Raw genomic sequence first — 138,903 nt, 5'->3', positions numbered from 1 at the left:
CAACAGCACGAGAACATGGATAATTCCTAATAATTCTAGTTTCTGAGACAATCGTTGGCTAACCTGAACGCAAAAGGCCAGCGCGCTAGGACTAACAGCCACACAGCAACATGGTTAAATTGAGCTGCGTCCATTGACTGCCCGAAAAGCCATACTTTTATAGCAGACAGACGAAGGCGTTTAAAAATCACACACACTCATTGGAGGAAAGCTACCGCAATAACAGCCCTAAAACCCCCCTTCAAAGCCGGGAGCCATTCATTCTTTTCCTAGAGGTGTCCTTGGTCCTCGTGCTGTTGATCCTGCTCCACAGCTGCTGCTCTGTGAAGTCCTTCTCTTGATCCACGGCTGCTGCTCTGTAAAATTCTTCTGGTATTACAACAGCCCCCCAGATTCCCACCCCAGGAATTCCTTCCTCCAAATTCCAACACTTTGAGAGTGTAACATTATCAGAGTACAATTTCTCCCCCAGAATTGCCACCCCACCAAGTTCCCTCCCCCTCCCCACATCTCCAGGGCCAGCAGTTACAGAGTCCAGTCATTTTTGATGCCAGCCATCTCCCACCGCAGACATTTGTCTCCCCAACGGTTTCCCACCCCCCAGATTCCCACCCCAACAGTAGCAGAGTACAGCCATTTCATTGCCCACCCCAAACTCCCACCCTCCAACCAGTCCCCCGGCCCAACAATTCCCCACCCCAAATTCCCACCCGCCAGCCATCCCCCACCCTAATATTGGCCACCCCAAGAATTCCCACCCCCTCCGCCCCCAGCCAACCATCTCCCACCCCCCACCCAGCATTTCCCACCCCCCACCCAGCATTTCCCAGCCCGGAGCTTTGACAGTGCAACGCTTTGGCGGTCCATCAGCTTCAGAGCCCCGCAGTGCCCCAGTCCAAGATGCCGTTTGCGGACAGCCCAGTTTGGGAGGGGTAGGGCTGGGGCCGGTGCTGGTGCCCCTGGAACACTGCCGCTGCTCTCTGGGTGTCGTGGGGGCCGGCGAGGAGCCCAGGGCTACAGGGAAGCGCATCGGTCGGCTACGGCCACGTCTCCTGCTACAGCAAGTGGGCCGGTTTCTTGGTACACTCCCGCTGGAGCCGCTGTTGGGCTGTGATGGGCACCGAGTCCTCCTGCTGGCCGCCGTGCTGGCACAGGCAGCTCCGCCTAGCGCCGGTGTTTGTGGCCTAGAACATGCTGGCCATGCGGTGGCTTCCTGGTTGTGGCGGGGATGCTGCCAGTGTGCTGCTTGTAGCCGCTGCTCTTGCCTCTTGTGGTGGTGCAGGTGGGTGCTGTCACTTGGCCGGCTGGCTGCTGTCCCCGTGGTGCTTGTCTGCCAGCCAGCAGGAGATGCAGCCGGGTGGCAGTGGCAGGCGGCTGAGAAGCACCCGGGGCTGCCTCCGCCGTGCCTCCTCCATGAGCTGTCCAGTTTGCATCAGAGGAGGCACGGGGTGCTTGGCCGGCTGGCTGCTGTCCCCGTGGTGCTTGTCTGCCAGCCGGCAGGAGATGCAGCCAGGTGGCAGTGGCAGGCGGCTGAGAAGCACCTGGGGCTGCCTCCGTCGTGCCTCCTCCATCAGACGTGCAGTGCAGGGCGATGGAGGTGTGGGGGCAGCCAGGGGGGTGGGCAGCACCAGGCGGCTGAGATGCACCCGGGGCTGCCTCCGCCGCGCCTCTTCCATCAGATGTGCGGTGCGGGGCGACAGAGGTGCGGGGGCAGCCAGGGGGGTCGGCTCAGGCAGCTCAGGGGATGCAGGCAGGTCCTGGTTGTGCTGGGGGACCTCCAGAGCACTCGTCGCTTCTGAAAAAGCAAGAGCATCCCCCAGACCCCCAGGATGATGGCAGCCTTCCCACACCTGCTGACCTGCTGCAGACAGCCACCCGTCACCTCTGGAAGCCACAAACTCACCAACAATCCAGGTGAGCAAATTGTCCATTTCCTCATCGTCCTCCGGTCTCTTGCTGCTGGGTGTCTCTTCTGGAACAGGCAGAAAATGCCCAGTGGGGCAGGGCCAGCTTTCCCACGCCCGCTCAGTGCAGACACCCCCCCACCAGCTCTGCTGCCCCCAGACTCACCGTTGCTGATCCACGCCAGCAGATCGTCAAAGTCTTCGCTGTTGTCCAGGATGCCGGTCTCAGATGTGACTTCTGGAGAAGGAAGAAAATCCATTGCCCAGTGGGGCAAGGCCAGCTCTCCCACAGCCACTGGGTGCCAACCAGCCTGGCCAGCTCTGCTGCCCCCAGACTCACCGTCATTGATCCATGCCAGCAGATCGTCCATGTCTGCGGTGTCCTGCAGGGTGCCTGCGCTTGTTGTCCGTGCTGGAAAAGCCAGAACATCCCCAGTGGGGCAATGCCAGCTTTCCCACAGCTGGCCGGTGCGGACAGCCAGCCGCCCGCTCTGCGGCCCCTGAACTCACCGCCTGATTCCAGCGTGGCAGCGCTGCAGGTGAGCAGAGTCGTGTCGGGCTGGGGGCAGACGTCGGTGGGCGCTGGATGCCCCTGGTCCTCCATGAGCACCACGGCGTCTTGAAAGGGCTCCATCGGCGGCTCCCAGCTGGCGGGCAGGGTGCAGGGCACGGGGAGCACCTGCTGCTGCAGTGCCGGTACCTGCAAGAGAAGTGGCGGGGGGCCGGGGCGGCCGGGGCGGCCGGGGCGGCCGGGGGCCTGCAGCAGGCAGGTGCCTGCGGGCTGCGAGGGCTCTGCATGGGGCACGGCCGCAGGCCACAGCCCCATGGGCTGCTGGGGCAGCAGCGTCCCTGCCGGCAGGGGATGTCCCCAGCAGGGAGCAGGGGCGGTGGGGGGAGCCATCGCTGGGTGCAGCCCCCCAGGTAGCAGCTGCAGCAGCGGCAAGTGCAGCCCTGCAGTTGGGGACAGGCCCCCAGGTGGCAGCTGAGCCACAGTTGGGGGCAGCCCCCCAGCTGGGAGCTGCGCTGCCTGTCCCCAGACACCTGGTACCCCAGGCCAGACAGAGGCCTGAGGCGCCAGGTGGGTGGCAATGGGGACAGGGAGGGGTTGGGGTGGTACCGGCATCGGTCCGCGGATGGTGGGCTGCATCCAGGCGGGGTCCGGTGGCGGCACAGTCGCTTGAGGGAATGTGGCGTCAGGTGTCAGAGGCACCGTCAGCGCTCCTCGAGGGATTCTCTCTGTGGGGAAAGGCCAGAAGGGGCACTGGGCTGAGATCTGGGCTGCTGGGCTGAGATCTGGCTCACGAGGGTGGCATCTGGGGCGCTGGGCTGGGATCTGGGGCGCTGGGGCCAGCTGAAGCTCGGGAGCAGGGGGAGCCTGCTGCCTTACCTGCCATGACAGCTGGAGAGTGGCAGTTAGGGGAGCCCCTCCCCCAACGGGGCTTCTGTGACCGTTGGGCTCAGCCCCTTTCCCCCAGGCTTGCCATGGTTTCATTTCTCATACCCAAACATCCTTCCCGTCCCATCTCTAACCTGATAGCGTGGACGTTTGCTCCTGGCTTCCAGTGTATCTTGGGGCAGAACAGGCAGCACTGTCTTTGCTGCTCTTCCCTCTTTGCTGCTTCCCTTTCCTGCTCTTCTCCTCAGCCACCATCCATCCAACCTTCAGCTCTTCTCCCTTACTCTTATCCTCTCCTCTTCAGCTCTTCTGCTCTTTTTCTTTCCTTGGATGCTCACTCCTCTCTCTCGTGCACGTCTACTCCTCTTCTGCTTTTCTTTCTTACCCGCATCCTCTCCCGTTCTTCTCATCTGCTCTTCCGACTTAGCCGTATCCTCTTTGCACCTCTCATGCTCTCCTCTTCTTCTCTTCCGACCACTATCTGCTCTTCTGCTCGAGGGCGCTTTTCCTTCTCTGCTCTTCTGCCCTCTCTTCCTCCCTTCTGCTCTTGTTCTCTTCTGCACTTCTCACTGACCGCTGTCCTCTCTTCCCGTCTTCTGTCCTTCTGCCATACGGCTATTCACTCTTCTCCTCTTCAGCTCCTCTCCACTTCTGCCTTTCTGCCTTACCTGTATCCACTCCTCTCCCTTTCTGCTCTTCTCCTCGTCTGCGCGTCTTCCTTACCTTCACCCTCTCCTTTTTCTTCTGCTCTTCTCCCCTTCTGCTCATCTCCTCTTCCCGTTGTTTTGCTGCCTTGCCCGTCTCCGGTCCTTTCCTGTCTTGCCCTTTTTGTCTGCTGCTCTTCTTTCTTACCTGCATCCTTTCTTCTTCCTCTCTTCTGCTCTTCTTGAGTTCTGTCTTACCTGTATCCGCTCTTCCCGTCTCCTGCTCTTTTCCTGCTCTGCTCAGCGTCCAGACCCTCAGCAAACCCGTGGTGCTGGGCAGGAGGTGAAGCCAGGACCAGGATCTCACCAGTGTAAAAGCAGTTCTGGTTCAAACCCTCACCTTGCTGCTTTCCTCTCGTCTCAGCCTTGCTGGCAGGGTGCAGGAGAGCATCTTGGAGACAATCCCACAAATTGTCAGAGGTGGGAAGGGAGCAGGAGAAATCAGCCTGAAGAAAACCTAGCTACAGTCAGTGTAGCATGATAGAAATGAATCCATCCTCTTAGTAAAACAAATAGACATAGAGGGAATGCTTCTGGGCATGGGGACCTCAGGTGTTGCTGCAGGGGCTGAGGCTTGTATCCTGCATTCAGGCCATCTGATCTCTTTCCTGGTAAAACCAGGAAGAGAAGGTGTAAGATGGGGAATACTCATGCACAAATAGGCTTGTTTAATTATCTTTATCCCAAAAGGAGACACAGAAGCTTTTAGTTTTCTTTATTTGAATAAAGGGAGGGTCCACTGGGGCATACCCCTGCGAGGTCTCTCAAAGTCTCAGGGGACAGAGACACTCTTTTATCCCTGTTCCCTAATGTTAGTGGACCCTTCCCCCTTTCCCTATTGCTAAGGTACTCAGGGTTCACATTCTTCTCAGTTCACCTATTACACACTCATCTCCCCCCTGTAAGTACCTCCTGTGGAATGCTATAACAGGATGGAAGGTAATGCAATAATAGCAGGATGGAAAAGTCTTTGGCTACAGCGAATGAGAACAAGCCCAAATGCAGCAACAGCAGACATTAAGGAAAAAGGCTGCTCTCCTTCAGAAGGCCTCAGGCAAGTAGGGATCTCCAGAGAGATACCCTCACCTCCACTGCCAACCATAGAGTAAGGGCTGGGAGAGGGTGGATCCTGGCTTCATCCCTTCCTGTCACTCAGGTCCACTGCATGCACCTGAGCTCCCCTGGGTTGGCCCTGCCTTCCCACCAGGTGCTCCATCACTGTTTCAGGCCATGACTTAGCATTTCCGCTATACCCTGCCATTTCCTTTGTTGTTTTCCCCAGCTATCATTGTATCCCGTTTGACAAAATGTATACTCTTTGTTCTGTCAAGCATACGAGATTTACAGGCAGAAGCTAAGCTAGTATATATTGCCGTATACCTGCAAGATCTTAAGTTTGTTTAACTAGTTCTTCTCAGATCTTATTTTGCAAGGACATTCTGTTCTTTCTTCATCTCAGCAAGCTAGGGCTCAGGAACCAAGAGCTCCCCTGTGGAGCCCTCCAGCTCAGGACTCTCCTCTTTTGCAGAGCCCAGTTATTTTTTAGGCGGTCAGCCAGAAGAACAACCGGTCAGGGAGGACATTGCCTGCTGTGGGTCTTGGCAACTGTCTCCCTCTCTGGAACAAGAAGATGGATCAGATCTGCTTTTCTTTCCGTTTTTGCACGACTTTCCAAATCTGTGCTCTGCACAGGCAATGAAGGGCACCTACCACGGGTGCAGAGTAGTCTGCTCCCAGCTTTGTTTACAGGCAGCGGTGCTCCTTGAACTATGTCATGGGTTTGCCCTCTTTTCTCTATTGCACTCTTAAGATTTCTTTTGCACTCACCCACCTTCACCTTGTGAGGCTCACTAGTGCTGCTGCACACAGGCACACTGTAACTCTTTGGGACATGCTATCCCACTGATAAAAAAAAAACACCTCATTAGAGCAGGAGAGCCTGTGGATCTGTTTAACCAATTGCCTGTTTGTTAACACTTCTGTCGTTCTGCCCAGACACTCTTGTCTTTTGTCTTTTTTATTTGAAAGGGGAGTTTCAGTTTATGCTCAGGCTTCACTATATGCAGCACAGGCATGACGTACCAGTACAAAAGCATGGAATGACTTCCTGGTGTGGATACTACTTCGCTTGTTAGTAGGAGGGAACAGACCAACATCCAAACAAACATTTCACACAAGACTGAAATAACTTACTTACAGGGATTCTGGGCGATTTCCTGATGTATTTTATAAGCCTGGGTGCAAGAGGTCACTTGGTTTACAAAAAGTTTATTTTTAGGATTTATGTCTTGTAGCAAACGCTTTGAGAACTCCCTCAGAGCAGCACTGTTTGTGCAGATAGGTTAGACCAAAGCTGGAGAAGCAAACCACCTTCTTTCATCAGACCAAGTTTTCAGTTCACTTGCAGTGCCACAGTGTGTGTGTGTACTGATACATACGTACCTTTAAGACTCCTATGGACTCCCCTTTCCAAGACTTCCTGTTGTTCAGTTTCTTTGATTAGCTCTCTGTAAAAGGAAATAACATTCGGTCTTTATTGCCTTGATTTGTTACTCTTTATTTCCATCAAGTAACTCAAGTTCTGCCTACTGATCAATCCAAAGAGCAATCAAAGATTATGAATAAGGGTCCCTTGGGAATTCACAGAAGTTGTGGACGCACCCTCTCTGGAAATGTTCAAGGCCAGGCTGGATAGTGCTTTGGGCAGCCTGGTCTAGTGGGAGGTGTCCTTGTCCACAGCAGGGTGGGGTGAAATAAGATGATCTCTGAGGTTCCTTCCAACCCAGACTGTTCTGTGATTTTATGATCTTTTAACTTTACTTAATATCACATTAAGAAGAATGCTCGGAAATGCCCAACGCTCACCAGGAAAAACTCATATTAAAATGCTGTGTGGTTGTTTGGATCTTCTCACTCCTTCTGCATTCCCAGCTTTTCCTGCTGCAGTTGAGCTGAAGTAGTAACTACTTCTGTCTGCCCCCTGATGTCTGTTCCTGATACAGGACGAACAAACAGATTTCTGCAACCTGTTACTTCATTTCCATTTAAAAAGGTCTAGTAAGCTTAATGTTGTTGTTGTCGTTTTGTTTTGTTTGTTTGTTTGTTTTCCTGTCATGAGGTATGTATGTCTCACGCTCATCAAGGTATATGGGTTTGGAACCACTGCGTGCTGTTGTTGTACTATTTCATTAATTTTTCTCAAATCTTGCACTAATCGGTAGGAAACCTCAGGTTCTGTTTTACTGGCAAAATGGGGGTATTGAAAGGTGACAGATGTGGTTCCAGCAACCCATCCCTTAGTAATCACTGTTTTACAGGTTTAAGGCCAATACGTCCCTCAAATGGAACTGGATATTGTCTCTGTCTTAGGACTTCATGTTTTTCTTGCATTTTTACTTTCAAAGGGGTTATTTTTAATCCCCCTCTATTTCCGACTTGGACCCAAACCGCAGGGTCTCTCTCTCTCTCGTCTGCCTCAGTTAATACATTCACTGATACAGTAATCCCACCTTGACACGTTGTTATTTGCATTCCCAGTTTCATCAGCTATCCGCAGCAAGTTGGTCCCTGCATCAGGTACGTAGAATAATTGTCCTGCTATTGCTTTAAACACGAGTTTCAGCTCGATACTGTCATCCCAGTTCCCTCTACCCCCAGTTATCTTTAAGGTCTCATTTGTTAATTTGAGTCCTGAGAGCTCAATGCCTTGGTAAGATTCGGGGACTTGGGTACTGCCTCCCTAATCCCAGCCATTATTATGTCTCGCCGATCTTTCATATTTTGCCGCTGTTGTGGATTATTACCATCCCAGTTGAGGTCTTCCACTGGCTATTTTTGCTCTGCTGGTACCACTCCAGGACGCCCTGGAGGGTTATTCTTTTCCCACTCTTGCGTAGCTGCTCACCTAATCATGCCATGCCTCTTGCTTCTCCAGTAAACAACAGAATAGACATCAGTTCCATCCACGAGTACAAATGTAGCCCCAGAAATTGATCAAATTGTTCTGCTACTCTTAGAGGATCCTCATCCGAGGATTTCAGTTCCTTCTTAAAATGTCTAACTTCTCCACTAGTGAGTGGGGAGTTGAATAGTTTACAGCCTATTTGTCCTTGTCCCAGCGGGAGCTCCCGTAAGGGGTACACTGAGGTGCTGGTACAGCTGGTGTCTGGGAAAGGAAAACTTTGCATATCACTTTTACATACAGGGTCTTGCAAATGACACCTGGAAGGAGGTACAGGCAGGAGGCCCAGCACCCTGCAACCTCCAGGTGAGTGAGAGCAGCCAAGGATTCCTTTGGGATCTGCAGGTTCGTAGTGTGGAGCATTACGTGGAGGAACATCTGAGTATAGAGATGATGGCAGAGGTACGGAGCTAAGCATCACAGAGAGGCACAGTCACTCTGCTTATTTCTCAGCACAAGACAGAAACTAGGAGCAACGAGGAAAAAGTGGACGCATTCTGCTTCCCTCTTCTGTCCCACACCTGCCCTGTCAGAGGGGAGGAACAGCCACGCTCCCACTGAGACGTTCCTCTCACAGCCAGGCAGCCTCAGGTTGGAGAACTGCTGGCTGCAGGATGGGAAAACCAGTTGCAGGAGTGCGTGTACACAGGAGTGTGCGGAGGAGCGGGGTAGCAAAAGTGTGTGAGTGCATGTGTGAGTGTGTGCGGGGATGGGTGGTAAACGTGTGTGCATGCATGTGCGGAGTGCAAGGATGGGGTTGCGCACATTCGTATGAGCAGAGGGGTGTGCAAAGGGGTGGGGTTGCACATGCATCGGTGGGTAAGCGAGGAAGAGGTGGCACACGTGTGTGTCCCCAGGAGTGCTCAAAGGTGTGCGGTTGTACATGTGTGTAGATGCAAAAGCGTTCCTGGATGGTATTTGCACGTGGATGTGCAGAGAGTTTGCCAGCATGTGGATGCATGTGCATAAGCAGCGTGTGAAGGGATGTTCTTTCACGTCAGGGTGTGCACTGTGCATTCATGTGTGCAAAAAGGTGTTTGCAGCTGTACTGTTTGTTCTTGCACACTTGTGTGTATGCACATGGCTGTGAGCAAGGCTGTGCAAGCCTTCATGCACGAGTGAGCGTGCACGTAGTTGTGGACAAGGCTGGGGTTGCAGACATGTGGGTGTGCAGGGGTGAAAAAACCGGTGCAGCTGCACAGGTGTGTCCACGCATTGCAGAGATCTGTGCATGCATGAGGGAAGGTGTGCAAGGACGAGGTGGTACGTGTGCGTGTGTGTGTCTGTGTGTGTGTGTATGTGTGTGTGTCTGTGTGTGTGTGTGTGCAGGCGGGGAGTGCAAGACTGGGGTCGTGCCCATTTGCATGAGCACAGAGGTGTGCAAAGCAGTGGGTGACTGCTACTTGCAAGAAGCAAGCGTGTCAGTGCTCCAGTTGCAAGGAAGTGCATTGCTGGACCAGGTCAGAGCCGAGCCTGCAATGGCAGCCTCCTTTGCACAGCGCAGCGAGGGTGACGCAGTTGTGCTTTCTGAGCAGCTCAGGGACGTTCTGGACAGAAAGAGCCGAGTCCCAAGTGCCTGGTGTGAAGTGCTGCGAACATTGGGCTCTCTGGGCGAGCTCCGGGCTGACAGCACCGCTCCCCTCTGCCCTCGCCTGGGCCTGCTGGGAGCTGCAGGGCCTGCTGGGAGCTGCAGGCCCCGCAGGAACTACCACTCCCAGGATGCTGTGCGGCAGCTCCGGGCGCCGCCATGACAGTGCTGGGTGCAGGGCTGTGCAGGGCTGGGCCTGTGGGCTCAGGTCGCCGGCTGCTCCTTCCCTGAGCCTGCCAGGAGGTAAGGCACTGTGAGGATGGTTTGGGGGAGCGGTCTGCAGTGTGCTGAGCAGTTGCTGTGCTGCCTGGGAAGGACGCAGCTCCCAGCCCACGGCTTGAGAAGGGAGAGCAGGGCCCATGTCTGGGTGCGGCAGTGCAGCACAGGCAGGAGCTGCCGAGGAAGCATTTCTCTCTCGGGGAGCTCTGCTGGTTTTGCTGCTCCAGGTGGATCTGTGCTGGGCGTTCCTGGTTCTCCGTTGGCACTTTCTCCATAGGGATGAATGGCAGCTCCCCCTTCCTTCCCAGCAGTGCCTCAGCAGCTGTCAGTGCTCCTGGAGCCCTGTTCTGTGCAGCTGTCTGTGCCATGGCTGCACTGAGCAGCGCTCTGAACGTCTGCAGCTCAGTTTCCTTCAGACAGACACACAGACATAACCTTGCCTTCTGCCTTGCTTCCTCCTCTTCTCTGGGCTATTGGCTACAGTCCTGCAAGAGTTAGGCCAGCTCTCTCCACTTTCCTGCTCTGCTTTCTGGTTCTGTGTGGAGCTGTATGGAGCAGTGGGTTGTGACATGGGCCGTGTTCTCCTTCCCTCACTCTGCCTGCTGGGTGCTAAAGCTCTTGGTTTGGCTTGGTTTGGCTTGGTTTGGTTTGGTTTGGTTTGGTGTGGTTTGGTTTGGTTTGGTTTGTTTCTGGGGGGCTGCCGTGCTCCAAGCAGTTCTGTTCCTGGCAGTGAGGCTGCAGGGAGGTCGGTCATCTCAGCAGTCATCGACGCTGTAAGTGCTGCAGCTCTGCAGCCATGTATGGCATTCCTAGTGTGCAGGGACAGACGGGACCCAGAGGGCTTATGGGGGGGCCGTAGAAGTAGGGGACATAGATTGGACTCGGAAAGAAGATGGAGGGGATATGGAGAAGACTAGGAAGAGGGCGTAGAGAGGACATAGGTGGGACATGGAGGTGAGGGAGATGGGGCGTGAACTGGATAGAGAGGGGTGAGAAGGCAAGGTGGATGGTGGGGACAGGGGCACAGGTCAAGGGCCAAGTCCAGCTCTGCAACCACAGCAACCTGTCGGGGACACCGGCCTGCGGCTGGGGCTGGAGCAGAGCAAGATGGAGGGGGGAACCCTCAGGAACCGAAAAAATCTCAAGATGGGGCTTTCTCCATCCCTCAGCCTGCAGCGCAGCCACACGACCTAGGCAGGCCTCAGACTCTGATCCTGCTGCTGGGTACTGCAGGGTGCAGCCTGGCTCAGTCCTCTCTGCACCTGGCGACTGATGGCTGTGTCTGGGATCGCAGCGAGCCTCCTCCACTACAGGGGAGGGGATCCTGGAGGGGAGGGCTGTGTCCAATGGTGGTGGCAGATCTGGGACACTGCCCTTTCTGCTGCCCAGTTTGCCCTGAAGGTGGGCCCTGAAGGGGGCGCGGGGAGGTGGGCTTTCTAACTGAATGAACGGCCGCAGGCAGAGGTATAGCAAAGGTGAACGCAAGACATTTAATCATTTAACGTACCAAACAGTAAATAAATGACAATATTCCCAACCATTTCCCACCCTAACAATTCTTTCTCATCCCACCCCCTAAAACTCCCACCCCCAATCAGTTTCTCGCCCCCTCCCCACCCCGCTCCCCCCTGCCATTAATTCCCTCCCTCTGCCAAAAACCTCCCAGCCCCCTGTTGTAATACCGGAAGAATTGTACAGAGCAGCAGCCGTGGATCAAGAGAAGGACTTCACAGAGCAGCAGCTGTGGAGCAGGATCAACAGCACGAGAACATGGATAATTCCTAATAATTCTAGTTTCTGAGACAATCGTTGGCTAACCTGAACGCAAAAGGCCAGCGCGCTAGGACTAACAGCCACACAGCAACATGGTTAAATTGAGCTGCGTCCATTGACTGCCCGAAAAGCCATACTTTTATAGCAGACAGACGAAGGCGTTTAAAAATCACACACACTCATTGGAGGAAAGCTACCGCAATAACAGCCCTAAAACCCCCCTTCAAAGCCGGGAGCCATTCATTCTTTTCCTAGAGGTGTCCTTGGTCCTCGTGCTGTTGATCCTGCTCCACAGCTGCTGCTCTGTGAAGTCCTTCTCTTGATCCACGGCTGCTGCTCTGTAAAATTCTTCTGGTATTACAACAGCCCCCCAGATTCCCACCCCAGGAATTCCTTCCTCCAAATTCCAACACTTTGAGAGTGTAACATTATCAGAGTACAATTTCTCCCCCAGAATTGCCACCCCACCAAGTTCCCTCCCCCTCCCCACATCTCCAGGGCCAGCAGTTACAGAGTCCAGTCATTTTTGATGCCAGCCATCTCCCACCGCAGACATTTGTCTCCCCAACGGTTTCCCACCCCCCAGATTCCCACCCCAACAGTAGCAGAGTACAGCCATTTCATTGCCCACCCCAAACTCCCACCCTCCAACCAGTCCCCCGGCCCAACAATTCCCCACCCCAAATTCCCACCCGCCAGCCATCCCCCACCCTAATATTGGCCACCCCAAGAATTCCCACCCCCTCCGCCCCCAGCCAACCATCTCCCACCCCCCACCCAGCATTTCCCACCCCCCACCCAGCATTTCCCAGCCCGGAGCTTTGACAGTGCAACGCTTTGGCGGTCCATCAGCTTCAGAGCCCCGCAGTGCCCCAGTCCAAGATGCCGTTTGCGGACAGCCCAGTTTGGGAGGGGTAGGGCTGGGGCCGGTGCTGGTGCCCCTGGAACACTGCCGCTGCTCTCTGGGTGTCGTGGGGGCCGGCGAGGAGCCCAGGGCTACAGGGAAGCGCATCGGTCGGCTACGGCCACGTCTCCTGCTACAGCAAGTGGGCCGGTTTCTTGGTACACTCCCGCTGGAGCCGCTGTTGGGCTGTGATGGGCACCGAGTCCTCCTGCTGGCCGCCGTGCTGGCACAGGCAGCTCCGCCTAGCGCCGGTGTTTGTGGCCTAGAACATGCTGGCCATGCGGTGGCTTCCTGGTTGTGGCGGGGATGCTGCCAGTGTGCTGCTTGTAGCCGCTGCTCTTGCCTCTTGTGGTGGTGCAGGTGGGTGCTGTCACTTGGCCGGCTGGCTGCTGTCCCCGTGGTGCTTGTCTGCCAGCCGGCAGGAGATGCAGCCGGGTGGCAGTGGCAGGCGGCTGAGAAGCACCCGGGGCTGCCTCCGCCGTGCCTCCTCCATGAGCTGTCCAGTTTGCATCAGAGGAGGCACGGGGTGCTTGGCCGGCTGGCTGCTGTCCCCGTGGTGCTTGTCTGCCAGCCGGCAGGAGATGCAGCCAGGTGGCAGTGGCAGGCGGCTGAGAAGCACCTGGGGCTGCCTCCGTCGTGCCTCCTCCATCAGACGTGCAGTGCAGGGCGATGGAGGTGTGGGGGCAGCCAGGGGGGTGGGCAGCACCAGGCGGCTGAGATGCACCCGGGGCTGCCTCCGCCGCGCCTCTTCCATCAGATGTGCGGTGCGGGGCGACAGAGGTGCGGGGGCAGCCAGGGGGGTCGGCTCAGGCAGCTCAGGGGATGCAGGCAGGTCCTGGTTGTGCTGGGGGACCTCCAGAGCACTCGTCGCTTCTGAAAAAGCAAGAGCATCCCCCAGACCCCCAGGATGATGGCAGCCTTCCCACACCTGCTGACCTGCTGCAGACAGCCACCCGTCACCTCTGGAAGCCAGAAACTCACCAACAATCCAGGTGAGCAAAATGTCCATTTCCACGTCGTCCTCCGGTCTCTTGCTGCTGGGTGTCTCTTCTGGAACAGGCAGAAAATGCCCAGTGGGGCAGGGCCAGCTTTCCCACGCCCGCTCAGTGCAGACACCCCCCCACCAGCTCTGCTGCCCCCAGACTCACCGTTGCTGATCCACGCCAGCAGATCGTCAAAGTCTTCGCTGTTGTCCAGGATGCCGGTCTCGGATGTGACTTCTGGAGAAGGAAGAAAATCCATTGCCCAGTGGGGCAAGGCCAGCTCTCCCACAGCCACTGGGTGCCAACCAGCCTGGCCAGCTCTGCTGCCCCCAGACTCACCGTCGTTGATCCATGCCAGCAGATCGTCCATGTCTGCGGTGTCCTGCGGGGTGCCTGCGCTTGTTGTCCGTGCTGGAAAAGCCAGAACATCCCCAGTGGGGCAATGCCAGCTTTCCCACAGCTGGCCGGTGCGGACAGCCAGCCGCCCGCTCTGCGGCCCCTGAACTCACCGCCTGATTCCAGCGTGGCAGCGCTGCAGGTGAGCAGAGTCGTGTCGGGCTGGGGGCAGACGTCGGTGGGCGCTGGATGCCCCTGGTCCTCCATGAGCACCACGGCGTCTTGAAAGGGCTCCATCGGCGGCTCCCAGCTGGCGGGCAGGGTGCAGGGCACGGGGAGCACCTGCTGCTGCAGTGCCGGTACCTGCAAGAGAAGTGGCGGGGGGCCGGGGCGGCCGGGGCGGCCGGGGCGGCCGGGGGCCTGCAGCAGGCAGGTGCCTGCGGGCTGCGAGGGCTCTGCATGGGGCACGGCCGCAGGCCACAGCCCCATGGGCTGCTGGGGCAGCAGCGTCCCTGCCGGCAGGGGATGTCCCCAGCAGGGAGCAGGGGCGGTGGGGGGAGCCATCGCTGGGTGCAGCCCCCCAGGTAGCAGCTGCAGCAGCGGCAAGTGCAGCCCTGCAGTTGGGGACAGGCCCCCAGGTGGCAGCTGAGCCACGGTTGGGGGCAGCCCCCCAGCTGGGAGCTGCGCTTCCTGTCCCCAGACACCTGGTACCCCAGGCCAGACAGAGGCCTGAGGCGCCAGGTGGGTGGCAATGGGGACAGGGAGGGGTTGGGGTGGTACCGGCATCGGTCCGCAGATGGTGGGCTGCATCCAGGCGGGGTCCGGTGGCGGCACAGTCGCTTGAAGGAATGTGGCGTCAGGTGTCAGAGGCACCGTCAGCGCTCCTCGAGGGATTCTCTCTGTGGGGAAAGGCCAGAAGGGGCACTGGGCTGAGATCTGGGCTGCTGGGCTGAGATCTGGCTCACGAGGGTGGCATCTGGGGCGCTGGGCTGGGATCTGGGGCGCTGGGGCCAGCTGAAGCTCGGGAGCAGGGGGAGCCTGCTGCCTTACCTGCCATGACAGCTGGAGAGTGGCAGTTAGGGGAGCCCCTCCCCCAACGGGGCTTCTGTGACCGTTGGGCTCAGCCCCTTTCCCCCAGGCTTGCCATGGTTTCATTTCTCATACCCAAACATCCTTCCCGTCCCATCTCTAACCTGATAGCGTGGACGTTTGCTCCTGGCTTCCAGTGTATCTTGGGGCAGAACAGGCAGCACTGTCTTTGCTGCTCTTCCCTCTTTGCTGCTTCCCTTTCCTGCTCTTCTCCTCAGCCACCATCCATCCAACCTTCAGCTCTTCTCCCTTACTCTTATCCTCTCCTCTTCAGCTCTTCTGCTCTTTTTCTTTCCTTGGATGCTCACTCCTCTCTCTCGTGCACGTCTACTCCTCTTCTGCTTTTCTTTCTTACCCGCATCCTCTCCCGTTCTTCTCATCTGCTCTTCCGACTTAGCCGTATCCTCTTTGCACCTCTCATGCTCTCCTCTTTTTCTCTTCCGACCACTATCTGCTCTTCTGCTCGAGGGCGCTTTTCCTTCTCTGCTCTTCTGCCCTCTCTTCCTCCCTTCTGCTCTTGTTCTCTTCTGCACTTCTCACTGACCGCTGTCCTCTCTTCCCGTCTTCTGTCCTTCTGCCATACGGCTATTCACTCTTCTCCTCTTCAGCTCCTCTCCACTTCTGCCTTTCTGCCTTACCTGTATCCACTCCTCTCCCTTTCTGCTCTTCTCCTCGTCTGCGCGTCTTCCTTACCTTCACCCTCTCCTTTTTCTTCTGCTCTTCTCCCCTTCTGCTCATCTCCTCTTCCCGTTGTTTTGCTGCCTTGCCTGTCTCCGGTCCTTTCCTGTCTTGCCCTTTTTGTCTGCTGCTCTTCTTTCTTACCTGCATCCTTTCTTCTTCCTCTCTTCTGCTCTTCTTGAGTTCTGTCTTACCTGTATCCTCTCTTCCCGTCTCCTGCTCTTTTCCTGCTCTGCTCAGCGTCCAGACCCTCAGCAAACCCGTGGTGCTGGGCAGGAGCTGAAGCCAGGACCAGGATCTCACCAGTGTAAAAGCAGTTCTGGTTCAAACCCTCACCTTGCTGCTTTCCTCTCGTCTCAGCCTTGCTGGCAGGGTGCAGGAGAGCATCTTGGAGACAATCCCACAAATCGTCAGAGGAGGGAAGGGAGCAGGAGAAATCAGCCTGAAGAAAACCTAGCTACAGTCAGTGCAGCATGATAGAAATGAATCCATCCTCTTAGTAAAACAAATAGACATAGAGGGAATGCTTCTGGGCATGGGGACCTCAGGTGTTGCTGCAGGGGCTGAGGCTTGTATCCTGCATTCAGGCCATCTGATCTCTTTCCTGGTAAAACCAGGAAGAGAAGGTGTAAGATGGGGAATACTCATGCACAAATAGGCTTGTTTAATTATCTTTATCCCAAAAGGAGACACAGAAGCTTTTAGTTTTCTTTATTTGAATAAAGGGAGGGTCCACTGGGGCATACCCCTGCGAGGTCTCTCAAAGTCTCAGGGGACAGAGACACTCTTTTATCCCTGTTCCCTAATGTTAGTGGACCCTTCCCCCTTTCCCTATTGCTAAGGTACTCAGGGTTCACATTCTTCTCAGTTCACCTATTACACACTCATCTCCCCCCTGTAAGTACCTCCTGTGGAATGCTAGAACAGGATGGAAGGTAATGCAATAATAGCAGGATGGAAAAGTCTTTGGCTACAGCGAATGAGAACAAGCCCAAATGCAGCAACAGCAGACATTAAGGAAAAAGGCTGCTCTCCTTCAGAAGGCCTCAGGCAAGTAGGGATCTCCAGAGAGATACCCTCACCTCCACTGCCAACCATAGAGTAAGGGCTGGGAGAGGGTGGATCCTGGCTTCATCCCTTCCTGTCACTCAGGTCCACTGCATGCACCTGAGCTCCCCTGGGTTGGCCCTGCCTTCCCACCAGGTGCTCCATCACTGTTTCAGGCCATGACTTAGCATTTCCGCTATACCCTGCCATTTCCTTTGTTGTTTTCCCCAGCTATCATTGTATCCCGTTTGACAAAATGTATACTCTTTGTTCTGTCAAGCATACGAGATTTACAGGCAGAAGCTAAGCGAGTATATATTGCCATATACCTGCAAGATCTTAAGTTTGTTTAACTAGTTCTTCTCAGATCTTATTTTGCAAGGACATTCTGTTCTTTCCTCATCTCAGCAAGCTAGGGCTCAGGAACCAAGAGCTCCCCTCTGGAGCCCTCCAGCTCAGGACTCTCCTCTTTTGCAGAGCCCAGTTATTTTTTAGGTGGTCAGCCAGAAGAACAACCGGTCAGGGAGGACATTGCTTGCTGTGGGTCTTAGCAACTGTCTCCCTCTCTGGAACAAGAAGATGGATCAGATCTGCTTTTCTTTCCGTTTTTGCACGACTTTCCAAATCTGTGCTCTGCACAGGCAATGAAGGGCACCTACCACGGGTGCAGAGTAGTCTGCTCCCAGCTTTGTTTACAGGCAGCGGTGCTCCTTGAACTATGTCATGGGTTTGCCCTCTTTTCTCTATTGCACTCTTAAGATTTCTTTTGCACTCACCCACCTTCACCTTGTGAGGCTCACTAGTGCTGCTGCACACAGGCACACTGTAACTCTTTGGGACATGCTATCCCACTGATAAAAAAAAAACACCTCATTAGAGCAGGAGAGCCTGTGGATCTGTTTAACCAATTGCCTGTTTGTTAACACTTCTGTCGTTCTGCCCAGACACTCTTGTCTTTTGTCTTTTTTATTTGAAAGGGGAGTTTCAGTTTATGCTCAGGCTTCACTATATGCAGCACAGGCATGACGTACCAGTACAAAAGCATGGAATGACTTCCTGATGTGGATACTACTTCACTTGTTAGTAGGAGGGAACAGACCAACATCCAAACAAACATTTCACACAAGACTGAAATAACTTACTTACAGGGATTCTGGGCGATTTCCTGATGTATTTTATAAGCCTGGGTGCAAGAGGTCACTTGGTTTACAAAAAGTTTATTTTTAGGATTTATGTCTTGTAGCAAACGCTTTGAGAACTCCCTCAGAGCAGCACTGTTTGTGCAGATAGGTTAGACCAAAGCTGGAGAAGCAAACCACCTTCTTTCATCAGACCAAGTTTTCAGTTCACTTGCAGTGCCACAGTGTGTGTGTGTACTGATACATACGTACCTTTAAGACTCCTATGGACTCCCCTTTCCAAGACTTCCTGTTGTTCAGTTTCTTTGATTAGCTCTCTGTAAAAGGAAATAACATTCGGTCTTTATTGCCTTGATTTGTTACTCTTTATTTCCATCAAGTAACTCAAGTTCTGCCTACTGATCAATCCAAAGAGCAATCAAAGATTATGAATAAGGGTCCCTTGGGAATTCACAGAAGTTGTGGACGCACCCTCTCTGGAAATGTTCAAGGCCAGGCTGGATAGTGCTTTGGGCAGCCTGGTCTAGTGGGAGGTGTCCTTGTCCACAGCAGGGTGGGGTGAAATAAGATGATCTCTGAGGTTCCTTCCAACCCAGACTGTTCTGTGATTTTACGATCTTTTAACTTTACTTAATATCACATTAAGAATAATGCTCGGAAATGCCCAACACTCACCAGGAAAAACTCATATTAAAATGCTGTGTGGTTGTTTGGATATTCCCACTCCTTCTGCATTCCCAGCTTTTCCTGCTGCAGTTGAGCTGCTGGAAGTAGTAACTACTTCTGTCTGCCCCCTGATGTCTGTTCCTGATACAGGACGAACAAACAGATTTCTCCAACCTGTTACTTCATTTCCATTTAAAAAGGTCTAGTAAGCTTAATGTTGTTGTTGTCGTTTTGTTTTGTTTGTTTGTTTGTTTTCCTGTCATGAGATATGTATGTCTCACGCTCATCAAGGTATATGGGTTTGGAACCACTGCGTGCTGTTGTTGTACTATTTCATTAATTTTTCTCAAATCTTGCACTAATCGGTAGGAAACCTCAGGTTCTGTTTTACTGGCAAAATGGGGGTATTGAAAGGTGACAGATGTGGTTCCAGCAACCCATCCCTTAGTAATCACTGTTTTACAGGTTTAAGGCCAATACGTCCCTCAAATGGAACTGGATATTGTCTCTGTCTTATGACTTCATGTTTTTCTTGCATTTTTATTTTCAAAGGGGTTATTTTTAATCCCCCTCTATTTCCGACTTGGACCCAAACCGCAGGGTCTATCTCTCTCTCGTCTGCCTCAGTTAATACATTCACTGATACAGTAATCCCACCTTGACACGTTGTTATTTGCATTCCCAGTTTCATCAGCTATCCGCAGCAAGTTGGTCCCTGCATCAGGTACGTAGAATAATTGTCCTGCTATTGCTTTAAACACGAGTTTCAGCTCGATACTGTCATCCCAGTTCCCTCTACCCCCAGTTATCTTTAAGGTCTCATTTGTTAATTTGAGTCCTGAGAGCTCAATGCCTTGGTAAGATTCGGGGACTTGGGTACTGCCTCCCTAATCCCAGCCATTATTATGTCTCGCCGATCTTTCATATTTTGCCGCTGTTGTGGATTATTACCATCCCAGTTGAGGTCTTCCACGGGCTATTTTTGCTCTGCTGGTACCACTCCAGGACGCCCTGGAGGGTTATTTTTTTCCCACTCTTGCGTAGCTACTCACCTAATCATGCCATGCCTCTTTCTTCTCCAGTAAACAACAGAATAGACATCAGTTCCATCCACGAGTACAAATGTAGCCCCAGAAATTGATCAAATTGTTCTGCTACTCTTAGAGGATCCTCATCCGAGGATTTCAGTTCCTTCTTAAAATGTCTAACTTCTCCACTAGTGAGTGGGGAGTTGAATAGTTTACAGCCTATTTGTCCTTGTCCCAGCGGGAGCTCCCGTAAGGGGTACACTGAGGTGCTGGTACAGCTGGTGTCTGGGAAAGGAAAACTTTGCATATCACTTTTACATACAGGGTCTTGCAAATGACACCTGGAAGGAGGTACAGGCAGGAGGCCCAGCACCCTGCAACCTCCAGGTGAGTGAGAGCAGCCAAGGATTCCTTTGGGATCTGCAGGTTCGTAGTGTGGAGCATTACGTGGAGGAACATCTGAGTATAGAGATGATGGCAGAGGTACGGAGCTAAGCATCACAGAGAGGCACAGTCACTCTGCTTGTTTCCCAGCACAAGACAGAAACTAGGAGCAACGAGGAAAAAGTGGACGCATTCTGCTTCCCTCTTCTGTCCCACACCTGCCCTGTCAGAGGGGAGGAACAGCCACGCTCCCACTGAGACGTTCCTCTCACAGCCAGGCAGCCTCAGGTTGGAGAACTGCTGGCTGCAGGATGGGAAAACCAGTTGCAGGAGTGCATGTACACAGGAGTGTGCGGAGGAGCGGGGTAGCAAAAGTGTGTGAGTGCATGTGTGAGTGTGTGCGGGGATGGGTGGTAAACGTGTGTGCATGCATGTGCGGAGTGCAAGGATGGGGTTGCGCACATTCGTATGAGCAGAGGGGTGTGCAAAGGGGTGGGGTTGCACATGCATCGGTGGGTAAGCGAGGAAGAGGTGGCACACGTGTGTGTCCCCAGGAGTGCTCAAAGGTGTGCGGTTGTACATGTGTGTAGATGCAAAAGCGTTCCTGGATGGTATTTGCACGTGGATGTGCAGAGAGTTTGCCAGCATGTGGATGCATGTGCATAAGCAGCGTGTGAAGGGATGTTCTTTCACGTGTATGTGTGCAAGGATGGGGTCGAATGTCAGGGTGTGCACCGTGCATTCATGTGTGCAAAAAGGTGTTTGCAGGTGTACTGTTTGTTCTTGCACACTTGTGTGTATGCACATGGCTGTGAGCAAGGCTGTGCAAGCCTTCATGCACGAGTGAGCGTGCACGTAGTTGTGGACAAGGCTGGGGTTGCAGACATGTGGGTGTGCAGGGGTGAACAAACCGGTGCAGCTGCACAGGTGTGTCCACGCATTGCAGAGATCTGTGCATGCATGAGGGAAGGTGTGCAAGGATGAGGTGGTACGTGTGCGTGTGTGTGTCTGTGTGTGTGTGTATGTGTGTGTGCAGGCGGGGAGTGCAAGACTGGGGTCGTGCCCATTTGCACGAGCACAGAGGTGTGCAAAGCAGGGGGCGATTGCTACTTGCAAGAAGCAAGCGTGTCAGTGCTCCAGTTGCAAGGAAGTGCATTGCTGGACCAGGTCAGAGCCGAGCCTGCAATGGCAGCCTCCTTTGCACAGCGCAGCGAGGGTGACGCAGTTGTGCTTTCTGAGCAGCTCAGGGACGTTCTGGACAGAAAGAGCCGAGTCCCAAGTGCCTGGTGTGAAGTGCTGCGAACATTGGGCTCTCTGGGCGAGCTCCGGGCTGACAGCACCGCTCCCCTCTGCCCTCGCCTGGGCCTGCTGGGAGCTGCAGGGCCTGCTGGGAGCTGCAGGCCCCGCAGGAACTACCACTCCCAGGATGCTGTGCGGCAGCTCCGGGCGCCGCCATGACAGTGCTGGGTGCAGGGCTGTGCAGGGCTGGGCCTGTGGGCTCAGGTCGCCGGCTGCTCCTTCCCTGAGCCTGCCAGGAGGTAAGGCACTGTGAGGATGGTTTGGGGGAGCGGTCTGCAGTGTGCTGAGCAGTTGCTGTGCTGCCTGGGAAGGACGCAGCTCCCAGCCCACGGCTTGAGAAGGGAGAGCAGGGCCCATGTCTGGGTGCGGCAGTGCAGCACAGGCAGGAGCTGCCGAGGAAGCATTTCTCTCTCGGGGAGCTCTGCTGGTTTTGCTGCTCCAGGTGGATCTGTGCTGGGCGTTCCTGGTTCTCCGTTGGCACTTTCTCCATAGGGATGAATGGCAGCTCCCCCTTCCTTCCCAGCAGTGCCTCAGCAGCTGTCAGTGCTCCTGGAGCCCTGTTCTGTGCAGCTGTCTGTGCCATGGCTGCACTGAGCAGCGCTCTGAACGTCTGCAGCTCAGTTTCCTTCAGACAGACACACAGACATAACCTTGCCTTCTGCCTTGCTTCCTCCTCTTCTCTGGGCTATTGGCTACAGTCCTGCAAGTTTTCTGTGTTCTCCTATGCTTTGCTTTGCTTTTCTTATTGTTGTTATCCTTTGCTATGCAACCATTTTCTTTCCTGTTTGCTTTTTTGCTTGTTTTCTGTGTTTTCGGTTTTTTCTTTTTTTCCTTTTTTTTTCTTCTTTAATTTTCTTTGTTTTGCATTCTTTTTTATTTCCTTCCTATTTTTTTCTACTTTTATTTTGTTTATTTTTCACAGCCGTGCTTTACTTTTTCACTTCTCTGCGTGGCTCTGCTTGGCTTTTCTCTGCTTTGCCTTGTGTTTCTTTTTCTTTCCTGTTTTTATTTTTCCCAACTTTCCCCAATTTCTTCTCATTTATTTTTTTTTTACTTCTTAGGCCAACTCTCTCCACTTTCCTGCTCTGCTTTCTGGTTCTGTATGGAGCTGTATGGAGCAGTGGGTTGTGACATGGTCCGTGTTCTCCTTCCCTCACTGTGCTGGGTAGCAAAGCTCTTTGTTTTGTTGTGTTTTGTTTTGTTTTGTTTATTTGTTTTGGGGGGCTGCCATGCTCCAAGCAGTTCTGTTCCTGGCAGTGAGGCTGCAGGGAGGTCGGTCATCTCAGCAGTCATTGATGGTGTAAGTGCTGCAGCTCTGCAGCCATGTATGGCATTCCTAGTGTGCAGAGACAGACGGGACCCAGAGGGCTTATGGAGGGGATGTAGAAGGGGGGGACATAGATTGGACTCGGAAAGAAGATGGAGGGGATATGGAGGAGACTAGGAAGAGGACGTAGAGAGGACATAGGTGGGACATGGAGGTGAGAGAGATGGGGCGTGAACTGGATAGAGAGGGGTGAGAAGGCAAGGTGGATGGTGGGGACAGGGGCACAGGTCAAGGGCCAAGTCCAGCTCTGCAACCACAGCAACCTGTCGGGGACGCCGGCCTGCGGCTGGGGCTGGAGCAGAGCAAGATGGAGGGGGGAACCCTCAGGAACGGAAAAAATCTCAAGATGGGGCTTTCTCCATCCCTCAGCCTGCAGCGCAGCCACACGACCTAGGCAGGCCTCAGACTCTGATCCTGCTGCTGGGTACTGCAGGGTGCAGCCTGGCTTAGTCCTTACTGCGCCTGGGGACTGATGGCTGTGTCTGGGATCGCAGTCAGCCTCCTCCACTACAGGCTGAGCCACTCAGCTCTCCAAGAATTCCCATAGCCTTTTCTCATCCCTCCGTTCCCACGCAGAACTGACTGAGGAGGGGCGGGGGTCCTGGAGAGGAGGGATGGGTCCAACGGTGGTGGCAGATCTGGGTCACTGCCCTTTCTGCTGCCCAGATTGCCCTGAAGGTGGGCCTGGGGGCCCGGGGAGGTGGGCTTTGTCACTGAATGAACGGCTGAAAAGAGGTATAGCAAAGTGAATGCAAGACGTTTAATAATTGAATGTACAAAACAGTAAATAAATGACAATAGCTTGTGTTGCCAGGAGCGCATGGACAGTAAGCAAAGTGTTGTGCAGGCAGGGAGAAATGAGTGCTGTGGGTCCTGGGGGCAGCAATGAGAGATGCTCCTCCTGCTAGTGCTGTTCCACTGGAACGTCCCTTTGTTTTTCTACTTCTGGGAATATTTGAACTGGTTGAAAGATGTCTACAGACAGAAGTGTAGCAAAGTGAATGCAAAACATTTAACAAGTCATTGAGATCTGACAGTGAAAGCAACTTTCTTTCCAAATATCTTATTTTCAGGAAGGAGGGTGGGACGGGAAATTGGTATTTCAGGGAGAATATTTCTTCTTTTTGGGAGCGGTGTTTTATGTGTTTTATGTCTTTTTTTGGTTTCCAAAGTGGCATTTTTTGTAGAAAATGGATTGTATTGGGATGAAAAGAGATATTTAAGGAGAAAATATCCAACTGGTGGCATCAAATGAATTTTGGTGAGGAAATGTTTTCTTTGGGAGATAAAAATCAGTATTTGTGGGAGAAAACATCCTATTTTAGGAATAAAAAGCAGCATTTTGTGTAGAAAATGTTTTATTTTGGGGATAGAAAGCAGTGTTTTGGTGAGATACTATCTTCTATTTGGTAAAAAAGATGATGTTTTGGGGAGAAAATGTCTTATTCTGGGGATATAAGGTGGCATTCTGGGAAGAAAATGTGTTATTTTTTGAATACTACACTTGATGACACTGTCTCCCATGCTAACCTCCTGCAAAAGCTGGCAGCCCGTGGCTTGGATGGGTACACTATCATCTCGGTAAGGAGCTGGCTGGAGGTCCGGGCCCAGAGAGTGGTGGTAAATGGAGTTAAATCCAGTTGGAGACCAGTCACGAGTGGTGTACCCCAGGGGTCGGTGCTGGGGCCTGTCCTCTTCAACATCTTTATTGATGACCTGGATGAGGGCATCGAGTGCACCCTCAGTAAGTTCACAGATGACACTAAACTGGCTGGGAGTGTGGATCTACCTGGGGGTAGCGAGGCCCTACAGAGGGATCTGGACAGGCTGGAGAGCCGGGCTGAAGCCAATGGGATGAGGTTCAACAAGAGCAAATGCCGGGTTCTGCACTTTGGCCACAACAGCCCCAGGCAGCGCTATAGACTTGGGGTGGAGTGGCTGGAGGACTGTGTGGAGGAAACGGACCTGGGGGAACTGATTGATGCTCGGCTGAACATGAGCCCACAGTGTGCCCGGGTGGCCAAGAAGGCCAACGGCATCCTGGCTTGCATCACAAACAGTGTTACTAGCAGGAATAGGGAGGTAATTGTCCCCCTGTACTCGGCACTGGTGAGGCCGCATCTCGAGTACTGTGTTCAGTTTTGGGCCCCTCACTGCAAGAGAGACATTGAGGCCCTGGAACGTGTTCAGAGAAGGGCAACAAAGCTGGTGAGGGGTCTGGAGCACAGACCGTGTGAGGAGCGGCTGAGGGAGCTGGGAATGTTCAGCCTGGAGAAGAGGAGGCTCAGGAGAGACCTTATAGCTCTCTATAACTTCCTGAAGGGAGGTTGTGGTGAGCTGGGGGTTGGCCTCTTCTCTCATGTAATCAGTGATAGAACTAGAGGGAATGGCTTCAAGCTGCGCCAGGGGAGGTTCAGGCTGGACATTCGGAAGTATTACTTCTTGGAAAGGGTAGTCAGGCACTGGAATGCACTGCCCACAGAGGTGATGGTGTCACCGACTATGGGGGTGTTCAGGAAACATTTGGATGTTGTGTTGAGGGATATGATTTAGCTGGGAAGTATTGGTAATGGTTGGACTGGATGATCTTCTAGGCATGGATGTAGTCCTGGGGCTGTTGAGAACTGGCTGTGTAGGGGACTTGGGGCGGCAGGGCGACTGGCTTCCATTTTTCTCCATTTGCAGGCATGGATGAAGATATCATCATCGACATCTTGACCAAACTAAATGTTTCCCAACGTCAGCAAGTTCTGATCACCTAAAAGGTCTACGGAGATGTGTGAAGGTGGTTGTGTCACTTGGGTGAAAAGTGACAAAGGACCCAATCTCCATAAGAGAAAGGTTGGTGGAGAATTTCCTTGACCTAGGTTGTTTTGTTTTTGTTCAGTTCAGAGCAGCTGATGATGCAAGGAGGGTTAGAGCCTAAAGAGAAGAGGTGAACGGCTCAGTTCTGTCTGTCCTGGAAGGCCGTACCTTCTGCCACCTCCTTCCTCCTCTCTTGGCTTTCTAGGATTTGATTGGTGACTTTATGTGGTTGCTGAGTGGGAATTTTGAGAGGGTGATGGTTGGGATGATGACTCCCACCACCACGTCTGATGTGCATGAACTGAGGAGGGCTGTGAAGGTTTGGAAATGTTTCTTTTGTATTGCTGAAGTTCAGGCCAAGGACTTACTGCTTTACTATGAATGTCTTCTTAATTTATTATTAACTCTTAAAGAGACCTGTTTGCATGTCAGGAGCGGTTGTTGGTATCTTAAATCTTGCCTTGGCGATTCCCTGGGGAGCAGGAACAGATGAAGGCTGCCTGATGGAAATTCTGGCTTCTCGCACCAGTGAAGAGATTCGTCTCATTAATGAGAACTCCGGGCTTTATGAGTAGTGCAAAAGGCCGGGCCTTGTCCTGCTGCCTGACAGTTAGTTTGTGTGTGTGCAGGCAGGTGTGAGGAGGAAGGAATCTGGGGAGCTTGTAGGTGTGGCATGTTGGCCAACCTCGCTGTGGCTGAATGTCCCGAGAAAAGCTAGACTAGAATTTCACCAGCAAATGAACTGATGTAAATAAATTGGGGAGGAGGGAATGTATGTGGATGATGCCCCTGCTCAGCAGGATGCTCGGGTGTGTAGGAACGTGCTTCCTTGCAAGAGCTATCTGTTCTTGTGCATGTGATGTGTGGTGAAGAGAAGCCAACCCCTGAAATGGGAATAAATGGGTTCTGGTCTTATTTGCAAGTCTCTAATGAGAAGCCTGTAGGTAGACTGGTTACTTGGAAAGGGCAATGACATTTCAGCTGTGAGTTGCCATGCCTGGTTGGTGCTTGTAGGAAAATATCCATGATCTGGACAAGTATGTTCCAGCAGTTCTCTAGCACCAGTGAATTAAAGATCTTGTGTATACCCAGTCTTCTCCATGAGCCTTACTTTGTCTGTAAGTGCCTGTATGAAGCAGGGAGAAGAAATGGGGAATGAATGGGGAAAAGGAATGGGGTTGGTACTGTGTGATCTTTGAGCTCTCTTCCAACCCAAACCATTCTCTGCTCCCAGCTTCACACCTACTGCCTGCCCTTCTCTGTTCCCTGCTCATGCCCTCCAGGCTTTTCCTCCCCTTGCTGAGCAAGGCCATGCCCAGTAGCTACCCTTGATCCTCCTCCACCCTTTGCCTTCCTCCACACGGATGCTTGTTTCTGGCACTTCAGCCCGCTGCCCTGCCCATGTACCTGATCTCTTGGGGAGACAGCAAGGTGGCCTGGAGCGGCCCACAGCTCCTCCCGGGCTTCTCAGCTTTGATTCAAACCCAGAACCCAAAGGAGTTCCTCTTACATTCTGGCCCAGATTCTTCTCCCATGCAGCTCCTGTGGCAAGCAGGGGCCCAGCTCTTCCCACATTCCTCCATTCCTGCAAGTTTGCTTTTTTCCATTCTTTGCCTTGCTTTGCTTTGCATTCCTTTGTTGTGCTATGGTTAGCTTTCTTACTTGCCTTCTCTATATTTGTTGCCATCTGTTGCTTTTTATTCTCTTTTTGCCTCCGTGTTTCATTATTTTCCCTTCAGCCTTTGTTCCAGGAATGTCTTTACGGCCAAGCCAGGTGTTGTCACGGGTACAGGAAATGCTGCCGGCCATCCTGTAAGCTGGCAGATGATCACCAGCAGGTGTTTAAGTCACCCAGCCCCAGGCATCTCACTGACATCTACCTGATGGCGCTGGAAGGGCTGCACTGCCCACACTGGCCTCCCTTTGCTATTTGCTGCATTGATTCCTTACTTCAGCACGTGGCAGACCTCAGTAATGCAAATGACTGATAAAGCAAGCATCAGCGGTTTGCAATGCGCTGATGTTAGAAAGGCTTCAGGGAGCAGCAGCGCATTCCTGTGTGCAGCGGTGAGGAAAAAGGAGTAACAAGAAGGTATACATAAAGGTACTAAATTAATTTATTAATGACTTACTCCTAACACTAACATCTAACAGTATAATGGGCAAAAGCCCAACTGGATGAAGGGAAATGGAATCAGAAGGAAACCGGCAGTTGGCTGCTCTTTCTTCTCCTCCCCTCCCGTTCCAGGAAAGCAACCACGGCCTTCCAGACTTTGCTGTCTTATTCCACGATGAGAGGGGTTGTGTAGAGGGAATGCTGGATCCCAAAAGTGGAGGCAGGTGCCTGGGGCTTGATCAGCGTCACCTGGGAGGGCAGAAAGGAAAGGCAGATCAGCAAGGGCCCTTCTTTGCTGCCCTTGCTCCCTGCTGTCCTGCACCCCTCCCAATCCCAGACAGTCCCTGGTGCCTCACTGGGAAGGGCTGAGCGCCAGTGCAGAGTCGGTGCAGCTCCCTGCTAGAGCAGAGCTGGCTCAGGGAGGTGTGCTGGCCTTACATGTGCTCTTATGGGCCCCTCCTGTCTCAAAGAGGGCTGGCTGTGCACCTGGGACCTCACAGCTAACTCTCCTATGCTGGGGGTGTGCTGCTTGGAGCCCCTCTGAGCTGCATCCCCCCCGAAGAGCTTGTGAAAGACCAGCACGGCCCATTGAAGGGAATAGGTGCAGAGGGAGGAAAAGCTGCGTGCTGCGCTGTTCCTCACTTCCTCTACTTGGAGGTGGCACGAGGGCAAGGAGCAGGCCTGCTGTCCTGCACTTGGTTCCTGCAGCCAGAAGCTGTTTGGCTGGATGAAGCCTCAGGGAAAGGGGGAGAGGCATGAAGGCTGTGCTTGTGAAGCAGAGGGGAAGAGCTGAGCTGAGGCCTTACCCGGCCTACGCTGTAGTCTGCTGGCCCGGGCTTCACTGCTTTGCCCTCTCCCTGTTTTGGTCGGGCTGGCATCGTGTATGCGGGCGCCCTGGTCTTGTACACATCCACAGCCACTCTGGGGAGCGCCGCAGGACCTGGAGTCTGCAAGAGAGGCATGGCCACACGGGGCTGGGGTCACATTCAAGGCTCTCTCTTTCCCTGGAAGGCTGCATTAAGCAAAGTTGCAGCAGGGTTGGAAGCCCCTGTGGCACAGGGAGAGCAGCCCAGGTTCGGATGCTAACATGGAAAAGAGGAGCAGCAGAGCTCACCTTGGCAAGGTCCTCATCAAAGCGACCGCGCTGGCTCCTTCCCCTCATGGAGTAGCAGGGGCTGGCCGATGTGTAGGCTGTGTTGGGCCCCATCAGCCTGGGCAGTGTGTAAGTGCCAGGACCTGCAGGAGGAGCAGCAGAGAGTGTGTGTGTGAGGGGATGGAGGAGATGGAAGCAGCAGCGAGGGGCAGCCTGCCCAGCCCGCTGGTGGGAAGTGGAGGGACATCTTGCCCCTCTGCCAGTTCCTGCCTCTCCTCTGACACAGGGCCAGTGCCAGCAGCTTCGAGCATGAGCAGCTGGAGACGCTGCTGGCCGAGAGGTGGTGGTCATGTAAGAAAGCTTGTGGCCCAGCGCCGCATCTTGCCGCACAGGCCATGCAGTAGGCCCTCTGCTGGTGCTGAGCAGCAGCCCGTCCCTGGAGGATGCTCAGGCTGAAGGGTCTGCCTTTGCCAGGGTCACGTACCTGGAGGGCGGTCTGTCCGGAGGGGCTCCCGCCGGAAGGCCATGGACTGCACCGGTGGGCACTTGAAGACGTGCCTGTTGGCAGCTTCGGTGCGGTAGTCACCTGGGACAGAGGACAGGAGGAAGAAAGCTGTGAAGGGCTGGTCTCCGTCTGCAGCCAGAAAGGGTCCTCTGAAGAGCTGCAGAATTGCTGGGGGACACAGGCAGCATGCGGGGACACTTCTCTGTGCCCCGCCACTATGTCCTGCCTTGCTGTCCCTCCTGTCAGCCCCCTGCTCCTTGTTCTTTTCAGACATAGTGCCTTGTGCCCTGGGCCCATGGTGCTGGGCAGCTGTTCTTCTCCGAGGGCATTTATCGCTGCTCAGAGCAGCTCATGCTCTCTCAAAAAAGACCTACAGCTCCATCAGGGCGTGAGCTGACCCCGGGCAAACGTGCTGCGTGCTCGTGTTGTCTGGGAGAAGTGCTGCAGCAGTGCTACTCACTTGGTCCGGGGGTGACGGTGGTCTTTGTCGTGGGTCGTCCCCGGAGGTGGGTGCCTGGAACCACGTACTTGCCATTCCTAGTGATGGCCGGCTCCACAAAGTAGCAGGGACCTGGCCCACAGCTCTCTGCCGCAGGCCGTTTGGTCCCTCTAAAGGTGTACGCGGGGGCACGGTTTTTGGTGGGGCTGTGGCCCACGTAACCTAGGAGGAAAAGCAGAAGAGAGCACACCCCTGTGCAGCTGCATGTTTCCAGCTCCTTTGGACCCAGACCAGAAGCAGGCCCCTTTGTCCTTGGGTCACAAGGAGCAGCGCCAGCAGCATTGGCCTTCCTCGGCCAGGCCTGGCTTGCAGCTGCGCCAGAGAGCCAGGAGGCTGTGACAGAACGGGGCAAGGCTGGGGAGCTGCTCTGCCCCTCTGACCAGCCCTGGGGATGGTCGCTGTACCTGTTGTCCCCGGGATGGAGTACTGGGGCCCGGGGCTGGGGAACTGGGCCGAGATGAGGCCACGTGGGCGATGGGGTCTCCAGGTCCCCACCCAGGCTCCGTCCATGCTGGCAGGCATGTGCCTCCAAACCTAAAGGCAAGAGCAGAGCAGTTCCTGACGGGGGTTCCTGAGCAGGAAGGGCCGGCAGCAATTTCTCCTGCTCACTGCCAGTCCTGTGCTACACGCCCCTCACACACACTGCAGCCAAACTCGCATCCTGCAGCTGGGCTCTGCAGCCTGAAGTGTGCAGGAGCTCTCCCTCACCTCTCTGAGCCTTGGAGGACGAGCGCGATGAGGCTGAGCTGCTCTGCTGCTGGGGCTGCTCTCAGGCACAGGGCACGGCGAGCGGCTGCGGGCAGCACAGCTCACAAATGAGGTGCCTGGAGCCAGTGGCCGGCTGTCCTTGGGGAGGGCCCAGCGTCGTCATGGCAGCGCACTGTGACAGCACACAGGCTCCGGGTGATGCCATCCGTGCTGTGACATCTGGCTGGCCTGGAGCCATGCCCTCCACGCCTTCTCGGCCTTGCACCCCAACCAGTAAGAAGTCGTAGCTCACACTGCTGACACCTGCAGATGGACCGAGCTCTTAGTTAGATCACACAGCAGAGCTCAGCTTGGTCCTGCTGGCTGTTCAGATTGGTAGTTTTTCTCTCGTTTTCTTTTTAATTGTTGGATTAACACGTGTGAATGGGAACTGCTGTGCAGTCAGGATTGGTCAGTTATGGAAATGTCACATGCCCAGAAGTGTTATGAAAACGTTTGTCCAGGCAGTGAGAGGTCCTGGTGGGACAGAAGGTGCAGCAGAGATGAGAATTACCTTTAGTGAGGTTGGAAAGGAGGAAAAGAGGAAAGAATGCAGCAAAAAGGGGGATAGATTTATCTCCAAACAATTCAGTAATCTATGCATAACCTGTCACGTGTGATGTCTGCATATTCCCCTAGAACATGCAACAATTTTCTGCTGCTTGTTGTTTGGAGCTCTCCTATGGCTTGATCAAGTTAGTCTTGATGCCAGCCACGGGTGCACCTTCAGCCATTCTCAGCAGAATGGTAACAGAGGTTGCTCAAAGGGAGAGAGGAAAGGAGGAGCTAAACTGAAGCCAACACTTAGTTGCAAAGAGCTCTGCCTGCATTCCATGTCAGCACCCAGACATGAGCCGTACAGCCCTTGCTCTCAGCACACACACCTCTTCTCTTACCAGCTGCTTGCATCCCTGCACAGTGCTGCTCAAAGCCCTCCTCCAGCTCTCCTTTCACAAAGCAATAAGCAGTCTCTCCCCAGCCATGAGCTCTGGGCTGTTTGATGCCTGTGCCATCAGCAGGACCTGCAGAACAAACCTTGGCTTCAGAGCTTGGAGGAGACAAGCGCTCTGTCTAGGAACATTCACCATCTGAAGCACTTGAAAGCAGCTGCTTCTTGAAAGCCCTGGATCTGTGTGACACACCAGGAGATGCTCAACTCAAGCCGCAGCCCTCTCCACAATGGAAGGGCTCTTCACAACATTTCCTTGGCTTGTTCCCACCCTTCCCTGCTCTTCTCAACCCTCTTCCTCAGAAGTGTCACCGAGTCACATGCCCGAAGCGCCAGCCTGGATGGTTTGTCTGGGGTCTCATCTTCCTGCAGCTCGGGCAGTGCAACCTCACGCTCGGCTTCCCCTGCTCCTCCTTCTTCATCGAGGAACTTGACCCGTCTTGTTCGGCCCAGCCCTTCTTGGTTATCCGTTCCCTCCTGGCTCTGCAGCTGGCAGCTCATCGGCTGCTCTGGGGCTGCAGGCACTGCCCGGATGGGTGGCAGAACACTGAAAGGACAGAGCGGGAGGGGTCCGCCTGAGTGGCTGATGGCTTTGGGGCCGCATCCCTCAAGGCTGAGCCAGGAGCCTGGGCTGTAATGCAGCCTTCCCCCAGACAGCTGACCGGCTGCCCCGGGGCTCTCTGCTGATGTGGAGAGGGGCCAGCCCTGTGAGCTGGGGGGCCCAGGGGAACCCTGCCAGGCCAAAAGCTGAACAGGAACCGGGGTGCCCTGCCACGCCAGAAGCCAAGCAGCCGGCACAGAGGGCCCTGCCAGACAAAAACCCGGCAGACCCAGGGAAGCCCTGCCAGGCCCCAAAGCTGCCAGGCCAAAAGGCGGCAGGCTGGCTGGGCGGGCCCTTCTGGGCCTGATCTTCTGTGCCCTTTGTCCGAGAAGTTGGAGTGAGCCCCAGGCCAGAAGTGGCTGCCTGGATGCTGTGTCTTGGGGCTCTGGAGACAGGCTGGGCTCAGCCCTTGAGAAAGATCTCGAATCTCTGATGAAAGCTGGCCGTCCAGACAGGGAAGCCCTGCATGGCCAAAACCCAGCTGGCAGACCCAGGAGTCCCTGCCGGGATAGAACCAGCTGGCTGGCCTGTGGGGTCCCTGCTAGGCCAAAACCCAGCTGTCCCAAGGCGCCATACCAGGTCAAATGCCAGCCGGGTGGCTTGAGTGGGCCCTGCCAGGCCAATAGCCGGCCTGCTGGCACATGGGGTCCCAGCCAGGCCAAAAGCCAGCTGGCAAGGAAGGCCCTCGGGTGAAAGCCATCTGGTCAGATAGTTGCAGGGCACCTGCCAGGCCAAAGGCCGACTAGGGAAGCCCTGCCAGGCCAAGAGCCTGCCGCCGGCCAGCAAACACTGGCAAGGCCAAAAGCTGGCTGGCCGGCTTGGGGATTCCTACCAGGCCAACATCCAGCCTGCCTGGGGCTCACTGCCTGGCAACAAAATGGCTGACTGACCCGCTGGGCCTGTGAGGCCAAAAGCCAGCCACAAATTTGGGGGCTACCTTGTCAGGCCTGAAGCTGGTAATCCGGTTAGGGGGGCCCTGCCAGGCTAAAAGCCAGCTGTCTGGTCTGGGGGGCACTGCCAGGTCAAAGGCCTGCAGGCCGGGGAAGCCCTTCCAGGCCAAAAGCCTGCAGGCCGAGGTCCCTGCCAGGCCAAAACCCATCCTGTCCGAGGCTCCCTGCCAGGCTAGAAGCCGGCTGTCCGGCCTGTGGGGCCTGGGTTACCTTGCATTCCCTGATCATAGTTAGTGAAAGAAGTTTTCCTCCTTAGATTGTTGCTGCTGCTCTTTGTTTCCTTGTGCCCAGCTCCCATCTCCCTACCCCTTTCCCTATTCCCTTCCCATTTGTCGGGGGCCCCACAGCCCTACTGCCCCTCTTCCCCCACCCCTGTCACGGGCAGATTGATCCAGATAACACCATGACAGAGATGTGTGTGTTTCTGGGATCTCTGTTCCACGTGGTTGCCATGCGACAGATGGCAGCAGAGACACCAAATTGGGTCTTGAGAAACAAGTCCTGTGGCGACATGGCACCCCAGAAAGAACTGAGTCTGATAATGGGACTCCTTGCAAACATTCCCTTATAAATACTTGGGCCAAAGATCATGGCACTGAGTGGGTTTATCATATCCCCTACCATGCACCAGCTCTGGTAAGACTGAAAGATACAATGGGTTGTTGAAAGCTATGCTGAAAGCAATGGGTGGTGGAACACTCAAGCACTTGGAGAAGAATTGGGAAGAAGCCACTTGGTTGGTCAGTACTAGAGGATCTGTCAGTCGTGATGGTCCTAGCCAATCCAGCCCCCTGCACACTGTAGAGGGAGATAAGGTCCCTGCAGTGCATGTAAAGAGCATGTTGGGAAAAGCAGTTTGGGTCCTTCCAGCCTCTGGAAAGGGCAAACCTCTCCCTGGAACTGCTTTTGCCCAGGGAGCTGGGTGCACTCGGTGGGTGCTGCAGAATGATGGGGATGCTTGTGTTACCACAAGGGAATTTGATGTTGGGGGAGAGCAGTCGGTAATTCTGTCTATATATATGCACACAGACCCAAGTGCGTAAGGTGTTTTGATGATGGTTTATTGGTGTGTAGATTTGTATATTAAGTAAGATGTTGTGATGTAAAAGAGCAATAGCAAAAATTAGCAAGCCATGACAGTCTTTATCCCTTGCCTTGAAAACACTTCCAGCTGTAGGGTTTTGTTCCTAAGCATCTCCCAGAGGCAAGGGGTCTTGCAAGAGTCCTCAGTCGCTCTCCTTGTTCCTTTGATTTTCTTCAAGGAGATGGCATGCAGGAACGACACTGATGGGTCTCAATGGCACTAATGGACTCAGCAGCTGTTTTGCAGCCTCCGGTGGAGCTCTGTCTGTCCTGGGCACCCCATGCCTGCATCAGTGTGGGTAAGGTGTGTCCTTCCTGCGGGGTGGGGCTTCGGTCTTTGGAGACTGACGTCTGGGAGACCCCATTTCATCCCCATTTTCCATCTCTATCCCCCTCCAGGGCTCCATAGCAGAGACACTTTATCTTTGCTGCAGCCTTCATGGATAAACTGCAGTGGGCAGAAGAGATGCATGCAGACAAAGCAGCAGGCATCTGAGTGCAGAGGGATGCTGCCCATCCTATTTCTCTTCCTATCTACGTCTGCTCTCACTCTGTGCTTTTCAAGGGGTGGATCTTTTCCCACCTCCTGAGCCTTCCCTGCTCAGCAAAGGGTCACAACCGCCAAAATGAGGGGAATAATAGGTATGTATTTATTGAGGGCTTTCTTAACAACCAATTGGAGGTAACATTGGCTAATGGGCTAATTACAATTAGATGCCGTTAGCATAGGCCACGGCTGCTTTGATGAGTCAAAGAATGAAAGAAGACCAAGAGAAAAGACAGAAAACGGGGAAGAAAACGAGACAGAGAGGCAGCAAAGCGAGGCGGTTCAGTGCTCGTAGATCCAGCCACGTCCTGCTGTCGGGTGCGGATCTTCAGTCTGATGGGCCGTTGGAGGTTTGTTGTTCAGCTGACAGCGGCTCCCGATGACAGTCCAGACTGATTTCCAACAAGTCCAACGTGGTGGCACTCAGCCGCCTGCCAGCACTGCCCCACTGCTGTGCCTGGGGGCAGGAGCACAGGACAGGCCCCTTCCATGGGGACAGAGCCCTGTCTCCTACCCCAGCACGCAGCCCCGAGCTGGGAGGGGTTATTGAGCTGGGCGGTCAGATGGGCAGCAGCCCATCACAGACCACACGCAGGGTCCTGCTTGCAAAGTACGCCACGGGAGCGTACATTGGCTGGGGCAGCACCCGCTGCAGGAGCCGATAGAGCAGCTCCTGGTCATAGTGCCGGGCGTAAAATAGGCCAGAGCCCAGCACAGCAACGAGCAGCAGCTGGAGGCAGAGCAAGATGAGGCAGATGGTCCTGTGGGGCAAAAGAGGGGTCCTGGCCATCAGCCCACTGATGGGAGCCCGGCTGCTGTTGGCTGGAAACAGGGCAAGGAGGGGAGACTCACTGCATCCAGAAGGAGAGCCCACGTCTCCTGGCCCGCTCCTTCTTCTCCTGTAGGTGAAGATGGGGCAGGGATGGTGGTCAGGGCCCGCTGCGCAGCAGGGCTTCATGCAGGACTCGGGAGCCCAGCAGCACAACGGTGCTGCAGGGAGCCCTGTCCCCAGGGAGACCTCTGTTGGATGGGGTGAGGGTGCTGTGTGTTCTGCCCCTTACCAGCTGTGCCTCCACCAGCTCCGGCAGCACAGCCCCAGGCACGCGCTCTACCTCCAGCTCCATCTGATGCTGCCGCCTGTGGGCAACAAGGCTTGGTTGGAGGCTGCCGGCCTCTGTCACCGCGGGGGCTCCCCAGCAGCGTGTGCCCACCCCAGGGCTGGGACGGGGCTGCTCTGCCACACCATGCAGGAAGCAGAGCCCCATCCCCAGCAGCGCTGCACCCATTGCTGCCCCAGGTGTGTCAGAGACCCCCGTGTGCAGGCGTGGGGTGCAGGGTCCCATGGGTGGCTCCCATGCACTCACCAGGCACCCTCCAGCTCCAGCTCCTCCCGCTCCTCTCGCAGGCGCTGTTTCTCCCGGCGCAGCACCTGGCAGACAAAAGGCTGAGCTCCATGTCCACAACACGGGGGTGGGCAGCCCCGCTCCCCTCGCCCCTCCACACTACCTGCATCTCCTCGCTCCCAGCCTTCAGCTGCTCCTCCAGCTGGGCAATGAGCTGCTTCTCCTGCAAGACAATGGGTGTAATGAGCGGTGGCTGCGTTGGGACCCATGGACCCGAGGGATGGGGACCGAGGTCCTCCTGCACAGCCAGAGGTGTGAGGATGCCGAGCTGTGAGGACGAGCCCTCACTGCCCCCTACCTGCTCCAGCTCCTCCTTACGGGCAGCCGTTCTTTCAGCCCGTATTTGCTGGGCGTCCTGTGGGAAAGAGAAGAGCAGCGGCCGTCAGGGCACCGGCGCTCCCACGGGGCTCCGTCCCCTCCTGCCTCCTCCATCGGGGCAAGCAGGGCCTGCAGGGCTGGAGCTGCAGACCCACACGAGGGCACTTCTCCCACCCCACCCCACACAGCAGCATCTGCTCACATTCAGCAACGACTCCCTGGTCGCGGCCGTGCGCTTCTCCATCATCTGCTCATGAGCCTGTGGGAGGGGAAAGGAGCAGCGTTGGCACCCGGCTCTCTGCTGCCATGCCGTGGGCAGGGTGCCCTCCAGCCGGCAGCTCGGCCCTTCTGTGCCCGTCCACCCAGAGCTCACCTGCTCCGGCTGCTGCAGCAGCTCCATGCGCTGCAGAGCTGTTAATGTTCCGCTGGCAAACTGGGCCTGCATTGCTGCACCACTGGCACAGCTGCTCGCAGGACCTGCACCGCCTGCAGAACGGGGCCGGCAGGTTCGGCGCTGACCCACTGCCCCTGCCCCACCCCGGGGGGGTTTTTTAAGGTCAGCGCGACATCGTGACGTCACCAGCACAGGAGGGTCCTGGGAGGTCACAGGGACAGAACGTGGTTTGTGCTGGAAGAGTCCAGGGGGAGAGGGGACCAACTCCATTGGAAACCTGGAAGCGAGGAAAAGGCAGTGAGCGGTGTGACAGTGCAACAGCAATCCTTGCTGCTCGCTCTGCTTGTCTGCTCACAGGCACGTTTTCATGCTGCACGAAGGCTTTCTAAAGCCGTTAGCAGGGTCACTTGGGATAGGAGGAGGGGAAACAGTTTCAGGCGGAAAGAGGGAAGACTGGCTTTGGATGGGAGGAAGGTTTTGGCTGGAGGGTGGTGAGGCACTGGGATGTCTTGCCCAGAGAGATGCTGGGTGCCCGGACAGGCATTCAAGGCCTGGCTGGAGCAGGCTCAGAGCAACCTCATTTGGAGGTAGGTGTCCCTGTTCCCCGCAGGGCAGTGGCACCGGGTGCTCTTTTCGGGTTCCTTCCTGCTCCAGTCATTCTGCGATTCTATGGCACATCCTCCTGGGCAGGACACTGACGGACACGAGGCACAAGCGCAACAGAATGAGAGCTGAGCAGCTGCATCAAGCAGCAGAAAAATACTCACTTGGGTAATACGACAAGGCAGCCAGAGGACACCAGAGAAGCCACCGGTGTCACGCGGGACACCCCCATGTCCAGCAGCGAGGGGGCCTGCAGGGGAGGAACAGGGAGGTTGTGGGATGTCCTGGTCATGGCTGAGGCACAGGGGACACGAGGAGCCCGAGGCAGGGAGAGCTGACAGCACCGCAGCACCTGCACGGCTCGAGCAGCTGCCCAGGTCCTGGTGGGCCGTGTGCGGGCTGAGTGAGGCTCACGGCACTGCCCGCGCTATGGAGAAACCTACAGCTCACCTTGCGGACAGCTCTCCTGAAGTTCTCTTTCCCCGACAGCGTCTCGAGGAAGTCGTAATAGAACTTCATTTGGAAGGTCAGCCCGTCAATGAGCAGCACTCCAACATCCTTCAGAACCACAGCCACGTTCTTCCCATTCTGCAGGCAGCTGGAGAGCAGCGACACGGTGCTTTGGATGCACTTCTGTGCTGTCTTCCAGCTCACAGAGGCGGCTGCGGCCACCTGGCTGCTCTTCAGGGCCTCCACCTTCCTGTCAACTGAGAAAATACCAGGGATGGGGTTGATGATAAGGTTGCTCTTCCACCTAGAACTGCTTCTAAGGGACATCATCCAGAACGGCCCCGCGTTTGGACGGGCTCCTCAGAGGGGGAGGTCTGCTTCTGAGAAGGGAGGCGGTGGCCCTGTTTGCCCCATCCATGAAGCCAGCAAGGGTTTAATCCCCCCTCCTACCTGGCAGGGACCCCCTGCAGGACTTGAGGTGGTGCACTGCAATGAGGTTTCTGGCCAGCTGAAACACGGGCCAGCACAGGGTCACCGTCCTGTCCTTCGTCCTGATCTCCTTGGAGATGATGTCAAAGGAGCCGAAGGTGGGAATCCAGACCCCCTGCGAGTGGAGGGAGAAGAAAGGACGGAAGAGTTAAGGGCTGGCTGGAGGAAGAGCTGGAGCTGGTCCTGTGCAGGGACAGTGCTCAGGAGCCCCCTCCTGCTGTTCAGAGGCACAAGCCAGGGCAGCGGGGATGGCTTTGGGGCTGCACAGCCCACTCCTTCCCCTCGCCCTTCCTCCCAAACGCAGCTCAGCAGGGAAACACGGGGTGAGTTTCCTGCTGTGTGTGCAGGGGAAGGCTCAGAGGAAGTCCAGGCTGAGCCAGACAGGGCGAGGAGGAACCCGACAGCCAACAAATGCACCTTGTGCACCAGGAGCTGCTCTCGAATGAAGGCGGCCACCGCATCCCAGACGGCAACTCGCTCTGGATTGGTGCCACAGTTTGACATCCGCTGAACAGCAGTCTGAGTCCCACTGGCACGTGAGCAGACTCCAGGCAAGGAAAAAACAGTCCAGCCACTCTTGAGTTAGAAGAATAGCTTAAGTGATGGATTTGCTCACAGTAGGCAGAGGACGGTTACAAGCCGGCTCTAATAACACTGCTGTCAAGAGGTGATGATGTTGCTGCAGCACTGCAGCTACTACTGAACTTCCCAGTACATCAGTAGCCAAATATGCTACTGAATAGGAAAGACAAAACTATTTTAAAAAAATCTCTCAGTCCTTAAGGACACATTCTAAGTAACAAAAGGTAAAACAAAGCAGAGCCCAGAGCTGTATTAAATCCCTACTCGGGTCACAATTCCTTTGTCGCCATATCTGATTGCTCTTTTGGTTTCTGAAAGTGCTCGGTAGAAATCCAGAGTTTACGTGGATAAAACCTCAGGATAACATCCATTTACTTACACGCTACTATTGCTAAATAATCCAAGTCAAGTCTACTTTACAAGGAAGTGTGCAACAAGCAGAAGAAGCGAAGAAGAACGTCACATTGAGTTCACGTTCTTCAAGGTGCAAATCGCAGCTATTCCTGCCCCAAACCTTCTGTTTCTTCAATTGCAAATAACAGCTTTTCCTTCAGCTGCTCCTAATTCTTCTAGGCTGGAAGCTGCAAGCGACTGAAACTGAAAAGAAAGAGAAACCTTAAGTATTGAAGAACAGTTTAGACCACCAAAAAAATCCACTAGGAACACAGGCATGTGAACTGTCCTGTTCAGAGGGATAACTGCATTTGTACCCTCTAAAACAGCTGTATCTTGACGTGCATTTGTCTGTGAGAGTTAAAGCACAACAAGCACCTGAGCAGGGATAACTTTCCAGAACTGGCAACGTATTTAGTAACAACTCTCACCTTATCTCTCTTCTGTATCTGAAATTTAAAATCTGAGCATCTTCACAAAGCACCAGCAGAACTGAGAAACTGAGCAGAAGCTACATTTCCTCCAGCCAAGAGGGAGCACGAATGCGGCTATTTGTTTTCATTGCCAAGATCAGGTCTGGTGATCATGAAAGATCGATCCCAGACTCTTTAGAAGAAAGTACTACCTTCAGTACTAAAAGTAGCTTTATGTTTTTAGTGGTGTGCAAATCCACGGCATTTACAATGGAATCAGCTCCACAACGAAACTGCTTTTCAGAAGTTCAACTATTACTCAGCAGAGCTTACTGCCATCACCCAGTGATTTGCTTTCACACAATCTCAGCCACTTCCATATCACACCCACTTCCTACAATCTGAAAGGAGATTGCCATCCGTAAGAACAGAACCACGGCAGAGTTTGATCCTTTGTACTTACCAGGAGTGACTTCTAGGAACCAGTTTTCCTTCCCAACTTTCTCAACGCAAAATTTTTGGGATCCGTTGCTCCCTGTACAAAAATCAAGCAATGAATTCTTAGGTCTAACTGCCTGTGTCTACCAGTAGGTAATACATGACAACAGCACGAGAAAGGCTCGAAAACAAGATTAGAACTACTTGCAGAGCACAAAAACATCTGTCTCTCACTACATCCCTCTGAAACAATCCACGTAGTGAAATGCAAAAATATGAAGCGGTTTTCAAAGAAACTCAACCACTGCATCACATCGTTGGTTTGGTACTGGAAGGAATCCCTGGAGTTTACCTAGTCCTTCCACTCTGAGCAAGCAGGGATACTCAGAGCAGGCTGCCCTGCCAGGACCACGTCCAAACCATCTACCAAGTCACTGATGCAAGGCGTGTTCACATTCCCTCCATCCCTTTTCCTGTCACAGCTCCACCCACATGCAAGACTCGGAAAAAAGATTCCAAATAAACTCATTAGAAAATACCCTTAAACACACAGCTTGGTCCTTATTAACAAAAAAAAAAGGAATAAACATGAGCATAAAATGCATTAAAGAGGGCTCATTACCTGTGAGGTCAGCAAATCCTCCGACTGGTAATCCACACGTTCCAGTAACAAACTGTAGAAGTCTCATTCTCTTCTCGTTATCTATATCTTTCACAAACTGAAAAAAAATAATTAACACTGATGTTAAGTTTAATATTGAGACGTTCACTTCCCCATCACCCCTCGGACAGCTGGATCAGCAGTTATCATTTCTATTTACACGGATCAGCAGTTATCATTTCTATTTACACGGATCAGCAGTTATCATTTCTATTTACACGGATCAGCAGTTATCATTTCTATTTACACGGATCAGCAGTTATCATTTCTATTTACACGGATCAGCAGTTATCATTTCTATTTACACGGATCAGCAGTTATCATTTCTATTTACACGGATCAGCAGTTATCATTTCTATTTACACGCTACGTATCTGTTGAGTAATTCTGACTGCTGCTCACTAAGCTGTTGCTGTGTTCTTATGAGGAAAAAGAAGTCTACAAACCTGCCAGAACCACAGCATCTGTCTGCTGGTTCTGGTATAACGCCGGTAGATGGTATGCCTCTGCCAGTCATTCGGATCCATTTCTTGCATTCCACACAGGAGCACCTTTAGGGGAGAAAAAGGGTCATAAACTTGGAAACTACAAGCTACTACTTTGCTTCTACAGCAAGACTATTGTACTTAAATACTACTGTACTTCAAAGCACCTGCATTATGCTCGTTTTTAATACTAAACTCTCAAACTTCCACAGCAAATAACAACATCCGCTCACAAAGAAAATGTGGAGAGGCCACAAAAGAGAAAACCCAGTCATGAAAATGTTTTTATTTAGACATTCAAACTAGGAATGTATACTTTGCCATTGCCTAACCGTACCATTCTGTGCTAGAAATACGATGTTCTGCTGCAGAGTATAATTTGGAGAGAACAAAAGCAGCTAAAACCTGGTCCACTCAGTAATTTAACCATCCACTGATATTCGGTTCTTATCTCCCTTGCTTTCCAATTGCTCACTCTTTAAACACACGCAAATCACATTGTCAAGGATTACAAAAACACCATTAGCCAAAAAATTTACACTGGCAGAATCTTAACGTTAGAAATGTGTCTAAGTTGCTTGCAAAGAAGAAAGCAAAGAACAACACACTAACCAAATACTCACTGATACAGAAGGCTTCTCTCGCACATCCTGAAAACAGAACCGCCAGCCTTAATGAACTCTGCTCTTCAGACACTGACTGAAATTGAAGGATTACGTGGAGCAGCCTGGATCTGGCAATAGTCAAAGAATCCTTTACCTCCAGCTCCTTAGCATCAAAGTACCGCAGACACTGCTGTGGCAGAATTGCGTTGAAGCCTTCAATAAAAGCTTGTGTCTGTTCCTCAGCGCCTCGGGAAAGTCCCCATTCTGCTACCAGCCTGGAAAAGACACAGAAGGATCATTTGAAACGGGCTACGCTAACCCAAGTTCATCTTTGTTAGTTTCTTTTATCATGAACCGTAAGCTGTGTTAAGAAAACTGATGGAAAGCTCTGGGGATAGAGCACTGTATAACTGTATTCTAACTGTATTCGCAACCTTCACTCTGCGCAAACAATTTTAAGTTAAAACCCTATGTTTCCAACCACTCAACTATGGAAAGCAGTTTAGGCTCAAACAGGAGGCAGCATCTACTCACTGATGACATTAACGAGAGCACAGCAGTCCCTTGCTATTCGGAGGAAGAAAAAAATGCAGAGCCGTATTCATCTAATATCTAATATCCTCCCCAGAAATCTCAGTCATTATCCACGACAAGGTAAAATCGAGGTCAAGTGGTACTGGTGAAGATAAGGAGGACTGCTAGCTTACCAAGAAACAACCACATCCATTTGGAAAGCTCCATATTTGTTTCTGTTAATCATGAAACTTTGCTCTGAGGTAGAAACTCCACTCTACATTAATAAAAGGGTGAAAAGCAGGCAGGAGACCCAAAGAACCTGAACCCAGGGAGAAGCAGATATGATGCTGAATTCAAGCCTATGCAAATGTCACCATTTCTGTGAAACCCTTCCAGATGACTCATGACAAAAGCAATTTCTGCTCCCTCATCCCTCAAAACCTTCCCACAAAAAGCCTTCGCAGGTCTGATGGTAAGAAAGAGGGAAATTCTACGGCCACAGAAATAAAGCGCGCAGAAAGCCCATCTGCTGAAGACAGAGGAGTGAGCCGTGCTTAACCAACACTGCTTCAGCGCACGCTTACAGTAAGGCACACCTACCTTGCGCTGGCCACGCAGGAAGCTCGTGATGCAGCTCCAGACTGCTCTCCTGAGGCCCAGCTTCATTTCACGGCCGCTCACGCTCTGCTGCTGGACATTCTGCAACGGAAAAGCCACCAGATGCAAATCCCATCCCTCGCAGATGGCATCAGACCTCCGCTCTCACGGCAGTCGCACTCACAGCTCTGCGGGAGAAAGCAGACGTGTGCTTACCGAGCGAGCGCTGTTTGCTGTCAGCTGCTGGTAAGAACCCACGCCTAACTCGACAGTACCAGCTATGCCTAACTCTACAATGGGAACAACCATCTACTCCTAACACTACAGCATGAAGAGGAACAAACTCCTAACAGGAAAACACCAACTCCTAACACTAAACCTACTCCTAAACCTACTCCTAACACTAAAACATGAACAATAACCTACTCCTAACTCGAAAACTAAACCCAAAAACCAACAAGAGAAACAGGGACTGGGACATACAGCGTAAAGATGGGACTGGGCGCCCACAGAACTTGGCTGCAGAAGAGGCCCGAAGGAGGAGCAGATGTTAAATAACGCCCCAGGGCGGGGGCTGCGCAGCAGGTAAGGAGCTCAGTGCCTGGACCAGCCATGGTGGAGCTGCGATGGTGTCGATGCGGGGCCTGGCGCGGTGGTGTGGTGCCAGGCCAGCTGAGCCGCGGGTGGATCCACCTCCATGGGCTCCTCTGGAGCTGGATCCACCTCCATGGGCTCCGCATGGTTGCTGGTCATCAGGCTGGTGCAGGCGCGATGGAAATGGGCTCTCTTAACCCTCCTCTGCCCGATGGTCATGGCGGGCCCCCTCCTCCTTTTCGCTTCCAGGGCCCCCAGCTCCATCCTCCCTCCTGAAACTGGGCAAACTTCAACCCTCGCCCTCTTCACTGCTGACATGGCTGTTATCTGCCACAGCTGTCAGATGCGAGTGCGTTGCGCGCGGCAGCGGTGACCAAGGTGACCAAGGTGGGGAGGGTTCTAAACTGGCAGCCGCACCGATGGTGCTGGCGTTCCACATAGGATGAGGAGGGGGCTGGAGGCGCCAACACAGCAGCAGAAACGCGACGTGCTCCCGACTGCTCGCACTGTTCAAAGCTCCCTCTCCCTCCCTCCGGCCTATGAAGGCGGCCCTTCAAAGCAACAAACACCTCCACGCCAAACCGCAGCCCAGACTCGTCCCGCTCCCCGCAATCCAGACCGAGTCCGTCCGTACCGACCTTCATCCACGCCCACCGCCCCGGCCAAACGCGGCACCGAGGCGGATCCGTTCCTTGCCTGCGCCGGCTCAGGCTCTGCCTCCAGGCTTTTGGGGCCGGCCGGCTGACTCCGCAGCGAGACCGTGGAGCCGCCCGGGAGCCGCCTCTGGCTGCCGGCAGCGCCGCGAGCTCCTCCCCCGGCAGCCCCTCCGTACCCCCGCACCGAGGCCCGACCCCGTCCGCAGCGCGCAGCCCGCTCCTCCCGGCCCCGCCGCGCCGCCATGTTGCATCGCCCCGGAAGTGCTCTCCGCCGCCGCCGAGCACTTCCTGTCACGTGGCTCAGGCCGGGCTGGGGGCGGCCCGGGGCCTGTTGGGGGGGGCGGCTGCCGGTAAAGGAGATCAGGTTGGTCCAACAGGAGCTGCCCTTCATGAACATGAAGAACAACAAAACAGCTCCTGAAAACGATGTTGAAAGCAATGGGTGGTGGAACGTGGAAGCGCTGGGAGAAGCATCTGGCAGAAGCCACTTGGTTGGTCAGTACTAGAGGATCTGTCAGTCGTGATGGTCCCAGCCAATCCAGCCCCTACACAGGAGATAAAGTCCCTGTTGTGCGTGTAAAGAACATGTTGGGAAAAGCTGTTTGGGTCCTTCCAGCCTCTGGAAAGGGCAAGGGGTGGAATGTCATCGTTTTGTGGTGCTGCTGTCAATATTCCACATCATCACATCATGTGCAGTATGGATCGTTCGTGCTTGTTTTAATTAAAAACAATTAGAGACAACCTGGATTTCTGAGCTACCTGTACTTTAGTAGGGGGGATTGCTAAATGGTGCTGCAGAAGCAGGGTACAATAAGGAGATCTGCAGTGAAGGGGTGTGCACAAAGGAAGCGATGGCAAAGCCTCGTGCAGACCTGAGGACTGCGAGGAGGGCGGCGTGGGGGAAGGTGCATTTGGGGCTGCAGCAGCAAAGAGGAGTGGAGAGGTATGCGGGGGGACAGGAAAGGGGAACGGGGGGAGAAGGAGGAGGAGGAAGGCGGTGTGGCCAAAGGGTGCAGGAGGGGATGGTGCATTTGCATGGCAAGGGGGGGTGGGATGCACACACGTATGCAAGGAGAAAGAAAGGAGTGGGGGTGTGAGAGACAGAGGGTGTGGGTAAAGAGGGGTGGGGGGGCACATGCATGCGAATGGGGGAAGGTGGGGAGGAGAATGTTCAAAGGGGGCAGGGTGGTGCACGTGGGTGTGTGTGCACATGGGTGTGTGTGCACATGGCTGGGCAGAAGGATGTGATGGCACGGGTTCGCGTGCACTTGGGGAGTGCAACGATGGAGCTGCACACGTGTGTGTGTGTGCAGGGGTGATCAAACAGGTGGGGTTGCACGTCTGTGTGCGTGTCAGTGTTTGTGCAAGGATAGGGTGGTACCGGTGTCTGCATGCATGTTGGGAGTGCAAGGAAGGTGATGCACACGTTTGTGTGCACAGTAGTTTGCAAATGGATGGGGTTGCAGACATCGGTAAATGCAAATAAGGGCATGCAAGGTTGTGTGGGCACATGGGTGTGCAAAGGAGGCATGGTGGCACCCATAGATGTCCACGCACATTGGTAGACAGAAGGACAGGGTTGCACACAAGTGTGTGTGCACAGTGTTAAGCAAATGGATGGGGTCATACAAGTATGCGCAGGCATGTGGCTGTGTGCAAGGATGGAGCTGCCCGTGTTTGTGTGCAGGGCTGTGCAAAGGTGTGGGGTTGTACAGCTGTGTGCGGGGTCAGGTCCTGCGTGCCATGGAGCTCCATGGGAAACCTCTATGGGTGTTGGCAACAGCAGGAGCACTTGGAGCACGGCCTGGAAGAACAGTGCTGGGATGGGCTGTGCTGGGCCGAAGATGCGTAGATGCTGCTCGACCCAAAGTGGTGCAGCAGCTCATGGAATGCCACTGGACAAACCGGGCCGTGCGCTCTTTGTGAATCTGTAATTGTGATGGTTTATTGATTGACTGCAATCAAACTTGGAGTGCTGAGTTGGGCAGCATCTGAAACGCTGCGCACTGCAGCCGCTGCCTTCTGACGCTCCTCCTCTCTGTCCTTCAGCTGCAGCTTTCGCATCATCTCCACAAGGCTGTTCATCACTGCGGAGAACTGGAAAGAGACAAAGCAAGCGTAGAAGTAGGACAGAAACAATCTAGGGAGATCTCATGAAGAAAGTCTGACCAGTAAACTTCCAGAATGGCCCCATGCGGAACAGCACGTTCCTTTCATGCAGGTCACTGACACTACTTCCCATGACACGCTGCCTATGGTAAGATTCATGCTCTGTCGTGGGAAGGCAGTTTCAAAGGCTGCAGTGCCCGACATGGCAAGCTTCCTTATCACAGCCAAACCCTTTGGCTGTTACCAGCCACATCCTTCCCAAGCCAGAGGAAGGCGTCCAAGCTCCCCATGGCAGCTCTCACTGACAGTGTCATTTCCTAAAACACACAGCTGGCTGTTTTGCTATCCCATCGCTTCCCTCAGCATTTTACCATCTCTTTCATGTCTGACAGATGGAGGCACTGAGACCAACAAGAGAATGCGTGTCTGTGTTCACCAAGGACTCACCTCTGCACGCGCAGCTCTCAGAGAAGCCTTTTTCAATTCCCTTCTCCTTTCTCTTTGTTGTTGTCTTCTCGCTAGAAAGCAAGAATACCAATGAATTCATTTTGTCAACAGCAAAACTGCAGAAACATGGGTGCCGTGAAAACAAATGGCAGTCCAAAGACAAAGGAAATGGGACTAGGAAGCCTCTCAGTGAATGACATTTCCAGGGGGACCTACAGAAGAGCATCGTGGAGTTAATGGAAAGAGATGCTGTTAGGTATTCTGGCACCTCGCTGCCTTTGGACTTTGTAGCCCTCAACTCTTTTCCCCTCTACAGAGAAGGAAAAAGCAAAGCAAACCCTAAGCAAACTCAGTGCATTTGATAAGGACAGCACTTGACCAGGACGGTACCACAGCACCTTCTTACCTCTTTGCTTGGAGCTCCGTGCTGGGGCAGGCCCAGGGTGTGCTGCTGGGGCCGTCACACTGTCTGTGCTCTGACCCCTGGCTCTTTTGTTAGCAGACAACTGCGCTGCCGTCTGCTTCTCTTCGTCCAAGCCCTTGCGTTTACACCCAGCCAGGGTCTTGGAGACAGAGCGGGGGCACACAGCTGGGGAAGGTCTTCTCCCTGTGCAGGGACCTGCTGTTGGAGGAAGCCCTCCAGCCTGGAGACGGCCTCTCTCATAAATCTCCCCCTGCACCACCTTCACGTAGATCTTTCCATTTGGCTCACGTCGTACATCTGTTACAATAAGAAAGGGGAAGCAGTGAGATTTAAAGAGAGCCCAAGGCTACTTTCAGTCTGCAGAATGGGCCACAATACCAGGAAATAACATCTTCAGTGTTCACGGCTGCGGATCTCAGGTGAAGTGTGGGTTTACATTTCAAAACTAGGCAGGAAAGGTAATTGTAAATCCCAGGGATGAAGACCTCAAGCAACAAGCAGCAACAACAGTCCCAGGAAAGAAAAGACAGAAAGCCAGATAGAAAGACAGTGCATCAAAGCCTGATGCCTGCTATGTGCCTGTACCTCTCTTGGGAGCCACGGCACAGGCTGCAGTCCTCCCCAGACCTTCCACAAGGCTGCGCTTTGCTGGAAGGCCGCTTGCGTCAGCTTCTGGCAGGAAGGAACAAGAAATAGTTGAAGAGCATCTCTTGGGAGGAAGATCTGAGCACAGCCAGCCACAAACTTTCACTCTCCAAGTGTAGTTGAAGTGTAGCTACAGCATGGTGCCATTTCTGCAGGCAGCACAGATCTGCAGTGGACTTTCTTTACTCTTCCATCACACACGCACCCCTTCATGCAGCCCTATTTAGAGGCAGGTACCCACACCACAGCTCACAAGAGCTTCTTACCTGCACGGGCTTTCTGTTTTCCCCCTTGCCCAGCACCACTCCATGGACGCGCAGGCTCCATCCCTAAAACAAGAGATAGTGTGTTGATTTCACAGGTGTCAGTAGCAGCACTGTCCTGTTAGCCGTGTCCAGCCCCCCATAAAGAAAGACCCCGTTTTACGGCCAGAAGGGAAACTCACTTTTGCGTGGCAGTAAGGATGGTCCATCCCCATTGCGTCCCTCTGTGCGCTGCAAGGCGCAGCTGGATCTCTGGCAGCCTGCTGGCTGCAGTTCCCAAACACGGCCAGCAGTGCCGCGCTGCCTCTGAAGAGAGAAAGGAAGAAACGCTGGTGGCAACGGGCAGCTGAGTTTGGCAGAGAGCTTCCAGATGGTGCCAGAGATGGGATATCAGGGTGCTGAGATATCATTGATCACTAAGGGGAAATACAGCCCGAGCCTTGCCCGTGCCATTAGCCCAGGCTGCCGGCAGTGAGTGCAGAATCCAACCGCTTCCTGAGGTCACAAAGGACCAGCAGGGCTCCCCCTGCTCCACTCCTTCCCCTTACAAATGAGAACAAGGAAGAAAAGTCAAGCCAAAGGAACCCGGCCGTACCTTTCCGCTCACAGAGCAGGCGTTGGATCCGCGCTTGTCTCCTTGCTGAGACATGACCGCCCAGGTCTCAGAGGAAGCCCAAGTTCTGAGGGCTCTCTCCACAGGAACTTTCCCTGCTCTTGGAAAGAGCTTCACTCTTCCTAGGATTGCCTCGATCCCCCAGATCTCCCTTTGGACAGGAACCCTGCAGAAATCATCCACAAGTGAAAAGTCAGGAGGGAGAAGCACATTCCCAGCTTTCTTCTGCCATGCAATTGAGTCTGCTGTGGAGGGAAAGGTCTGGGAATCAGCTGGCTGCAAGAACGTCCCAACGCCAGCTGCAGCTTGTGTCTGACTGCCGTGGCTCGTGTCAGCAAGTGCTCTTCTCCATCTCCTCAGCCATCCGTGCGGCACTGAGGCACAAGTTGCGCTCTGTTTGCCCTCTCCTTCCTTCTGAATGGCGTTTCATCATCCTCACCCAAACACGGGTTGGAATCTCCACAAGAACCTCTTTCCCCTGGGAACAGCCATGCGGAGGGGCACTGCTGGAGCTGGGAACTCCTCCCCAGCCCAGCATTTCGGTTGGGACACCTCCCAGCAGCCAGCCAGCATCAAACCCAGCTCACCTGTTGGGCCTGCTCAGCCTAAGCTGCGCCCAGCTCACCAGCACAGCACAGCAGCGCTTCTGACAGGCTCTGCCAGGGAGATCTGTTCCAAGGAAGGCACAGAGCTCAGTCTCCGCATGAGCACCAGCTCTGCTCACCAGCTGTGGGACAGATGCTCCCACCGTGGCAACCACTGTGACCTCAGCAAGTGCTCGCGTGGCTTCTGCGCTTTCATCATAAGGGAAGGGAATGGACGCCTCCTAGATCCGAACTGTAGGAAACCAACGCCAGGGTCACCCCGTGGGGTGATCTGAAGTCAAACAGCAGGGAAGTGAAGGTGACTCTTGTGCAGCCCATTAAAAACCAGTCAAGACTCATGTGGCCTCATAGTGGTCAATGGAGTCCAAGGGGAGCTAGTAGGAATGAATAGGAATGCACATCTGTATGCCCCAAGGCTGGTGCTCGCCTCTCTGACTGTGGCATTATGGGATTTCTGCATACAAGCAACCAGACAAGGCTGAGCACACTCTTGTCTCTTGGCCATTCCTAGAAGGACCCAGAAGAGCTCAGTGTTCTCTTGCTGTTAGTTTACATAGTCAAAGCATTTCCAAAGGCACGCTGCTCTGCAGAAAAAGCTGAGCTGTCCAGACAGTTTGCTCAGGAAGAATGCAGCAGTATCAGTGCACTTCATCCTGGGGGATCCGAATGCATTTGTGAAGAGGGAAAGAAGAGGGAAGAGAGAAAAAAAACAGGCAATAGCACTGCTGTCCACAGGGGGCGGGGCTTGAGGCAGGGCCTGTGCCAGAGGGGGGCCTGGCACAGTTAGGGCCAGCTCAGGGCCCAGAGCAGAGGGGGAGCAGGCAGAGGCAGGGCCTTGGGGCCCGGCATGGAGGAGGACCAGGCACGGCTGGGGCCACCTCAGGGCCCAGACCGGAGAGGGACCCGGCACAGCTGAGGCCACTGCAGGGCCCAGGTGAGAGGGGAACCCGGCACAGTCGGGGCTGCTTTGGGGCCCGGGCCGGAAGGGGGCCCGGCACAGCCAGGGCCTTGTGGCAGCACTCAGACTGCAAAGTTCAGCCTTGAACCAGAACCTCAAACGGTAACTGCAGTGAAAGGCAGGAGCAGATACGGCTGCTTTACTCTGCTTTAATTTCCTAGGAAAATTCCTTGCTCCAACAGCCTGTTTGTGGCCACGCAATGCCAGCTGTCCTCCTGACAGTTCCTACCCATCCTTCCCCGAGTCCTTCTGCTAAGCACTGCTGAGTGCAGCTGAGTGACTGGCAGGGCTGGAGCCTGGCTGCACCTCTCCTACAGCTCATGTTTGAGGGCTGACTGCCCCTGGGTGGGATTTTTTTCTGATGATTTCTCCTCTGTGGAGTTTGTTCTGTGCGCTTCCGTCCTCAGAGGTGGGTGAGCCATTCTTTCCTTGCTTTGCTAGTATATTCCCATTGTGCCATATTTCTGCTGTTGCAGATGCTGTGTGGTTCTTTTTTAAACTTTGATTTCCTGGTCTTTGCCTTGTTTTTTTTCTTTATTGCTCTTTGTATTGCTATTTTTCCTTCTTTCTTTTTCTTTTGCTTTGTCATGTTCTGCTTTACAGTCACATCTGCAAGAGATTGTGAATTCTCCTGGTTCAAACCACAGTTGGCTTAATCAGACGTGTAAGAAATATATAAGGGCTGCTGCGGCCAGGTTGGATTTGCATTTCTTTATGAACTGGGGTGTTGCTGCAGATGCACTTATCTCCTGTTTTGTCTCTTTTGTGGTTGTTCAAGAATATTAGATCATACTATATCAGTGTTTGTGGCCATCCTGCTTTCTCTTCTCTATCTTGCAGGTCAGCTCGTGCTAGAAGTCGGTGGTATCACTGTATGAATCGAGGTCAGTTTAGGAGCAGCTGCTGATGGAAGGAATCAAGACCAGGCTGATAAATGGAAGCATCTCCTGGTGAGGTGTCAGAGGTGGCAGTAATGATGTCTGTAATCATAAAAAACAGAGGGCTGGCTCATCCAAGTGCTTGCTGACTGATGCTTGGGAGTATTGTGTTCTCCAGCTGAACAATAAGAAAGCTAAATATGCTGAGCCATTACAGCTTGTGCTGAAGTTGAGAATGTGCTCCCAGATGTTTCCCTTAGTGGTAAATTGTGTTCTGGCACTGTGTTAGTCCTGTCTGTGGCATGATCTGGAGAACCGTGTCTGGTTGCAAGCCTTGTGTGCCTGTTTCCATGAACCTTGCTTTCTTTCTCTCTTCAGAGTAAGTGCAGGGTGCTTCCTTGCTTTTGGTGGATTCATCCAGGCTGTCAGAAGGCCAATTGCAGTGTTCATTACATGGAGGGACACAATGGGAATGGACTGTCGTTGCTACCAGGCAAAAATGAGTTTCTTATGTCATGAATGATCTAATTTTGATTATTCTGAGCAGCTGCAGTGTGGTAGGGGATGTCATGAAACCATTTATTTGGGAGCGCAGGGAAGAGTCGTGAGAAGTGCAAAGGTAGTTTCTGTTTTGGCTGTCAAAATGGTGGAGTTTTTTTGGGAGGGCAATGTCTGGGCTTCTGTAAGCAGGCCCCCTCTGAGAGATTGGGCTTTGCTTGCTGCTTTGTTGTGCCTACCTGCGTGCTCCCTGTGCTTGCTGCGTCTGATACCAGTGGTCATGGAACAGGCTCCCCGGGGCTGTGGGCCTGGCCCTGAGCTGCTGCAGCTTGAAGGCCGTTTGAATTTGTGTTGTCCTTCCTGGATCACTGGGTTGGACTTGATGATCCTCGTGGTTCCCTTATAACTTGGGATATTCTGTGGTTCTGTGATCTTGGTGGTTTGTATGGGAATTACCAGATGATTTTCTCCCCAGTTTTTTTTATGGCATTTGAACTCCTAGTTTCAATTCTAAATGTGGGAGAGGAGTTAGATCAGGGTAGGTTAAGGTGCTTCTTATTTTTCTATTCTCCTAGGTGACTGTGTTTTCTGTGGTAGCTCTGTAGCCGGGGATGTTCCTAATGCTCATGAAAAGGCTCTGCTGGCAGCACAGAATTTGACCATTGAACTGCCTGCTGGATTCATTTCTGTAGACTGAACAAACCATCTCAGAAAGCATACAGTCAGTTTGTTTTTTGAAAGGCTGTCAGCTTTTAGGTCGCTGAGAAGTCTTGGTTTATCAGTCACTAGCAGCTTGCTGGAGCTTGCAGTAGTTGAATCGTCCCATACAGAGCTGTTCAATAAAACCTTATAATCACTTTGGCATTGTAGCTCTGAGATGGGTTATACTGCTGGTGTGGATGCCTGTGCTGCAGATGGCATCCTTCCTCAACCTTCTCCCAGCTGTGCTCCTCATTGGCAGAAGGTATCACCATCAGCTTTCTACCTCACACAGCAGTTATTATCTGAGCAGGGACTCGGTCGCTTCCCTGTTTCTCTGTGGCATCCCCTTAAGCTGTTAGTTCTTTTATTTTGGTGTTCTGTGCCCTAGGATGCCAGGCCACTTGAAAAGAGTTTTCATATTATATCCATCCTGATTTCTTTACTTATGGTTCTTTTTTAATTATTATTACTTATTTTCTTTTTATTTCAAATGAGGAACACTCTGGAATCTTCTGCAGCAACCGTCATTTCAGACTTGTATGTTGTTAATCTGTGTAATGAATTATTCTTCTAAAGGCTGTTCTTCTCTAATGTGTTCAGTCCAGGATCAGTCTCTGTCCTTAATCCTCCCTGCTTTGCTGTCCTGTACAGACTGAGCTGTGTTTCTCTTCAGACTGCTTTCCTTCCAGTGCTGACAGTCATGGGGAGCTCCTAGTTGTGTGCTGCTGTATTTGATTTCTTGACGCATACCTTCTTGATGTATAGCAGGTGCTGGTGATAGCAGAGCCCCTGTTCTCTGTGAGCAGCTTGTGTTTAGCCAGCATTGATTGAGCTCTGATCTGCAAACCTTGTGAGAAGATGGAACAGAGCTTCCAGCTACTTCTGTGGAGTTGTGGTTTGCACTGCTTTGACTTTAGTCCTGCTGGGCAGTGATGGACAAGGCAGAGGTGTTGGGATACTGAGAAAAGTGCTTGTGTTTGGAACTCTGGATTTTATTTACTTAGTTTTTTTATCTAGCAATCACTGGGGACCACTGAAGTTTATCAAAGGAGCCTCAGTGGTGTGGTTGCTTCAGATGTACCTGATCTCATGATGGTATTTGGCCTTTTAGCAGAGTTCGGGCTCTGACCCCTCAAAACAGTGACTGGAAGGAGTTGCAGGTGATAGCAAGGCTAATCCAGTAAGGTTTTGGTGAAGCTGTCACGGAAGAGTTGTGCGGTGTACGTTACTGAGACCTTCCTTCCTCTGTGTTTGATGAAGTAGATGCTGTTAGGTAAGGACGTTAAGGCTTTGGATGTGACAAGTTGGGATCCTGTTGTGAGCCCAAATTCAGCAAACAATTACTGCTAAACAGGGGCCTCAGGCATATGTTTTAAGTTTCTCTGTTTCCTGTAGGACTTAAACACGTGTTTATAGCTTTGCAGAGTTTATATGACACAAGAACCATGTTTTTCATAGGGGAAAGATGTGCTTGAGTATCTTGTGTGCTCTTTTGGCAAGGACATGGTAAAAACCAGTCCTGGATGTTTGGTGTGGGAGCAGCAGTGAGAGAGGCGAGCCAAGTGGTGATAGGAGTCCTGAGCCATGGGGTTTCTGTGCCTCTGTCTTGATCCAAGTGCTTTGGAAATGTCCAGATTAGCTTTGGCTAAGCCTCTGAGCTTCTGGATGCTTCTCATAACCAGCTCAAACCTCTCAAAAGCTTGAGGATTGTCCATCGCTAATTTTCAAATGAATTGCATGGGGAAATGGAAAATAAACAGAAAACCCTCAAGTTGAAGTACTTGTTATTTTAAGAATAGAAAGGATAATGAACGTGCCAGTAGTGTTTCATTGTTATGGAGGAGCACAAAGTAGTGGCCAAACAATAGGAGAAATAAGGAGGAATGTCCCTTGGTCATTTTCTCTGGGATCTTCAGGAACTGCTGATAAACGTAAAGATGGGTAATACACACATAAGGAAAGATAGTGACTTTAATGGTTGGAAAAGTATTGTGAGGCACCCGTGTTTCACCCCAGGTCAAAAAGCTTTGGAACTCTCCCAGAGTAGAGAACAGCTTGTCTGATTTCCATTTTGCTGAGCAGTTCAGGCCATCAGAGAGGACTTGCTGGCCTCTGGACAAAGGGAGAGTGTGAAGGGGAGGAGGAAACCAAGATGTTAAGATCTGTGAAGAAGGATGAAAGGCAATGGTTGTTTGTCACCTTAGTGCCCTTCTTGTCTCCCTAGAGCCCAGCTGACTTCCTGGGATTGCTGAATTGCTGCCTTTCACTGCTTTTTGCAGCCTCCTGCCTATCAGACCAAAAACCAGTGGTGTAAAACTGAGTGTGAATTTGGTGGGGTAAGTCCTTGAGTATTCTTTATTTCCATAAAAGGCATTGGATGTCTCAGGATGGAAGTCCAGATGCCTGCCCAAGTGTATTACAGCAGTCATGGAATTTCTATTTCTGAAACTTTTTCAAGCCCTTCAGATAGAAAGGCAAAAGGAAGTGCAACTTTGGAGTAGTGAATGGTGCATATTAAAATGCAAAGAGGGCTAATTAATGTAAATGGACTCCAGTCATGCCGGTGTGTAGCTCTCTTTATGAGGGTACTCAGGAATTCTCCTGACAATGAGTGATCCAGTCCCAACTCCAGGTGCGTGCTCAGCTTGGAAATGCATGCACATAGCTTTTGCTTGGCCAGCTGCTTTGACTGCATTGTACTCCATCATCTTGTCTTGATCTCTTTGCTCCCTCCATCAAAAGCTTTGCTCGGTCTAGACTCGTTGCAGGTGCTGACTGTTATGTTGATCCACGTGAGATCAATACAGAGATGAATACAGAAAATAAGGTAGGGTTGTGCTGCATGAATTTGAATGTCTTAGGAGAACGATCTTGCTTAGGATAGGGTATCTACCACACTGCTGATTGTCATCGCCCCTCACCCTTTGTGAGCAGCTGGTTACTTGCTTGAGCAGTGGCGTGGGGGGCACATTGCACTTGCTGTTACAGCCTCATAGAAATGTGGTTATTTTTAAAATGAAGGTTCTCACTGCTGGAGGACTCGTGTCGTTCTTGCATCCCACTCTGGCAGATTCTGTCATGTGATTTGAGAGCACAGGCTGAGAGTGCAGGCTTGTTGGATTTCATTTGATCTTTCCTATCGACAGGAACCAATGGGTGGCTTCCAGAATAGTTCAAGATGTCTCTGTTAAGATCGAGCTTTGCTGCACGTAACCAGAACCCCAAGCTCTTGATATTGTGCTGCTGATACAGCCAGTCTTTGCAATCAGCTGAAGAAGTAGGCTTAGGAACACAGAGCGTAATTCCTAGCTGCAGTAGATGATAGTGTAGATTGAGAAAGGCTGCCCGTGGGGCCTCAGGTAGTTTAGATCTTAGTAGCATCTGGTATTCTAAAGCGTGACTAATTCAGCTGATGTACTTCTCTTCGTAGTGTTGCCTCTTCATTGTTGGTGTGTAATTTCAGCAAGCAGCCCAGCAAAGACTACTGGTTGGCAGATAGGCTTCTGTACTTAGTCTTGGAAGGCAGGAGGATGCAGAGAGTAACATTTTGCTGTAGGCAGAGTGATTTTAGAAACTGCAGAAGGTCAACTTCAATAGGGATCACAGAGTCATAGAATTGCTCAGGTTGGAAAAGACCTTAAAGGTGGTCAAGTACAACCATAACCTAACCAAACTTACCCTAAACCTGACAACCTGCTGCCAAATCATGTCCCTGAGCACCACATCCAAATGGTTCTTCAACATGTTCAGGGATGGTGACTCAACCACCTCCCTGGGGAGCCTATTCCAGTGCTTAACACGCCTTTCTTTCTTTCCTGATATCCAACCTAAACTTCCCCTGGTGCAGCTCGAAGCTGTTTCTCCTTGTCTTGTCACCAGTGAGAAGAGACCAGCCCCGCTCTCACTGTAAGAACCTTTCAGGTATCTGGAGAGAGCAATAAGGTCTCCCCTCAGCCTCCTTTTTCCCAAACTGAACAGCCCCAGTTCCTTCAGTCGTTCCCTGTAGAGCGTATTCTCCAAGCCTTTCACCAGCCTTGCTGCCCTTCTTTAAACCTGCTCCAGCACCTCCTTTCTGACTTGGGGTGCCCAAAACTGGACACAGTACTCGAGGTGAGGCCTCACCAATGCTGAGTACAGGGGCAGGATGACTTCCTTAGTCCTGCTCACCACACCATTCCTGATACAAGCCAAGATGCCATTGGCCCTCTTGGCCACCTGGGCACACTGCTGGCTCATATTCAGCTGACTGTCCATCAGCACACCAAGGTCCCTTTCCATCAGGCAGCTTTCCAGCCTCTGCTCCCCAAGCCTGTAGGGTTGCTTGGAGTTGTTGTGACAAAAATGCAGGACCCAACACTTGACCCTATTGAAACATCCAGTTTGCCCTGGCCCATTGATCCAGTCTATCCAGATCCCTCTGTAGCACCTCTCTCCCATCTGGCAGCTTGACCCTCCTTCTGAACTTGGTGTTATCTGCAAACTTACTGAGGGTGTGTTCCATCTCCTCGTCGAGATCGTTAATAAAGATGTTGAATGGAAGCATCCCCAGTACCGAGCGCAGGGGGACATAGCTTTGCTTCGTACCTTTTATCATTGTAAGTAGCTTGCCCACTCTTGCAGAGACCGTACATTTCCTTCTGCTCTTGAGTTCAGCCAGTCCAGCCTCCTTGCCTGTTGTCTTCTGTGTCTTGGGGATGGTCAGCTCCTGCACCTTTAAAATTACTTGCTTAAAGTATTGCCAGCCTTCCTGGGTTCCCACGCCCTCCAGAGCTACCTCCCAAGGGACTCTCTCACCCATGGCCCTAGAAAGGTTAAAGTTTGCCCTCTGGGAGTCCGAGGTAGCAGTTCTGCTGGCTCCCCTCTGGGGTTCATCATGGACTGAGAAATCTGGCATCTCACGATCACTATGTGCCAGTCGGCCTCCAACCTTTCCATCTGTCACAAGACCTTTTCTCTTAACAAACAGCAGGATTTTGCTTCCCCTTGTTGGCTCCTTTGCCATCTGTGTCAGGAAGTTCTCTCCCACGCACTCTAGGGACCTCCCAGGCTGTTCCCTATCTGCTGCATTAGGAATCCAGCAGATGTGTGGGACGTGGAAATCCCCCACAAGAACAAGGGGGAGAGACCTTGAGACCTCATCCAACCATCTGTAAAGTGTCTTGTCCAACTCGTCACACGATTGGGTGGCCTGTAGCACGCTCCTGTGATAATGTCAGTTTTTCTGGCCTTTGCTTTTATTTTGACCTATAAGCTCTCAACCCTATCACTGCCATCGTTGATTTCCATACATTCACATTCTTTCTTAACATAGAGGCCGATCACAAGTGGTGTCCTTCACGGGCTGCTCTTGGGACCGATGCTCTTCAACATCTTCCTTCATCAATGACATCGATGATGGCATCGAGTGCACCCTCAGCAGGTTTGCAGACGATACAAACTGAGCAGTGCAGTCAATATATTGGAGGGAAGGGAAGCCATCCAGAGGGACCGGGACAGGCTCAAGGCCGAGCTACCCATGTCTGACTTCTGTGTTTATCAGTGGGGCAAGAGGAAAATCCTCTTTCTTATTCTTTTTTTCTTTTTCCTGTAGATCTGCAAAAGCACTCGGGGGAAGTTGGATGGCATCAAGGGCACATGTTTTGGATTCTGCTTAGGTGGAGACAACTGTAAGGAAGGGAAAGAACACTTGTGGGGCAGGGGGTGCTGCTTTACAACCTACAATGAAGTGCAGAGCACTTTTCATGTAGTGTTCAATCACTGTTTTCTCAAAGGCAGTACAGTTCTGAACTAAGCAACAATGAAGCCAGTGATTTTAAGTATCAGTTTCTGATGACAGTGGCTGCCTGTGTTCAGAGGGCACACGTAATTCACTGCGCCTGTGGGAATTCTGATGAGCAATTAGCAAAAATACCCTTGTCGTTAGGGAGAAACAAGAACACCGTCCTCCAAAAAGTAATCAGTGCCATTTCAGTAAGTGACACCTCTTCATTGTACAGGAGGAAGAAAACAACAAAACAAAGCCTACAGGTGTGTTGTAGATGCTAACGAGGCTGAACCTTGTAATACAAGCATATAGGCGGTAGCGGGGCTTTTTCGGGATGTGACGGTGATAGTAATCCAGCCTCTTCCGTCTCAAACCCTGTAAGGTACATTGGCGCGCATTTCAAACGTGTACCCTAGGGGGCGTAGACGAAGTAGTAAGGTATATAAGGTATTGATTACTCCTAATAAACGCCATTTTGCCACGTTTCTTGATGAGTCACGGTGGTCTTTTGGCTCTGGCAGAGGTTTCGCAAGAAGCTGGGAAATTGGGGGTTTCCGAGTCACGGCAACACAGGTGAGCCTAACGTATGAATGAAATGAGAACAAAATGTTAGGAAAGACAAGACTGTGCTTGAGTTTTCCCAGTAATTAGTGCCCGAAATGCAGAATGGGTTTCTGAACCTTTCTTTCATCCTCCAGGTCCTATGAAGGACTGTGCCTTCATTGTAATCTCCATCAGAAATGCCTCCTTTCTCAGTGAAAATCCAGCCACTGGATTAAGGGCAAAATTGAAGTGCAGAGTAGAAGTTGTTACTTCTTTCCTCTGAATACAGTCTGCTTCAACACACTTTAAATCAGAAAACCTTTAAAACTGATGCAAAGAGAAGCACGTTTAGCTGTTTTGTGTTGTTTTGTTTTAATAGCTTTGAACAGCCAGATCAAGTAGCCAAGAAGCCTCGTTCCAGCTTTTCTGTACAAATGGAGTCACGGTGAGTGCTTTCTCTAACAATTGTAGTGTCGGGACACACACTTCTCTTTTTGCCATCCACTGAGTATTGTTCTCTCTCCTTATTAATATCTTGCAGGAAAGAACACTTCATGTGTAATGAAAAGCTGGTGTCCAGAAGATCACTGGGGCCAGATCCCAGTGTTGCTGCACTCCTCAGTAACGCGTGTCCAAGCCTTGATGTATCTGAAGCTGATCAGGAGGGAATGCTAGCCAGAATCAGCTGACGCAGTGCCAGCAAGCTTTCAGTCAAGGCCTTAAGGAAGGATGAAGATACAGGCTGGGAACATCACCCGATTTGACCACGTGTAACTTGATGCTAGAAATACACCAGGTCCTTGCTCCCTGCATAGCAAGAGATTCCTCCGTTCTCCTCCAAAGGCTGCCAAAGTAACTTCTGTGTGATGACTGCTGAGATCAAACTTTGTGTCGCTCCTTGCAAGTTCTGTGGTAGCGAGATACTGTGTTACCCACACACAGGTATCATGTCTTTGGTAACAGGGCGTAACACAATGAATCCTGTACCAACGCCGCTGTCATAGGCCAACAAGGGACCGTAATGTCAGGGTGAAGGCTGATGTTGCAGATGACTTCCTGTCACCGAAATACATGGGGTTTACAGAGTCTTGGATGTGGGGCTGTGCTCCTTTATTTTTCTTTGTTATTCCTTCTGGTTACAGGGAGGCGTCTGTCCCTTCTGCCACTGTGAATGTGCTGTGGGGAATGAAACCATCTGCAGCTGTGGAAGGAGGGTCACTGCATGAGGAGGAGCTGCACATTCAGACATGTGGAACTTGATGTGAGTGTTTGCCTAAAGATGTTTTCTCAAACTCAGTCCCCCAAACCGGTGAATTGCTGTAGGAGGCTAAATGTGCTAGTACAGGCTGGGGGATGACCTGCTGGAGAGGAGCTCTGCAGAGAGGGACCTGGGTGTCCTGGTGGATGACAGGTTGGCCATGCCATCAGTGTACCCTCATGGCCAAAAAGGCCAATGGCATTCACAGTATCACAGTATCGTGCGAGTTGGAAGGGACCTTAGAGATCATCAAGTCCAACTCCCGGGATTCGAGCCTTTCTGTGTAGCAGAGCAGCATTTCTACCACTTGCACCACAGGGGGGATTCGAACCCCGGGCCTCCAGTGTTGCAAGCAACACTTTATACCACTGCGCCACCGGGGACACACATTCCATGGTGCATTAGAGAGAGCATGGCCAGCAGGACAAGGGAGGTGATTCTCCCCCTCTACTCTGCCCTGGTAAGGCCTCATCTGGAGTACTGTGTCCAGGTGTGGGCTCCCCAGAACAAAAAATACAGGAAACTCTTGGAAAGAGTCCAGCAGTTCTTTCTTTCTGAGTGTTCTTTCTTTCTTTCCAGAGCTCATCATTGGGGAGCGTTTTTATCTTATTCAGACTCTTTGCATTGCCGTGATATTGTATTCAGGTGATTTGCTTTACATTTGTATTTGTAGACCTTGCTTTGCTTTGCTCTGTTTTCCCTGTTTGTTTGGTATTCCCACCCTTTGCTTTTCTGTAGTGCCCCTTTGGCTTTGCTTTCCACAGTCTTTGTTTCATTTGTGTTGGCTCTTTGTCTTTCCTGTTCCTTTCTTTGCATTCTCTTCTTCCTTGCTGAGAGCATTCTTTTTCTTTTGAGACTCTGTTTTTTTCTCTTTGCTTTGAGTTTCTGCTTTCCTTTTGCTTCTTCCTTGCCTGGCTTTGCTTTCCTTGTCCCCTTGCCTGTGCCTTTCCTCTTACTTTGCCTTAACTTACCTGATGTTGTGTCACCCTCGACTGCTCTGTTTGGTTTATTTGTTTCTGGCTTCTTAAACTCCAGCCTCCTCTTCTGGCTTTCCTGCTCTGCTTGATGCATTTGCAGTTGATTTTTTTCTCCTTTTCCCAGGTGGGTCCACTCCTCCTGGGCAAGGATGGCTGTTCCTTTGTGGTGGTCTTGCAGCTTTTTCACTGATGGCTGGCGAGATCCGTGCCCGGTAGCTACCCTGACCTCCTCCTTGGCATGGCTGCAGGTGCTTTGCCTTCCTCCATAGAGGTGTTTGATTCTAACTGCCATCCGCAGATTCCTCTGGGCTGTCCACCCTGAAGTAGCATGGCTGGTGGAGGTAGCAGCATGCCCTGTAGCTACCCTTTCCTCCTCCCGGGCACGGATGCTGAGCTTTTGGCCTCCTCCTGACTCAGTGCTCATCTCTGACTCGACATGTAAGAGTAATATTTTCCACTCATTTTATGTTGTTGTTTCTGATGCATGGCTTGATGTTGGTTTTCTCTGATACTTTTCCTTATTCTTTTATTTTTTCTGCCTTGGCTTACGGTTCCTTCAGAGTTGGAATGAACAGTTGACTTTATTTTTTTTCAGATTCTTTGATATCCATTCATCTTATCTTTTTCTGTTTGACTTTATCCTTATGTTTTGGCTTTTCACGCTGCCATTTGCTTTTGTCCTCTGTCTTTGCATTTTGCCTTTGGTGTTTGCCTTTTGTCCTATTCCATTTGCCCTTTTCGTTTACCTTTGGCATTATCTTTTTCAATTTACTTTTTGCATTTCCCTTTTGCCTTTTGCCCTATGCCATTTGTGTTTTCCTTTGCTTTTTCATTTTGCCTTTTGCATTTCTATTTTGCCTTTGCCTTTTGTCCTATGCCACTTACCCGTTGTCTTTGCCTTCTGCTTTTGCCTTTCGCCTTTCCCGTTGTGCTTTGTCTTTTGCCATAGCCATTTTCTTTTACCCGTTGCCTTGACATTTTCAGTTTTCCTTTGGCGTTTTCCTTTCCTTTTTGTCCTATTCTGTGTGCCTTTTTCGTTTACCTTTGGCATTAGCTTTTTTATTTTACCTTTTGTATTTCCCTTTTGCCTTTGCTTGGTGTCCTATGCCACATACTATTTCCCTTCTGCCTTTTGTTATTTGCCTTTGCCCATTTTTTTATTTATTTATTTATTTATTTATTTTAGTTTTTCTTATTTTTTGCCTTTTCCATTTGCTTTTGGCCGTTGCCTTTGCTTTTTCAGTTTTCCTTTTGGTATTTGCATTTGCCCTTGTGCTATGGCATTTGCCTTTTCCTTTTTCATTTTGCCAATTGCTTTTCCCTTTAGCCTTTGCCTTTTTGTACTTTGCCACTTACCTTTAGCCTTTGCCTTTTGCCTTTGGCTTTTTCCTTTGGCTTTGCTCTTATGCTTTGTCTTTTGAGATTGCCATTTGCTTTTGCCTGTTGACCTTGCATATTCAGTTTTGCTCTTGGCGTTTGCCTTTGCTTTTTCCCTATGCCATTTCCATTTTTCTTTGTTTTTTTTTTTCATTTTACCTTTTGCATTTCCATTTTCCCTTTCTCCTATGCCACATATCTTTTTCCTTTTGTCTTTTGTCTTTTGCCGTTGCCTTTTGACTCTGCTTGTTTCCTAACCTCTTTGCATTTTTTTTTCCCTTTTACCTTTGACATTCCATTTGACTTTTGCCATATGCCACTTACTTTTTTCCTTTTCACTTTGCCCTTATGTTTTGACTTTTTGCACTGCCATTAGCTTTTGCCCGTTGCCTTTGCATTTTCCTTTTGACGTTTGTCTTTGTCTTCTGTCCTATGCCATTGTCCTTTTTCGTTTACTTTTGGCATTAGCTTTTTCATTTTGCCCTTTCCATTTCCCTTTTGCCTTTGTTCTTATGTTGTTGTTGTTGTTTTTTTTTTCCATTGCCATTTGCTTTTGCCCATTGCCTTAGCATTTTGCATTCTGCTTTTAGTGTTTGCCTTTGCCTTTTTCCGATGCCATTTGACTTTCTCATTTGCCTTCGGCCTTTGGTTTTTCTTTTCGCCTTTCCCGTTTCCCCTTGACTTTTGCCTTTGCCTTTTTCCTTTGCGTTTAGCCCTTGCCTTTTATCTGTGGCCTTACGTTTTGACTTTTGCCATTGCTTCTTGTCCTTTGCTTTTTGCCATTTGCGTTTGCATTTTGGCTTTGCTTGTTGCCTTTCCATTTTGATTTTGCCTTTGTTGTTTACTTTTCCATTTTGATTTTGCTTTTGCGTTTTGCCTTTCCAGGTTGCTTTTCCCTATTGTCTTTGACATTCCAGTTGCCAATTTTCCTATGCCACTTGCCTTTTGCCGTTGCCTTTTTTTTCTGTGCCACTTACCTTTTCCCTTTTGCCTTTTGCTGTTTGCCTTTTCCCTTTTGTTTTATTTTTGCCTTTTCCATTTGCTTTTGCCCGTTGCCTTTGCATTTTCCGTTTACCTTTTGGTGTTTGCATTTGCCTTTTGTCCTATGCCACTTAATTTTGCCTCTGCCTTTTCCCTTTTTCCTTTTGTGTTTTTCCTTTTGCCATTTCCATTTGCTTTTGCCTGTTGCCTTTTCAATTTCAGTTTTCCTTTTGGCATTTGTCCTTACCTTTTGTCCTTTGCCATTTCACTTTTCCTTTGCTTTTTGCTTTTCCCTTTTGCATTTTCCCTTTGTCCTATGCCTTTTAACTTTTCCCTTTTGACTTTTGCATTTTTCCTTTGCCATTTGACTCTGCTTGTTTCCTAACTATTTTTGCGTTTTTTTTTTCCCTTCTGCCTTTGACATTCCATTTGACTTTTACCCTGTGCCAATTAACTTTTGCCTTTTTCCTTTTGTCGTTGCCCTTATGTTTTGACTTTTTGCACTGCCATTTGCTTTTGCCCGTTGCCTTTGCATTTTCCTTTTAACGTTTGTCTTTGCCTTCTGTTCTATGCCATTTGCCTTTTTCTTTTTCCATAGGAATCAGCTTTTTCATTTTGCCCTTTCCATTTCCCTATGCCTTTTGCCTTTGTTCTTTTGTTGTTGTTGTTGTTTTTACATTGCCATTTGCTTTTGCCCGTTGCCTTAGCATTTTGCATTTTGCTTTTAGTGTTTGCCTTTGCCTTTTCCCTATGCCATTTGACTTTCTCATTTGCCTTCAGCCTTTGGGTTTTCTTTTTGCCCTTCCCGTTTCCCCTTGACATTTGCCTTTGCCTTTTTCCTTTGCGTTTAGCCCTTGCCTTTTACCTGTGGCCTTATGTTTTGACTTTTGCCATTGCTACTTTTCCTTTGCCTTTTGCCATTTGCCTTTGCATTTTGGCTTTGCTTGTTGCCTTTTCGTTTTCATTTTGCCTTTGATCTTTGCTTTTCCGTTTTGCTTTTGCTTTTGTGTTTAGCCTTTCCTGTTTGCTTTTCCCTTTTGCCTTTGACATTCCAGTTACCAAATTTCCTATGCAACTTGCCTTTTGCCGTTGCCTTTTGCCATTGCTTGTCAACCTTTTTATTTTTCATGTCTAGGTTTGATGCTCCATCTCTGTTGCCATGGATTGTTTTTGAGCTTTGTGTTTCATTTCAGCTATGTGGATTTGTTTTATTCCTTTTCCATTCTTGGAGCTCTTTTATCCTTCACTATGCGGTATTCCTTTTTGTTTCTCAGTGTTTCAAGCAATTTTGCTTTCCTTTCCTTGGCTTTTTAGCACTTCATCTTTCATTTCTTCTTCCTGGTTTTGCTTTGCTCTTTTGTTTTTCCGTTCTATCTTTGCCTTGCATAGCTTTTGAATGTGCTTTCTTTCCCGTGCTCATCACTGGGGAGCTTTTTTATCTGTTTCTTTTATTCAAACTCTGCTTTGCCAGGATATTGTATTCAGGTGATTTGCTTTACATTTGTATTTGCAGACCTTGCTTTGCTTTGCTCTGTTTTCCCTGTTTGCTTAGTATTCCCGCCCTTTGCTTTTCTGTAGTGCCCCTTTTTGCTTTGCTTTACACGGTCTTTGTTTCATGTTTGTTGCGTCTTTGTGTTTCCTGTTCCTTTCTTTGCATTCTCTTCTTCCTTGCTGAGAGCATTCTTTTTCTTTTGAGACTCTGTTTTTTTCTCTTTGCTTTGAGTTTCTCCTTTTCCTTCTTCCTTGCCTGGCTTTGCTTTCCTTGTCCCCTTGCCCGTGCCTTTCCTCTTACTTTGTTTTCCCTTACCTGATGTTGTGTCGCACTCGACTGCTCTGTTTGGTTTATTTGTTTCTGGCTTCTTAAACTCCAGCCTCCTCTTCTGGCTTTCCTGCTCTGCTTGATGCATTTGCAGTTGTTTTTTTTCTCCTTTTCCCAGGTGGGTCCACGCCTCCTGGGCAAGGATGCCTGTTCCCTTGTGGTGGTCTTGCAGCTTTTTCACTGATGGCTGGCGAGATCCGTGCCCGGTAGCTACCCTGACCTCCTCCTTGGCATGGCTGCAGGTGCTTTGCCTTCCTCCAGAGAGGTGTTTGATTCTAACTGTCACTCGCAGATTCCTCTGGGCTGGCCACCCTGATGTGGCATGGCTGGTGGAGGTAGCAGCATGCCCTGTAGCTACCCTTTCCTCCTCCCGGGCACGGATGCTGAGCTTTTGGCCTCCTCCTGACTCAGTGCTCATCTCTGACTCGCCACGTAAGTGTATTCTTTTCCACTCATTTTACGTTGTTGTTTCTGATGCATGGCTTGATGTTGGTTTTTTCTGATACTTTTCCTTATTCTTTTATTTTTTCTGCCTTGGTTTACGGCTCCTTCAGAGTTAGAATGAACAGCTGACGTTAATTTTTTCAGATTCTTTGATATCCATTCATCTTTTTTTTTCCCATTTGACTTTGTCCTTATGTTTTGGCTTTTCACGCTGCCATTTGCTTTTGTCCTCTGCCTTTGCATTTTGCTTTTGGCGTTTGCCTTTTGTCCTATGCCATTTGCCTTTTTCGTATACATTTGGCATTAGCTTTTTCAACTTACCTTTTGCATTTCCCTTCTGCCTTTGCCTTTTGTCCTATGCCACTTACCTTTTCCCTTTTGCTTTTTGCCCGTTGCCTTTGCCCTTATGCTTCGTATTTTGCCATAGCCATTTGATTTTTCCAATGACTTTCCATTTTCAGTTTTCCTTTTGGCATTTGTCATTGCCTTTTGTCCTATGCCATTTGCCTCTTCCTTTGCTTTTTAATTTTGCCTTTTGTATTTCTATTTTGCCTTTCCCTTTTGTCCTATGCCACTTACCTTTTCCTTTGCCTTTTGTTCTATGCCACTTTCCTTTTGTCTTTGCCTTTTGTCTTTGCCTTCTGCTTTTTCCTTTCGCCTTTCTTATTACGGTTTGTCTTTTGCCATAGCTATTTGCTTTTACCCATTGGCTTTGCATTTTCAGGTTTCCTTTTGGTGTTTGCCTTTCCTTTTTGTCTTATACCATTTTCTTTTATAGTTTACATTTGGCATTAGCTTTTTCATTTTGCCTTTTTCCCTTTTGCCTTTGCGTTTTTTTTCTGTGCCACTTACCTTTTCCCTTTTGCCTTTTGCTGTTCGCCGTTTCCCTTTTCTTTTATTTTTGCCTTTTCCATTTGCTTTTGCCCGTTGCCTTTGCATTTTCTGTTTTCCTTTTTGTGTTTGCATTTGCCTTTTGTCCTATGCCACTTAATTTTGCCTCTGCCTTTTCCCTTTTGTGTTTTCCCTTTTGCCTTTTCCTTTGCCCTTATGTTTTTTCTTTTGCCATTTCCATTTGTTTTTGCCTGTTGCCTTTTCATTTTCGGTTTTCCTTTTGGCTTTTGGCTTTGCCTTTTGTCCTTTGCCATTTCACTTTTCCTTTGCTTTTTGCTTTTCCCTTTTGCATTTTCCCTTTGTCCTACGCCTCTTAACTTTTCCCTTTTGACTTTTGCATTTTTCCTTTGCCATTTGACTCTGCTTGTTTCCTGATCGTTTTGCTTTTTCTTTTCCATTTTGCCTTTTGCCTTTGACATTGCATTTGACTTTTGCCCTGTGCCAATTAACTATTGCCTTTTTCCTTTTGTCGTTGCCCTTATGTTTTGACTTTTTGCACTGCCATTTGCTTTTGCCCGATGCATTTGCATTTTGCTTTTGAAGTTTGTCTTTGCCTTTGCCTTTTGTCCTATGCCATTTGCCTTTTTCCATAGGAATTAGCTTTTTCATTTGTCTTTTGCATTTCCGTATTGCCTTTGCCTTTCGTCCTATGCCACTGATTTTAACTTTGTTCTTATGGTTTTTTTTTTGTTTTTGTTTTTGTTTTTCCATTGCCATTTTCTTTTGCCCATTGCCTTTGCATTTTGCTTTTAGAGTTTGCTTTTGCCTTTTTCCTATGCCATTTGTCTTTCTCATTTGCCTTTGGCCTTTGCTTTTTCTTTTTGCCTTTCCCATTTCCCCTTGATTTTGCCGTTGCCTTTTTCCTTTGCGTTCAGCCCTTGCCTTTTACCTGTGCCCTTATGTTTTGACTTTTTCCATTGCCTCTTTGCCTTGGCCTTTTGCCTTTTGCCTTTGAATTTTGTCTTTTCCCGTTGCCTTTCCATTTTGATTTTGCCTTTGATCTTTGCTTTTCCGTTTTGTTTTTCCCTTTTCCCTTTCCATTTTGCCTTTCCCTTTTGCCTTTGACATGCCAGTTGGCTTTTGTCCTATGCCACCTGACTTTTTTTGTTGCCTTTTGCCGTTGCCCTTTGCTGTTGCCTGTCGCCCTTTTTAGTTTTCATGTCTAGGTTTGCTGCTCCATCTTTGTTGCCATGGATTGTTTTTGAGCTTTGTGTTTTATTTCAGATGTGTGGATTCGTTTTATTCCTTTTCCATTCTTGGAGCTCTTTTATCCTTCACTATGCGGTATTCCTTTTTGTTTCTCAGTGTTTCAAGCAATTTTGCTTTCCTTTCCTTGGCTTTTTAGCACTTCAACTTTCATTTCTTCTTCCTGGCTTTGCTTTGCTCTTTTGTTTTTCTTTTGTATCATTGCCTTGCATAGCTTTTGAATGTGCTTTCTTTCCTGTGCTCATCACTGGGGAGCGTTTTTATCTGTTTCTTTTATTCGGACTCTCTCCATTTCCATGATATTGTATTCAGGTGATTTGCTTTACATTTGTATTTGCAGATCTTGCTTTGCTTTGCTCTGTTTTCACTGTTTGTTTGATATTCCCCCCTTTGCTTTTCTGTAGTGCCCCTTTTTGCTTTGCTTTCCACGGTCTTTGTTTCATTTGTTTTGGTTCTTTGTGTTTCCTGTTCCTTTCTTTGCATTCTCTTCTTCCTTGCTGAGAGCATTCTTTTTCTTTTGAGACTCTGTTTTTTTCTCTTTGCTTTGAGTTTCTCCTTTCCTTTTCCTTCTTCCTTGCCTGGCTTTGCTTTCCATGTCCCCTTGCCCGTGCCTTTCCTCTTACTTTGCCTTAACTTACCTGATGTTGTGTTGCCCTCGACTGCTCTGTTTGGTTTATTTGTTTCTGGCTTCTTAAACTCCAGCCTCCTCTTCTGGCTTTCCTGCTCTGCTTGATGCATTTGCAGTTGTTTTTTTTCTCCTTTTCCCAGGTGGGTCCACGCCTCCTGGGCAAGGATGCCTGTTCCCTTGTGGTGGTCTTGCAGCTTTTTCACTGATGGCTGGCGAGATCCGTGCCCGGTAGCTACCCTGACCTCCTCCTTGGCATGGCTGCAGGTGCTTTGCCTTCCTCCAGAGAGATGTTTGATTCTAACTGCCATCCGCAGATTCCTCTGGGCTGGCCACCCTGATGTGGCATGGCTGGTGGAGGTAGCAGCATGCCCTGTAGCTACCCTTTCCTCCTCCCGGGCACGGATGCTGAGCTTTTGGCCTCCTCCTGACTCAGTGCTCATCTCTGACTCGCCATGTGAGTGTATTCTTTTCAATTCACTAGACGTTGTTGTTTCTGATGCATGGCTTGATGTTGGTTTTCTCTGATACTTTTCCTTATTCTTTTATTTTTTCTGCCTTGGTTTACGGTTCCTTCAGAGTTAGAATGAACAGTTGACTTTATTTTTTTTTCAGATTCTTTGATATCCGTTCATTTTATTTTTTCCCATTTGTCTTTTTCCTTATGTTTTGGCTTTCCACACTGCCACTTGCTTTTGTCCTCTGTCTTTGCATTTTGCCTTTGACATTTGCCTTTTGTCCTAGGCCATTTGCACTTTTTGTTTACCTTTGGCATTAGCTTTTTCAATTTACATTTTGCATTTCCCTTTTGCCTTTTGTCCTATGCCATTTGTATTTTCCTTTGCTTTTTCATTTTGCCTTTTGCATTTCTGTTTTGCCTTAGCCTTTTGTCCTATGCCACCTACCTTTTCCCTTTGCCTTTTGTTCTATGCCACTTACCTGTTGTCTTTGCCTTCTGCTTTTGCCTTTCACCTTTCCCGTTACGCTTTGTCTTTTGCCCTAGCCATTTGCTTTTACCAGTTGCCTTGACATTTTCAGTTTTCCTTTGGTGTTTTCCTTTCCTTTTTGTCCTATTCTGTGTGTCTTTTTCGTTTACCTTAGGCATTAGCTTTTTCATTTTACCTTTTGCATTTCCCTTTTGCCTTTGCCTGGTGTCCTATGCCACTTACCTTTTCCCTTCTGCCTTTTGCCATTTGCGTTTTCCATTTTTTTTTCTTTATTTTTTTTATTATTATTATTTTTTACCTTTTCCATTTGCTTTTGCCCGTTGCCTTTGCTTTTTCAGTTTTCCTTTTGGTATTTGCATTTGCCCTTGTCCTATGGCATTTGCCTTTTTCCTTTTTCATTCTGCCAATTGCTTTTCCCTTTAGCCTTTGCCTTTTTGTACTTTGCCACTTACCTTTAGCCTTTGCCTTTTGCCTTTGGCTTTTTCCTTTGGCTTTGCTCTTATGCTGTGTCTTTTGACATAGCCATTTTCTTTTGCCTCTTGACCTTGCATATTCAGTTTTGCTCTTGGCGTTTGCCTTTGCTTTTTCCCTATGCCATTTCCATTTTTCTTTGTTTTTTTCATTTTACCTTTTGCATTTCCATTATCCCTTTCTCCTATGCCACATATCTTTTTCCTTTTGTCTTTTGCCTTTTGCTGTTGCCTTTTGACTCTGCTTGTTTCCTAACCTCTTTGCATTTTTTTTTCCCTTTTTCCTTTGACATTCCATTTGACTTTTGCCATATGCCACTTACTTTTTTCCTTTTCAATTTGCCCTTATGCTTTGACTTTTTGCACTGCCATTAGCTTTCGCCCGTTGCCTTTGCATTTTCCTTTTGACGTTTGTCTTTGCCTTTTGTCCTATGCCATTTGCCTTTTCGTTTACCTTTGGCATTAGCTTTTTCATTTTGCCCTTTCCATTTCCCTTTTCCCTTTTGTCTTTGTTCTTGTGTTGTTGTTGTTGTTGTTTTTTTCCATTGCCATTTGCTTTTGTCAGTTGCCTTAGCATTTTGCATTTTGCTTTTAGTGTTTGCCTTTGCCTTTTTCCTTTGCGTTTAGCCCTTGCCTTTTACCTGTGGCCTTACGTTTTGACTTTTGCCATTGCTTCTTGTCCTTTGCCTTTTGCCATTTGCCATTGCATTTTGGTTTTGCTTGTTGCCTTTCCATTTTGATTGTGCCTTTGTTGTTTGCTTTTCCATTTTGATTTTGCTTTTGCGTTTTGCCTTTCCTTTTTGCTTTTCCCTTTTGCCTTTGACATTCCAGATGCCAATTTTCCTATGCCACTTGCCTTTTGCCATTGCTTGTCACCCTTTTTATTTTTCATGTCTTGATTTGCTGTTCCACCTTTGTTGCCATGGATTGTTTTTGAGTTTTGTGTTTTATTTCGGATATGTGGATTCGTTTTATTCCTTTTCCATTCTTGGAGCTTTTTTATCCTTCACTATGCGGTATTCCTTTTTGTTTCTCAGTGTTTCAAGCAATTTTGCTTTCCTTTCCTTGGCTTTTTAGCACTTCATCTTTCATTTCTTCTTCCTGGTTTTGCTTTGCTCTTTTGTTTTTCTTTTGTATCTTTGCCTTGCATAGCTTTTGAATGTGCTTTCTTTCTTGTGCTCATCACTTGGGAGCTTTTTTATCTGTTTCTTTTATTCGAACTCTCTGCTTTGCCAGGATATTGTATTCAGGTGATATGCTTTACATTTGTATTTGTAGACCTTGCTTTGCTTTGCTCTGTTTTCCCTGTTTGCTTAGTATTCCTGCCCTATGCTTTTCTGTAGTGCCCCTTTTTGCTTTGCATTCCACGGTCTTTGTTTCATTTGTGTGGTTCTTTGTCTTTCCTGTTCCTTTCTTTGCATTCTCTTCTTCCTTGCTGAGAGCATTCTTTTTCTTTTGAGACTCTGTTCTTTTCTCTTTGCTTTGAGTTTCTCCTTTTCCTTTTGCTTCTTCCTTGCCTGGCTTTGCTTTCCTTGTCCCCTTGCCCGTGCCTTTCCTCTTACTTTGCCTTAACTTACCTGATGTTGTGTCACCCTCGACTGCTCTGTTTGGTTTATTTGTTTCTGGCTTCTTAAACTCCAGCCTCCTCTTCTGGCTTTCCTGCTCTGCTTGATGCATTTGCAGTTGTTTTTTTTTCTCCTTTTCCCAGGTGGGTCCACACCTCCTGGGCAAGGATGGCTGTTCCCTTGTGGTGGTCTTGCAGCTTTTTCACTGATGGCTGGCGAGATCCGTGCCCGGTAGCTACCCTGACCTCCTCCTTGGCATGGCTGCAGGTGCTTTGCCTTCCTCCATAGAGGTGTTTGATTCTAACTGTCATCCGCAGATTCCTCTGGGCTGGCCACCCTGATGTGGCATGGCTGGTGGAGGTAGCAGCATGCCCTGTAGCTACCCTTTCCTCCTCCCGGGCACGGATGCTGAGCTTTTGGCCTCCTCCTGACTCAGTGCTCATCTCTGACTCGACATGTGAGTGTATTCTTTTCCACTCATTTTACGTTGTTGTTTCTGATGTATGGCTTGATGTTGGTTTTTTCTGATACTTTTCCTTATTCTTTTATTTTTTCTGCCTTGGTTTACGGTTCCTTCTGAGTTGGAATGAACAGTTGACTTTATTTTTTTTCAGATTCTTTGATGTCCATTCATCTTTTTTTTTCCCATTTGACTTTGCCCTTATGTTTTGGCTTTTCACGCTGCCATTTGCTTTTGTCCTCTGCCTTTGCATTTTGCCTTTGGCATTTGCCTTTTGTCCTATTCCATTTGCCCTTTTTGTTTACCTTTGGCATTAGCTTTTTCAATTTACTTTTTGCATTTCCCTTTTGCCCTATGCCTTTTGTGTTTTCCTTTGCTTTTTCATTTTGCCTTTTGCATTTCTATTTTGCCTTTGCCTTTTGTCCTATGCCACTTACCTGTTGTCTTTGCCTTCTGCTTTTGCCTTTCGCCTTTCCCGTTGTGCTTTGTCTTTTGCCATAGCCATTTTCTTTTACCCGTTGCCTTGACATTTTCAGTTTTCCTTTGGCGTTTTCCTTTCCTTTTTCGTCCTATTCTGTGTGCCTTTTTCGTTTACCTTTGGCATTAGCTTTTTTATTTTACCTTTTGTATTTCCCTTTTGCCTTTGCTTGGTGTCCTATGCCACATACTATTTCCCTTCTGCCTTTTCTTATTTGCCTTTGCCCATTTTTTTTTTTTAAATTTATTTATTTATTTTAGTTTTTCTTATTTTTTGCCTTTTCCATTTGCTTTTGGCCGTTGCCTTTGCTTTTTCAGTTTTCCTTTTGGTATTTGCATTTGCCCTTGTGCTATGGCATTTGCCTTTTCCTTTTTCATTTTGCCAATTGCTTTTCCCTTTAGCCTTTGCCTTTTTGTACTTTGCCACTTACCTTTAGCCTTTGGCTTTTGCCTTTGGCTTTTTCCTTTGGCTTTGCTCTTATGCTTTGTCTTTTGAGATTGCCATTTGCTTTTGCCTGTTGAACTTGCATATTCAGTTTTGCTCTTGGCGTTTGCCTTTGCTTTTTCCCTATGCCATTTCTATTTTTCTTTGTTGTTCTTTTTTTTCATTTCACCTTTTGCATTTCCATTTTCCTTTTCTCCTATGCCATGTATCTTTTTCTATTTGTCTTTTGCCTTTTGCCGTTGCCTTTTGACTCTGCTTGTTTCCTAACCTCTTTGCATTTTTTTTTCCCTTTTTCCTTTGACATTCCATTTGACTTTTGCCATATGCCACTTACTTTTTTCCTTTTCACTTTGCCCTTATGCTTTGACTTTTTGCACTGCCATTTGCTTTTGCCCGTTGCTTTTGCATTTTCCATTTGACATTTGTCTTTGCCTTCTGTCCTATGCCTTTTACCTTTTTCGTTTACCTTTGGCATTAGCTTTTTCATTTTGCCCTTTCCATTTCCCTTTTGCCTTTGCCTTTCGTCCTGTGCCACTTTCGGCTTTTGACTTTGTTCTTATGTTATTGTTTGTTGTTTTTTTTTTTTTTCCATTGCCATTTGCTTTTGCCCGTTGCCTTAGCATTTTGCATTTTGCTTTTAGTGTTTGCCTTTGCCTTTTTCCGATGCCATTTGACTTTCTCATTTGCCTTCGGCCTTTGGTTTTTCTTTTCGCCTTTCCCGTTTCCCCTTGACTTTTGCCTTTGCCTTTTTCCTTTGCGTTTAGCCTGTGCCTTTTACCTGTGGCCTTACGTTTTGACTTTTGCCATTGCTTCTTGTCCTTTGCCTTTTGCCATTTGCCTTTGCATTTTGGTTTTGCTTGTTGCCTTTCCATTTTGATTTTGCCTTTGATCTTTGCTTTTCCGTTTTGATTTTGCTTTTGCGTTTTGCCTTTCCTTTTTGCTTTTCCCTTTTGCCTTTGACATTCCAGATGCCAATTTTCCTATGCCACTTGCCTTTTGCCATTGCTTGTCACCCTTTTTATTTTTCATGTCTTGATTTGCTGTTCCACCTTTGTTGCCATGGATTGTTTTTGAGTTTTGTGTTTTATTTCGGATATGTGGATTCGTTTTATTCCTTTTCCATTCTTGGAGCTTTTTTAACCTTCACTATGCGGTATTCCTTTTTGTTTCTCAGTGTTTCAAGCAATTTTGCTTTCCTTTCCTTGGCTTTTTAGCACTTCATCTTTCATTTCTTCTTCCTGGTTTTGCTTTGCTCTTTTGTTTTTCTTTTGTATCTTTGCCTTGCATAGCTTTTGAATGTGCTTTCTTTCTTGTGCTCATCACTTGGGAGCTTTTTTATCTGTTTCTTTTATTCGAACTCTCTGCTTTGCCAGGATATTGTATTCAGGTGATATGCTTTACATTTGTATTTGTAGACCTTGCTTTGCTTTGCTCTGTTTTCCCTGTTTGCTTAGTATTCCTGCCCTATGCTTTTCTGTAGTGCCCCTTTTTGCTTTGCATTCCACGGTCTTTGTTTCATTTGTGTGGTTCTTTGTCTTTCCTGTTCCTTTCTTTGCATTCTCTTCTTCCTTGCTGAGAGCATTCTTTTTCTTTTGAGACTCTGTTCTTTTCTCTTTGCTTTGAGTTTCTCCTTTTCCTTTTGCTTCTTCCTTGCCTGGCTTTGCTTTCCTTGTCCCCTTGCCCGTGCCTTTCCTCTTACTTTGCCTTAACTTACCTGATGTTGTGTCACCCTCGACTGCTCTGTTTGGTTTATTTGTTTCTGGCTTCTTAAACTCCAGCCTCCTCTTCTGGCTTTCCTGCTCTGCTTGATGCATTTGCAGTTGTTTTTTTTTCTCCTTTTCCCAGGTGGGTCCACACCTCCTGGGCAAGGATGGCTGTTCCCTTGTGGTGGTCTTGCAGCTTTTTCACTGATGGCTGGCGAGATCCGTGCCCGGTAGCTACCCTGACCTCCTCCTTGGCATGGCTGCAGGTGCTTTGCCTTCCTCCATAGAGGTGTTTGATTCTAACTGTCATCTGCAGATTCCTCTGGGCTGGCCACCCTGATGTGGCATGGCTGGTGGAGGTAGCAGCATGCCCTGTAGCTACCCTTTCCTCCTCCCGGGCACGGATGCTGAGCTTTTGGCCTCCTCCTGACTCAGTGCTCATCTCTGACTCGACATGTGAGTGTATTCTTTTCCACTCATTTTACGTTGTTGTTTCTGATGTATGGCTTGATGTTGGTTTTTTCTGATACTTTTCCTTATTCTTTTATTTTTTCTGCCTTGGTTTACGGTTCCTTCTGAGTTGGAATGAACAGTTGACTTTATTTTTTTTCAGATTCTTTGATGTCCATTCATCTTTTTTTTTCCCATTTGACTTTGCCCTTATGTTTTGGCTTTTCACGCTGCCATTTGCTTTTGTCCTCTGCCTTTGCATTTTGCCTTTGGCATTTGCCTTTTGTCCTATTCCATTTGCCCTTTTTGTTTACCTTTGGCATTAGCTTTTTCAATTTACTTTTTGCATTTCCCTTTTGCCCTATGCCTTTTGTGTTTTCCTTTGCTTTTTCATTTTGCCTTTTGCATTTCTATTTTGCCTTTGCCTTTTGTCCTATGCCACTTACCTGTTGTCTTTGCCTTCTGCTTTTGCCTTTCGCCTTTCCCGTTGTGCTTTGTCTTTTGCCATAGCCATTTTCTTTTACCCGTTGCCTTGACATTTTCAGTTTTCCTTTGGCGTTTTCCTTTCCTTTTTCGTCCTATTCTGTGTGCCTTTTTCGTTTACCTTTGGCATTAGCTTTTTTATTTTACCTTTTGTATTTCCCTTTTGCCTTTGCTTGGTGTCCTATGCCACATACTATTTCCCTTCTGCCTTTTCTTATTTGCCTTTGCCCATTTTTTTTTTTTAAATTTATTTATTTATTTTAGTTTTTCTTATTTTTTGCCTTTTCCATTTGCTTTTGGCCGTTGCCTTTGCTTTTTCAGTTTTCCTTTTGGTATTTGCATTTGCCCTTGTGCTATGGCATTTGCCTTTTCCTTTTTCATTTTGCCAATTGCTTTTCCCTTTAGCCTTTGCCTTTTTGTACTTTGCCACTTACCTTTAGCCTTTGCCTTTTGCCTTTGGCTTTTTCCTTTGGCTTTGCTCTTATGCTTTGTCTTTTGAGATTGCCATTTGCTTTTGCCTGTTGAACTTGCATATTCAGTTTTGCTCTTGGCGTTTGCCTTTGCTTTTTCCCTATGCCATTTCTATTTTTCTTTGTTGTTCTTTTTTTTCATTTCACCTTTTGCATTTCCATTTTCCTTTTCTCCTATGCCATGTATCTTTTTCTATTTGTCTTTTGCCTTTTGCCGTTGCCTTTTGACTCTGCTTGTTTCCTAACCTCTTTGCATTTTTTTTTCCCTTTTTCCTTTGACATTCCATTTGACTTTTGCCATATGCCACTTACTTTTTTCCTTTTCACTTTGCCCTTATGCTTTGACTTTTTGCACTGCCATTTGCTTTTGCCCGTTGCTTTTGCATTTTCCATTTGACATTTGTCTTTGCCTTCTGTCCTATGCCTTTTACCTTTTTCGTTTACCTTTGGCATTAGCTTTTTCATTTTGCCCTTTCCATTTCCCTTTTGCCTTTGCCTTTCGTCTTGTGCCACTTTCGGCTTTTGACTTTGTTCTTATGTTATTGTTTGTTGTTTTTTTTTTTTTTCCATTGCCATTTGCTTTTGCCCGTTGCCTTAGCATTTTGCATTTTGCTTTTAGTGTTTGCCTTTGCCTTTTTCCGATGCCATTTGACTTTCTCATTTGCCTTCGGCCTTTGGTTTTTCTTTTCGCCTTTCCCGTTTCCCCTTGACTTTTGCCTTTGCCTTTTTCCTTTGCGTTTAGCCTGTGCCTTTTACCTGTGGCCTTACGTTTTGACTTTTGCCATTGCTTCTTGTCCTTTGCCTTTTGCCATTTGCCTTTGCATTTTGGTTTTGCTTGTTGCCTTTCCATTTTGATTTTGCCTTTGATCTTTGCTTTTCCGTTTTGATTTTGCTTTTGCGTTTTGCCTTTCCTTTTTGCTTTTCCCTTTTGCCTTTGACATTCCAGATGCCAATTTTCCTATGCCACTTGCCTTTTGCCATTGCTTGTCACCCTTTTTATTTTTCATGTCTTGATTTGCTGTTCCACCTTTGTTGCCATGGATTGTTTTTGAGTTTTGTGTTTTATTTCGGATATGTGGATTCGTTTTATTCCTTTTCCATTCTTGGAGCTTTTTTATCCTTCACTATGCGGTATTCCTTTTTGTTTCTCAGTGTTTCAAGCAATTTTGCTTTCCTTTCCTTGGCTTTTTAGCACTTCATCTTTCATTTCTTCTTCCTGGTTTTGCTTTGCTCTTTTGTTTTTCTTTTGTATCTTTGCCTTGCATAGCTTTTGAATGTGCTTTCTTTCCCGTGCTCATCACTAGGGAGCGTTTTTTGTCTGTTTCTTTTATTTGGACTCTCTGCTTTGCCAGGATATTGTATTCAGGTGATTTGCTTTACGTTTGTATTTGTAGACCATGCTTTGCTTTGCTCTGTTTTCCCTGTTTGCTTAGTATTCCCTCCCTTTGCTTTTCTGTAGTGCCCCTTTTGATTTGCATTCCACGGTCTTTGTTTCATTTGTGTGGTTCTTTGTCTTTCCTGTTCCTTTCTTTGCATTTTCTTCTTCCTTGCTGAGAGCATTCTTTTTCTTTTGAGACTCTGTTTTTTTCTCTTTGCTTTGAGTTTCTCCTTTTCCTTCTTCCTTGCCTGGCTTTGCTTTCCTTGTCCCCTTGCCCGTGCCTTTCCTCTTACTTTGCCTTAACTTACCTGATGTTGTGTTGCCCTCGACTGCTCTGTTTGGTTTATTTGTTTCTGGCTTCTTAAACTCCAGCCTCCTCTTCTGGCTTTCCTGCTCTGCTTGATGCATTTGCAGTTGTTTTTTTTCTCCTTTTCCCAGGTGGGTCCACGCCTCCTGGGCAAGGATGCCTGTTCCCTTGTGGTGGTCTTGCAGCTTTTTCACTGATGGCTGGCGAGATCCGTGCCCGGTAGCTACCCTGACCTCCCCCTTGGCATGGCTGCAGGTGCTTTGCCTTCCTCCAGAGAGGTGTTTGATTCTAACTGCCATCCGCAGATTCCTCTGGGCTGGCCACCCTGATGTGGCATGGCTGGTGGAGGTAGCAGCATGCCCTGTAGCTACCCTTTCCTCCTCCCGGGCACGGATGCTGAGCTTTTGGCCTCCTCCTGACTCAGTGCTCATCTCTGACTCGCCACGTAAGTGTATTCTTTTCCACTCATTTTACGTTGTTGTTTCTGATGCATGGCTTGATGTTGGTTTTCTCTGATACTTTTCCTTATTCTTTTATTTTTTCTGCCTTGGTTTACGGTTCCTTCAGAGTTAGAATGAACAGCTGACGTTAATTTTTTCAGATTCTTTGATATCCATTCATCTTTTTTTTTCCCATTTGACTTTGTCCTTATGTTTTGGCTTTTCACGCTGCCATTTGCTTTTGTCCTCTGCCTTTGCATTTTGCTTTTGGCGTTTGCCTTTTGTCCTATGCCATTTGCCTTTTTCGTATACATTTGGCATTAGCTTTTTCAACTTACCTTTTGCATTTCCCTTCTGCCTTTGCCTTTTGTCCTATGCCACTTTCCTTTTCCCTTTTGCTTTTTGCCCGTTGCCTTTGCCCTTATGCTTCGTATTTTGCCATAGCCATTTGCTTTTGCCCATTGCCTTTCCATTTTCAGTTTTCCTTTTGGCATTTGTCACTGCCTTTTGTCCTATGCCATTTGCCTCTTCCTTTGCTTTTTAATTTTGCCTTTTGCCTTTCTATTTTGCCTTTCCCTTTTGTCCTATGCCACTCACCTTTTGCCTTTGCCTTTTGTCCTATGCCACTTACCTTTTGTCTTTGAATTTTGTCTTTGCCTTCTGCTTTTACCTTTCGCCTTTCCCATTATGCTTTGTCTTTTGCCATAGCTATTTGCTTTTACCCGTTGGCTTTGCATTTTCAGGTTTCATTTTGGTGTTTGCCTTTCCTTTTTGTCTGATACCATTTTCTTTTATAGTTTACATTTGGCATTAGCTTTTTCATTTTGCCTTTTTCCCTTTTGCCTTTGCGTTTTTTTTCTGTGCCACTTACCTTTTCCCTTTTGCCTTCTGCTGTTTGCCGTTTCCCTTTTGTTTTATTTTTGCCTTTTCCATTTGCTTTTGCCCGTTGCCTTTGCATTTTCTGTTTTCCTTTTGGCGTTTGTCCTTACCTTTTGTCCTTTGCTATTTCACTTTTCCTTTGCTTTTTGCTTTTCCCTTTTGCATTTTCCCTTAGTCCTTTGCCTCTTAATGCCTCTCCTATGCCTCCCTTTTGACTTTTGCATTTTGCCTTTGCCATTTGACTCTGCTTGTTTCCTATTTTTGCGATTTTTTTTTCCCTTTTGCCTTTGACATTCCATTTGACTTTTGCCCTGTGCCACGTACCTTTTTCCTCTTTCCTTTTGTCGTTGCCATTATGTTTTGACACTTTGCACTGCCATTTGCTTTTGCCCGTTGCCTTTGCATTTTCCTTTTGACGTTTGTCTTTGCCTTCTGTCCTATACCATTTGCCTTTTTCTTTTTCCATAGGAATTAGCTTTTTCATTTTGCCCTTTGCATTTCCATATTGCCTTTGCCTTTCGTCCTATGCCACTTATTTTGACTTTGTTCTTATGGTTGTTTTGTTTGTTTGTTTGTTTTTTCCATTGCCATTTGCTTTCGCCCATTGCCTTTGCATTTTGCTTTTAGTGTTTGCCTTTGCGTTTTTCCTATGCCTTTTGACTTTCTCATTTGCCTTTGGCCTTTGCTTTTTGTTTTTGCCTTTCCCATTTCCGCTTGACTTTTGCCGTTGCCTTTTTCCTTTGCGTTTAGCCCTTTCTTGCCTTTTACCTGTGCCCTTATGTTTTGACTTTTGCCATTGCCTCTTTGCCATTTGCCTTTGCATTTTGGCTTTGCTTGTTGCCTTTCCGTTTTGATTTTGCCTTTGTTGTTTGCTTTTCCGTTTTGTTTTTCCCTTTTTGCTTTCTGTTTTGCCTTTCCCTTTTTCCTTTGACATGCCAATTGGCTTTTGTCCTACGCCACTTTTCTTTTGTTGTTGCCTTTTGCCATTGCCCTTTGCCGTTGCCTTTTGCCCTTTTTATTTTTCATGTCTAGATTTGCTGTTCCATATTTGTTGCCACGGATTGTATTTGAGCTTTGTGTTTTATTTCATATATGTGGAATTTTTTTATTTCTTTTCCATTCTTGGAGCTTTTTTATCCTTCACTATCACAGTATCACAGTATCGTGCGAGTTGGAAGGGATCTTAGAGATCAACTCCCGAGATTCGAGCCTGTTGTGTAGCAGAGCGGTACTTTTACCACTTGCGCCACCGAGAGGATTCGAACCCGGGCCTCCGGTGTTGCAAGCAGCACTTCTACAACTGCGCCACCGGGGCACACTACTATGTGGTATTCCTTTATGTTTCTCAGTGTTTCATGCAATTTTGCTTTCCTCTCCTTGATTTTCGGTTCCATCTGAGTTGGAATGAGCAGTTGACTTTATTTTTCTTCAGATTCTTTCATATTCATTCATCTTATCTTTTTCCTTTTGACTTTGCCCTTATGTTGTGGCTTTTCACACTGCCGCTTGCTTTTGTCCGTTGCATTTTGCCTTTGTCATTTGCCTTTGCCATTTGTCCTATGCCATTTGCCCTTTTTGTTTACCTTTGGCATTAGCTTTTTCAGTTTACCTTTTGCATTTCCCTTCTGCCTTTGCCTTTTGTCCTATGCCACTTACATAGCAATATTGACATAGCAATATGCTTTGTGCACTACAGCATCTGGTAAATAGTTGCTGGGTGCCTGCAGCGGCACCACTCAAGTCCAAAAAAAAAACCGTGTGCAGAACTGTCTGGAGAAAAGACGGCGGTGGAAGGAGAAGAGGAAGATTTAAAGGCCCTTTCCTGTGAGGTTGCCCTGGGGCTCATGGACCAGATTACTCTGAGGCTTTGGCAAGGCAGTGCTTATGGGCACAGGTATAATCAAGCAGTGATAAGAAACATTGCCATTGTGTGTTGTGATCTCTCCCTTAGGGACCTGCAGTGACTGGAAGGGCTCAGGTGACAACGTGGCACCCGGACCTGGGTGTAAAGTTGCAGAGGGGCCAGGTGGGCAGTTGGCTGGCACTCAGCAGCTTTGCAGATACTCTCTCCAGGCCACGTGAAACAATCCTGAGAGACGGCGTGGGAGAACATTTGGGTTTTCTTACTGAGGAGATCTCTAATGTATGGAGACAAAGCCAACAGGAAAGCTTCCACTGCACACTGGGGCCTGCTTTTTCTGCAGTGACCTGCACGGACTGGCAGCAGGTCGGGGAATGATATGGCCTAAACAGCAAAGGCATAGGTTCTCTCCTCCAAAGAGTGGCAAGGGCTGCCTTCCCATTGCAATGTGACAACTCTCCAATTAGAGAACTACTCACAACTGATCTGTGTACAGCCTTTATGTCATGAAGAGGCTTGAAAGTCCTGTGGAGGTTCTGAAGTACCTGAATAAACTCTGACAGTACTAATTTTTCTGCCTTCAAGGAAACAGACACAACTTACCTCTGGGTTTCCCCTGAGGCACAAAGTCAGTACCCACCAAAACATCTGGATAAGGAACTCCAGCGTCATCATCTAAAATCAAGAACAGATGAGAGATGTTCCCATTGCATGTTGCAGTCCTTAGTGACTGGGGACTGGTCAGGTAATGGGATGGGGGACTCAGGCCGTGATTGCCAAAGCTACAGAATGACCGGGGTGGCACTCAGCAGCTTTTCAAATGCCCTCTCCAGGCCACTTAGAATCATAGAATCATAGAATTACCCAGGTTGGAAAAGACCTTGAAGATCATCAAGTCCAACCGCAGCCTAACCAGTACCCCATCTCTAAAAAACCTCTGCTAAATCATATCCCTGAGTACCACATCCAAACTGCTCTTAAACACATCCAGGGATGGCGATTCAACCACCTCCCTGTTTATCCCATTCCAGTCCCTAACCATCCTTTCTGTAAAGAAGTTCTTCCTAATATCCAACCTGAACTTGCCCTGGTGCAACTTGAGGCCATTTCCCCTTGTCCTGTCACTTGTCACTAGTGAGAAGAGACCTGCCCCACTCTCACTGTAAGAACCTTTCAGGTACTAGAAGAGCGCGATAAGGTCTCCCCTCAGCCTCCTCTTCCTCAGACTAAACAGCCCCAGCTTCCTCAGCCTCTCCTTGTAGGGCTGATTCTCCAAGCTCTTCACGAGCCTCGTTGCCCTTCTCTGGACCTGCTCCAGTACCTCCATGTCCTTCTTGTGCCTAAAACTGGACACAGTACTCGAGGTGAGGCCTCACCAATGCCGAGTACGGGGGCAGGATGACTTCCTTCGTCCTGCTCACCACACCATTCTTGATACACACCAGGATGCCGTTGGCCTTCTTGGCCACCCGGGCACATTGTGGGCTCGTGTTCAGCCGTGCATCAATCAGTTCTCCCAGGTCCATTTCCTCCGCACAGTCCTCCAGCCACTCCGCCCCAAGCCTATAGCGCTGCCTGGGCTTGTTGTGGCCCAAGTGCAGGACCCGGCATTTGGTCTTGTTGAACCTCATCCCATTGGCTTCAGCCCGGCTCTCCAGCCTGTCCAGATCCCTCTGTAGGGCCTCGCTACCCCCAGGCAGATCCACACTCCCAGCCAATTTAGTGTCATCTGCGAACTTACTGAGGGTGCACTCAATGCCCTCATCGAGGTCATCAATGAAGATATTGAAGAGGACAGGCCCCAGCACCGACCCCTGGGGAACACCACTCGTGACCGGTCACCAGCTGGATTTAACTCCATTTACCACCACTCTCTGAGCCCGGCCCTCCAGCCAGCTTCTTACCCAGCTGAGACTGTACCTATCCAAGCCACGGGCTGCCAGCTTCTGCAGGAGAATAATGTGGGAGACAGTGTCAAAGGCTTTGCTGAAGTCTAGGTAGAGCACATCAACAGCCTTTCCCTCATCCAGCAGATGGGTCGCTAGATCATAGAAGGAGATCAGGTTGGTCAAACAGGACCTGCCCTTCATGAACCCATGCTGGCTAGGCCTGATCCCCTGGCCATCCCGCACATGCCGCGTGATCTCCCTCAAGACTATCTGTTCCATTACCTTCCCTGACACCGAGGTCAGGCTAACAGGACTGTAGTTCCCCTGTAGTTCACTTGCAACACACCTCTGTGACCACATGGAAGGGTATATAGCCCATCAAGGCTTTCTTACTGGGAGCTCCCACTAAAGCACCAGAGGAAACGGTGTCTGTTTCTTCCTCTGGGGTCCAGCTGGGGGTCTCTGTTGGGATTTGTCTGTGGGGAGCACCAGGAAGAAGACAGAGCAGAAATGCTCACGCTTTTCCCAGCACGCTTCTTCTGAGCTCTCCCATAGGACATCTCCAGGGTGAAGGCTGGTCTCGGCCAGCAGCAGAGCCATGGCCTGGCATGGCTGGAGCCAGCCCTGGTGGGAGCGGTGCTTCCACAACCCACATCCTGCTCCTGGGGTGCTGCCCGTCCCCCTTCCCAACAAACCCCCGTGGAAAGGCAGCCCCGGGGCAGTGTGGCACGGGGCCACAGGGACAACAGCCTGGACCTCTGGCCTGTGGTGCCGCTTGGTCCCATCTCTGCCCACCCACCTGCTGCTGGAGCTCGCCACGGTGCAGCACAAGTCTCATGGGAACACATGGCCATCAGAAGGAGGAGGAGAGCAAGGTGGGTGGGGGACATGGCCCCCCACACTCGTGCCATGCTGCCACCACCACCGCTGTAGCCACAGCAAGTGCTGGGGCCAGCACGGAACAGCTGGGGTACACACACTGAGCACTGTGACCTCACCGAGCACGGCAGGCGTTGTGACCTCACGTCCCCCCCAGGATGCAGATCTGTTCTGCTGTGAAGGCCAGGTTCCCCCGGGCTTGTGTGCGCTGTCGTGGTGGGAGAGGATTGGCACTCATCTGGAGCAGCTGGAGCCAACAGCTGAGGTTTCCACATTTACAGCATGGAAACAGAACCGTGGAAAGGCTTGGGTGGGAAGAAAGGTTAGAGACCCAGAGATGATGTCAAAGGATAAAGAAAATCACTTTAATGTTGTTTTTATTGCTTCATACAAATCAAGAGGTTTAGATTTGACTTTCAGTGGCACCAAAGAAGCCGTTTCTTCAGTGATGTTGTATTTGTTATCACAATCTCTAACAAAAATGGCAAATTGAGCCATATGTGTAGCATCAATAGTTCAGTTGATTGCCAGAGCATTTTGGTGGGTTGACTACTGGATCAACTTGATTGCCTGGCACTAGTTTGTTGAGACAGAATGATTTTAGAAAAATCCATTTGTTTTTTCAGGACAAATTCTATCTGCCATGCCAATTTGGATCAAAAGATGTCACAAACTCAATTTCGGAGTGTGAGTGTGTCACAATTTCTGTTAGAATACATCATTAACTCTATTTCGGAGTGTGAGAATGTCGTAGATTGGGCCAAAATAGAGTCATAAACCCAACTTCTGAGAGTGACAACTTCCCAACTCATGTCAAAATTAAATAAATCCAAATAAAATAAATAAATCCTATTTTGGAGTGTGTGTGTGTCACAATTTGGGTCAAGACATGTCACAAATGCAATTCCTGTTGTGTGAAGGCCACAATTTGGGTCCAAATATATCATTAATCCTATTTCAGAGAATGAGAATGTCAGCTTGGGTCAAATTACATCATAAACCCAATTTCTGAGAGGGAGAATGTCACAATTTTATTCATAATATGTGTATTAACCCAGTTTTGCAGTGTGCGATGGCCACAGTTCTGATCAAAGTATGTCATAAGCCCAATTTTGGAGTGTGAGAACGTCACAGTTTGGGTCAAAATATCTCATTGATCCTATTTCAGAGAATGAGAACGTCACAGTCACTTTTATTCTCCCCAGGGTCTGCAGGCCTTTTTCCACTTGCACACTGCACTCGCTTGTCCAATGCGTGACACAGAGCCCAACTGAAACACCTGCTTGCAAAACCAGTCTTTGTCAAATCAAGATGAACGACCAAGGTCAGCTCTCTACAAAGTAAGTTATTTGTGACTACAGCCACAAACAGCAGCTCCATTAAAACTATCAGAATGCTTTCTTCCATCCCAGGACTGTTCTTCAATCACAGGCCTTCAGGTCCCCGACAAAACTTCCTGAGAATGTCACCCCAAGAATGGGGTTATATGGGGGGATATGGGATCTTATGAGGTTATATGGGGGGGATATAGGATCTTATGGGGTTATATGGGAGGGATATGGGGTTATATGGGGTCTTCTGGGGTCTTATAAGGTCTTATAGGGTTATATGGGGGGATATGGGGTCTTATGGGGTTATATGGGAGGGATATATGATCTTATGGGGTTATATGGGGGGGGATATGGGGTTATATGGGGTCTTATGGGGTCTTATAAGGTCTTATAGGGTTATAGGGGGGGACATGGGGTCTTATGGGGTTATATGGGAGGGATATATGATCTTATGGGGTTATATGGGGGGGGGATATGGGGTTATATGGGGTCTTATAGGGTTATATGGGGGGATGTGGGGTCCTATGAGGTCTTACAGGGTTATATGGGGGGGATATGGGGTTATGTGGTGTATTTCCTGATGTCCCCCCCCAGTGACAGCCCAACGCCACCCCTCACCATCACTCCCGAACATCAGCCCTGTATCACCCCAGCATCACCCTGGCAACGTCACCCCCTGCAATACTCCCACATCACCCCCCAGCATCACCCCAACAACGTCACTCCTTGATGATAAGCGCCAGCAACACCCCAACAGCGTCACTTCCTGGTGTTACCCCCCAACGATACCATGTCAGCCAACAGCATCACCCCCAACAGCATCACCCCAAATAGCATCACCCCTTGATGTGAAACACGAGGGTACACACAACTCCACTCCTGTGTCAGGGTACGTTCGGGCCTGCACTCACAGCAGCACAGAGGGTTCTGAGTTACTCAGTTTTCTGAGCTCCACCAGAAGAGGGGTGGCCAGAAGGGACAGGGAGGTGATGGTTCCTCACTGCTCTGCCCTCAAGTTGTGTCCATGGTCTGGAGCCCCCAATACAAGAAAGACAGCTGTCGGAGAGAGTCCAGAGGAGGGTCAGGCTGAGGGAGCTGGGCTTGTTCAGCTTTGTCCTGGTTTGATGATCGTTGGTTCCTGGTATTCCACAACATAACATCACATAGTGCACTGGGAGTTAATGCTCCAGTTCTGGGTACCTGTCCAGAAGAGAAGAACTGCATTCCCCAGGGGACTCTGCACTCAGAGAGGAGATAGAACTCCTGGCAAGGTCATCTGATCAGGTTCTTCTCTTCGTTGCTCTTCTCCTTTGCCTCTCCTCCCTGCTGAAATACACGGCCAACTCTGCAAAGCTCACGGGCTCATGCAAGCAAAGAGGCTCCTTGCTGGGAACAGCCAAGGCCCAGGGAAGCAGCTCACACAGGACAGAACCTCCCATCCCATACCATCCCACCCCATCCCATCCCATCCCATCCCATCCCACCCCATCCCATCCCAGCTGCTTCTCTGTCCCCAGCACACACATGCTGGCTGAGGGCACCTCCCTCTCGCCCTGCATTCACATCCCTGGCCCCTTGGCCTCTCCTGCCTGCTTCCCCAACCCCTACCTCAGCTGGATGTGCTGCGGCCATTTGCTGCTCTCCTGCAGGCTGGGATGATCACAGCTGGAAGGCAGAAGTGGAGCCTGCAGGGATGAGGGAAATGGCAGGGAAGTCCCAGCCCAGATATCTGCAGGGCACTCGCAGGGGGGTGGCACAACAGGCCTTGCAGAGGAAGACAGTGAGCAGCAGCACTGGTAACACTATGGCTCAAAGAGATGAACCGTCACAAAGCTGTCTCAAACAGGGAGGCAAAAACAGCTGGTAGCTGATGGAGTGTTAACGGTGTTAGCAGGTGTGACTGTCAGGCTGCCATCTACTGATGCTGTGCTCCAAGTCTTGAACCGAAGTTTGTAGCCCACTTCCCCATAGGAGTGGTGCTGAGCAAAAAGATGAAGGCATCAGCAATTTAACCTTCTCTTTAACGGGCTAAGCTCTTCAGATTTTCCCACCATGGAGATTCTCTGTGTTCTTCTACAGAGCCACATGGGACTGCAAATGGAAATGCTGCCCTCAGAGTCTCTAATGCTGTTTCTGCTGTTGTTGCAGAGTCTGGGCTCTTTAGTTCGGTGTGCCAGGATCTGCATTGCTCAGACTGATGTGAGATTTTAGCTTTGTTTCTGCACACAGCTGAGTGCTGAGTGGTTCATGCACAAGGCTAAGGTGCCTCCTCTGTGCTACAGGATTTCTTTTGTGAACTTGGAATGCAGGATGGCCTCACTTATGACTGTACTCTGACAGCATTTACCCACACCAATGGCTACTTGCTCTTCATTTGCCTATTTCTGCTCAATGTGAAGGAGGCATCTGCCCCCATAACCCACAGTGCCACCAACCCCTGCAGTGTCCTTGCGTAATAGATTGAGTCTCTTGTGCCAGAAGGGCTGAGGGTCATGAAAACTGTCAGAACCCGTGCACGGAGAAGCACATTGAAAATGCAGAGAGTAACAGGTATAGGGAGTGGGGCCGGACAGGGCACTGCATCAGTAACAGTGCCACCAGAAAAACAGTCTTAGTAACTGGGGGCTTCTTGCTGGGGGCACTGAGGCTCCCATTTGCTGCCTGAGTGGGCAGAGTCTTCTTGATCAAGGCTTTGGGTATTTTGATCTTGGGCAGGCTAACCCTAGGAATGGGCAGGACCTTAGGAATGGTCATGGGGAATGAATGGGGCCATAGGGAATGGGGTCATCGGGAATGAATGGGGCCATAGGGAATGGGGCCATAGGGAATGAATGGGGCCATAGGGAATGGGGCCATGGGGAATGAATGAGGCCATAGGGAATGAATGGGGCCATAGGGAATGAATGGGGCCATGGGGAATGAATGGGATCATAGGGAATGGGGTCATAGAGAAACTGGGTCTGTGGGCTCCTGATGGACTTTGCCAGAGCAAGTGGGGCTCATGTGTGCTGGGAAGCAAGCTCTTTGGATTGATTACCAGGGCTTTAAACTAGGTCCAAAGGGGGAAGGGAGAGGAGGTGGATGTGACAGAGGGCTGAGGGAGCCCTCTCTCACTGCTGGAGACTGCAGGGAAAAACCTCTGAGTTGTCCCATAGGTTTGTGCAAGGACTCCTCAGAGAGGGTCCTGTTGCCAGTACCCCATCCAAAATCTTCTTGCATCCCTCCAGGGGTGACTGGGGTTGGGGTTGGGGAAGTGAGGTGCAGGAGTGGCCCCTTATGTGAGACAGCAACTTGAGTGAATTGAGCTCCATCTTGGAGAGGGTGAAGAATGTGTGGAGTGCTTGTGGGTGAGAATTAAGTGGTAGGCTGGTATGGCTGATGCTGCTGTGGGGGTGAGTCACCAGATCAGGAGGATGAAATCAATGAGGCCTTCTGCATACAGCTGGAAGTAGCTTTACAGTCCCATGTACTGGTTCTCATGGGGGACTTGAATCATCCAGATATCTATGGGATAAGCAACGTGGCCAGGCACACACGGTCCAGATGGTTCCTGGAATGTGCTGAAGATAATTTTGTCACATGGGTGGTGGAGGAGCCAACAAGAGTTGTGGTGATTTAGGACCTTGTTCATTCCAACAAGGATGGACTTGTTGGGGATGAGAAGTTTGGTGTCAGCAGTCGTGAGATGCTGGAGTTCAAGACCTTAGGTGGAAGAAGTGAGGCAAAAAGTAGGATTGCTGCCCTGGACTTTCAGAGAGCCAACTTCGACTTCGACCTTTGGACCTACTTGGAGGTATCTGATGGGCTGGACTGCTTGAAGGTATGGGGAGGCCATGAGAGCTAGGCAGCCTTTAAACAGCACTTCTTCCAAGCTCAGGATCGATGTATCCCTAAGAGCAGGAAATGGGGGAAGGGAAGCAGGAGACCTGCATGAATGAGCCAGGAGCTCATGGGTAAGATCAAAGGGAAAAGGAAGGCTTAGGAAAAATGGAAAAAGGGCCTGTACTCTTGGGAGGTGAATAGGAGTGTTGTCAGGGCTTGCAGAGAAGCAATGATGAAGACTAAAGCTCATCTAGAGCTGAAGCTGGTGAATGAGATTAAGGATAATAAGATGATCTTCCTATTCCTTTTAATTCCTCTTTCCTTTTCCTCTTTTTCTTTGAAAGCAGATAAGTAAATCAAACCTTATGTGCTATTTTAATTAAACTTTCGGCTTAGATACAATTGTGAGAGGGCCAACACATACAGGAGAACCATTTTGTAGAAACCTCCTAAATAAGCTGATCTTTTATTTCACTTGTGTATGAGGGTCGTTTCACTTTAATCTGACCGGGGGGACTGTGAATCTGATCGTCTCTGCCTCTCTTCATGCACAGGACGTGACAGCATTGAATGAACTACAGAAGGAACATGGCTGGAAAAGGACCTTAGGAATGATTCTTTCAGCACAAGCTGACAGGTCAGCCCTCACCTCCAATGGTAGATGTTGCCATGGCAGCAGTGATGGTGATAGGGATGTTGCCATGGTGACAGGCCTGTTGCCATGGTAGCACTGATGGTGCTAGGACTGTTGCCATGGCAACAGTGATGGTGCCAGGGATGTTGCCATGGTAACACTGATGGTGACAGGGACGTTGCCATGGCAACACTGATGCTGCCCTGATGTTGCCATGGCAACAGTGATGGTGATAGGGATGTTGCCATGGTGACAGGGATGGCATTGCCATGGTGACACAGTGATGGTGCCAGGGATGCTGTTGCCATGGTGACAGGTCTGTTGCCATGATGACAGCACCAGCAAGGCTGGAGGGCCCCGACAGAAAACCAAGCTCTTTGTCTTCTTGGCTGCAGCAGTTGTGTCTGCTGCTGAGGCTCTGGAGGGCACACGTTGTCCCTGTGACACTGGGGCCTCTTTGCCTCCATGCAGCCTTGTAGAGAGGCCAGTAGGTGCAGTACCATTCTCCCTCACAACACTCCATACCCACTGACTGTGGGAGAGCCTTGGGCCATCTGTGAGGGACAGGACCACCTTTGCTAAAGGCTGCAGCTATGGCTCAGCCCTTCTGTTTCATCAGACTAAACAAGGGCTTTCCTTAACTTCACAGCACCTGCTCTGGGCCTTTGCCTGCCTGTAATCACGGCCTCCAGTTATCTGCTCTGACATGGCTATGGGGAGGCTTTGTTGGTAATGACCCCACGGGGACCAATAAAAGCTCCAGCACTCTCCAACAGTTCTGGACAGCATTTTGACTGCACCTCCATCATTTGGTTACAGCAGCCTGCTCTCAGTCCCTGAAGTTCACGCACACCACATACGCTGTGGGGCTCATTAAAGTGCAGAAAGTCCTAACAAGCCATTTCCCTCATGTCTTCAAGACCTGAACTGCTCATTAGGGAGGTCTCAGTGTTGCAGACAAAGGTTTCAAGGATCGCTGTCCAAAAAAGGAGATGTCGTATTTAAGGCTACTTTTTATTACAGCAGACACCGAGATGTCACTGAGTGCTGCACAACCCATGTGACACAGATGGCAGCTCTGTCACGGAGAGGGAGGTACAGCCAGCACGGGGATAGCATTGTGAGGATCCAAGAGTAGAGAGCTGATAACTGGAGAGTGACTGCAACAGGCAAAGATGGGAATTAATGCCAATGGAGGAGAAAGAAGCCTATGCAAGAGGAGGGACGCAGGGGGCCATTTGCTTGTGGCCAGTTGTGTGGTCGGTGCTGGTCCGGCTGGGTGTGTGGGAGGCATGGGAGGGAGCTGACTCCCCTCCAGGATACAGGACTACAACCTCAGGATAAGATGCCTCAACGGATTCAGCGGAATCCCGTCCCTATGGAAGTGTAAAGGGCTGCCCTACAGAACCAGGATTCCTGCATCCCAGGGCTGTGTGCTGGGGCAGGGACTCAGCCACCAGCCGGGCTCAGCACTCAGCCTGCCCAGGGAGCTGCCCAGGGAGCTGCAGGGAGATGTGTGGGGGAAGGAGGCCCGAGCAGCACAGGGGCTTTTTGCTACTCAGGGTGATGGGGCTGGGGGTCAAAGCTGCACTGCACGCTCGGGGCCTTGCATAGGCAACTATTCTAGGAGGACCAAACAGGGGAGTTTCTGCCCCATGCTCAACTGGGTGGTCCTGGCTGCCAGCTTGAGTCTGCCCACTGGACTACATTATGTTTCCATACCTATGTTCAGATTTTGATCAAGCTCTCCGAATCCTGATGTCCATTTTGCTCTGCTGTCTCTAGGCTGTGTGCTGGAGCTGTACATAGTTGTGGGTGGGAATTCTCTAACAGTGATGTTGGTGTTGTTTTATGCAGAGAAAATGCCCCAAAGAAATATCCTGAAGAATCACACCGCTGGACCTGGATTTCTTCTGGGGTTTCCTGATCCCCCTGGGCTGCCAGGAGTGTGCTTCACCATCTTCCTGCTCATTTATGTCACAGTTATCATTGGGAACAGCCTGATTGTGCTGGTTACAGTGCTGGACTTGAGCCTCCACAGCCCTATGTATTTCTTCCTGAGAAACTTGTCTTTCTTGGAGATCTGCTACACATCAGCCACTCTCCCCAAAATGCTGGTGTGTTTCCTGACGGGAGATGTCCAGATCTCCTTCCTTGGCTGTGCTGCCCAGCTTTATTTCTTAGTTTCTCTGGGAAGCACTGAGTGCCTATTGCTGGCCACCATGGCTTATGACCGCTATGTGGCCATATGTGACCCCCTGCGCTACAGCCTGGTGATGAATGGTGGGTTCTGTGTCAGACTGGTGGTTGGCTCATGGATGGTCGTCGTACCAATACAAGTGGGACAGATCTACCAAGTGTTTACCTTGCCCTTCTGTGCCTCCCATCACCTCCATCATTTTTTCTGCGATGTTCCCCCTCTGTTGGAGCTGGCCTGTGCAGATACTTTCTGGAGCCGGGTGACCCTGAACACTATCATCCTGCTTTTTGCCATCCTTCCCTTTTTCATGATCGTCGTTTCCTACGTTAGAATTATCGGTACGGTTCTGAAGATGCACTCTGCTCCGAGCAGACACAAAGCCTTTTCCACCTGCTCCTCACACCTCATAGTGCTGACTCTCTTTTACGGCTCAGCCACTGTCGTGTACTGCAAACACCACTCAAGGGACTCTGCAGACACTGACAAATACCTTGCCCTGTTTTACACGATTCTGACCCCCATGTTTAACCCTGTCATCTATGGTATGAGGAATAGAGAACTGAGGATTGCCCTGAGAAAACTCCTGTGGGGAAAGTGATAGTGCAGAGTGGGTGAAATTACGCCCCAATAGTTCCAATGAGCATTTGGCTGTTTGTGTGTTGGCATCCGGGGTTGTCTCAGACACCTCCAGATGGGGCACCTCTAGATTTGCTGCACTGTCCCACAACCCACTGCATCTTCCAGAAGGAATCAAAGTTTATGTAGGATAGAGAAGGATGTGTGGGGATTCACTGTCACATCATCACAGGGCAGGAAACGAGGGATCCCTGCTCCCCAGCTTTTTGAGGTTTCTACGTCAATTTTGTCTTAGTTACCATATTATACTGTGTATTATCCTTCCTATGATTGCTCTGTGCCTCATTAATGGTATTCCAGTCAGAATTCTGCAGGTTAAAGAAGAAGGAATCCTCACAGAACCACAGTCAGATCCAGCACACAACAGTCCAACACCACACTGCTATGACACATGGAGGCCAAAGGCATGGACTCAATGGACAGCACTGCCAATTTAGAGGGATGGCCCATAGACTGTGGGAATGATATCTCTGTGTGTATATAAAAAACCAACAGGAAAGATGACGGCAGCTATCTGGAATGTATGGAAAAGTCTGGAATCTGTAAGTGATATGGAATGAGGGGTGGGGACCATCCTGGGTTCAGCTGGGATGCTCTGACCTCAGGAGAAAAGCAGTGCTGGAACACCTCGATGTTTTTGCTGCTGATCAGCGCCATTTCAGTCCCTCAGTTTTGTGTGCTGTCCTTCCAGCCATGGGGGATGAAGGATTTGGGATGGGACAGCTCCAGGAGCTGAGCTCAACAACCCAAAGGGATATTTCATACTGTATGACATCATGTGGACAAAAAAGCTTCTTTTGTATATACATCAATATGCAAATATTGTTATCAGAATAATATCAAAATTTTATTATCTTATTTCCCCACCTGTTCCCTATTATTTTTTCTACCATAGTAAGTTGTTTTCAACTCAAGCCACAAATTCTACTTTGTTGTGGTCTTCCTAGTCCCTTCTTCATCCCACTGGAGGGGGGGAGAGTAGGTGAAGAGAAAGGGAAGGGAAAGGTGAAGGAGAACAGGGAAAGGAAGGGAAGGGAAGGGAAGGGATTGCCTCTGATTTGTTAAGGACTGAACTGAAAGCTCAAGCCAGAAATTCTAACGTGTGTTGATCATGTCTAAGCAACCTGCTCAGTCACCTCTCAGTTCAGACAATGCAAAGCCCACTTGTTTTTATCCCAGTGAACACTGCAATGCTCAGATACAAACAACTCCATTTGGATGTTGTTTCCAACACTGAGCAGAAAGCAAACATGCCTGGGAAGGAACAAACAACTTCAAATCTTCAAAAGAATACATAGCTCACAAATTCAGACCTGCCAACGTACACTTCAGCGCTGTGAATACAAACGGGTTGTTGTGCTGAGATCCTGAGCCCCACGACCGCTCCATAATTACTGATCTGCATAATTATGCTTTCACTCATTTTAAACCTCATTCTTTGAGGTTTTTTTTTTCCATTTTTTCCACCATGAATTTTAGAACCACACGGTTTGAGACTATACCACTTAAAGAGTCAGCAGACATGGGAAAAAGAACAGGGATTTGTGGTATTGCTGAGATCTTACACTTCCCCAGGGTCTTCATGCTCACCTTTCTCAGTGCTAAAGGACAGTGGGAGCATGTCAGAGTCGGTTCCCTTTGCTTCAGAAATCCACACACAGCTCTGATGGTGTTCTCCTAACACAGGGAGGAACGTATCGGGTATTGTTAGTGACTTGACTAAAGATATGAGTATTACCATCATTTCCATTTTGCAAGCTGGCATTTGACTGCGCTCAGTCCAGTTAGAGAGCTCTCTGTTTACTGTAGCAGCAGAACTGAGCTCCTTTACTGTGTTCAACATACACCTTACATACTCACAAACAGTAAATTCCTCTAATCAGCTAATTGGCCCTAAATTCTCCCAAACAACAGTGATAGAGGATGAAAGGTTTCTCAGTTGTGAAAAGATTAACAGTGCAAACAAAAGAACCCCCTGTTTATTCATTGGCGCTCTTTGTCTTGCGTTGCAGGCTCCTAAGGCTTCACAGTGATAAGGTCTATCAGGGAGTCTGTTCAGCTTTATGACTCGCTCCCAGTTACATCTTTGCACAACTCCAGAACTTTCAGTCTGCCTTTAAGAAATTTGAAATGAAGCTGAGCTAAAATGAGCTGATCTGCTGTTCTCAGTTGTACTTCAGACAACCACAGCTGCTTGCAGCAGGAGATGTGTAAATGGATGTTGTTCTACATTTGCTTTTTTTTTGTTGGGAGCACCCAAAAAGCAGATGTTCACTTCTGCTGAGGTATGTCAGTGGGAGACTCCTTCCACATAAGTGATTTCTGCTTGGTCTGTGCTTAGTTTGAAAATCAAATCTTGAAATGAACCCTTGTCAGTTTTGCCATTTAGAAGCAATGGAAGCAAACACGTAATGGCACTGTGCAGGATACCTATTTCTAATTACACTGGGGACAAACGATCCAAAGACACTTTAGCAGCTCCTTTCTTCTCCAGTTCTGATTTGTCTCTATTCACCCTTCCTAAAGACGTGAAGTTTTGAGTAGGAAGTCTGGAATTTTCTTATTTATCTGACTTGGTCTGGAAAAATGTGCTGTCATTCATGGTGAAAATCCATCAGTGGAATCCATTTGGATGTGGTGCTTGGGGACATGCTTTACAGGAGGGTTGTTTGAGTTATGGTAGTACAGTTGGTTTACAGCTGGACTTGAGGATCTTGAAGATCTTTTCCAACCTGAGCAATTCTATGATTCTATGAGGTGACAGGGATTGTGGATGAAGCAAAGGCTGTGACTCGTTTGCCTTGACTGGTTCAGCCTGGAGAAAAGATGGCTGCAGGTTGACCACACTGCAGCCTTCCTGTCCCTAAAGGATCCTATAAACAGGAGGGGAGTCAACTCTTTGAAAGGGTAGATAGCAGCAGCACAAGGGGATATCACAGAATCACAGAATTGTAGGGGTTGGAAGGGACCTGATTTGAAATATGATTTGAAGTTGAAGGAGGGAAGACTGAGGCTGGATGTTCTTTACTCTGAGAGAGGTGAGGTGCTGGAACAGCTGCCCAGAGAGGCTGTGGATGCCCCATCCATCCCTGGAGGTGTTCAAGACCAGCTTGGATGGGGCCCTGGGCAGACAGGTTAGTGTTAAATGTGGAGCTTCTTGGTCCTGATTGACACAGGGGTTTGGAGCTTCATGATCCTTGTGATCTCTTCCAACCCAGGCCATTCTGTGATTCCATGATTCAATGACTGGCACAACACCTTCCACAGCTGCCTTACCAACAAACTGGCTTGCTAATAATAATAATAATAATATAATGCAGCGATAAAGTGCATGGAAAATTGCCTGGACCAGTTTCAAGAAGCAGTTATCAGAGATGTGAGGGTAAGCAGGCGAGAACAAAGTAGTGGTGTCCATCAGGGATCAACAGTAAGGCCAGTGCTACTTAATGCGTTCACTAAGGAGTGAATGCTGGAATGCAGTGTGTGCTCACAGGGAGCTTTTGGGGGAAACCCAGCTCAGGAGAGTGGTCAATATGTGGGAGGGGAAGTCTCACCTGCTAAATCCTACAGATACTTAGTTACCTATTTCCCATGAGATTGGTCATATACTTGAATGGGTTGACCACAGTCTGTGCGATATAAATACCCCACATCACAGCTGTACTTGGTTCTGTACTGCACGCAGTGTTATATGAGAACTGAAAGCACTGTGAGCTGTTGGGTGCAGCGCCGTCTGGGGTGTTATTGGAGGGCTTTGTAGGCAGAGATATCTGGAGTTCACTCTACATGGATGCTGCCCAAGGAAATGACACTGTGTTAAGAAAACCACTCTTTCTGAAGACATATTTCCAAACGAAAGGGTTTACTGGAGTGATTAGAGGCAGACAAAGAAGCAGACTGCAGGGCAAGCACAGGGGACGTTATAACAATGCTTTGTTACTCCTCAAAGTAAAAATGAAAGAAGGGTTGGAGGAATATTAGCCCCGGCCTGTAAAGTCGTGGTTGCATTGCCTCCCATTTTCACCAAACAGCTGCCTGCTGGTTGCAGATTCAATAGGACTTTGGGGGCACACTGGGGTCACTTTGGGGTCACACTGAGGTAACTTTGGGGACACTTCAGGGTCATTTTGGAGTCACATTGGGGTTGGTTGGGGGTGCCTGCCTCCTGGGGGTGGGTGTTTACTCATGGGAGGGGACAGGGCTTTGGGAAGAGAGGTGGGGCCTTGTAGAGGCAGGTGTGGTTTTAAAGGGGGTGGGTGTAGCCTTGTGGGTGAGGGTGGGACCTAATAGAATGGACATGGCTTGATTGGTAGGAAAGTAATGGCTGAGTCATGATGGAGCCTAACAAGAAGGAAGCAACAACAGTGGGCATCCAACTGGAAACTGAAGTCTTGAACCAATGAATCGGGGCCAGCACTCCAAGAAGGGATCTATAAACCCTCAACATCCTCCAGATAACTACTAATAAGTTTAATAGATCCTTAATGATAATTTCATGGCACACAGTCAACTCCTTTGTATGGGTTGGTTCTTCCCTCAATCACTCTGTATGGGTTTTAGTATCGCCACAGGGCTTTATTTTATAGAAGACTTCCTGAAGGATAATGAGTGTGACCTTCATTTGTTTACTCCAAAATACTTCATATAAAGTCCACACCACAGTATTTGTGGACCAACCTGCCCATGGAGCTTCTGATCTCCTTGTTGCACAGTGTGTAGATCATGGGGTTCATTAAAGGGAAGATGATCGTATGGAAAAGAGCAATGACTTTTTCCATTGGGACGGCCCGGAAGGGGAGGACGTAGATATAAATTGCTGGGCCAAAGGTGACCAAAACCACAACCATGTGGGAAATGCAGGTGGAGGTGATTTTGTTCTTGGCCTCAGAGGAGAACGCCCGGAGCTTCAACATTAGGGCTGTGTAGGAAATGAGGAGGAGCACAAAGCACACCACAAGGACAGAGCCGTTGTTGAGGAACATCAGCAGTTCCACTGTGTCAGTGTTGGCACAGGCCAACTTTGCCAGCTGTCGGACATCACAGAAGAAGCTGTCCAGGATGTTGGGGCCGCAGAAGGGGAGAGTGATGATGAGAGCAAATACAACGATGCCGTGAATGAGGCCACCGCCCCACGAAGCTCCAAGCAGAGTGCAGCAAACAGTCTTGTTCATGAGCATGGCATAACGAAGGGGTTTGCAAATGGCAACGTAGCGATCGTAGGCCATGGCCAAGAGAAGGAAGATTTCCGCCGCTCCCAGGAAGTGAAGAAACATGAGCTGAGCCATGCAGCTGTTGTAGGAGATGGTCTTTGGGTTTGAGAATAAGTCAGCCAGCATTTTGGGTAGGGTGACAGAGCAGTAGCAGATATCCAGGAATGCCAGATTGGCCAGGAAAAAGTGCATGGGTGATCCCAGTTGGGAATCACCCCAAACTGTGAGAATGATGAGGACATTGCTTGGGAGAACTGCCATGTAGAACAGCAGGAAGAAGGAGAAGAGAACTGACTGCACTCCGTGGGTGCGAGACAATCCCAGCAGAATAAACTCTCTGACTCTTGTTGAGTTCTCGTGCTCCATTTGGACTCTTGCGAGCACTGACAAACAGTAATAAATAAACCAGTGCAAATATATTGCAATATTACAGCAACGTGGGCTGTACTTACACTATGCACACCCTACGAGCATTGTTTGGTGTGATGGAACTCCTTATGGGGAAATACCTCAGAGCTGGTAATGGAGATTCCCACTAAGGTGGGCGCTGTACTGTAATTGGTAGCTGAATGTTAGAACATGATGGGATGGTCCGTGTTTTCTCTCTCTGGGAACTGGCTCCAAAATTGATCCTAGGTTGTAGACCATCAGTGCAGTCTCCTGTAGTGCTGATCTTTGTTGTTTGAGCTGATTTCTGACATCACCAACAGCTGCACAGAGGTCAATGCCGTTCCTTTTCTCCCAAGCCTTACAAATCCACTCAGCTTTTGTGATGGGAGCACCGAGACTTACAGCAATTCCATCTCTGTGTGTAGAATCAGCCACCAGATGCACAACGTTGCAGCTGAAGCCCTTTCAGATAACTCTTCCAAATGCATCTCTCTTCCTGAACGCTGTACAGCACAGCACTGAGTTCAACATCTATGCCCAATGCAGTGGACAACATGAGGAAGGTGAAGGCTCTAACTTTCTGTGCACAATGCAGGGCACATGGAGGCCTGACGACACAGCCGTCTGCTTTGCTGAGGTTGGCAGAGATGGAATCTGGGAAGTCTGATACAACCAAGACAGTCTCACATTCCAGGCAACGACAACCACCATTTTGTCCCCAGATTGTCCTGAAATGGCCCCAAATTGTCCCTGAGTTGACTCAAAATGTCTTCCAATGTCCCCAAAATGACGAAAATTGACCCCAAATTGCCCCAAATTACCCCCAAATTGTCCCCATATGTCCACAAATGTCCACAAATTGTCCTGATTTACCACCAAAATGTACACAAATTGACCCATACTTTCCACAAGTTGATACAAATTGACCCAAAATACCCTCTAAGGTGCCCAGATGAACCCCAGTTAGCCTAAAACTGTCTCCAAATTGTTCCAAATTATCCCCAATTGTCTACAAATTGACCCAAAATGTCCCCTAACATCCCCAAATTAACACAAACCACCCCAAAATTGCCCCCAAATGTCCTCAAATGTCCCCAAATGATCCCAAATTACCTCAAAGATGTCCCAAAATTGACATAAATTTTCCCCAGTTGTTTCCAAATTGACTCAAAATCTCCTCTTATGTCCCCAAATTGTCCCAAATTAATCCAAATTGCCCCAAATTGACCCAAGATGTCCTTTAATATCCCAAAATTGGCCCATTATCCTCAAGTTGTCCCCAAATAGACACAAATTGTTCCCAAATTGACCCAAATTGAACAAAAATGTCCTCTGATGTCCCTGCATTGCCCCAAATTACCCCCAAATTGTCCCCAAATTGACCTCAAATTGCCCCCAAATTACCTCCAAATTGTCCCCAAATTATCCAAAAACTGTCTCCAAGTTGACCCAAAATGTCCCCAAATTCTCCAGAACTGCCCTCCAAATGTGCCCAAATCAACCCAAATTGACCTCCAGGCCGAAAATCACACCCACTCATTAGAAAAGGAAACCAATGATGGAGCACTCCCATCTGTTGTGAGTCAATGGGGTGCCCTCATCTGACAGCTGCAAAGCAGATCACAGTGGAACACCAGAACACCTCTGTAGCCCATGGTGTCACTGCAGCCATCCCAAGGAATGGGGAATTCCATCCTGGATTTTCCCTGGAATGCATCAATTTGAGTATTTTCTACACTAATCTATTCTCCCCAGCTGTCTTTCAGTGCAGCTGAGGGTGCTGGGATCGCATTCAGACTTTCACTTTTCCCCACAGAAATCCCATAACACATCCCAGCTCCTCAGTGAGGCCATCAGGACATTGGAGATGTGCAGAAAAAACAATTATCTAAATATCTCTACCCAGTTAAGCCATCAGTAATCAGCACTGTGCCCAGCTGAGAGAGCAAAGTGCTCCTTAAAAACCTCACATCGTGCCTTGAAACAGTCTTTAATTAACCATAAGATAATTAAGGTGGGGAAGGAGCACTGAGACCATCGAGCCCAACCTTTAGCCCCTCACCTCCTTTGATTAATGACAGAATAATTAAGATGGGGAAAAAGCGCTGAGACCACAGAGTCCAACCTTCAGCTCATCTCCTTCTTTAATTAAACATGGGATAATTAAGGTAATTAGGCAACACCGAATGCTGTATTTATGCAGTTAGGCTCTGCTCTGAATGTTTCACTGACTCCCAACTCTGTTTTTGAGCGGATTAATTGCATTAAATGCATCTCTGGGTTGATTCCTGGAATTGATTACCCCACAGAAACCCATAGAGGCCCACAGACCCATAGTGTTGGAGTTGGGGCAGTATGTTTGGGCTGCAGCTAGATGGGTCCATAAGGATCATAGAACCACAGAACGGTTGTGTTGGTAGGGTCCTTAAAGACCATAGAGCCTTGGAACAGCTGGCTTGGGTTGGGTTGGGTTGGGTTGGGTTGAGAGGGTACTGACATGTTGCAGAATCATAGAATCATAGAATGGCATGGGTTGGAAAGGACCTCAAAGTGATCCATCCACACCATTGTCCTGTGCTGGGAGAGCAGCACAGCCTGAGGCACTTTCCTTCCTCACTGAGCTCACATTATTTCTGAAGCCAACCCCATGCAGACATACATCATCAGCTTCAATACATACCTCCCTTTCAGGACCTTTGTGGGCAGTCCATCACCCTGCTCTGAAGCCTTCTCTCTCTTCCTCTCCTGCACACTCATGCATTCAGCAGTGCTGTGCACAGAGCTGATGACTGCTGAGCTCTGGACCCGCTCACAGCCACATCTCCCTCCATGTGTGGATGAGCCCACAGCCGGCACTGCCCCACTGATAGGGGCGGATCACTGTGTGGCAGAGGATGGATATATCCTCCCATTCTGCTCTCTTGAGATTCTTTATCTCTGTAAGGGGTTACTGTGACTGCAGTGTTTGTTTGGCTCCAGCGGCGGTGGTTTATAATGACAGCACGCAGCTGTGCTGACAGATCTGATTCCTGTGGGCCTTAATAAAAGTCATCAGCTGTTTGTCTGATAGCAACTGTTCATTAATACTTATTATTATCTTTTATTTTGCCTTACATGATTCTCATCTGGGCATTGCATTCATGGGTAAAGAAAAGTTGGTTAGAGTTGTGTTTTGCCATTAGAATCAGACTGTAATGAGAAATAATCACCCACAGAGGTAATTGTTAGGGTTAGGGTTAGGGTTAGGGTGAGGGCTAGGGTTAGGATTAGTGTTAGGGTTTGGGTTAGGGTTAGGGTTAGTGTTAAAGTTAGGGTTAGGTTTAGGGTTTGTGTTAGGGTTAGGGAGCCATCTCCAATGGTCTCTCTATATAAAGTGCCACGTTGAGTTCCCATCCAATGCATGATTTTAAGATGGAGAACCTACCAGTGGTGGTGCCTTGCTTGACCTCTTCTTCTCCCAGGGCGCTAGTGGGGTCACTGTCCCTGCTGGTTTTCCAGGCATTGAGATGAGGTGCTATGAGATATAGTTGATTCTATGATCCTGTCTTGGTTTTGTGCTGTCAATATTCTACATCATGACATCATGTGCGGTATGAATCATTAACTGAGGGTACAAATAGTGGTAAACTGTTTAAGCCTACAGCACCCAGACCTCCCAGGAGGTCTCCCATCCAAGTACTAACCAGGCCCGACCCTGCTTAGCTTCCGAGATCAGACAAGATCGGGCGTTACCAGGGTTAAACAGTTTACCACTATTTGTACCCTCAGTTAATGATTCATACCGCACATGATGTCATGATGTAGAATATTGACAGCACAAAACCATGACAGATCCTATGTTTATATCTGCTTAAGTGGATTATAATCTGTGCTTCCAATATGCATATGAGCTCCCAGCCTCAGCCTTTCACATTCTGAATGTACAATTGGATCTGGGGATGTACAGAATGGAAACCCTTCATCCACAGTTCTCCTCATCAGTCTGTTTCCTCTCATAGAATCACAGAATCACAAGGTTGGAAAGGAGCTACAAGATCATCTAGTCCAACCATCCTCCCACTACCGTAGCTACAACAAACCATTAAACCATGTCTTGTAGCTCCTCATCCAGACACCTCTGGAATACTGCCAGGGATGGTGACTCCACCACCTCCCTGGGTAGCCATTCCACTGCCTGACCATGCTGAGAAAAAAAGGTCCTTCTTATGTCTGGTCTAAACCTCTTCTGGTACTAGTCCACTGGCAAAGACGCGTGCTTCAAGGAAGTGTCAAATGAACGCAGTGTGTTTTTGTTGGTGATTGGTTGGTTGGTTAGTTGGTTTCTCCCTTTCTTTCTTTCCCCCAGAATCTGCCCCACCGGGCAGGGACAGGCATTGCCCACAGACACCAAGGCTGCTGCTTCGTGTGATTTAATCAGTTCTGGGCCCATGATCCCTCCCTGCATTGTGGGGTTGTTCCCAGTGATTCAGAGGAGATGGGAGATAAGGCTTATAAGCTTATACAGTCATTCGAGTACTGAAAAATTACAGTGAGATTGCCCTGCAGTCCTCTCTTCTCACTGAGATTCATTTGGTTTATGTGGGTGACATTTTGGAGCCTGCCATGGTCCTTTTGGGTGGCATCCCTTCCTTCTATTAGCTGTACTGCTAAGCATGATACCATCAGTAAACACTGAATCTAGCTGCCTGCCTCATTGATAAAGATGCTGAAGAGCATTGGTTTCAAGATAGGGACTAGGGGACCAAACTCATCATCAGACCCCACCTGGATGACACCAGCTTGTCCTGGAGAATCTACCTTGGCAGGTCCGTGTGCTAAGGAGCCAGACAGAACATGTTTTTGGAGAGTCAAACAGACAGGTTCAACAAGTACCCAAGGTGGCCTTGCAAAACCAACTGGTTCTAGACATATTGCTGTTAAAAGAACATGGGGTGTGAGGGACGTTAAGTCACATGGAGCAGCTGGGTGTCCCTTCCCTTTATTAGACTGATTGATTGATTATATTGATAGCTACTCCTGGAAGAGTCCTGAACAACAGCCCTGAAATGGTCAGGTTTCAGGACAAGGTCTGGTGTAACTTCCTTTGAATTGGATATAGCCCAGCGTCCAGGAATTAAGGCAATTCCAGTTCCAAATAGGGGCTGATGGTATCTGATCTGCTTCCTTTGATATTATAACTAGTTGCTAGGGGGGAGGTCAGATTTGCCCTACCTCTGCTGCTGGTCCTGCTTCTAGGTGTAGCTGTTTCCACTCTATGCTATGTGGAACATCCCTATCAGCAGGCAGGGTTGGTTCTGGATCCAGGTCTGGTGATCTCATCACTCCCTTTAATTCTCCTTCTTCCTTTTTTTTTTTTTTTTTTTTTTTTTTTTGTACCTCTAATTGTTTTTACAACACAAGTCATACTTGAAGAAACCCTACGAGATGCTTCTTAACAAGTGACCAACACTGATGGACTTCAGTGCCTTGGGCAAGTGATGCTGTTCCCGACATATCCCTTTATTCCTAAAAGAATAATTAACTGGTATCATCCTCGTGGCTGGGTGGCTTATAGTCAACTCCCACTTTACTTCCTTGTCCTTTAGTCTATGCCCAGAGCTTCTCAGTCATGTCACTGCCAGCTGTAAGCTCCATGCAGAGGTCAAGTGGGACACAGAGGGCACAGCCTTCTGCTGGGTGGATACAAGTGTTGGTTGAACCGGACGGGACAAAGCCCTCCCACCATGCCCTCCTGGGAAAATGGCCACCCCAAGAATGGCAGTCTGCCTCCTCAGTGACGCCATCTGAAATGCTCCTGCACTGATTGATTAAAGGGCTTTAAACCAGGTCTGAAGGGTGAAGGAAGGAGAATTAGGTGTGACAGAGAAGGGCTGAGGGATGATGTTGCTGTTGGAGATTGCAGGGAAAGCCTCTGAGTTGTTCCACAGAGTTGTGTGAGGATTCCTCAGAGAAGGTCTTGTTGCCAATACCCCATCCTAAACCTTATTGTGTACTCTCTGGGGGTAACCCCAACCTGCTGCTGCCCTAAAGTGCCTGTAGACCAGTGTGGGTAGCATGGGAAATAAATGGGACAAATTGAGAGAAAACCACAGAGCATTTCCTTTCATGCAGGCTGCTGCTTCTGAGCAAGGCCCTGAACATCAGTACCACGGTGCAGATGCAAGGCCCAGACAGGCTAAATCAAAACCTGCTTCTGGAAGGGGATGCTTTCTGAAGGGTCTTTACACTAATGAGAGGACCACAAACATTTCACTCAATGAAGTTGAAATCTCTGTGCCTTCACAGGCTTAGCGTCTTGTTGGGCTCACAGAAGCATGGTGGGATGGTTCCCACCTCTGAAATGTAGCAAAGCAGGTACAGACTCTTCATTACGATTAGGCAAAGAAGATGAAGAAAGGCTGCTGCCCTTTGTGAGAGTGCACTGAGCTCTGCCTGGGGATGGCAGAGGAGCCAGCTGAGAACTGATGGAAAGGGCTCAAAGAGGAGAGCAGCAGATTCTGTTCCTTGCTTCCTGATCAGGAAGAACAAGAGGAGGGGGACAGGCAGGTATCTGAGTTACAGCTGGGATGGAATTGTTTTCTTCAGACTGTCTGCTATGGTGCAGTGTTTTGGTTCTAGGGGAAAAACATTGATAACACTCTGATGTTTACAGCTGCTGCTAAGCAGTGTTGTACAGAGCCAGTGCCACGGTCAGTGGAGTGCTCAAGGAACTGGGGGGAACAGACTGAGGACATGTGTCTTAAAGCGGCCAAAGGGACGTTCCGTACCATCTGACAACAAGCAGAAGGTGTATTGAAAGGGGTGGGAGATCATTTCACTCTCTTCTCCTGCTCAGGGGCCAGCTGGGAATCACTCTGGTGGTGCTGAGCATGTGCTTGTGCATCAGTTGTAATGTACAACACCATATATCTGGATATATAGTCATAACGATGACACCTCTCCTTTCATCTCTCTTAGTAAATAGCTTCATTTCAACTCACAAGTTGTACTTTTTTTCCCCCAGTTCCCTTCCCCATCCCACTGGGAAGGGGGCAGTGCACAAAGCACTGTGTGCTACTGAGCCACATGTTGGGTTCAACAACCACCATCATTTTGGTGCCCGATGTGGGGCTCCAAGGGTTGAGATAACAGCACATCTGTCGAGAGCGAGTTAACACAGAGCTTTGTAGGAGTTGGAGAATTTGCTGGCCATGGTGCTGATTGTTTCCCTATTTGTGGAGCTTGTTGAGTCTTCTCATGAAGCTGCACTGCACAGCTCCTTTCTTGCTGCTTGTTTTCCCTGCTGCACTGTTTGTCAACTCTGGGGGCTGGATTCAGGTGTTTATTTTGCTATGCTGTTTGACCTTGGTTTATATCATGGTAAAATAGGCAGCTGACAAAGTGAAGTTCTGAGGACATTCACCTCTGCGATCATATTTGAGGTTTGGAAGCAATACTGTCAATATGATTAGAAATGACACTCTTTTTGTTATCCCCTCAGGGAGCCCGGCAATAGAGGTAAGAAGGGCAGACAATTTCCAGCAGTAACTCAGCCTCACTCTCACTTCTTGCCCTGGAGCTCCAGAGCTAGTTCCAATAGCTCCTGAGGATTTTGACTATCTGTGGGATGCCCAAACCTCCCATTGCTATGTGTTGTTAATGCATTCCAGGTTATGTTTCAGATTAAACAATTACTCAAGAATATCACTGAGAGATCTGCCCCAAGGTGAGAAGGCTCTGCATGGAACGAGGTGTGGGGTGGTCTGGGCAGCTGCCTGGAGTGGTGGGCAGCCCCAGGGCTTTGGAACTTTATCTCCGAGCAAATGCAGAATTCTGAGAAACTGGTAGAATACTGGGGGAAGTTCTGCTGTGACCCTGGTAATCCCAAAGTGGCACAGAAAACTGCAGTGTGCCAAGGCCTGGTCTATACCTACTGAGCTGTGTTCTGCACTCTTCAGCATCCACACTTGGAAGAGCTGGATCTGCTGACAGTGCTGCAGCCTCTGCAACTCCTGGCACAGACTCTGCAGCAGCTCCAAGTTTTTGCTACACATCCTGCGGTTGCTCCAAGCTCTGGACAGATCCCACTGTCACTACACCCCTCATAATGAGCTCTGCAGTCACTCCTGCCACAGGTCCTGCAGCTGTTCCAGGTATTGCAATATGAAAATGAAACAAATTCCATACAAGGGAGGTGCACTGTGCCAGCAGGTACAGCCCTGTGGTCACTCCATCCCCTCCAATGAGCCCAGTGGCTGCTCCAACTTCAGTGACAGGTCCTGTGGTGATTCCTGCTCTGTCAACGAGCTCTGCAGTCGCTCTAACTACTGCAACTGCCCAACAGCTGCTTCAGCTCCTACAGTGAACCCTGTGGCTGTTAAAACTTCTGCAAAAGGTCCTGAACTTGCAAACAGATATGCATATGTATTAGTATCTATGCATATGTTTGCAACTGCATATGTTGTATATATGTGAAAATATACTATATATATCATGAATGTATATATGCATATATCATAATCATAATCCTTTTCTTTTTCTCTTAGTAAATAACTTTAACCCAACAAATTCTAAACCATAGCACTGTCCTGAGTCTCTTACGGATCTCCTTGGGACACTTGAAATTGTCCCTGTCACTCAGTGAAGAGCACCAGAAGATCTCAAGGTCTTCTCAGGGAGCAGCTCCTGAGGTACATTCCTTACACCAGCTTCGGAAGAGGCCTCCAGTTCTCTGGTCCTGCTCTGAAGGAGCCCTCTTGTTTTGGCAGTGCCAGCAAGGAGACCAGCTCTGACACAGCCGTTCATATTGCCGGCTACTGACTGCAGCCCCGGAGTGCTGCTGTAGAGACAACAGGATTGTTGTGAGACACACAAGACCTTCAGGCCTGCACAAATGAGAGGACTTGAGAGCACTGTGGCAGTGTAAAGAGAGCAGGAATGAAAAGAGCACATTGTGCTGCTGTCTGTGGCTGTACCTCCCCCAGACCCAGACAAGGCAGGAAGAGAGGAGAGCTAAGGAAAAGTCTATTTTGAAAGATTTTTATGTATCTTTTAACCTATTCAGGGAATCTGGTTCCATGTTTACATGAGCTCTTGGAGTGAGAAAATGGAAATTAGGTAGGAAAGAAGAGAAATAAATTTTTATTTATAGGTTGGATAACATTTTTTTGAAGGTTTCTATATCACACACAATCAAACGATCAAAGATGCATAAAAAATAAAGAACCATCACTGGGAATCCTGAGACAAAGATGTGCACTCTAGTAAAGCTGGAATAGTGCTTATTGCAACACCTTGCTGAGAGCATGCTTGATCTCCCTGTTCCTCATGCTATAGATGAGAGGGTTCAGTGTTGGAGGAAACACTGCGTAAAGAAGTGCCACTGTCAGATCCAAGGGTGGGGAGGAAATGGAGGGAGGCTTCAGGTGGGCAAAAAAGCCAGTGCTGAGAAACAGGGAGACCACGGCCAGGTGAGGGAGGCACGTGGAGAAGGCTTTGTGCTGTCCCTGCTGAGAGGGCATCCTCAGCACGGCCATGAAGATCTGCACATAGGACACAACTATGAAAACAAAGCACCCAAAGGCTAAACTGACACTAAAAATGAGAAAAAAAACTTCCCTGAGATTTGATTCTGAGCAGGAGAGCTTGAGGATCTGGGGGATTTCACAGAAAAACTGGTTGACAACATTCCCTTGGCAGAGAGGCAGTGAAAATGTACTGGCAGTGTGCAGCAGGGAATTGAGAACCCCAGCGCCCCAGGCAGCTGCTGCCATGGTGGCACAAGCTCTGCTATCCATCAGTGTCCCATAGTGCAGGGGCTTGCAGATGGCAACGTAGCGGTCATAGGACATGATGGTGAGAAGGGAAAACTCTGCTGACATGAAGAATGAGAAGAAAAAGAGCTGTGCAGCACATCCTGTGTAGGAGATGGCCCTGGTGTCCCAGAGGGTGTTGGCCATGGCTTTGGGGAGAGTGGTGGAGATGCAGCCCAGGTCGAGGAGGGCCAGGTTGAGCAGGAAGAAGTACATGGGGGTGTGCAGGCGCTGATCGCAGGCTATGGCTGTGATGATGAGGCCGTTGCCCAGGAGGGCAGCCAGGTAGATGCCCAGCAAGAGCCAGAAGTGCAGGAGCTGCAGCTGCCGCGTGTCTGCCAACGGCAGCAGGAGGAACTCGCTGATGGAGCTGCTGTTGGGCATCTGCTGTTCCTGGGCTTGGAGTCCTGCTCAGAGTGCAGAAGATAATGACAAGTCCAGATCATTCTCAGACACACTCCTCCTGCTATACTATAATCATTTTCCTTTTCCTTTGGGAAATGATCATTTAACTCCAGAACTTGAAGTTATTTTAAAGAATTTCACCATCCCCTGAAGAGTAGAATATTAGGGTGCACTTACATTTTCTCATTTCATAATCACATTCCAGCCTCCTGGATATTTTCCTCTTTATCCCAGCTGCTCTTTGAGACCCCAGCCCCAGCATCTGTGCACTTCAAATGGTCTCATAGAAATCAGCCTGTTTACGGGACAAGTGAACTAATTATGTCTGCAGAAAAGAACTATCACTGAAACTGACTGTATCCTTTTAGGTAGGTGAGGCTGAAAGCACAACCTGTGTGACTCTTCACAAAATAACCAATGCATGGGGAGCTCCCGAAACTGGAGTCTCAGAGCTGTGTTCAAAGTTGACAGCCCCTATTAGATTTCTGACCCTAATCCTCTCCCCTTCACTCAGAACAGGAAATGGAAAATCCCTGCCTTGGCTCTCCTCTTGCAAAGCACCCGCACAAACATTTTGTTGTGCAGTGGAGCTGTGATCCCCCTGCCCCAGGCAGCAGCTGTGGCAGCACAAGCCCTGCCGGGGGCTCCTTCTTCCCACACATCTCCCTGCAGAGTCCTGGGCAGCTCCCCGGGTCCCAGTCACCCGCCTGCAGCTCTGTCTGCTCAGCCTGCAGCCGTGCTGGGACACGCAGCCCTCAGGGCTGTGCTCTGAAGCTGCAGCACTGAAGCCCTCAGCTGGAGCAGAAGGCTTTTTCCACAGTAAAGTAACATGCAGTGCCTGCAGCCAGATCTGCTATGGGATGTCCCTGATTTGGTTAACCCTCTATGAAAAGCAGCTGCATAGACTGCAGTGAGACTTACCGTGTCATGGTCTGTAGGCAATGCTCCTGCTGTGAGCTCACAGCCCACTCACACCGTACACATCCTGTAAAGTCTCTCCCCTTTCTCTCCTCTCCTTCTGTCAGCTGCAGGCTGTGCTGTGCACAAGAGCTGCTCCTGGGCTTAGCTGTCTCTCTGCAGTGCTGCCCAGTTTTATGAGCTCCATGTGTCCTAAGAGCCCGGCCCAGCTCAGCAGAAGAGGATGTCATTGTTATCCTTCCCACTCGTCTCCCCTGAGATGCCCCTGGATCTTCATGGCCAACTACTCCTGAAAGAGAGCAGCATCATGACTGTACTTTGAAATCTGCATAATTAAACACCAGATTTCCAGGGGTCAGTGATTGATTCCAGACTTAGGGGAGTCCTCCCAGAGATCGTTTGATGAAACAAAAAGGGCACACAGACAAGGACAGAGAGGGGTGGACTTCCCCTGTGCAGGACAGTGATCCAGCTGAGGCAGTGAAGGCATCTCATCCCTAACGGGAAACCCTGGGACTGAAATGGGATTCAGATCCCCACAGACATGCAGGATCATTCGTATTCCTCTGGTTCAGTTCAGAAGTGCACAAGGAGTTGCCTGCATGTGAGCTCCTGCTCTGAGTCCTCGGTCCTTCAGCAGGGAGGCAGTTGCTCACACACAGACACTGGGTGATGCCCAAGGTGCCTGGGCTGCTCCTGGATGTGTGCCAGTGCTTGTAAACTGTGTGGGAAATCCCTCAGATCGACACCTCCTTCCTGAGCATCAGCTGAGGGACAGATAGGGGATAGCACCAGCTGTCTGGTGAACTCACATGCAGCTGCAAGTGCAGCACAGGGGCTTCAGGAAAGCCATGCCCATGGTGTGTCCATGTTGCTACGTCAAGTCCAACACCCACGACCGGACAAATGTCTGTGTGCCACCTTCTGCACACTAATACCAGAGATGAGCTATCCAGTCAGGCTCTGTCCAATGATGCTTTCCAATCAGGATGTTTACTTCGGTGGTTTTGAGCCAATGCAAAATCCAGCACACAATAACCTAGAATTCATGGAAGAGCTGCAGGCCTGAGCTCTTGTTTGGACCACAGGGACACAGTTTAATGGCGTCCACAACTGCACTGCAGTGCAAGGGAGATACAGAGCCTTTAGAATGGATGGGCGAGGAGACGAGGAAGTGCGTCTGCCCTCTGTGAGAGTGCACTGAGCTCTGCCTAGGGATGGCAGAGCAGCCAGGTATGAGCTAATGGAAATGGCAAACAGAGGAGACCAACAGTGTCTCTTCCTGGCTTCCTGATCAGGGAGAGCAAGTGGAAGATGCCCTCTGCAGACAGATGGGAGCCTGATGTTGTCAGGCCCTAGTCCCGTTTGGGGGTCTTTTTCACTCCAGTATCTGCTGCAGGGACAGCACAGCAGGGCATGTGCCATCCAGGAGATCCCTGGAGAGCACAGATGTCAGCTACTGGACCAAGCCAGAGGAGACCAATAAAGAGTAGAGGTTCTCTGCTGGATCTCATACTCACCAGCAAGGAAGGTCTGGTGAGGAATGTGAAGGTCAAAGGCATACTAGGCCATCTGCAAGACACAAATGGATCTCTTGTTATTTATGTATTTATTTATTTGATGCTGTAAGTATAAATGATGTTCATTGATGTCAAAAGAAATGAAACAAAAAATTGAAGCCAAAGATAGAAATTAATGAAAATGTGTTAATTCCTCTCTAATGAGAAATTCTCATGAGTCTTGTTCCATTTTTAGTTGTAAATATGAGTCTTTGAGGGGATTTATTTATTTATTTATTTACTTTTCTGAAACTACAATGCTTTCCAGAACTGTGTTTGCAGAACACAGATGCCTTCAGGTTCAGAGACATAGACAGCGATGTCGGTGCCAATGCCTTGTGACTAAAGCCTGGCATCTTCCGCTGTTCTTCCTTGCTGCCTATTTGATGTCCCTCATCCTCCAGGCATCTCCAGCTCTCATAAATAAATAGCCCTGGTTAAGGCCATGCTTTCAGCAGGCCATTTGGACACACACTCCTCCCACTGCCCTCCAGATTTCCCCATCCTTTGCTCTTTGTTCAGTCAGATACCTCCCCATTACTTGTTTGATTTCTGACTTTCAGGGGGATAACTCAAACTTGCTCCATCACTCCAAAGTCTGATGGACTCTGTTGTCAATTCCTTCACCGTGATTCTATCTATCCCTTCCTATCTATTATTTTCTTTTTTTTTTTTTTCCTTTTTCTTTTTCTTTTTCTCTTTCTTTTTCTTATTCTCTTTCTTTTTTTTAAAGCACGATGTCTGAAAGATGTTCATTAATGTCAGTAAAAGTGAAGAAAAGAGTTGAAGATAAAGATAGAAGTCAATGAGAATGTGTTAACCCTTCTCAATGTGTGAAATACTCACGAGTCCTGTTCAGTTTTAAGTTGATCCCTCCCAACTACCTGGCTGATCTATCCCAGGGAGATTACTGGAATTTGATCCATTCCTCAAAAGTCTGATCGATTCTGTTGTCAGCTCCTTCACTGTGATTTGATCTATCCCTTCCTATCTGTGTCTAACTCATTTCTTCTGCAAATATTCTCTGTGAAAGATAAAACTCAATAGACGCAGCTTGGACATGGCATGCAGTTGATCACTGTGTTTTACTGTTCATTCAATTGCATCACCTTTCCTTCTGTATGTTGGCCAAAAAAAGAGAACTCTTTCTTTGCCCTTGTGCAGCGGGTTCTCTGTGGAAAGCCAGTGGGAGTTGGTGCAATGCAGGTTTAACACTGAGTGGTGACTGCAGAGAAGAGTGATGTGAGGAAAAGTGATGCAAGTCCCATGGGGCCAATGTGAGTAGAAATGGGGTGGGGTGGTTGAGAAGGACATTTGTCCACAGTGTAACAGAATAGAACTTACTGGGGACATCCTGGATTGATATCAGTTTCCATGTGCTGCTTTAAAGACTTGTTTATACCCAACTACAAATAAATAGACAGTAAATGTCTGCTGGATTCTTCCTCTTTAAGCTCTCTCCAGATATCTCTCCATTTTGCTGAACAAGTTCTGAAAACCTGAAGATGATGACAGGAAGGCACAAGTCACAGGAGGCTCTTTAGGTTATAATGGGCCCCAGGGCGGATTTGATGCTGAGTCCATCAACCTCCAGTGCAGAGAGAAGTTTGCACAGAGTGCTCAACAAGACAAAGTCAGAAGTAACAGTGAAGTTTCTTGGAGTATTAATGGGCTCACTGAGGGACATTAACAAGCCAGCTTCCCAAGGGACTTGTTAGAGCAGATAATTGGAAGCAATGACTACAGGCAATGAAAGACTCTGGCATGGTGGTTCTGATGCTGAGAAACTCTTCCTTTGTCTCCTTTGTCTTATGAAGCAGAAAGGCCAAGCCTAGATCCCCAGACCCTTGGCAGGGAGATCCTGTCCCTCATATTGGCTAAGGGTCCTTCCTGGGACAGGAGATGCAGAATTGTATGATGTCAAATGAAAGACAGGCAGAAGATCCCAGGCTCTGCATGGGGTGCAAGGACACTGTGAGGTTCATGTCCCATGTGTGCCCAGTGTCTCACTGCAGGATGTGGGATGTAAGAAAGGCCCAATATGAATATATAGCTAATCCCATTGAAACTCTGAACTTCAGATCTCTCAGTTTCAGTGCCCTCCTTTGCACACCCTCCCATAGTTTGATGTCCTTTATGTTCTGTGGTGCCCAGAAGTGCAGCCAGTGCTTCATGTGAGGCTCCAGCAGTGCTGAGCAGAGAGTGACAATCCTTTCCCTCACCCAGCTGTCAATGCCTTGCTTGACGCACTCCAATGGACCGTTGAGCTTCCTGGCTGCCTGGGCACACTGCTGACTCATGTGCAATTTGATGTTGACCAGGACCCCCAATCCTTTTCAGTCAGATCGCTCTCTAGTGTCCCATATCCAGTCATTGTGTATGTCCAGGATTGCCCCTACCCAGGTGCACAATCAGGCACTTGTTCTTGTTATACTTTATGTACTTGGTGCTTAGTACCAACTGGTACCCACTTCTCTGACTTGTCCACATCTCTCTGCAAGTCCTCTCCACCCTCAGTGGAGGCAACAGCACCTCCTCATCTGGTATTGGAATGTGGAGATACTGAGGGCCTTCTTTGCTTCTTTCTTCAGAGAAAAAGCTCTCCCTCAGGAATCCCAGACCCTGGAGCTTAGTGAGAGGGTCTGGGGAATGGAAGACTTCCCATTATTTTGGGGAAGAGCTGGTCTGAGAGCACCTAGGCCACACTGATGTTCATAAAGCCATGGGACTTGATGGGGTGCATCCACGGGTGCTGAGGGAGCTGGCAGAGGAGACTGATGAACAGCTTTCTATCATCTTTGAGAGGTCTTGGAGAATGCGGGAGGTGCCTGAAGACTGGAGGATAGCCAGTGTCACTCCAATCTTCAAAAAGGGCAACAAGAAAGATCTGGGTAATTACAGGCCAGTCAACCTCACCTCTGTCCCTAGAAAGGCCATGATGTTGTCACTGGCTGGATGGATGGGGACAGAGCTGTGGATTTCATCTACCTTGATTTCCGCAAGGCATCTGATAGTGTCTTCCATGAAAGTATTCTTATAAGAAAGCTGAGGAAGTGTGGGATAGATGAGTGGACAGTGAGGTGGGTTGAGAACTGGCTGACTGGCAGAGCATAGATGGTCGTCATTGTCAGTGCAGAGTCCAGTTGGAGACCTGTAAGTAGCGTTCTACTACCCAGGGGTCAGTGCTAGGTCCAGTCTTGTTTAACATCTTTATCAGTGACCTTGATGAGGGGATAGTGGCCACCCTCAGTAAGTTTGCTGATGATACCAAGTTGGGAGGATTAGCTGACACTCCTGAAGTCTGTGCTGCCATTCAGCGAGACCTGGACAGGCTGGAGAGCTGGGTGGTAAGATACCAGATGGGGTTTAACAAAAGCAAGTGTAGTCTTGCACCTAGGGAGGAAGAATTGCATGCACCAGGACAGGTTTGGGGATGACCAGCTGGAGAGGAGCTCTGCAGAGAGGGACCTGGGCATCCTGGTGGGCAACCAGTTGGCCAATGGCATTCTGGGGTACATTAAAAAGAGCATGTCCAGCAGGTTGAGGGAGGTGATCCTCCCCTTTACTCTGCCCTGGTAAGGCCTCATCTGGAGTACTGTCCAGTTCTGGGCAGTACAAAAAAGTCAGGGACCTCTTGGAAACACCCCAGCAGAGGGCCACAAAGGTGGTGAAGGGACTGGAGCATCTCCCCTATGAAGAAAGTGTGTCCCCGGTGGCGCAGTGGTATAAGGTGCTACTTGCAACACCGGAGGCTCAGGTTCGAATCCCCCCTGTGGCGCAAGTAGTAGAAATGCTGCTCTGCTACACAGAAAGGCTCGAATCCCGGGAGTTGGACTCGATGATCTCTAAGGTCCCTTCCAACTCGCACGATACTGTGATACTGTGATACTGTGAAAGGCTAAGCGAACTGGGTCAGTATAGCCTTGAGAAAAGATGACTTAGAGGGGATCTAATCCAGGTTTACAAATATCTGAGGTGTGGGGGGCAAAGTGGCAAGACCAGACTCTTTTCAGCAGTGTCTGGAGACAGGACAAGGGGAAATAGCCATTAACTGGAGCATGGGAAGTTCCGCACTAATGTGTGCAAGAACTTCTTTACAGTGCAGGTGATGGTGCACTGGAACAGGCTACCCAAGGGGCTTGTGGAGTTTCCTTCTCTGGAGATATTCAAGACCTGCCTGGCCGCCTACCTGTGCCCCTACCTGGTGTTCCCCAGGGGTCGGTGCTGGGGCCTGTCCTCTTCAATATCTTTATTGATGACCTAGATGAGGGCAGCGAGTGCTCCCTCAGTAAGTTTGCAGATGACACCAAATTGACTGGGTGCGTGGATCTGCCTGGGGGTTGCCAGGCCCTACAGAGGGATCTGGACAGGCTGGAGAGCTGGGCTGAAGCCAATGGGATGAGGTTCACCAAGACCAAATGCCACATCCTGTACTTTGGGACCTGTAATGGACTGCCCAGAGGTGTGGTGGAGTCACTGACCATGGAGGTGTTCAAGGAATTATTGGAGGGACATGGATTAGTGGGAGCTATTGGTGATAGGTGAACAGTTGGACTGGATGATCTTTTAGGTCTTTTCCAACCTTGGTGATTCTATGATTCTATGATATCCTGTCCTTGTCTGTGTGCCCTTTTTGTTTCAGGAAACACTCTCTGGGAGGACTCACCACATGTCTGGAATTATTTACTGACTGCTGGAAATCTGGTGTTAAATTAAACAGATTTTAATGTACAGTCATGATGCTGTTCTCCTTCAGGAGCTGTTGACCATGAAGATGCAGGGACATCTCAGGGGAGACGAGTGGGAAGGATAAAAATGACATACTCTGCTGCTCAGCTGGGCTGGGCTCCTGGGGCACAGGGAGCTCATAAAAGTGGGCAATGTTGTAGAGAGACAGCTGTGCCCAGGAGCAGCTCTTGTGCACAGCACAGCCTGCAGGTGACAGGAGAGGAGAGAAATGGGAGAGAGCTTGAAGGATGTGTACGGTGTGAGCAGGCTGTGAGCTCACTGCAGAAGCATTGCTCACAGACCATGACACGGTAAGTCTCACTGCAGACCATGCAGCTGCTTTTCATAGAGGGATAACTAAATCTGGGACATCCCATAACAGATCTGGCTGCAGCCTCTGCATGTTTCTTTACTGTGGAAAAAGCCTTCTGCTCCAGCTGAGGGCTTCTGTGCTGCAGCATCAGAGCACAGCCCTGAGGGCTGCGTGTCCCAGCACGGCTGCAGGCTGTGCAGCCGGGGCTGCAGGCGGGTGCTCGGGGCTGTCCTGCAGAGCAGGGTCCCTGCTGTGCCCCAGGGGCTGTGTGCCGGCTATGGGACTCTGCCGCCTGCCAGGCTCAGCACTCAGCCTGCCCGGGGAGCTGCCCAGGGTGCTGCGGGGAGACGTGTGGGGGGAAGGAGCCCCCCGGCAGGGCTTGTGCTGCCACAGCTGCTGCCTGGGGCAGGGGGATCACAGCTCCACTGCACAACTGAGTGTTTTTGTGGACCCTTTGCAAGAGGAGAGCCAAGGCAGGGATTTTTCATTTCCTGTTCTGGGGGAAGACAGAAAGGACTGGGGGCGGAAATCTAATAGGGACTGTATAATATAAAACATAGCTATGTTACTCCCAAATATTTCTTCAATTCATCCGTTGTTTTGTGAACAGTCACACAAGTTGTGCTTTCAGCCTCATTTGTAATAGGACAGAATCAGTTTAAGTTTTTGTTGTTTTCTGCAGGCTTTAATAGTGCTCTTATCCTGTGAACAGGAAGATTCATCTAAGAAAAACTGAAGTAAAAAGAGGCTGGGGCTGGGGCCTCTAAGACCAGTTAGAGTTAAGATATGAGACATGTAAACAGCTCCTAAGAAGCAAATATTCAGGAGGCCGGGATATGATTAGGAAATGAGAAGAAAGAACAATCTCCTTAATCTTCTACTTCTTTAGGGATGGTGAAGCTCATGAAAATAAATACAAGTTCTGGAGTTAAATGAACAGTATCCAAAGGGAAAGGAAAATATTTCACAGTACAGCAGAAGGACTGTCTCTGAGAATGGTCTGGACTTGTCATTATCTTCTGCACTCTGAGCAGGACTCCAAGCCCAGGAACAGCAGATGCCCAACAGCAGCTCCATCAGCGAGTTCCTCCTGCTGCCGTTGGCAGACACGCGGCAGCTGCAGCTCCTGCACTTCTGGCTCTTCCTGGGCATCTACCTGGCTGCCCTCCTGGGCAACGGCCTCATCATCGCAGCCGTAGCCTGCGACCAGCACCTGCACACCCCCATGTACTTCTTCCTGCTCAACCTGGCCCTCCTCGACCTGGGCTGCATCTCCACCACTCTCCCCAAAGCCATGGCCAACGCCCTCTGGGACACCAGGGCCATCTCCTACGCAGGATGTGCTGCACAGGTCTTTTTCTTTGTCTTCTTTATCTCAGCAGAGTATTCCCTTCTCACCATCATGTCCTATGACCGCTATGTTGCCATCTGCAAGCCCCTGCACTACGGGACCTTGATGGACAGCAGAGCTTGTGCCACCATGGCAGCTGCTGCCTGGGGCGCTGGGGTTCTCTATTCCCTGCTGCACACTGCCAGTACGTTTTCACTGCCTCTCTGCCAAGGGAATGTTGTCAACCAGTTTTTCTGTGAAGTGCCCCAGATCCTCAAGCTCTCCTGCTCAGGCTCCTACCTCAGGGAAGTTGTGTTGCTCATTTTTAGTGTTAGTTTATGCTTTGGGTGCTTTGTTTTCATAGTTGTGTCCTATGTGCAGATCTTCATGGCTGTGCTGAGGATGCCCTCTGAGCAGGGATGGCACAAAGCCTTCTCCACATGTCTCCCTCACCTGGCTGTGGTATCCCTCTTTATCAGCACTGCCTTTTTTGCCCTCCTGAAGCCCTTCTCTGTTTCCTCCCCATTCATGGACCTGATTTTGGCAGTTCTGTACTCAGTGGTTCCTCCAACACTGAACCCCCTCATCTACAGCATGAGGAACCAGGAAGCCAAGGATGCAGTGAGGAAATTGATAACCAAATGTATTTCATTAGCAGTGAAATGCCCATCTTTTTGAATTCATGGTTTATAATGCAACTTTTTACTGAAGCGAGCTCTCTTTTATTGTTTGTTTGTTTTGAGCTTTTTTATATGTGTAATTTATTTTTATTCTTTTATAAAAAATACTGAAATCTTTTCACTACATAGTCATTACTGAAATCAATTCCTATTCAGCTTGTACCTTTGTTCTGTACTCCAGACACACTGTATAATGAGCCAGGCTCTCTGTGAACCTTAACAGAATAAAGGACATGCAGTGACTCCGTCTGTCCTCCTTCTTGTGAGACATTTCTGGAGCTGTCGGTGTAAGATGTTCTCAGAATCCCACAGTCCAGCAGGAAGCACACAGCTGTTCATCAAACTGTGCAGTGGCTTCAGCGTGCAACAGCTGACAGGCCATTCCTGGGCTCCTGGCTGGGGTCTGTGCTTTCAGGCTCACATCTGTCAGTGCCTCTGAGAGGCCAGCAGCAGCAGCTGTTTTGCACGTTGGTTGTCAGGTCCCCTCTTCCTCATTCCCTGTGAGACCCTGCGTTATCATGTCAGAAGTTTCCAAGCTTCCTCCAGGGCTTCTTCCATTCTGTACACAGAGGTGGTCACTGCCTCCAGGAGGGTCTGTGGAAGAGGAACTGAGAACAAAGGTCTGATAAAAGTTACCCAGAACTTACAAGAGCCATTCTGCAGCCTGGGCTGGTAGGTAGAAAGCTGCCTCTCATGAGATGACTGACACAAGGAGGTCAGGAGAAGTCTGGAGAACACTGATGGGAGTCTGAAGGGAGGGAAGAGGAGCCTACATACCATGCTCATAACCTTCTACACCAGCAAAAGTGACCCACAGTTGCCACTGCTGAAACACACCTTCCACTGCCTCACTCTGCTCACATCCACTCTTTGGTCTCCAGAAACATTCAGCAAACGTTGGTGAATGTCAGCGCCTGCAATTTTTTCCACTTGGAGGAATTCAATGGCTCCCCTTTGCTTCGGATGCACTTCCATGTTAGGTGCCATTCTGAAACACGGAGTAACATTTAATGGGATATTGGTGGGAAGGTTCAGCCTCTACAGCCACATCTCCAATATCCGCCTCTGATCTTACAGCCCACGTAATAAATGAGGAGGCATTACTTTTGAAGCAGCTCTTATCACTAGAGGTTGGTGGACCTCCCTATAATTGGAGATCCTTGGAGTCCCTTCCAATACAGTCATTCTGTGTTTGATTAATCTCATAAAATATACAATATTGTTAACAGGTAAATAGCAAAACATTTGAATTTCAATTTTATTTTTTTTTTAATTACAGTAGTGACTTAAAAAAATATTATATTTTATTATTATTATATTATATATATCATAAGTGCATATATTGTTTAAATAACCATCGTACAATCAAAGCACAGGACCCTTGGGTCCGTGCACTGCTAAGAGATACTGAAAGCACTTGAATGCCAAAAACCAAAGCAGAACCTAAATATGGCTACTCCAGTTTTCTATGGCAATGAAGTCTGCTTAAAGGGCAGGTGGGGCTGGAGTGCCTCTCTTTGGATGGCTGCACCCTGTGCCATTCCAGGGGAGAAAAGACAAATTGGCTGCTGGGCAATTACTGGGTCTGCTTCTCAATGACCCTCAGGAATTGAAACAGGTGTCATGGTTTTGTAATTTTTGCTGTTGGCATTCCACATCACAAAATCATGTGGAGCACACAGAAGAAGAACTACACATCCCATTTGTCGGTGGATGGGGGGCCCACGGACCTACTGCCCACCCTGTCACAGACATAGATTGATCTAGATAACTCTGTGACAGGTTTTGGTTGAGAATGCATGCATAAGCATAAGATTTTAACAATAGTTAAAAGTTAGTTAGTAGGGAAGAAAAATAAAAAGGATTTCTTTAAGCCAGAGACTGCAAAAGCAGTGCTACGAATCTTTTCACTGAGATGCTGGTGAGGTGCTGGCACAGGCTGCCCAGAAACACTGTGCATACCCCGTCCTTACCAGTGTTGAAGTTCAGGCTGGGTGGCACCCTGGGCAACCTGACCTAGAGCCTGACCTCACTGTTGGCCGCAGCAGGGGGTTGGAAGTAGGTGATCTTTGAGGCCCTGTCTACTGAACGCAGCCACATGGTCTCCCCAGAGCCTTCTGTTCTCCAGGCTCAACAAGCCAAAAGTCTCTCAGTCTCTCTCCAAAGGATACGCTCTTGATGCTGGCCTTACAAGTCATGCTTCTGATGTCCAAGTTATGTGCCCATCACGTGCTAATACTGCTGTGTCAGTCCAGGGGGTCAACAGGAAGGACACAGACACCAACATAAGGGATAGGCTTCTTTTACTGCCCATTACAATAGCATACAAAAAATAAAGCAGTGTCTGTAGTGAAAAGCAGTAAAGGAAATAAGTGAGGCAGTGGGCCTAATCACTGCTACGTGAGCTCAGTGATTAAGATACATCACCAGCTGACCCAACACTTTCCCATCACTCAGATCCGCAGTCACTGGGGAGCTCCTTTAGCAATGATCATATGGAGAACCTCTCCCAGCCATGGGGAACTTGCACAGCAATGCATCCATCCCACGGATGAGGCATCCACAGCCACTGTAAGCAGGTCCAGCCTTTATACTGCTGAATAAAACAATCTATGTAGCTGTCTGGGGAAATACTCAGTGCCCTCTTTCTCCTCTTGGCTTTCTCCACAAAGCCTGGCCAGGGTTCAAGGAGGCACAAAAGGACTTGTGCTGTTCATGGTGGTGTACCACAGGCCTCTTTGGCAAGACTTTCTGACCCTCTGCAACATGCTCTATCCAGTACCTAACATGGCAGCAAAGGTCCCCCTCGGTCAGGCCTGCTGTTATGGAAATGCAGCGTGACAACGCACAGGTTCCAGCAGCCCGCGTGATGTCACCTGCACTGGGACTTCCTTTGCCTGTCTCAGGGCCACAGCCAGCAAGGTTTCCTGGCTTTGCACACTAACCAGCCAAAGCCTGCCATGCTGTATGGATGTGGTCCTTCCAGGCAGCAGCTCTGCTGTGTGTGAGCAACTGACTCCATGCTGAAGCACTCAGAGCAGGAGCTCACATGTAGGCAACACCTTGTGCACATCTGAACTGAAGCAGAGGAATCCCAGCTCCTGAGGGTCTGTAGGGAGCTGAATCCCATTTCAGCCCCATGGTTTCCATTTAGGGATGAGACACTTGCACTGCCTCAGCTGGATCACTGCCCAACACAGAGGAAGACCAACCAGGGGAGCAGACTAAACACCCCATGATTCTGAAAGAAATAGTCAGAGACTTACTAGTCCAACTGGACTGTCACAACTGTCCATATGAGATTCACCCGAGAGTGCCAAGGGAACTGGCAGAGGTGACAGCCAAGCTACTTTCCATCATCTATCAGTGCTCTTTGTTGACTGGTGAGGTCCTAAAAGACTGGAGGCTTGTCACTGTGATCCCCATTTACAAGAAACGTTGTAAGGAGTATCTGGGGAACGACAGACCTGTTAGTCTGACCTCGGTACCAGGGAAGGTTATGGAGCAGATTGTTTTGAGGAACTTCATGTGGCATGTGCGGGACGACTGGGGGATCAGGCCTAGCCAGCAGGGGTTCATGAAGGGCAGGTCCTGTTGGACCAACCTGATCTGCTTCTATGATCTAGTGACCCATCTGCTGAATGAGGGCAAGCCTATTGATGTGGTCTACCTAGACTTTAGCAAAGCCTTTGACACTGTCTACCACATTATTCTCCTGCAGAAGCTGGCAGCCCGTGGCTTGGATGGGTACACTCTTGGCTGGGTAAGGAGCTGGCTGGAGGGCCGGGCTCAGAGAGTGGTGGTAAATGGATTTCAATCCAGCTGGCGACCAGTCACGAGTGGTGCTCCCCAGGGGTCGGTGCTGGGGCCTGTCCTCTTCAATACCTTTATTGATGACCTGGATGAGGGCATTGAGTGCACCCTCAGTAAGTCTGCAGATTGGCTGGGAGTGTGGATCTGCCTGGGGGTAGCGAGGCCCTACAGAGGGATCTGGACAGGCTGGAGAGCTGGGCTGAAGCCAATGGGATGAGGTTCAACAAAACCAAGTGCCACGTCCTGCACTTGGGCTACAACAACCCCATGCTCTGCCCTCAGACGGTGCTGCTGTCGCAGCCTGTCCGCCTCGCATAAGCTGATGCTCAGGAAGGAGGTGTCTATCTCAGGGATTTCCCACACTGTTTAAGGCAGCTGAAGGAAAACTCTGTCATTGGTCCGCACCGACGCAAGTTCCCAAGGGAAAGGTCCTGTTTATCTTAAGGCCCTTTTATCACAAGGTTATCCATTTAGTTGACCAAGGGAAGCCAGTTGATGTTATCGTTGAGGATTTAAGTAGAGCTTCTGATACTGTTTCTCACAGCACCCTTCTGGGCAGAATGTCCTGCATACAGCTAGACAGAAACAGAACGTGGTGGGTGAGCAGTTGGCCATTAGGTCAGGCCCAAAGGATTATAGTCAATGGGTTCCATCAGGTTGGTAGATGGTCACTATCAGTCATCCCCAGGGCTCCATTTTAGAACCATTCTCTTTCAAATTTTTGTGGATGACTTGCATGCAGGACTAGAAGACATTTTGAGCAAGTTTGCTGATGATACCACATGAGGAGGTGCTGTTGCCTTCACTGAGGGTGGAGAGGACTTGCAGAGAGATGGAGAACTGGGTCAGAGAACTGGGCATCAAGTATAACAAGTGCCTGATTGTGCACCTGGGTAGGGGCAACCCTGGACATACACACTGACTGGATATGGGACACTGGAGAGCGGTCTGACTGAGAAGGACTGGGGGTCCTGTTCAACATCAAATTGAATGTGAGTCAGCAGTGTGCCCAGGCAGCCAGGAAGGCCAATGGTCCCCCGGAGTGCATCAAGCAAGGTATTGCCAGGTGGGTGAGGGAAAGGATTGTCCCTCTCTGCTCTGCATTGCTACAGTCACATCTGGAGCACTGGCTGCAAATTTGGGCACTGTAGAACATAAAGGACATCAAACTATGGGAGGGTGTGCAAAGGAGGGCATTGGAACTGAGAGATCTGAAGTTCAGAGTTACATTGGGATTGACATGTTCAGACTTGACCCTTCTTACCTCCCACATCCTGCAGTGAGACACAGGGCACACATGAACTGCACAGTGTCCTTGCACCCCATGCAGATCCTGGGATCTTCTGTCCCTGTGTCTTTCATTTGACATCATACAAACCTCCCTCCACTGCCCAGGAAGGGCCCTCAGGCAACATGAGGGACAGGGTCTCCCTGCCAAGGGTCTGGGAATCAGGTCATGGCCAGTCTGCTTCATAAGACAAAGGAGGGATTTCTCAACATCAGAGCCACCATGCCAGTGCCTTTGCCTGCCTGTAGTCATGGCTTCCAGTTATCTGCTATAACAAGTCCCTAGGGAAACTTGCTTGTTAATGGCCCTCAGTGGACCCATTCATACTCCAAGAAACTGTGTGGGCAGAGAGACAGCTGTGCCCAGGAGCAGCTCTTGTGCACAGCACAGCCTGCAGGTGACAGAAGGAGAGGAGAGATAGGGGAGAGAGCTTACAGGATGTGTACGGTGTGAGTGGGCTGTGAGCCCACAGCAGGAGCATTGCTCACAGACCATGACACGGTAAGTCTCATTGCAGTCTATGTCAGCTGCTTTTCATAGAGGGTTAACCAAATCAGGGACATCCCATAGCAGATCTGGCTGCAGGCTCTGCACGTTACTTTACTGTGTGAAAAGCCTTCTGCTCCAGCTGAGGGCTTCGGTGCTGCAGCTTCAGAGCACAGCCCTGAGGGCTGCGTGTCCCAGCACGGCTGCAGGCTGAGCAGACAGAGCTGCAGGCGGGTGACTGGGGCCCGGGGAGCTGCCCAGGACTCTGCAGGGAGATGTGTGGGAAGAAGGAGGCCCCCGGCAGGGCTTGTGCTGCCACAGCTGCTGCCTGGGGCAGAGGGATCACAGCTCCACTGCACAACAAAATGTTTGTAGTGGTGCTTTGCAAGGGAAGAACCAAGGCAGTGTTTTCTGCAGATATAATTAGTTCACTTCTCCTGTAAGCAGGCTGATTTCTATGAGATGAAGTGCACAGATGCTGGGGCTGGGGTTTCAAAGAGCAGCTTCAGTAAAGACGTAAATATCCAGGAGACTGGGATATGATGAGGAAATGAGAAGAAAGTAAGAGCTCTCCAATATTCTACACTTTAGGAGATGGTGAAACTCATGAAAATAACTTCAAGTTCTGGAGTTAAATGATCATTTTCCAAAGGAAAAGGAAAACTTTTATAGTATAGCAGGAGTGTCTCTGAGTATGATCTGGACTTGTCATTATCTTCTGCACTCTGAGCAGGACTCCAAGCCCAGCAACAGCAGATGCCCAACAGCAGCTCCATCAGCGAGTTCCTCCTGCTGCCGTTGGCAGACACGCGGCAGCTGCAGCTCCTGCACTTCTGGCTCTTGCTGGGCATCTACCTGGCTGCCCTCCTGGGCAATGGCCTCATCATCACAGCCATAGCCTGCGACCGCCGCCTGCACACCCCCATGTACTTCTTCCTGCTCAACCTGGCCCTCCTCGACCTGGGCTGCATCTCCACCACTCTCCCCAAAGCCATGGCCAACGCCCTCTGGGACACCAGGGCCATCTCCTACACAGGATGTGCTGCACAGCTCTTTTTCTTCTCATTCTTCATGTCAGCAGAGTTTTCCCTTCTCACCATCATGTCCTATGACCGCTACGTTGCCATCTGCAAGCCCCTGCACTACGGGACCTTGATGGACAGCAGAGCTTGTGCCACCATGGCAGCAGCTGCCTGGGGCGCTGGGGTTCTCAATTCCCTGCTGCACACTGCCAGTACGTTTTCACTGCCTCTCTGCCAAGGGAATGTTGTCAACCAGATTTTCTGTGAAATCCCCCAGATCCTCAAGCTCTCCTGCTCAGCCTTCAGGGAAAATGTGTTTTTCTTTTTTAGTGGAAGTTTATTCTTTGGCTGCTTTGTTTTCATAGTTGTGTCCTATGTGCAGATCTTCATGGCTGTGCTGAGGATGCCCTCTGAGCAGGGACAGCACAAAGCCTTCTCCACGTGCCTCCCTCACCTGGCCGTGGTCTCCCTGTTTCTCAGCACTGGCTTTTTTGCCCACCTGAAGCCTCCCTCCATTTCCTCTCCACTCCTGGATCTGACAGTGGCACTTCTGTACGCAGTGTTTCCTCCAACACTGAACCCTCTCATCTATAGCATGAGGAACACGGAGATCAAGCACGCTCTCAGAAAGGTGTTGCAATACGCACTATTCCAGCTTCCATAAAGTGCATATCTTCCTCACACGATTCCCAGTGATGGTTCTTTATTTTTAAGCATCTTTGATTGTTTGATTGTGTGTGATATAGCAGCCCGCAAAAAAAAAAAAAAAAAAAAAAAAAAAAAAAAAAAAAAAAGTTATCAAACATATAAATAAAAAATTATTTTACTTCTTTTCTACCTAATTTCCATTTTCTCACTCCAAGAGCTCATGTAAACATTGAACCAGATTCCCTGAATAGGTTAAAAGATACATAAAAATCTTTCAAAATAGACTTTTCCTTAGCTCTTCTCTCTTACTACCTTGTCTGGGTCTGGGGGAGGTACAGCCACAGACAGCAGCACAATGTGCTCTTTTCATTCCTGCTCTCTTTACACTGCCACTGTGCTCTCAAGTCCTCTCATTTGTGCAGGCCTGAGGGTCTTGTGTGTCTCACAACAATCCTGTTGTCTCTACAGCAGCACTCCGGGGCTGCAGTCAGTAGCCGGCAATATGAACGGCTGTGTCAGTGCTGGTCTCCTTGCTGGCACTGCCATGACAAGAGGGCTCCTTCAGAGCAGGACCAGAGAACTGGAGGCCTCTTCCAAAGCTGGTGTAAGGAATGTATTTCAGGAGAATGTATTTCATATTTGGAACAATTTGGGGACAATTTCAGGCTAACATGGGTTAATTTGGGGACCTTAGAGGGCATTTGGGGTCAATTTGTATCAATCTGGTGTGGGAGATGGAGAGGTCAGCTCGGCCTCGTCATTTACTGACTCAGTGATAGTGAGGGTCTGGAAAGGATCCAAAGCCATGGCCAACACCCTCTGGGACACCAGGGCCATCTCCTACGCAGGATGTGCTGCACAGCTCTTTTTCTTTCTCTTCTTTATCTCAGCAGAGTATTACCTCCTCACCATCATGTCCTATGACCGCTATGTTGCCATCTGCAAGCCCCTGCACTATGGGACCTTGATGGACAGCAGAGCTTGTGCCACCATGGCAGCAGCTGTCTGGGGCACTGGGGTTCTCCATTCCCTGCTGCACACTGCCAGTACGTTTTCACTGTCTTTCTGCCAAGGGAATGTTGTCAACCAGTTTTTCTGTGAAATCCCCCAGATCCTCAAGCTCTCCTGCTCAGAATCAAATCTCAGGGAAGGTGTGTTTATCATTTTTACTATCAGTTTAGCCTTTGGGTGCTTTGTTTTCATAGTTGTGTCCTATGTGCAGATCTTCATTGCTGTGCTGAGGATGCCCTCTGAGCAGGGACGGCACAAAGCCTTCTCCACGTGCCTCCCTCACCTGGCCGTGGTCTCCCTGTTTCTCAGCACTGCCTTTTTTGCCTACCTGAAGCCCCTTTCTGTCTCCTCCCCATCCATGGATTTGATGATGGCAGTTCTGTACTCAGTGGTTCCTCCAACACTGAACCCCCTCATCTACAGCATGAGGAACCAGGAAGTCAAGGATGCAGTGAGGAAAGTGATAACCAAATGTGTTTCATTAGCAGTGAGCTGCCCATCTTTTCGAATTCAAGACTTGTAATGCAGCTTTTTACTGAAGCAGGCTCTCTTTTATTGTTCATTTTGTTGCATTTTAGAAGTGTAATTTATTCTTATTGTTTCTTGGGTTTTTTTGTTCGTTTGTTTGTTTTAATATAGTAATGTCTTTCACTAAAACATCATTACTCAAATCAATTCCTAATCAGCTTGTACCTTTGTAGTTTAGCCCAGACATGCTGTACATAATGAACCAGGCTCTCTGTGAACTATGACAGAATAAAGGTCTTGCAGTGACTCCGTCTGTCCTCCTTCTTGTGAGACATTTCTGGAACTGTCGGGGTCAGATGTTCTCGGAAACCCACAGTCCAGCAGGAAGCACACAGCTGTTCATCAAACTCTGCAGTGGCTTCAGCCTGTAACAGCTGACAGGCCATCCCTGGGCTCCTGGCTGGAGTCTGTTCTTTCTGGCTCACATCTGCCAGTGCCTCTGAGAGGCCAGCAGCAGCAGCTGGTTTGCACGTTGGTATTCAGGTCCCCTCTTGCTCATTCCCTGTGAGACCCTGCACAGGACAAGTTCTTGGATGTGGGTTATAATGTCAGACGTTTCTAAGCTTCCTTCAGGGCTTCTTCCACTTCGTACTCAGAGGTGGTCACTGCCTGCAGGATGGTCTGTGGAACAGAAATTGTGCACAAAGCTCTGATAGGTTCTACAGGAGCCATTCTGGAGCATAACCTGGTAGGTAGAAAGCTGTACTAATGAGATGACTTACACAGCAGGTTAGGAGAAGCCTGAAGAACGCAGGTGAGAGACTGAGGGGTGGGAAGAGGAGCCTACATGCCCTGCTCATAAGCATCCGCACCAGCCAAGGTGACCCACCATTACCACTGCTGAAACACACCTGCCACTGCCTCAGTCTGTTCACATCCACTCTTTGGTCTCCAGTAGCATTCAGCAAGCATTGTTGAATGTCAACAAGTGCAACCTTTTTCTGCTTGTGAGAATTCTATGGCACAACTTTCCTTCATGTGCACTTCCATGTCAAAAGTCATTCTGTCAGACTGCCCCTCTGCTGACATCTGTCACACGGCTGCAACACATAATGGGATGTTGATGGAAGGGTTCAACTCTACAGACACATCTCCAACATCCGCCTCTGATCTTATGGCCCAGGTAACAAAAGAGGGGGTATTACTTTTGATGCAGCTCTTATCTGAGTTAACAGTTGGATGACCTGAGAGGTCATTTCTAACCTAAATGATGCCGTGATGGGGAGATTGCTGCAGGGGAGGCTGTTGTCTGAGAAGCCTGAGAACTCAGACCACGTCACATTTCACTCGTTCAGTGTCTGACTGTTACAAAAGCCTGAGTATTTCTTTTTAGATGTCATCAATACAACCAAGGGGTTTTCCTAATAAGAACTTTTCACGTGAAATTGCTATCAAGTGTCATCCACCTGCTTTGCATTGATCTCAAAGACAGTCTGTACCGCACCTCAGTCAAGATTCCTCAGTGATGGCGATACGGGCAATTGGTTGGTTCTTTCCAAAAGAACCCCAGAGTAGGGGCAATTTTACATTACATTTAAGTGCAGTGAATGAGGCAGCAGTGATCAGCTCTGACAAATACTGCGCAGAGCAGAAGCAGCCCAAAGGAAGCTCTTCCAGCTGGCTGCTCTCTGGGCAATTTCCAAAGTAAACATTCACGTGTTCTTCTCAGAGATGACCCACAGCAGCTCTCCTGTTTATGGGAAATGCCCCGTGAAAGCTGTGACCAGCTGGCTGTTCTGCCAGATGAAGCACTTCAAATTGGCATATCATGTTTCCTTGTAGAATCCTTGAGTTGTTTGCAGTTCTAAGCAATTTATCAGTTCTCTATTCTTTCTTTCCTTTCATGCAGATAAAACAAGACTCACTTTCTTTGAAGCCATGACAGGAGGTTGGGTCATCACAGGAACAAAACCCGTAGGACACCTTTGTTCTGCTGGAGCTCAACCACACAGCCCAGTGACTTCAGAACCTACTCAGGTACCTTCAGCCAATTTTCACCCTCAGCCTTGGATTCCGTGCCTGCATGTCCTAATGGCAAACTGTCCTCATGGACAGAAGCAGCACTACTGCCATCTCAGACATGCAATGCATATTTCTGGATGCAACATGGGGACTTCTGCTCTTGGTTATGTAAAAACAGCAGAAAATATATGACACATCTCTTGACGTGACTTAAGTGGTCTTGTCCCACCCTAATGATGCCAAGATTCCATAGTTCTATGGTGTTGTGATTTCATGGTTCTGTGATTCCACCACTCACTGATTCTATGAGTCTGTCATTCCATGGTTCAGGTAATCCAGGATTTTGAGATTCCATGATTCTATAAGTTTTGGTCTTTGTCTTTTGCAGCAATAAATGAGGAGGGAACCCATCAGCCATAGCCAAGTTCTGTTATTCACTCCTGAGCTCCTGCTTGACAACAAAGGCACTGAGTGAACACTGCCAACCTCCCTGTGTCTAAGTGTCCTTGTCACTCAACTGTCCCCACAGCCCACACAGAATTATAGAATGGCCTGGGTTGAAAGGACCACAATGATCATCTAGTTTCAATCCCCTTGCTTAGTGCAGGGTCACCAACCACCAGACCAGGCTACCAGTGCTCCATTATGTCTCCGTACTGCCGTGATACACTCATGTCCCCATGATGTTCCCGTATCTTCATGTCCCCATATCCCTGGGACCCCTTGCCTTCCAAAAGCCTCCGTAATTTCCTCACTACCCATGTCCCTATTGCCCTCACACCTCCCACTGTCCACAAATGCTGTGTCACAGTTGCCCAAAGGTTCAGCCTCACACCTTGCAGCCTCACAGGACCAGACAGAACTCAGGGATGAGTCCTTGGACAATGCCTTGATATTAGGACAGTGTCATCTCTGGGTGGCCCTGGGGGTCAGGAGGGCCATGTGTGCTGAGTGCTGGGACCTGAGGGCTTTGGGCTCAGTGCCATCGTGATCCCAGCACTCAGTGTTCTTCCTCTGGTCCCTGCTTCCTCCTGTTTCATGGGGCCAAGGAAGGGGATGGCTGCATGCTGGGCTCAGTCCAAGTCAGGGGAGTCTGCCAAGCCCAGGGGCATCTGGGCAGTGGGAGGGGCTCTGGGAGGATAAATGCAGACCTTGCCTCCTGCAGCTTCACCCAGCTCCCAGAGCACAGAGGAAGATGAAGGCAGCTGTGCTCAGCCTCGTGATGCTCCTCGCTGCCCTGTGCTGCACAGTGGAAGCTCAGGTGAAGCATCCGTGGGGAATGTGGGCTGGGGCTGGAGGTGATTTGCCTTGGTGGTCCCTGATGCGAGCATCTCTCTCACGCTCTCTCCTACTCCTCTCCCCACAGCCAGTTCTGCAAGTGCCGAAGTCGGAAGTTGCTTTGGTAAGTGCTTGGGCAGCCACGCTGATTGTGCCCAAGGGTGGCCCTGCAGGGAGCTCTGCAGGAGCAGGTGGGGTCTGTCCCTGCCTGGCAGAGGTCACCCCTCTATTTGGCACATCCAAATTTCTTCCATTTGCACCCTACTCATCTATACTCTGGGTTCCCCAAATCCCTTCTCTTGTCGGTTCCTAATGCCCTCTCTTTGGATCCCCATATCCCATCCTTTTGGCACCAACAGATCTCCTTTCTTTGGCAACCCGATTCTCACCTCTTTAGGTCCACAATCCCCTTGTTTCATTTTCCCTGATTGTCCTCTCTTTGAGATTCTTGTTCCTCTCTGTTTGGTCCCCCCAGCTCTTTTGGCAGAGCTATTCCCCTCCTTTGGGCCCCCCAAGCCCCTACTTTGTCTCTATGCCCAATCCTGGCCCTGAGCTGCTCCATGGGCAGAGGTGCACACAGACCTTGGCAGCCATGGGGGTGGGGGCTTCCCTGGGACCAACCAGGCAGCTTGGATGGGGTCACCCTGTGATCCCCCAGATTCAAATTCCCTCATGGCTGCCCCACGGCTCTTCTTTCACAGCAACCGACACCTATTGTTGTTGCCCTTCCTGGATGGGTGAGTTGGGTGACCCTGGGGCGAGGGTGGTGCTGGGATGTCTTGCTGTTCTCAGTTCCCCTGGGGCTTGTGGACACCCCTGCAGCCCCAAGGCTGCTGTTGGGCTCCCTCCAGATGTGTGAGGGCACTGGGCAGGGGAAGGAGGCAATGGGGGCAGTTGGGGCTGAGCTGGATACAGGACCATGCCTTGGCCATGCTGTTCTAGTGCCCACAATGGGTGCCTGCACCTTCAGGGTGTCCCAGTGTGTCTTATTGCCCCCATTGTGTTCCATTCTCTCCATACCCTTGGTGTGTCCCTGACAGCCCCTTTTTCCCCAGGAACTGCTCAGCCAGACAAATGAGAATCCCCCACGTGTGAAACGCGCAGCCTTAGATCTACATGTCTAGGTGAGCAGCACGGGAATGCCTACAACACCACAGAGCACTTGGGGGACCCTGTGCATCAGGGGCTGGAAATTGATGGTATGGAGGGGACTCTCCATGGCCTCTTCCAGGGAGATTCGGGCACTGTCACCTCCAACCCTTCCTTTGCGCTCTATGGGGCTGTGCAGAGGAACTGATCTGGAGGGGGCAGGCTCAGGGTGCCGCATGGATAGCCCAGAGTCACCATGCAGGTGGGAAAGGGCCTGTGGCTTCTGTCCCCAGGGGACCCACATCCTTGGGGCTCTCTTGGCTCTTGGCTGCTGCCAGTCCTCTTGCCCTAAGTCCTTGGGGACAAACCCTGCAGGGACAAGGCTCCTCCTTGCCGATGATGCTCTCTGACATCCTCTGATGACCAATGCTGCCCTCTGATGACCAGCGTTGCCCTCTGATGACCAATGAAGACCATGATGATCAATGACACCCTCTGATGATCAATAAATCCCTCAGCAAATCTACACGCTTTGTGTCTGTGTCCTTGTTCTCATGCTCAGCACAGACTGCCTGGATCTCTCCCTGCCTGCCAGTGGTCACCTCAAAGTGCTAGGAAGCTTCCCCAGCTCCATGCCATGCTCACCGTTTCATGCACCCTTGTGGGCTTCCCCACCCTCTCTCATCATCTGCTCTAAAGTCCTAAAGGAGGGAGCTCTTTGGGCTCTTTGGGAGCTATTTGGGCCAAGCAGCCCCAATATCCTCCCTCTGCTCTCTCTTAGCTCCTCCATACAATTCCTCCCAAACCTGTTACACTTTGATCGACCTATGCATGGACACAGTGTGACTATGTCACCCTCCTTTTACGCCCTCTCTTACTGCAGCCACTTGTCCCTCCTTTGGATCAGCTTTAGTCCTCTTGCATCAGTGCCCCATCACCCAGAACAAGGTCTGCACATCCCCTCCCATGGACACCTCCAATCTCCCGATGACCAATGAAGCCCCCTGTTGGCCAGTGACACCCTCTCTTGATCAGTGATCACTAGGAAGAGGGGAGTGAGCAGATGAGCGTGTGCTATTCAGGCACCTCCTGGATTAAAACACAACACCCACAGAGGTTCTGCTCTTCCATCTTGAGCTCTGGATGCAGCAGAGGCACAGAGACAAGGCTTGAACATCCTCCAGCAGCGTGAGATCACTGCAGGCTAAGCCAATGGCCCTGCGGCTTACGTTGGTATCCCTGCTCAGCTGGGATGGGTCGCGCACACCTGGCTGGGCAGTGACTCCTGCCATCAGCTCTGCCTGCACTAGGGCCAAAATTCCTATGTAGCTCATCAGCACCACCAGAATGCCCATGTAACCCAACAGCAGTCCCGAGAACAAGTGACAGACATCCTGCAAGTCTGTAGAATCATGAAATCATAGCATAACCTGAACCTGAACAGTTAATGAGGATCATTAACTGCCACTCCTGGTTCCGTGCAGGACCACTCAAAGCTCAAATCATACCTCTGACAGCGTGTTCCCAGTGCTTTTTCAACTCAGCAGCTTGGTAGGCATGGCCTCCAGCAGGCTTCCCTTGGTAACAAAGTGGGTGAACTTGTCTCAGCAGAGAGAGGGAGGGGATCTGCCCTTCTGCTCTGTGCTGGCGAGGCTTCCCCAGCAGCACTGTGTTCAGATGTGGAGTCCTCAGAGCAGGAGAGACATGGGGCTGTTAGAGTGCGTCCAGAGGAGGGCCATAAATAGGAACCCAGGGATGAAACACCTCTGCTGTGTGGACAGGCTGAGAGCTGGGGCTGTGCAGCCTGGAGAAGAGAAGGGGCTGTAAGAAGGAAGAGGCCAAACTCTTTAGCGGGGTTTGTAGGGATAGGAAAAAGGTAAAGAGCCCTGACCAATACCTTCGAGGAGCAGACATTCTCCCTCCGCACAGCCTTTACAGATATAAGCCCTGGAGATAAAAACTCCACTTTCTGGGCTGTCTGTAATTCATTGGCAACGAACCAGCCTAAAAGATTTTAACTGCCTGCAGAGTGGGCTACCTGAAACATCTCTGAAATACCAGCTGACTACAAGACAAGACACAGTAAGCTCTGGAGATAAATTCCACACAAGTTTACCTTTTAGCAGAATATTACTATTATTTCTACTGGCTGGGAGAAGCATAACTCATGTGCAAAGGTGAAAGCATTACGTAGGAATAAACAGAACCCATGAAGCAGAGCTTGGAAATGAGGAATGTGAGCATTGTGTTATTTCTCTCAGGAAAAACAAAGCTGGGTGACACATCAGAGAAAAGCACAAAGGTGCACCAAGACAGGGCTAGAGGCATCTGACTGATGGAAATCAATCCTGTACAGCACTGAAATGAGACAAATATCTGCTCTCGTACAAAAGTTGATCAAATCAGAGATGCCCCTAAATGAAATAAATAAATAAATAAATAAACAAATAAATAAATAAATAAGGTGTTGATGTTCCATCATCCAAAATCTGGGAATAAAACTCTCTTAACTCCAATGTGCTGTCACAGAGTGTTATTCCTTTATTCCCTGGACACTTGACAAGCAAGCGTGCTCTCTCAAAGTTCATGTTCTACATTTGAACTGTTCAGACATCCATAACCAGTACATGGGCATACATATTCATTCTTTTCCAATGAATTATTTATCTATGCCGATGTCCTTCTGGGCATGCTCAGTTGCATCTGTGAGGTCGTATGTTAATTTACTTAATCCCCATTTTTCCATCCTCAGCCTCATCACAGAGGCTTTTGGCTGACCCTCGGCTGTTTTTCCCCAGTTTGGTGGATTTCCATTGCTTGGGATGCAACAATGAGCAACTTTCCACCTTGGTGCACTATAATCCAAAACAATAGATGAGAAATCTGAGGAAGAAGTCCTTGCACCTGGTGGGCACAAAGATAAAAGCGGACTATTATGACTCCAGTGTGTCTTGTGAAGCAGAATTGGTGAGAAAAACAAGGCTGTTCACACACCAAGCTATGTTGAAAGTTTCAGAACTAGCACTCATTGATTCCTTTTGCAAAGGACATCATCCCAGTAGGCACCTCAGACACCTGTGTGGGTTCAGCTTCAGGCTAAGGACAAGAAGGACATGAACCAAAACATGCGGGCACAACTAGAGCCAGCAAATATACGTGCTCCAAACAGATCTGAAAATACCTTTGTCTGTAGGGACTGAAGCAATTAGTGCTCCAAATGAGTCATTGATAAGTTTTTCATACCTGCTATGAGCAAGGATACCCAATATTTTCATTAGCCCAAGTCATGCTTATTTTGCATATATTTATCTTGCCTTATTCGGGGTATTTTTGAGGTGTGTTTTGGGTGTGTTTTTTTGTTTTGTTTTGTTTTTGTTTTTTTGTTTTGTTTTGTTTTGGTGATTGGTTATTTTTGTTTGTTCTGTTCTTTTTGTGTGTGTGTATGTTGGTTTTTTTCTTCCCCTCATGAATCCACTTATGGATCTGTCTTCACACTGATACAGACTGGTTAGCCTAGAAAATAGGGGTCAGTATATGAATTTAAGGACCAACATCTTTGTTTAGCAATAACCTCCGCCAGCTCTCTCAGCACCCGCGGGTGCACCCCATCAGGTCCCATGGATTTATGGACATTAATGTTTCCTAAGCACTCACGGACCACCTCTTCCCTGACTAAAGGGAAATCTCCCATTCCCCAGATTCTCTCATCAACCACCGGGGTCTGGGATTCCTGGGGGAGAGCCCTTTCACTAAAGACAGAGGCAAAGAAGGCGTTCAGTATTTCCGCCTTCTCAGCATCCCCCGTTACCAGAACACCCCCCTCACTTAGTATGGGGCCCACATTCTCCCTAGCCTTCCTTTTGCTGTTAACGTACTTAAAAAACCCTTTTTTATTATCCTTTATCTCCTTAGCTAGATTCAGCTCCAGGTGGGCTTTAGCCTTCCTGGTCGCATCTCGGCAGTCCCTGACTACATTCTTATATTGTTCCCAAGTGGCCAGACCCTTTTTCCACATATTGTGTACTTTCTTCTTTCTGCGGAGCTTGCACATGAGTTCCTTACTCATTCACGCATCTCCTGGCACCTTTTCCCGACTTCTTTTCAGACTGTTATGGCAGACTATACCAGACAATTGTCCACCCATCCTCCTAAACATCAGTTACTACATAATTTGGCTGATATCCCCCTTACTACTAATACTTTAATTTCACATGTTCCAATACCTGATGTTGTTACTGTATTTACAGATGGCTCTGGCAAGACACATCAAGCAGTGGTTCTCTGGCGTGCGACTGCTACACGATGGCAGTCAGACGTACATGTTGTTGATGGGTCACCTCAAGTTGTAGAACTCGCTGCAGTAGCTCGAGCTTTCCAAATTTTTTCAGACCAAAAGCTTAGTATAATAACTGACTCTTTGTATGTTACAGGTATCATTCAACAGACTGAAGAATCCTTTCTTAAGGAAGTTAATAACCTGGCTTTGTTTGTACAGCTTAAGCAAGTCTTGCGTTATGTCTCTCACCGTACTCTTCCTTATTTTATTATGCACATTCGATCGCATACTACATTGCCTGGTCCTTTAACTGAGGGCAACCGTAAGGCTGATCAAGCCACAGTCGCTTTTGCTAGTCCTCAATTATTTGAGCAAGCACGACTCTCCCATCAATTTTTCCATCAGAACAGGAGAGCCTTACAAAAACAATTCCAACTGACAGTGGATCAAGCCCATAACATTATTCTAACATGCCCAGACTGCCAGGTGATTGCCCCTTTGCCTCAAATTGGGACAAATCCACGTGGCACAGCACCTCTTCAACTGTGGCAGGCAGATGTCACTCACGTTCCTGAATTTGGCCATCTAAAATACGTACATGTAACGATAGATACTCATTCTTCTTACATATTTGCCACAGCACATACAGGTGAACGCAGTCGCGGCGCCCGTAAACACTGGTTATCAGCTTATGCTGCTATGGGAATCCCACATACTATAAAAACATATAATGGGCCCGCCTATACCTCTAAGGCCACTCGAACTTTCCTTCAAGAATGGCGGGTTAGACATATTACAGGCATCCCTCATTCTCCCACTGGACAAGCTATCATTGAGCGTACTCATCAAACACTGAAATCTGTTCCTATTAAACAAAAAAGGGGGAATACGGGAGACACACCACAAGAGAGATTATGTAAGGCTTTGTTTGTGCTGAATTTTTTGCATGAATTTTTTGATCATACAAACACAACTTGTGTGGATCGTCATTTTGGGGCCTCCCCAGTGCTCAAGGAACGGCCTATGGTTCACATTCGAAATATGGTCACAGGGCACTGGGAAGGTCCTTTGCCACTGATAACCTGGGGTCGTGGATATGCTTGTGTTTCTACAGGGACTGGCCCTACATGGGTACCGGCACGATATGTTCGGCCTCATCTCAAGGCAGAAAATAGCATCCAGCCTTAATAATGACTGTGATTATATGCTTCTTATTTCATTGGTATTGCTTTATAATTTGTTTTATTGCAAGGAATAATTTTAGTAATTGTAGGACATAGTGGATTACTCCTCTGCGTTACTGGTACAAATTTAAGAATTAGAATTATTAAGCATTATCTAGATTATTGTGTGTTTTTCCTATTTTGATAATAGATCAAATATAAGTTAAGTAGGATTTGTTAGTACCAATGTAGGAATCTATGGGAATAGCTCTTGTAATGTATTAATAATGTTCAGTTATGATATTATTAGCCTATCAACTAACCTCTTCTTAGTTTGTAAATGCAAAACCCTGGAAAAAAATCCTGGACAAAGGGATGATTCTTCAATATAAAATGATTAACTCTTTTTCATCTCACTAATTGGGATTTTCAAAATATGACCATGCATCAATTGAAACAAAGGTGCTTGCTAAAAGAGCTAACCTCGGTAGTTTATTCTGTTTTGTAAGCAGGTGTTGCCCTTGGGCTCTGTACCACGCACTGGCCACGCGGATGCAGTGTACAAATGGAAAATACCATTCAAACCCTGAGTAAGATAAAAGCAGGAGAGAATCCGTGGTGGGTGAGAAAGGGAAAGTGCACCTTGAAGCAGGGGACGCCTTGCTGGCACTGCCTATCTCATCCACCGCCAACATGATCCTTCTCTCTCCTTTTCTGCAGTTTTCTGCCTCTCCAGGGACAATAAGTAATAATGTGCTAGCTTAGGGAATATTCGCTTCCTGCTAATGGGATGGTCTAAGATGGATAACACGAAATTGAAGTCTTTTTCTAAACCATTTCAGATTAACACAGATTGGATTCTCAGGGATTCTTTTCCAGGTTGTAGGAACTTAGGCCACAGGTAAAAAGTGTCTGATATTTTAGTGGAGTTAATCGTATCTCTTGACATTTGACTTATCACCTTTTTTCAGTTTTAGAGTATTGTCAATCGAGGCCTTGATTGAGTTAATGATTATGTTATTAATATAATTAGTGTTATTACTTTATAGTATAGTATGGTAGCAGTTTGTGAATAAACAAAAAAGGGGGAATTGTGGGAATACAAGAAAAGCTGTTCAGAGCAGCAGCTGTGGAGCAAGATAAACAGCATGAGAACCAAGGACACCTCTGGAAGGAGAAGAAGGCTCTCACAGCTCTGATTGGATATGTGCCTGCATGGACAGTTGAAAAGTGTCTTGTAGAATGCTTTGTTGACATGTAAAGGTGGTTGGGAAAGTTATAAGGGCGGATGGGAAAGTTATAAGGGCAGATGGGAAAGTGAGAAAACAGCAACTTGTGAAGGTATATAAGGGATGTGAGAACTTGTAATAAACGATTTGGATCGTTCACATCTGAGTCCGTGCCTCAAACGCTGCAAGTGACTTCTGTGACTATGGGCAATTTATTCCAACAGAGAGAAAAGCACTGCAGGAAGGAAGCCTTACCTCCACCTGCTGAGAAATCAGTTCCCAGCCCTACGTCGGTTCAGTTAAGCATTACTGCTCCTTCCCCAAGGAGGATCCTCTATGAGACGCAACGGGGCAAAATGTGAACCTTTCACAATGTGCCAATCCTTTCTGACCAAGGCATCTAGCATCTCAGAATGACTCCCGCTTGACTACTGGGTCATTTCAGATCACGTAGGCTTCAACATCTGGGGAGCCTCTGTTATTAAAGGAGAAAAGGGCTCATGCACCTGAATAAGAGCCATGACTTTGGGGACAGCAGCTACTCCCATTCTTTTCCATCCAAAGCTGTCATTTAGCTTTCACTGCATCTATTTCGTGCAGCCATTCATTAGTTCTGCAGTGCACTGAATGGTGCAAAGAGTGTGGATCATGGGAACCAATCTGACGTCCTTAGTTTCCTGATGAGCAATCTCTCTCAGTCTCCTGGAATAGCACTGATCACCTGGAGCACAGAAAATTAAAGCACGCATGAAAAAGTTCTTCCGGTGGCAAAAGTTGGATCACAGCGCCACCACTGGGGACCGACGTCTCGAGGGAAGCAGGATGGATGTTGCAGCCAAACGTGCTCCTCCACCGCTGGTTTTCTGAGATGTACCCATGAGCACCACACATCTGTATGGTCTGTCTGTCCTTAGAGCTATAAAGGCAGAAGCAGAACATCCGTATGGTTTGTTGTGGTTGTGACTGATATCTGTCCTTGGATCTGTTGGACTTCACAACTGCGTTCAGAGTTTTTTCAGGTCATCCTGGCTTTCTGGTGCTCCCTGCACAGTAACACCATCCCTTCTGACCCCTTCTGTCACCCCTTTTAGTCAAACTGACTGTGATTTGCACGTAACTCCTCCACGGTGCTTCCAAATTCCTAACAAAGTGGGAAATGAGCCAAGGGACTCATCTAATATCTGCTAGATGTGGACACAAAAGCAATCTATCCTAAAGCCCTTTGCACTGATGCTTTTCAGCATAATACCTAGCTTGGGTTTGTTTACCTTTCCTTGGGACTGCAGGTCATTTCTAGCGGTAACAGTGCTTACTGCAGGTCACTCAACCCCACGTTATGACTGTGGGTCTTACTTGAAATCCATTCCTGACCAGTATGCGGCCACAGAAGAGAGCTGAAATTTGCTCCTTCTTTCACTTGACACCAGAGGGAGTGCTGTATCATTACATGCAGCAAAGACCTTGGCTACTGCTGTAGCAATGGCTGGAAAGATTACCGTCACCTCTGGTCTCCTTCTTCACGCAGGCCATCTCCCTGATTAAAATACATTGTATTCAGATGGCCGCATAAATTACAACAGGAAATTAATAACAGCAAGGATCGTATTGGTTTCAGCTCACTTGGCTATACAGGAAGGTATAATTCCAGCAAAACTCCCTTCCCTAGGAAAGCATTACAGACAGCATCATGGAACTGCTGGACTTTGTCCAGGTACTCACCAGGAAAAAAAATAACAGTGAAAGAAAAGGGGAAAGATCAAAAAACAATGACAGGATCGCACTCAAAAGATTCACTAAGAACCAAAACTTACCTCGTGTCTCTGCTGTAAGCACAACCATATGTGACAGAAGCCTCATAGGCATCCAGGGACTGGCAAAGAAAACAAGCGCTGACTTTGATTTGCTCTTTGCACAGCATCCAGAAGAACTGTGCACATCTCTCTCCCTTGCTTCTTATGCCTTCCAAAACACCTTCAGCAGGTCTCGTCATCGTCTCTGCCATTGTTGGGTCCTGTATCAAACGACGTGCACGTTGAGTGTCAACATGAAAACACGTGGAACTCCAGTCTACTCTGTTCCCCTAAGGATTAAATGTGAAGCAGCAAATGGTTCGACA

The 138,903-nt window shown here is 49.1% G+C and overlaps 6 protein-coding genes, 2 long non-coding RNA genes and 1 pseudogene across 12 annotated transcripts; 4 read left to right on the top strand and 5 right to left on the bottom strand.

The window, feature by feature from the left end:
• Window positions 1–21,236: 21,236 nt before the first annotated feature.
• LOC140265259 (uncharacterized) lies at window positions 21,237–34,301 on the top strand. Its single transcript, XR_011906222.1, has 4 exons — window positions 21,237–21,337; window positions 25,111–25,266; window positions 33,953–34,072; window positions 34,173–34,301. It is a non-coding gene; the product is annotated as an uncharacterized lncRNA (long non-coding RNA).
• LOC140265258 (ciliary microtubule associated protein 1A-like) lies at window positions 27,425–30,375 on the bottom strand. 3 transcript variants are annotated; one of them, XM_072361173.1, is made up of 7 exons: window positions 30,152–30,310; window positions 29,848–29,977; window positions 29,405–29,605; window positions 28,924–29,025; window positions 28,461–28,582; window positions 28,153–28,293; window positions 27,425–27,595 (listed from the first exon to the last, which is right to left on the bottom strand). In XM_072361173.1, the coding sequence occupies exons 2-7, from the start codon at window positions 29,963–29,965 to the stop codon at window positions 27,512–27,514; spliced, it is 768 nt and encodes a 255-aa protein (XP_072217274.1). In that variant the 5' UTR covers window positions 29,966–29,977; window positions 30,152–30,310; the 3' UTR covers window positions 27,425–27,511. The 3 variants fall into 3 exon arrangements, with proteins under 3 accessions (XP_072217274.1, XP_072217273.1, XP_072217272.1); XM_072361172.1 differs by lacking the exon at window positions 27,425–27,595 and having other exon boundaries at window positions 27,961–28,293; window positions 30,152–30,375; XM_072361171.1 differs by lacking the exons at window positions 27,425–27,595; window positions 30,152–30,310 and having other exon boundaries at window positions 27,961–28,293; window positions 29,848–30,073.
• A 554-nt stretch (window positions 34,302–34,855) lies between the features above and the next one.
• LOC140265256 (uncharacterized) lies at window positions 34,856–44,036 on the bottom strand. 3 transcript variants are annotated; one of them, XM_072361170.1, is made up of 18 exons: window positions 43,900–44,036; window positions 42,671–42,855; window positions 41,573–41,829; window positions 40,911–41,015; window positions 40,426–40,522; window positions 39,829–39,900; window positions 38,395–39,156; window positions 37,939–38,092; window positions 37,489–37,745; window positions 37,203–37,288; window positions 36,415–36,712; window positions 36,244–36,300; window positions 36,022–36,078; window positions 35,827–35,886; window positions 35,685–35,749; window positions 35,382–35,457; window positions 35,173–35,219; window positions 34,856–35,081 (listed from the first exon to the last, which is right to left on the bottom strand). In XM_072361170.1, exons 7-18 carry the CDS (start codon window positions 38,479–38,481, stop codon window positions 34,880–34,882), a joined length of 1,446 nt encoding a protein of 481 aa, XP_072217271.1. In that variant the 5' UTR covers window positions 38,482–39,156; window positions 39,829–39,900; window positions 40,426–40,522; window positions 40,911–41,015; window positions 41,573–41,829; window positions 42,671–42,855; window positions 43,900–44,036; the 3' UTR covers window positions 34,856–34,879. The 3 variants fall into 3 exon arrangements, with proteins under 3 accessions (XP_072217271.1, XP_072217270.1, XP_072217269.1); XM_072361169.1 differs by having other exon boundaries at window positions 35,827–36,078; window positions 42,671–42,769; window positions 43,900–44,034; XM_072361168.1 differs by lacking the exon at window positions 43,900–44,036 and having other exon boundaries at window positions 35,827–36,078; window positions 42,671–43,885.
• A 5,769-nt stretch (window positions 44,037–49,805) lies between these two features.
• On the top strand, window positions 49,806–57,994 carry LOC140265260 (uncharacterized). Its single transcript, XR_011906223.1, has 4 exons — window positions 49,806–49,957; window positions 50,822–50,931; window positions 54,284–54,395; window positions 57,650–57,994. It is a non-coding gene; the product is annotated as an uncharacterized lncRNA (long non-coding RNA).
• A 30,069-nt stretch (window positions 57,995–88,063) lies between these two features.
• LOC140265250 (olfactory receptor 10AG1-like) lies at window positions 88,064–91,632 on the top strand. The gene is made up of 3 exons (XM_072361161.1): window positions 88,064–88,198; window positions 88,755–88,857; window positions 90,620–91,632. Exons 1-3 carry the CDS (start codon window positions 88,064–88,066, stop codon window positions 91,630–91,632), a joined length of 1,251 nt encoding a protein of 416 aa, XP_072217262.1.
• Window positions 91,633–96,310: 4,678 nt separating this feature from the next.
• LOC140265249 (olfactory receptor 4M1-like) lies at window positions 96,311–97,246 on the bottom strand. The gene has a single exon (XM_072361160.1). The coding sequence runs from the start codon at window positions 97,244–97,246 to the stop codon at window positions 96,311–96,313; it is 936 nt and encodes a 311-aa protein (XP_072217261.1).
• Window positions 97,247–100,904: 3,658 nt separating this feature from the next.
• LOC140265269 (5S ribosomal RNA) lies at window positions 100,905–101,020 on the bottom strand (annotated as a pseudogene).
• Window positions 101,021–106,530: 5,510 nt separating this feature from the next.
• Window positions 106,531–107,373, bottom strand: LOC140265266 (olfactory receptor 14A16-like). The gene has a single exon (XM_072361178.1). The coding sequence runs from the start codon at window positions 107,275–107,277 to the stop codon at window positions 106,531–106,533; it is 747 nt and encodes a 248-aa protein (XP_072217279.1). The 5' UTR covers window positions 107,278–107,373.
• Window positions 107,374–116,041: 8,668 nt separating this feature from the next.
• LOC140265248 (olfactory receptor 14J1-like) lies at window positions 116,042–125,785 on the top strand. The gene is made up of 2 exons (XM_072361159.1): window positions 116,042–116,980; window positions 125,195–125,785. Exons 1-2 carry the CDS (start codon window positions 116,042–116,044, stop codon window positions 125,783–125,785), a joined length of 1,530 nt encoding a protein of 509 aa, XP_072217260.1.
• The last annotated feature ends 13,118 nt before the right edge of the window (window positions 125,786–138,903 follow it).

This window comes from Excalfactoria chinensis, unplaced genomic scaffold (assembly GCF_039878825.1).
Source record: "Excalfactoria chinensis isolate bCotChi1 unplaced genomic scaffold, bCotChi1.hap2 Scaffold_81, whole genome shotgun sequence".
NCBI classification, from domain to species: Eukaryota; Metazoa; Chordata; class Aves; order Galliformes; family Phasianidae; genus Excalfactoria; species Excalfactoria chinensis.
The sequence above is the reverse complement of the archived record's forward strand: the minus strand, read 5'-3'. Positions and strand labels throughout refer to the sequence as shown.

Bases quoted from the DNA above. Each gene is read 5' to 3' on its own strand.
- LOC140265256 (XM_072361169.1), bottom strand. From the start codon at position 38,481: ATGTCAAACTGTGGCACCAATCCAGAGCGAGTTGCCGTCTGGGATGCG. The intron at 36,713-37,202 runs GTGAGTATTTTT...CCTCGCTTCCAG, and splicing joins TGCCTTGTCGTATTACCCAA to GTTTCCAATGGAGTTGGTCC. The intron at 35,082-35,172 runs GTGAGTCTCCCC...TTTGCCCCACAG, and splicing joins GGGCTCTCCTTCTGGATGCA to GACCATCTGCCTCATCTTGC.
- LOC140265266 (XM_072361178.1), bottom strand. From the start codon at position 107,277: ATGTACTTCTTCCTGCTCAACCTGGCCCTCCTCGACCTGGGCTGCATC.
- LOC140265248 (XM_072361159.1), top strand. From the start codon at position 116,042: ATGCCCAACAGCAGCTCCATCAGCGAGTTCCTCCTGCTGCCGTTGGCA. The intron at 116,981-125,194 runs CCATCTTTTTGA...GTTGCCATCTGC, and splicing joins TTTCATTAGCAGTGAAATGC to AAGCCCCTGCACTATGGGAC.
- LOC140265258 (XM_072361172.1), bottom strand. From the start codon at position 29,965: ATGCCTGCCAGCATGGACGGAGCCTGGGTGGGGACCTGGAGACCCCAT. The intron at 29,026-29,404 runs GTGAGTAGCACT...CCTCTGTCCCAG, and splicing joins CACCGTCACCCCCGGACCAA to GTGACTACCGCACCGAAGCT. The intron at 28,294-28,460 runs GTGAGCTCTGCT...CCTCTCTTGCAG, and splicing joins TTGATGAGGACCTTGCCAAG to ACTCCAGGTCCTGCGGCGCT.
- LOC140265250 (XM_072361161.1), top strand. From the start codon at position 88,064: ATGCTGGAGTTCAAGACCTTAGGTGGAAGAAGTGAGGCAAAAAGTAGG. The intron at 88,199-88,754 runs GTATGGGGAGGC...CTTCATGCACAG, and splicing joins ATGGGCTGGACTGCTTGAAG to GACGTGACAGCATTGAATGA. The intron at 88,858-90,619 runs GTAGATGTTGCC...TGCTGTCTCTAG, and splicing joins GTCAGCCCTCACCTCCAATG to GCTGTGTGCTGGAGCTGTAC.
- LOC140265249 (XM_072361160.1), bottom strand. From the start codon at position 97,246: ATGGAGCACGAGAACTCAACAAGAGTCAGAGAGTTTATTCTGCTGGGA.